The sequence below is a fragment of the Cynocephalus volans genome, chromosome 1 (assembly GCF_027409185.1).
Source record: "Cynocephalus volans isolate mCynVol1 chromosome 1, mCynVol1.pri, whole genome shotgun sequence".
NCBI lineage: Eukaryota > Metazoa > Chordata > Mammalia > Dermoptera > Cynocephalidae > Cynocephalus > Cynocephalus volans.
In genome coordinates this window covers 7,535,523-7,679,701 of record NC_084460.1, presented here as the reverse complement: position 1 = coordinate 7,679,701, position 144,179 = coordinate 7,535,523, and the positions used below count along the sequence as shown (strand labels likewise).

Sequence of the window (144,179 nt, the reverse complement as noted above, 5' to 3'; positions counted from 1 at the left end):
TCATGTATCTGTCGGCCATCTGTATATCTTCCTTTGAGAAATGCCTATTCAGCTCCTTTGCCCATTTTTAAATTGGGTCACTCGTTTTCTCACTGCTAAGTTCTTTGAATTACTTACATATTCTGGACATTAATCCCTGTCAGATGTACTGTTTGCAAGAATCTTCTCCCATTCTGCAGGCTGTCTTTTCACTCTGATGGTTTTTCTTTTGCTGTGCTGAAGCTTTATAGTTTGATATAATCCCATTTGTTATCTTTTATTTTGTTGCCTGTGCTTTAGAAATCCTATTCATAAAGTCTTTACCCAGTCCTACATCCTGCCATTACACCCTGCCCCCCTTACATTGGCCTGGACTCCTGCAGCCAAATCTGTTTGATTCATGTCCTGTCCAGGAGGGAAGGTCACCACCCAGGAGGGAGGGTGGGAAATACCAGAGACAGGTACAAGCAGATCACATGGTGACAGGAAGCAAGAGAGAGAGAGAAGGTGCCAGGGACTTTTTAAGCAACAAGCTCTCGTGGGAACTAATAGAGAGAGAACTCACTCATTAATCCCCCCTCCTCCAGGGAGAACATTAATCCATTCATGAGGGATCCACCCCCATGACTCAGTCAGTTTCCAACACTACCACATTGGAGATCAAATTTCCACATGAGTTTTAGGGGGGACAACACATCCAAACTCCATCAGGGGCAGAGACAAAAGTGTACTGCATTAAGTTCTTTAGTTTTTATAGCTATTACAAATGGTATTGTTTTCTTGATTTTTTCAGTTTGTTGTGAGTGTATTGAAACTATCAATTTTTGTACGTTGATTTTGTATCCTGATATTTTACTGAATTTGTTTATTAATTCTGTTTTTGGTGTAGTCTTTAGGATTTTCTGTATACAAGAGCATGTTATCTGCAAACACAGACAATTTAACTTTTTTCTTTCTGAGTTGGGTGACTTCATTTCTTTCTTTGCTTAATTGCTCTAGCTAGAACCTTCAATACTATGTTGAACAGAAGTAGAGAAGTAGATCTATTCATGGTCTTGACTTAGAGAAAATGCTTTCAATTTTTCAACATTGAGTGAAAGGCTAGTGTTGGATGTGTCATATATGGCCTTTATTGTGTTGCAGTACATTCCAGTGGTGGCTACCAGGCTGGGGGGAAGTTATTGTTTAATAGATACAGAATTTGTCTTAAAAGATGAAAAGAGTTATGAAGATGAAAGTTGGTAATGGTTACAAAACATTATGAATGTATTTAATACCACTTAGCCATACACTTAAAAATTAAGATGGTAAATTTATTTTAGGTGCATTTTACCACAATAAGAATAAAAAATTATTAAAAAGTCAATTAATTACCAAGTACGTTTTGTGAATGGTTGGTGCTATTGAAAAATCAGAAACATTTAGATTTGAAAAATCGCAATCATACTACCTTTCAAATTTTCTGTAACCTAGCCAATGATTTCCCTAGAGAGATACTTACAGAGTAAATATACATCTTTTAGGAAAGGGGGAATATTTGAAGTAATAGGTCAGCATTTAACTCAAATATTTAATAAATAACAACCGAACACATAAGGAAACAACAAAAAGCAAAAGTTATAACTATGCTGAAATGATTATATGTAAAAAAGAGAAGGGGTGAGAACATAAAAAGACTGAATATTTTAAGACGTTTATAAGATGGAATCCATGTTGGACAAATTTATTGTAAAGAAGAAATAGGACAATTAATAAGACAGAATAAAATTGGGCATTTGGTATTTAGCACAGATTGAATATAATATTTAACGATATAAATTACTGGTATCTCAAAAAGTAACATAACTCAGAGATAGGGAAAATATTTCAGTGCACATGCAGGAGGGAATAGATTCTATAAAGAATTATAGATTTAACTTCAGTGAGATGAAGATTCTTTATTTAATGAACAAAACAGCAATATCTGTTGATTAATAAGGAATAAAATTAAGTTGAGCCATAAATTCCTGCCTCTTATCATGTTGTTTTGGTTAAATATTTCAGAAAGTAAAGTCTATTAAAAATCATTATTCATAGATATAGGGAAATATCAACTTTCCTTATAGCACGAAAAGGGAAGACATTTAAATGATGGTGAAGTAATAAAAATGTACCTTTGTTCAACTACTCAGACTGATAAGAATTTTCAAAACTGAATGCAAAATAATGAAAGAAAAATTGAATTCTCACATCTTGCAAATTAATCATATAAAATGTTCAACATTGAGTGGTTAGCACCATGCAATATCTGTTAACATTAAAAATACAGAAAACCAACACAAAGCAGTGTCAGTCCTGAAGATCTCTCCCAGAGTAATAAATGCAAGTGAACAGGCAAGATCAAAATGCTGGGCACCAATGCTTCGATCAGGTGACCTATATTTGTTGGGATTTAGAGGGACTTTTTTTCATACATGTATGCATTATCTGAATCTTTTTTGAGATTTATGCTAACCTTATAAAATCAACAATAAAACTGATTTCATTTTGATAAATTATTTTTCAAAATAGAAAGAGTTTACAAGGCACATCTGTTCAACTTATCTTGCAGGTGAGTATGTCTTGCAGGAAAAAAGTCATTGACAAGGGCATGACAGAGTCCTAATGTGTTTCTTTTTGGGTCACTGTGTTTACAGCACAGAGGAGAAACTGAGTGTGCTTTTCTGTTCTGCTAAGCTTTATGCACTTAAAATAATCGTATTCATGCCACATTGTAGAGTCCTAGTGACATCCCTCATTTTCTAATGTAAACTTAAAGGGAATCAAATACAAGATATACACAAAAATATGAATAAAAGAATTACTTAAATACTATTTTAAACACAAAAATTAAAATTATTCAAAAGAAAAATGAGCAAGAAATAAAAATTAATTTTACATTTAGATCCTCATAAATAATGAATTGTATTCAGGCTTGCAAGAAGTCAGGGAAATGGAAATATTTTTAAAATTTCATTTTCTTAATTTAAAAAACTTTTTTAAATGATAGTGTAAAAGCTGGGGGTAAATCTTAAATATTTTTGATGAGATAGGCTATATTTGCAGCTTTGAAACAGACATCTTGCCAGAATATATAAAAATATAAAATGCTTTGGGTAGTATAGACATTTTCACTAAGTTAATTCTTCCAATCCATGAACATGGAATGTCATTCCATCTTTTGGTGACCTCTTTAGTAACTTTCAGTGTTGGTTTGTAGTTCTCACTGTAGAGATCTTTCACCTCCTGGGTTAAATTTATTCCTAGGTATTTTTAATTTTTGGTAGTTATTGCAAACAGGCTTGCTTTCTTGATTTCTTTTTCTGCTAGTTTGTTGTAATGATATAAAAATGCTACTGATTTTTGTATATTGATTTTTTTTATTCTGAAATTTTACAGAACTTATTTATCAGCCCTAAGAGTTTTTTTGGTAAAGTCTTTAGGTTTTTTTACATATAGTATCATGCCATCTGCAACAGGACAATTTGATTTTAGTTTGGATGCCCTTTATTTCTTTACCTTGCTTGATTGCTCTGGCAAATACTTCCAATACTATGTTAAACAGGACAATGTGATCCCCATCAAAATACCAATGACTTTCTTGATAGAAATAGAAAAACAATCCTAACATTTATATGAAACAATGAAAGACCCTAAATAGCCAAAACAATTTTTATTATAAGTAAATAAAGCCCAAAACCAGAGGCAGTGCACTGCCAGATTTTAAATTATACTACAAAGCAATAGTAACCAAAGCATCATTGTATTGGCATAAAAACAGACACATGGAATAAAGGGACAGAGCAGAGAACCTAGAAATGCATGTATTTACAGTCAACTGATCTTCAACAAAGACACCAAGAGCATACATTGGGGAAAGGACAACCTGTTCAATAAATGATGAAGGGAAAACTGGATATCCATATGTAGATAATTAAAACTAGACTCATACCTCTTGTCATACACCAAAATAAACTCAAAATGGATTAAAGACTTAAAACCTGAAACTATAAAACTCCTAGAAGAAAACACAAGGGAAACACTTCAGGATGTAGATCTGAGCAAAGATTTCATGAACATGACCCCAAAATCGCAGGCAACAAGAGAAAAAAACCAAATGGAACTATATCAAACTAAAAAGCTTCTGGACAGCAAAGGAAACAATCAATAGAGTGTAAAAACAACTTACGGAATATTTGCACTATACATCTGACAAGGGATTAATATCCAGAATGTATAAGGATCTCAAACAACAGTAAAAAACAAATAAGCCAGTTAAAAAATGGGCAAAAAAGCTGAATAGATATTTCTCAAAGGAAGACATACAAGTGGCCAACAGGTACATGAAAATATGCTCAAACTCACTAATCATCAGGGAAACGGAAATTGAAACCACTTTGAGGTGTTGTCTCACCCCAGTTAGACCGGCTATTATCAAAAACACTGAATAACTAATGCTGGCAAGAATGCAGAGAAAAGGAACACATGGTAGGAATGTAAATTAGTACAGCCATTATGGAAAACAGTATCAAGGTTGCACCAACTACAGAACCATATGATCCAGTAGTCTGACTACTGGGTGTACACCCACAGGAATGAAAACCATCATGTCTAAGAATACCTGCACTCCCATGTTTATTGCAACTCTATTTACAATAGTCGAGTTATGGAATAAGCATAAATGTCCATCAATGGATGACTGGATAAGCAAAATGTGATATATATACACACACACAATGAAATACCACTCAGTCATAAGAAAGAGTGAAATTGTGCCATTTGCAGCAACATAGAGCAGTTTGGAGAAAGTTATGCCAAGTGAAATAAACCAAGTACAGAAAGATAAATACTGTACTCCTTAATCATAAGTGGGAACTAAGAAAAAAGGAAAACGAGGGAAAAAAAAAAAAAAGAAGGAAGCTACAATCACAATAATAGGTTGAATTTTCAGAAGGAGAAAACAGAACTGTTACCAGAGGTGGGAGGGGGAAGAGGGAGGGTGTCAGTGAGAAATTGGTTAATGGACACAAAGAATGATTATTTATTGTAATGATGAATACGATAATTATCCTAATTTGATCATCACATATTTTACACAAGTATTGATACTCAACTCTGTACCCCACAAATATGTATAATCAATTATGTTTAAATTAAAAAATGAAATGCATCTTCTTTTGACCTAGCAATCTCACTTCAAGTGGCCCAATACCAGGGACACCTCTGACATCTGCTGTGAAGTTGGCATGGTCAGAGGCAGCCATGCATCTTCATTAAGAAAATCTTCCTGCCGACCCCGTGGCGAACTCGGGAGAGTGCGGCGCTGGGAGTGCAGCAGCACTCCCGCCGCGGGTTCGGATCCTATATAGGAATGGCCGGTGCACTCACTGGCTGAGCACGGTGCGTGGCCGGTCACAAAAATGAAAAAAAAAAAGAGAAAGAAAGAAAAGGAAAATCTTCCGGGCGGAACCCATGGCTCACTTGGGAGAGTGCGGCACTGGGAGCGCAGCAGCGCTGGGAGGCTGCGGGTTCGGATCCTATATAGGGATGGCCGGTGCACTCACTGGCTGAGCGCGGTGCGGACGACACCAAGCCAAGGGTTTTGATCCCCTTACCGGTCACACACACACACAAAAAAATCTTCCAATAAATATCTTTAAAAAGGAAGTATTTCAATATATACTATATATATCATAGAAACAACTCCAAGATACATAGTTTAAAAAGAAATTAAGAATGCTACATAACATGAGTATGTTCCCATAAAAGTTGTTCTCACAACTATGTCTAAGTGCATTCTTAGGAGAGTTGTCCTGATTCTTGTCACAGAACCTAAATATAAGTATTTAGAATATATGTATTTTTATAAGAATAAAAGTATGTAAGAATTTAAGTATTTTTACCCTAAAACAACTGTTATGTCAGAATCACTCCATGATCAGCAAGGTCCCCAAGGGATAGATATGCTGTCAATGATTTAAACAACTACTTACTATTAGATGTTTAGGCTGATTCTATTTTTTAAGAGCAATTATGGAATAAAACACTGGAATATCATCTGGATGAAATACAACCTTTATATCTCCCTGGTATGAGTTTCTGAATTTCCCATTTTATTCCATATCATTCATATTTTGGGTCTGAACCACATTCATTTAATTGTTTTAGCTTCAAGTACATTATAAAGTCAGGCAAAGCAGATTTCCCTTTATCAATCTTCTTTGCCCAGGATTTTACAGCTGCACATACCTGCACATTAATACACCATTTGTATTAGTTCATTTTGTGTTGCTATAACAGAAATACCTGAGACTGAGTAATTTACAAAGAACAGAGGTTTATTCAGCTTACGATTTGGGGACAGCTGCATCTGGTGCAGGCCTCAGTGTGCTTCTACTAATGGCAGAAAGTGGCAGGCAACCAGCGGGTACAAGCAGATCACACGGCGAGAGGCAGCAAGACAGAGACAGGGAGGTGCCAGGGTCTTTTAAACAACCAGGTCTTGCAGGAACTAATAGAGTGAGAACTCACTCATTATTCCCTCAGCTAGGGAGAGCACTAATCCATTCATGAGGGATCTGTCCCCATGACTCAAACTGTCACACTGGGGATCAGATTTCCACATGAGTTCTCGAGGACAATACATCCAAACTCCATCCATCACCATTGGAGGATGAGGTTGGGAGCCTCAGGAGAAGAGTGGGGTCTGCAGAATCCTGGGCTGGGGAGTACATAAGGACTGTGGCTCTCCTCAAGGGGCAAGGCTGGGGTCACAAAGGACAAAGGGATAGTGTCCATGAAGCACACGTTTGAACTAGAAAGAAATAATCTCATTCTTGTGAGAAGGAACTATCCCCACAACTGCTTAGGAGTGAGCAGAAAACTGAGCCCCAGTGGGGCAGGGCCTCTGCCTGGTGCGGGTGGGGCTTGGGGTGTGGCCCGAGCTTCCCCCCATCTGCAGACTTGGCTGCCTCTCCTTCCTGCCTACACACTGGAGTCCCTGCAGTCAAGTTCAACTGGATGGGTTTGGGTCCTGCAGGGTGGCTGCCTCCACGTACTACAGTTAAACATTTCACACAATTTGAGGTAGAAGCCTAGAGCTGTGAGGGCACTGACATGAATGCTCAGATATTTCTTAATCCATTGAACATGTCCAGGTCCACAGCCCTTCTGCAAGTGAAGGAACTGCATGTCCTGTGTGGCTGCCACTTGGGTTCAGGTGGGGACCTGAATGGTGGGGGCACAGACATCCATGTGTTCATCCTGAGAATGAACTAGCCAGGTTGTCTAATAAAACTAAAATTGCCACTACCATATGACTGAGCGATTGCACTCCTATTTTTTTCCAGAGTAAATTTAAAAAAGAAAACTTCACACAAAGACCCATACATAAATGTTCACAGCAACTTTAATTATAATAACCCAAAATGGTAACAGCTGACATGTTTTTGAATGAGTGAACAGTTAAACAGAGTGTGGTGCATCTCTAGCCTACAAAACCAAAAAGCAACAACAAAATGAGAAATTTTGAAATATACAACAATTTGGATGAATATCAAAGAAATTATGCTAGAGGAAATATGTCTATCACAGCAAATACAGACTTTATAATTTCATTTATGTAACACTCTTGGAATAACAAATTATGGAAATGGAGAAATTAGTGCAAAGAATTAAGGCCAGAGTGGCCATGGTGGGCAGAAGAAAGTGGATATAGTTATAACAGGACAACAGCACATAACATTGTGATAGACCTCTTGGGTGTCTTTACTCTGTTGGTGGAGAGATGAAACTATACATGTAATAAAATTGCATAGAACTACAAGCACACATGAATACAAATAAAACTGGTTTAGACATGACTAGGTGGGTGAGTTAATTATATTCTTGTCAATATCCCAGTTATATTTTTATAGATTTATGATGTTCTACTATACTTTATGAAGGAAAATCATAAAAAAGAATAACCACAGACCTTCAGCAGTTCTTTCTGCAGGACCAGTCTTGGAGTAAGCACTTTGCATGGCTTATCCTGTTTAGTCCTTAAATAACCATATGAGGTTCCTTTCCTTAGCACTCCAGTTTTCACAGGAGCAAATGGAGGCCCACAGAGGTAAAGTGACCTTCTCAAGATGCAACTAGTAGGTGACTCAGTCCTCACTGTGCCATGGAGGGACAGAACACTCACCTTTCGAGGTCCAGGATCTGTAGGGTGGTGGTGAGCTTTCTGTAGGAGCCCGGGAAGGCAGGAACATAGAGTGGATTCCTCCTCTAAAAGGCAGGCACCAGGGGCTCCTCCACTTTCTCCAGCAGGCCTGCCCTGAAGTTTCCCCCGATTTTCACACCATGGTGAGACAGAGGAGGGATAGTTAAAGCAATATGAACCCCAGGAAAATGCAAAAAGCACTCATGGCCAGAACAGTAAAAACAGAATATAAAAAATTATCTCAGACATTCCTAAAACAATGTGGAAAACAGCGGTGGTTGAGGGAGGGAAGGGATTCAGAGTCCTTGGATTGTAACTGTGGGTCACACAAGGAGCAAAGACCCGAGACACACAGAGCCCTGGAAGTTGCCTGATCAGCGTCTGGGCAGGAGGCCTTCCCTGGTTATCTTTGGGCCCTGGATGTAGAGACTCCTCCACAGCCGCACACACCCTGAGCCAGCTCTGGCCCTTGTCAACGGGGTGGTGCTCCTGCCCAGGGCACGCCTGCCCCTCATCACCTCCACCCTCACACATGGGGAGGGGCTTGGGGAGCTACCCATGTGGGATCAGAGGGACGGCCCGGCTTGACTGACCTGCCTTGAACTGTCGTGTTACGTTTGGGTCCCTCCAGGAAAATGGGCACAGTCTTTGGGGTGAGGGCTCACCTGGTATCTGCAGTGCTGGGATAGGTTCTCCAGGATTTTTTGAGGACAGAGCCATAGAAAGTCGGAATACAGCAGGGAAACATCTGGTTCTCTAAAGGATCTGGCCAAGCGGGCCAGGTAGGGGACAGTCCCTAGAATGTGGGTGACTGATAACCAGGGTTCCAAATTCTGTTGGGGTCTATTGTCAAGGAAGTGAGGTCAGTTCCCAGCATTCACATTCCTTGGCTTCCTCCTCAGAAAGACGTCCTCAGAAGTCCCTTTGGGCTGCTGACTGCTCACCCTCCATTCCCATGCCATGGCCACAACCGTACGCTGTTACAGTACCCCAGCGGACCTCACAGTTTTGGGGGGAAGGCCTGGGAGCTGCCAGGGCCCCAGACCTAAAGAGACAGAGCTGAGTTCAAACCTGGCTCCTCTTTCTCAGCAGTCCTTTGATGATGTCTAAGCCCAAAGTCAAAGACATAATAAAGAATCCTCACTTGTTTCAACTAAGAACTCAATTGTTTTCACAGGGGATCGATGCTTATTTTTTTAAAAAAATAATGAAAATAAATGGAATTAGAACCCTGTGAGTTCTATATTAAGGGAACAATATCTACTATGTTTCATACTATGCTGTCAAACTCCACCAGTGCAGGAGTTGATCAGTAAATATTTAATATGTTTATTTACTTAACAAGTGTGTAATTGAGTCCACAACACTGTTCCGGGTGTTACATACAGAGTAGCAAAATACTTAGTTTGCTCAACTTGAAGATATGTGAATCATTTTTCACTTACAAATGTGAAAAGGATTGGTGATCTTTACTTTAATGATAATAGTTGTTAGAAATATTCTAAACTGCTGTAAAATGAAGTAAAAATAAACACAAACTGTTTCTTCAAAATAAAATTGAAGTTCTAACATGAGGTAAAAGAAAAGTGGATTATCAAAATAATTATCTATGCAGTGACTTTTCAATGTTTGGAAATATTCTCTTCATCACTTGAATAACTTGACAGAAATTATGTTTTACTAATAAAGCCCTCATATTCACTCGTGTAAAAATAAACTAGTAAACTAAAATTTCTAACCAGTATCTATAATCTGCTAAATGAATAAATTCAATGAGCTTGGAATATATTCTAAAAGAACAGGACAATGTCTTCTTATTAATTTAACAGAAGAAAGGTTTATCCAAAGTAAACTGGAAAATATCTGGCCATTTTTCAACAACAGAAAACCTTGCACAAATATTGGCCATGATTATTAATTACTCCATATGAGTGTTAAAACAGCCACCACAACGTTCCTCCGTTTTGTTCCCAGATGTCCAACATGTGAAGACAGACTCAGGTAGGTCACCGCTGAGACTTTTTGTGATGTTGACACTGGGAAAGCTAAGGAGTCCCAGGCCTCACCCTGACTCCCCTCTTCTCTCACAGCCACAAGTGTCACCGCGTCTCATCATCTCTGCCTGCAGAGCAGATCCTAGACCCAACCCCGTCTCTCCATCTCCACTTCCCCTGCTCCCCCTGGTCCTGTCATTAACCATCCTCAGTTTCAAGTCACTGTCACAGTCTCCTACCTGGTCTTTCTGCTTTACGCTTTTCCCCTCATGGCAGCTTCTGACCTTTCCAATGGAAATTAAACTCTTTGTCGGGGTGACAGCATCCCCCACCCTCTGACCCCTGGTGGTCTCTACCTTCATCTGGCCTTCATCCGTTGTGCTCTGGCCACTCTGACCTGTGGCTGACTCTCACACCCACCCTGCTCATGCCCACTGCAGCAGCAGTCTCAGTTCTGTCCCCCCTTCCTCAGAGGGGCCTTCCCTGACCGTCCTACCATGATCGTGCACCATCCGCATACATCAGTCCCTGAACTTCCCTGTTTATTGTTCTCCACAAAACTGATCACCTCCTGACAAGCTGTGTCTCCTGTTTCATTACATTGCTTAGTATCTGACTTTGCTCCCTAAAATGTCATCAATTCTAGAACAAGGACTTTCTTGCTAGTCTTCATTTCTCTGTCTCCAACCCAAGCACAGTTGCATTTATCAATTTTGAGAAGTCATTTACCTGCACATCATGCTCTGTCGTTTATCTCATGTGACTCATTTCAGTTCCTCCAAGTGTCACTTGCTGCTTCCTTTCAATTGTGGTAACAACCAGTTGACACTCGTTACCTAATAAAGGGACATCATTGATGACTAAACATACTGATTGTGGAAACCCTGGCTTAATTTTGTGAGAGAAAAACCCCTTGAGACAGATGTCCCTCAGCTTTTCATTGAGGACAGAGAAATAAGGGGCGGTGATATGGAGGCTCCCCACATTGTCACGTGGCGATTTATTCTCGGTCAGAAACCTCTCACTGCAGTGTCTTGCTCTGAAAGAAATCAACCCCCATGTAATTTATCAATTTTGTTTTCTTAAATATTTACACATTGTATTAGATGATAAATAGTAAATGGCATAAATTTTTCTCTAAGCAAACCAATTAACTCCATCTTAAAGAGGTACATTATTTTCATTTGATTTCTCAACAAACACAACAAACACTGTACTTGGGCAAAAAATTTTACTTAACTTATGATTTACAGCTGTTGGCCATAAAGCTCTAGAAAATAAATATTGGTATTGAGTACTAAAGTCTTTATTGCTATACAGCATACATTTTCTAATTATAATACAATACTTATATTGAAAATAAAATATAAATAATTCACTTATAATGTATATTAACGTTTTGAGAATTGTAGTTTCATGAAGATTTAACCTGAGTAAAAGATTAGATTAGGCTCTTAAGTACAGCATTTCTTCAATGCTAATGAGAATGTATCTAAACTTTCTGTGAAGAGAAACGAAGTCCCACATGTCTTAGTGTGTTCCAGGAAGCCCAATATCATTTTAGATCTGGAGAAACCAACCAAGAAGGAGCTGACTACTGTGTCCTGCATGTTAAGGTGGAGAAACTCCAGCCCAGGCAGGGGCTCCCCTGGATCCACTGTCTGCAATGACCCCCATATGTGGTGGAGGTGAGTGAACTGAGCCTGACAGCTCAGGAGGCCTGAGTGGACAGGAATGGGCAGTGCTGCATTAACTGCTCCTGGGGAACAAACCATCAGGGCTTGGCTCTTGGCCTCCTGGCAGGTTTGGAAAAGCTCCTTGTGACGTGGTGATTCTCATGACCTCTTCTAGCATCTTTTAAGCATCTCTGCCATTGCCTGTTTTTGCTTTGAGTATTTGGATCTCTCCCCCTTTAGTTCTTGAACATGAAGTTAATTCCGTTATCAGCTGCCTCCTCATGGTACACTGGCATCCATGTGGTCTTATGACTAATTACTGTTACAAAAATATTGAGTAGGTATTTATTAGGCAGTCTATGGACCTTAAGGTCTGGATCTGTGCTGTCTTCGTTGATTAGGGTGAATGAAAATAATTCCAGGGCATCTTGACTCCTGATCTTGAAATCTCAAATAAACATAAACAGCAGGAGAAATTTTCTCTGAGCTCCCCAAAAGCTGAACATTTAAAAATTGGGATTGTTGTCATTACGTTTGGAAGTTGTGAGGAAAGGTTTCTTACAGTCAAAATAAGGAAGCTGGAGCTGTAGAATCAGACAAACCTGGGTTCAAATGTGAGCTTTGATGTTTACTGTCTGACATTGAGCAAAGTATCTAACTGATCTTCAGTTTCCCACCTGAAAGTGTGGATAATAATATTACCTCTCTCAGAGGGTGGTTGTGATAATTTGATGAAATGACCATTCCATCATATTTTCCTGTTTTATTGCTTTTATGGCTCTGATCTGTTTTGAGCTGCTTGATTTATCATTTCTTTGCTTCTTGTCTGTTTCCCCCATTAGACTGTCATTTTCTCAAGAGAAGACTTTCTTGCCTTGCTTACCCTTGTAAGCCCACACCAAGAACAGTGTCACAGAGCAGGAATCAAGAAATATTTGTTCGATAAATAAGAGAATAGCCATGTCCCTTTGGCATATTTTCTACATATGCTAATGTAGCTCTCTAGCTCTTCGAGAGCAGAGAATCAATTTTTTATAGGTTATTTCAGATATTCAGATATCATTCTATCTCCATTCTATATACCTTCCAGGATTTGAGACCTACAGGAGGCTTCACAAATGCATGTGGAAAGAATATCACAAAAATAAAGTTAACATCTGTTGTAAAGAGCAAGAGATTGTTGTAACAGTGCAACGTGTAAAAATTATTTATTTAGGAGAGAAACAGTGCCAGATGGAGCCAGATATGGGCTCAAACTTTGGTTCTACTGGTTCCTTGCCAGGTGCAAGTCACTTATTTCAGAGCCTCAGTTCCTTGCAAAATGGAGCATATGTATTTTTAAAGTGCATGTCAGTCAGTGTTGTGGAATATAACAATAACTGCCACTCATGGGGCACCTATTAAGCGCCAGACACTGGGCAGCAAGCATTATGACAGCTGCTTTATTTTTGCCAGGCTTTGAGTGCATATTTTGTACTAGACTTTTCAATAAATATTAAGCACCTACTGTGCAATTCTACCACGTGGTTATGACCAAGTGTACAGTGCCTACTCTGTGCCAGAGTAAGGAAGGAGAATTTGGGTTTCAATCTGATCATCTGAAATAGTCGAGGCTTTCAGTACTTATGATACACTCAAGTGAATTCTTTAGATGATATTTAGATTTATGTTGATCTGTTCTCCTAGGAACATACCACCAGCCTGTTTATCCTCTGAGCAAAATCCTTTGAAAAGTGTTTATGTACTTTTATAGAATTTCAAATTCTAGATTCAGAAGTTAATAAATGAGTTAAGCTTCCATTGTTCACCAGTAGCATTAATTACCATGTAGTTAATGAGCAGTGGAATAAGAGTCACTGAATCTTGGTTTAGTGTTCTGTGAGTTGGGACAAAAGGCTCAACAAGCTCCCAGGCTTGTCTGGTTAGAGCTGTAATGTGTGAATGAAACATCCAAGGACTGTGGGAGGCAGTATTGCCTAGTGGTGAAAGTTAGGTGTCGAGTCAGTGGGGATTGAAATTCTTTCTCTGCCTCTTATAGCCATGTGACCTTGCGTAAATTTGATACCTTTAGTAATTCCTAGTTTATTTTTCTGGTGCAACTTCTTCGTCATCATTGTCACCTTACCAACACTATGACCACGGTGGGCCAGCCTCTGTGCTAAACACTACACACCTGTTATCACATCTAATCCTCTCAAAAACCTTATGAGGTTAGTACTGTTCTTATCCTTACTTTACAGATGAAAAAACTGTGGCACAGATAGAAGTAATCAATGGACAAAGGTCATATAGTTAGTGGCAAAGAGGAGGCTGAAATAAATCTGTCTGATTCCAGCCCAGTTCATGCTCTTAAACTATTATATTAGACTGCTGTCATCTATAAGAGGAAGGTAATGGTAGATTTAACGTAAGATTAAATAAGGATAAAGATGAATAAGTGTTTTAAATGTATTGACTCGCTTTATGCTGGAAAGTTATTTTACGCATATTCAGTCAGCTGCCCATTGTATGGGAAAGCGAAATTATTCCATCAATAGAATCTTTTTTCTCCAGTAGTGGAGATCGGAGTTTTTTTTGGCAGGGGGTCGGTGATTCCTCTGGAATTTTTTTCCTTCCCAATTTATTTGCAATATGGCTAGGCAAATGAGTTAATAGTCTTCATTCAGTTTTTCTCCAATTATATGCATAAGATCTTGCTAAATAAATCAGCTTTGATTATCATCTGTGTTCTTGGCTTCCACATTGATGTTTAAGGCCCACTCCAGGGTAATCTCCCCATCTCAAGGTATTACCCATTGGCTAGGGCTGCTGGGTGAATCATCATGCACCTGTTCTTTCCTAGGTCATAAGTTACCTGAGGTGATAATTAGGAAAGGACTGTCAATTCCTGAAAGTACTCCATGCTTTCACCTCACTCCTCTTCCAATCTTCTTTTACAACAGAGGTTGGGTGAACACAGGGAATGTAGTCTGTTTTGCGAGATGTTTACTCAGTGGTTGTAGACAAATGTAAATAACAGCAGGTGCTCAACTATAGGAAAAATGCATAGTTATTTCAAAAGAAGAGAAGACTGCAGAAATTGCATAACTATTACTTTGATCCTGCATTTAAGCGAAGCTTATGTATTTATTAAATTTTTTAAAACTATGAGTAACACATGAATACATCCTTATACAAAATGGAAATAACAGATAATATTGAAGTCTCTTTGGCTCACCATCTCTCATCTTGTTCTTTAGCGATCTCCATCCCAGTTAAAACAGTGATAAAATTGTTTGTATGTACTCTTCAAGGCCATTTTAAAATGTGTATGTTTATATGTATATGTAACATATTCTATTTTTTCATATGTAAAAGATGTCATGCTAGACATCATTTTGTAACTTGGTTTTTTTAACTCAACAATATATTTTGATCAATCTATGACTTTATATATAGATCTACCACATTGGGCTTTTTTTAAATACCATGTTGTTTTTAAATGCCTCACAAGACTCCAGAAATGCCAGTTTTATTTAGCCATTTCCCTATGGATGGGTTTCTTAGTTTCCTGTTGCTGAGACCATCTTTAGCTTCATTATTTGCTGGTGTGTGTTCAAAAGTGGCTATATCACACAGTGCAGCATCCTGTTGTGTGTGTTTATTTTTTTATTTTCATTTTAGCCATTCTGATACATGTGTAGTGATCTCCCCACGGTGTTTTAATTTCAGTTTGTTTTTCTCTGATGACGTGATTTTTGAATATCTTTTAGTAGGCATCGTTGCCATCTGTGTGTCTTTTTTTGATAAAGTTTCTGTTTAGACCTTTACCCATTCTTTATTTGTGGTATTTATTTCCTCATTGTTTAGTTTCACGGACCCTTTGTGTATTTTGACAGAAGTCTCTTTTCAAATACGTTGCTTGTAACTATGTCTTTAGCCTGGGCTCGTTCTCTACTTTTTAAGGACTCAGATTTTTGTTTTCTATTGATTTTTTATATTGCTTTTCTATTTTAAATTGCATCGATTTTATTCTCACAGTTATTTTCTTCATTCTTTTTCTTTTAATGCTTTAGATGTTCCTCCCTGGGGTGTTTTGATTACATCCTATAGATTTTGATATATTGTGTTCGTTATTGTGTTTATGTATTTTTAAAATTTACATTGAAACTTCATCTTTCACCTATGCATTATTCACAAGTGTGCTACTCACTTGGATAGAGATGGAAGACTTTCTATTAGTCTCATGGTTATTTATTTTTAATTTTATTTTATTGTGGAAGGAACACATATTTTGTATTATTTCAATTTCTTTAAATTTGTTGAGGTTTATTTTACCACCCAGTAGTTAATTTGTCTTGGTGAGCAATTGAAGGCACTTGAGAAAATATGGATGCTGCTGTTGTTGGGTGGAATATTCTAGATAAGTCAATTAGATCCTGTAAGTCTGGTAACTTACCACTTTTTTTTTTTTCTAGTTTGACTCTTTCTCTTCTGTTACCTTCCTGTGGAATACTGAACAATTTTTAGCAGTACAACACAACGTATTTATAGCTTTTTCGTACATCTTTTTGTACAGTTTTCTTAGCTCTAGTCCATGAATTATAGTGGAGGGAATGACCCTTTGCCTGAATTAGAATACTTCAAAGTTTTCCTGCCCAGATATATATAACACTCCAGTTTTGTGTGTTTTTATGAGATGGTCAGTCAGGGTGGCCATATGAGGAAACAGAGGAGAGACACTTGTGAAAACTAAGTTCATGATACTCACAGTTCCTGGAGGTAGGAGGCACACTTGGCCAAGCAGGGCCACAAGGAAAGACACGGAGGTGGTCAGGAGGCAGAAGATAGTAAGGAACAAGGGGTAAGCACTAAGCCAGAGCCTTGATTGGGGCTTCTGAGGGAAAGCAAGGCAGGTTAGAAGGAACAGTGTAGGATTGGCTAATTTAAATAACTTCACTGGGCTCTAACCTATAGGGTAGCTCCTGGTTGTTTTTTACCTGGTCCTGATGATTCAGGCAGAGGAAAATAGCCTCCAGTGTATAAGGAGACTAGACAGAGACATTAAGGCTCTGGATTGGGTGGGTAATAAACCAAAACCATGCTCCTAGCTGAGCCCTTTGTTATAGCTAAGAATTGGCCAGCCCTGAAGAGGGTGACAGGGAGTCTCTCTCTACCCAAAGTATCGGTTTGTTCTAAAGATGTCAAAACATCATAATATACAAATATATATATATATGTATATATAACATACATGTGTTTAATATACTCACACACACACACACACACACACACACACAACACACACCAGGACCAACACTCTTATTTTAATGTTAAATTAGCTTTTCATTCCCTATTAAGTTTGAAAAGGAGAACATAGGCACCATCATACATTACTACATGTCTTTTCACTTAGCCTTGTCTCCATTAGTCCTTGCCACATATACCTGTCTTTATCAGAAATACAGCAGTTTAAAAATGCATCATTTTGTGTTCTCCATTCATCTGTTAAGGTTCAAAGCCATTGTCTGATTGGCAATGACTCTGTAACTATGTTTAAGAGCTGCATAAAACACTATCAATTTGACCAACATTATGGATTTTTCTTCAGCAATTATTCTGCATGTGTATTTGCAAGTTTTAATTTATCAAAAATTATTTAATATCATAATTTATAATTGGGGGCAAAATTCTGCATTGAACGTTTTCACATCGCTTCATAATCCCACATTTTATCCTCCATTTTGGCAATAATAGTTCTTGGTAAATTGAGCTCTTGGCTTACTTATGTGGTAAGGCATGTATATACAGAAATAGTTGAGGTTTTGTGCACTAAAATTCTGGGGATTTTGACAAGTGCATAATGGCAGATATACCATTAAAATCTAATTCAAAAGGCTTCCCCTATCAACCCACCACCCCATGTTCCAAGGGCAACCATTGGTTGTTTACCATCTGTGTTGTTTTGTCTGTTCCAGGATGTCATATTAACAAGATGATACAGTACGTAGTCTTTCAGACTGGCTTCTCTCACTTAGCAATATGCATTTAAGGTTTTCCATGTCTTTGCATGGCTTAATAGGAGACTTTATTTGACTAGGGATTAGAATTACATTGAATGGATGGACCACAGTTTGGCTATGCATACATGTATTGAAAGTGTGTATTCATACTTTATTGTTGTTTTAACACTCTTTTCCCTACTAGAAAATAATGCTGAGGACTTTTGTTATGCTTATTTGTTTTCTGTATTTTTCTTTAATGAGGTGCCCGTTCATATATTTACTCATTTTTAAAATCAAGGTGGTTTTATTTTCTGCTCAGTTTTATGCATTCCTTGTATATTTTACATTCAATTAATTTCTTCAGATATGTTTTTTCCCAGTATTTTCTGTCGTTATGTTTCCAGCCTTCACATCACATTGACAGTATCTTTGTATACTAGAAAATATGATGAAGTTCACTTTATCTGATTTTTCTGTCATGGATTGAACTTTGGGTATTTCATACAAAAATCTCATCACCAAACCCAAGGCCAAACAGGTTTTCTTCTCTGTTTACTTCTAGAAATTTTATAGGTTTCTTTTTTTCACGTTAAATATGTGAACTACTTTGAGTGAAGTTTGTGTAAGTTATATGGTTTGTGCCAATGTTATTGTTTTAAATATAGTTATTGAATTTGTTCATTACTTTCATTGAAAATACTATCTGTTGTCAGTTGATTTTCTTTTCATTGCATGACAAGGGTGAGTTGAATACATTGAAATGCGTCTATCTGAGCGTGAGCTACCACCTTTCCATTCATCTAAGTGTCTATTACTTTTGGAGAGCTTCCTATTGTCTCTTTATAATAAGTCTTGGAATATGAAAATATGAGTTCATCTTTTTACCTCTTCAGAACTTCATAGATTATTCTAGGTTTAGGTTGCTGTTAACTACAAAACAGGTTGATGGGATAATGATTGAAAATGCATTGCATCTGGAGGTAAAACTGGGAAGAATTTTAATCTTAACCTTATTCTTATTGAGTCTTCTTGAGTTTGAGCAAGGAATATCTTTCAATTTATTTTGACTTACTATTATTTCCTTCTATATTGTTTCATATTTTTCTCCATAAATGTTTATACTTTTTAAAAGTTCATACATAAGCCTTGCATTTTGAGGGGCAGGTGGTGCTATTATAAATAATGTTATTTTAATTCTTTTTTTCTTTAGTTGTATATTAAGAAAGAAGTGTATGTTGACCTTGTACTCAGTGTTATTCTTGTTTGTTCCCATCAATCATAGAATCAATCCGAATGCTTCATTTCCCTTGGATGTTATCATTTTGGTATTGAATCTCTGAATACTGAATTTCCGTGTTTAGTGGGGCTGGGAATGCAGATGGGACTGGGATGCACTGTGGCTAGAGGAGAGTGGCGGGAGCCTTTTCCCCTTCCTGCAGAGTCAGAGCCTTCCCCAGCAGCTGTTCCTAAGGTCACATCTCTCTTCAGTCCAGTTTCTGCTGCAGAGACTGGGGAGGGTGTTGACCTACTTGAGAAGGAAACACTGATCCAAACACATCAGCACTGGAGTAGGAAGACTGAAAGTTCAAGGCCTTGTGGAAAGTTGGGTGCATGGTCCAGAGTCACCATGCTGTGAACTGTTAGGATCCCTGAGGCCAAAATTGCTGGGAGAAGGAAGGTAATGGCCTGTGCCCACCTCTCAGACTTGGTCTTCACCTCCCCAGGCCTTGATCTCCTGAGACATCACAGGCATAATTGCTCTTTGAAAGTTTTCCCATAGCCTAGAACTCACTGCTAAGTCTCTCCAAGTCCCCATACTCTCTGCTGTCCCTTCCCCATCTGTGCTGGTGCCCAGATATTTGGAGTTCACGTCAGATATGTATAAGATTGGCAGAGAGTGAGGTCAGTTTCCAGGACCCAGGGAAGGAATCTGGGCTGAGGCAGAGTGCCTTGGAGCCAAGATGAGGTAAGGTGGGGGCTAATCCCGTGGAGCAATCCTCATGGCCCCCTTAGGTAGGTGTGCTCATGCTTTGATGTTCCCTGGACTGACTGACTGCTGCTTTGTGGGCAGTGTCACTGCAACTGAACAGATCTACTGCATTTGTTGAATTTCTCAGGTCAGCACTTTTCCACGACCACTTGGAGTGACTTTGTTTTATATACACATAATACAGTTTGATTCTTCAGTCACATTTGCATTCCATCCTGATATCTGTTGACCTAAGTGCTTTTTAGGAAATATACCTAAGTTAAGATTTACTCTTTCCGCTGTAAAAATTTCTTGGTTTTGTCCAATGCAGAGTGACAAGTATCCATGATTGAAGTATCCTACAGAGGTCTAAAATTAAGTCTCTCTACCCTCAGGAATCCGTAGCAACCACAGATCTCTTATCAGTACTGTGGTTTTGTCTTTTCCAAATATCATATGAATGGTCTTGCAGACTAACTTATTCTGCTTAGCAATGTGATTTTGAGTTTTATTCATGCTTTCTGAGGCTTGTGAGTTCTTTCCTTTTTATCACAGAATAGTATGCCATTTATGGATATACCACAGCTTGGTTATCCAGTCACCTAATGAGGGCCATCTTGGCTCATTCCTGTATCTAGCCACTGTAAGGCACACTACAGTACAATCCAGTTTCAATCCAGTAGCATGAATACCTAGCAGCATGTGGTAAGTTGCCAGTGTGTGTTCAAAAGTGGCTGTATCACACAGGGCAGCATCCTTGCCATCAATTTGTATTGTTTTTTGTGTTTCTTTATTTCCCTTTTAGCCATTCTAATACATGTGTAGTAATCTCCCAGTTGTGTTTTAATTTTAATTTGTTTTTCTCTGATGACAAGTAATTTTGAATATCTTTTTGTAGGCTTTGTTGCCATCTGTATATCTTTTTTGGTAAGGTTTCTGTTTAGACCTTTACTCATTCTTTATTTCTGGTGTTTGTTTCCTCATTGTTTAGTTTTGCAGGCCCTTTGTATATTTTGATAGAAGTCTCTTTTCAAATATGTTGCTTGTAACTAGGTCTGTTAGTGTGGGATCACCTTTTTATTCTATTGACTGTCTTTTCACAGAGCAGAAATTTTTAATTTTAATAAAGTGCACTTTATTTTTTATTTCATGGCTCATCTTCAATGTTATATATGAAATCACACAGGAAAACACAAGTTCATGTAGATTTTCTTTTGTGCTTTCTTCTAGCATTTTTACGTTTATGTCTGTGAAGTATTTTGTGTGAATATTTGTGTAAGGTGTAAAATTGTGTCTGTATTTTTTAAATATTTCTTAGATATATTCTTCTATCTATCTAAATGTGTTTTACACCTTTGACACAGGTTAGTTGTGTATACTTGAATGGTTCTACTTGTGAATTGTATATTCTGTTTCATTTTTCTACATTTCTGTTTTTCTCCCAGTATCACATTCTTTTACTTCTCACAGCATTATAATATGGCTTCGAATAACTAAGTGTGACTTCTTCAAATTTGTTCTTCATTGTGTAGGCTATTCTAGGTTTAGAAACAATTTTTTGGCATTTACAAAATACCTTGTTAGGATTTTGATTGGTATTGCATTGACTGTATAGGTAAAGTTGGAAAGAAGTTATATCTTGTAGGATGAAAAGAGAATATGTCTCCAATTGTTAGGTCGTCATTGATTTATCTCCACAATGTTTCATAGCTTCTGAATATAGGTTTGCACATATTCTGTTAGATTTATACAGAAAAAGCTTAATTTTGATGCCATTGCAAATGTGTTTTTTATTATTAATTTCAATGATCATTGCTTATAGAGAGGAAACCAACTGATATTGTGTAATGACTCTACACTTTGATTTTTATCTTTGTTGTCATAATGAACTCTGTATGGCATACTGAACTCTTATTATTGAACTTCTAAAATGATGACATTGAATAATCTGAATATTGAAGTTCAGTGATTCAATGGGAGGGTCATGAGGGAAGACATGGAAACTGTTAAGCAATGAGTGCCACTCAGGTGAGAGATTAATCTTTTCTGACCAGCTGACCCCTCACACAACGTGTGAAATGGCTCTGTATCAGCACCACAGGTTTTGGTACTGCTTCCTTAGAAACAACAGGAGATTTTGATTTCAAAAAGGCCTAGAGCACGAGGGAGGCTGCATTGCAGCCTTGAGAAGAACTTGATGCCATGTCAACAGTAAGAAAATTCTGATTCTTATTGTGCTAACCCTGGGTCAGTCCTACAGGCCCTTTGTTATACTGATTGCATTTGTTTTGCAAGTGTGTTTATCATGAGAAGGAGTTGGATTTTGTCAAGTGCTTGTTTTTGCATGATGTGGCATTATCTCATTTTTAGGTTGACGCGGTATATTCCATTCATGTTCATATGTTGAAATGTTCTTGGTTTCCCGGGATCTCACATTTGGATGTGGTGAGTGATTATTTAGTACCCCTAATGAATTTGGTTTGCTAGTAGTATTTAAAGTATTTTTTGTATATTTCTAGATGAAACTGGTCTGTAATTATTTTTTCTTGTGTGTTTTTCTTTTAAATGACTTTGAATGTGATTCTGGTACCATAAATGAGTTTGCCAGTCTTCTCTCCAGAGGCTATTTTTGGTAGGAGATTTAGAAGCATTGGTGTTAATTCTTTAAATATTTGGCAAAATTCAACAATACAACCGTCTTATTCTGGACATTTCTTTGTTAGGAAGTTTTTGATTTCTATTATTACTGCTTCTGTTTCTCTGTGATAGGTCTGCTCAAAATTTCTTATTCTTTGGAAGTAAGTTTTGTAATCTGTATGTTTCTAGCAATTTGTCCATTTCAACTAGGTGAGACCAGAAAGAAAAACACAAACAAACAAAAACAAAACAAAACCAAAGAACAATTACAGTAGAATGTGTTGACGTGGAAGCTAAGTGAATTTAAAAAAAATTGTATAAAGAGAGGGAAGAACTGTGTTGCATGTGGAGAGTAAAGTTAGAGGGTCCCTTTGGGGAGATGGCAGTATTTTAAGGCTGGATAGTTCTCAATTCTCTATATTTACAAAATATAATTGAATTACATATTTGAATGGGTAAATTTTGGGTGTCTAAGAAACCCCTGAATAAAGCTGTTTTAGAAAAAATTTAGCACACACCTACCCACCCATCCTTTCTACTTGAATGTCATAAATACAGTGTGTATTAGTGAGAAAGTAAAAGAAGATAATAAATCATTTTTGAGATGCAGGTAAGTGGTATGCTTAGAGAGAAATTTGTATTACTTAATATTTATATTCCCATATAATAATGGCTAAATTTTTTAAAACAAAATTGAGAAATTACATGCAAAATTGATAAATTAAGTGGAGATTGATTTTGTTCTCAGCGAGACACTGCAGTGAGAGTTTTCTGGCCAAGAAAAGTTCCCATGAGACAATTTGGGGACACCTTCCAATTGCTGCCTCTTTTCTCTTGTGATTTCTGGTTTTATTGCATAATGGTCTGAAAAAATACTTGATATAATTTGGATTTTTTTAAAAAAAACTTGTTGAGACTTGTTTTATGGCCTAAGGTATGGTCTACCTTGGAGAATGCTTCATGTTCCGAAGAGAAGACTATGTATTCTGCAGCTGCTGGGTGAAAGGTCATTTAAGGGTCTTTCATGTCCACTTGGTTTATAGTTTAACTTTGATTTTTATTTATTGACTTTCTGTCTAGATGATCTTTCCAATACTGAAAGTGGGGTGTAAACTCCCCAACTATTATTATATTGGGGTCTATCTCTCCCTTTAGCTCTAAAAATATTTATTTTACATATCTGAGTGTTCCAGTGTTGGGCACATATATATTTATAATTGCAATATTCTCTTACTATATTGATTCCTTTATTATTATATTATATATTCCTTTATTATACATAAACCCTAATCTTGTTTGTGCTTTTTATAATTTCTTATTTAAAGTCCATTTTATCTGATATTAGTATAGCTTCTCCCACTTGTTTTTGGTTTTCATCACATGGAATGTCTTTTTTCATTTCTTTACTTTCAGTCTCTGCATCTTTACAGGCAAAGTGAGTTTCTTGTAGGCAGCATATATTTAGGTTTGGTTTTTTGTGGTTTTTTTCCCCCATTCAGCCAGTCTATTTCTTTAATTGGGGGATTTAAAATGTCAACAGTCAGGGTTCTTTTTGGATGGGGGACACTTACTCTTGTTATTTTGTTAATTGGTTTCTGGTTGTTTTGTATAATTTTTTGTTCCTTTCTTCCTCTTTTATTGTTTATATTTGTGTTTTGGCAGTTTTCTGTAGTGATAAGGTATGATTCCTGACCCATTCTCATTTGTGTTTCTGCTCCACAGGTGAGTTTTAGACTTTCACATGTTTTCTGATGGTAGTTATCACTTTTGCTTCCAAATGTAGGATTCCTTAAGGAGTCTTGTAGGGCCAGTCTAGTAGTAATAAATTCCCTAAGTTTTTGCTCTCTGGGAAAGACCTTATTTCTCCTACATTTCCGCAGCACAGCTTTCCTGGGTATAATATTCTTGGCTGACAAGTTTTTGTTTTTTTTTTCCTTTAGCTCTTTGAACATATCATTTCTTTGCTCCTGGCCTGTAAAGTTTCTTCTGAGAAATCTGCTGTTAGTCTGATGCAGATTCCCTTATGTGTGACTTGACACTTTTCTCTTAGCGTTTTTAGAATTCTCTCTCTGTCTTTGACTTTGGACAGTTTGACTACACTGTGCCTCAGAGAGGACTTTTTGGGTCAAATCTATTTGGTGCTCTTTGAACTTCCTGGAACTGGATGTTCACATCTCTCCCAAGACTTGGTAAGTTTTCTGATATTATTTTATTAAATAGGTTTTTTATGCTTTTTCTGTTCTCTTCATCTTCTGGACCTCTCCTAATGTGATAACTTTTTTACTTAATGTTGTCCTATAAGTCTCACATGGTTTTTTTTTCATTGCTTTTTCTTTTTCTTTTCTTTTTTCTCTCCCTCTTTTTCTTTTTTCTCTGGCTATTTCAAAAGACTCGTGTTCAACTTCAAAAATTCTGTCTTTTGCTTGATCTAGACTACTGATGATGTTTTGTTTGTATTTTTTATTTTTTATTAAATTATTTCCAAATTTTCTGGGTTTTTAATACTTATTTGTTAAATTTCTCATTAAATCATAAATTTTTTTCCTGATTTCATTGAATTGTCTGTATTCTTTTGTATCTCACTGAGTTTCCTTAAGATCATTATTTTGAATTCCTTTCTAAGCATTTCTTTGGATATGTTACTAAAGAATTATGGTGTTCCTTTGATGGTTTCATGTTTTCTTGCTTGAAAGCTTCTTGTATCTTTCCATTGGTTTCTGTGCATCTGATGGAATAGTCACTTCTTCTAATTTTATAGAGTAGCTTTTGTAGGGAAAGTCTTTTTCCTAAAGAGTTGTCCTATAATGTCATTTGGGCAGGGTGCTTTGGCTATGGTTCTGTGTGGTTACAGTAGTGATTTCTTTATCTGTACTCAACATCAGAGGTGCCTGCAAGTGCCTTGGTGGCTTAGGCTGTGGGTGTTTGTGGAGGCTGTGGTATAGCTTTGCTGAAGCAATGGCCACCAAACAGGCCTTTCCTCAGGCCATGGAAGCCATGCACAGGCCTGTGGCAGCTAGGCTAGTCAAGGGATTGGGGTTGTCAGAGGCAACAGATCTTCTCAAGTCCCTGGAAGGTATGTGTGGGTGCTCAGTGTCTCTACCACTGGAGTATACAGGGTTTCTTGGGAGTTTGACCCCAGAGATGGGTGCACAGGCATTTGGCGACTCTGCCACTGAAATGAGTGGGGTTGCCAAGGTAGTAGGCTGTTTCTTGGGGCCCACAAGAGTTGTGTTGGAGTAGGCAGTGTTGTCAGATCAGCTGGCCAGTTATAAAGCCCCCAGGAGGGGCACATGGGTGCTTGGCAGCTCTGCCACTGCAGTAAGAATGGCTATTGTTGGTGGCAACAATGGCTCAAGTGGTGGGCTCTCAAGCTCTGAGGAGTGTGTGCACATTGGCTCCCTTTGTCCTAGGGTGACCTCTTGTGTTGCATTGCCTGTTCCTTACGAGGCAAGATGTTACATGAGTTCAGATAATGGGCTATACAGCTGCACCATTTAGTCCATTTGGAGTTTCAGCACTGTGGTCCATTGGTTGGATGGGATGGGATGTTTGTGGGGCCCCAGGGCAGGATGCCTTCTGGTGGGGGCCCTGCTATTAAAATGGTGACGTGCAGCTGCAGCCTGGGTCCTGGGGGGTGGAGAGGACCCTGGGAGGCTGTCTTGTAGCTAGGACTGTGATGTTTGTGGTGGGAATTTGGATGGCTGGGGATCTCCTGTTTACCTTTTTCCCACACTGGGGAATCCCTTCTGAGTTTAAGCTGATCCCAGCCTGGCACTTCACTTCCCTTTCTATGCTGCCATCTCCATGCTTCACAGGGCCTTATTCACTTCACTGCTGAATTCCAGTGTTCTGCCCTAGACACTCTATTTGACGTGTGGTTATCTATTTGTTGTTTTGGTCTTTCACTGTAGAGGAGACAAGTGCTGGGTACCTTTAATCAGCAATTGTTATAATGTCTCAATCTTAAATGTTTAAGACTTATTTCATGGCCTCACATGTGATCTATACTAGAGAATGTTCTGTATGCATTTTAAAAGAATCTGTATTCTGGAGAGTGATGTCAGCAAGATTGCAGAATATGAGTTCCCCAGCCCCACTCTCCTATCCCCATAGACATTCAAACAACAATCTAGAGGCAAGACCCTCATGAATTCTCAAGAATTTGGGAGTGAGGCTCAGACACCCCCTTGCACCTCAGAACTGAGAAGAGCTGTGTTCAAAGGGTAAGATGAATGGTTCAGTTTGACCATGCCATCCTTCACCCAAGCTGGCACAGGACCACACACAGAGGATTTCCCTGGACCCATGGTTTCTACAGTGGGAAAGTGAGTTAGAGGTGTATATTCAGCTTCTCCACCATTCTGGAACCCTTACAATGAGGCTCACTCTTCACAAAAGGCTCAGAGGAGACATTGGGAGTGCCTGAAACAAAGGCTTTTAATTAATAACAAAAAAAATGAAAGTAAAAAAACTAAATGGTATAAGTAATACATCGTTATACTCAGAATTCTGTAATACTGTAATGGTGTTGTATAAAGGAATTTTATTTCTACTATGAGGGTTCAAAGATGAAACTATCTAAAACAACTGTAGCTACAATACAAAACCTGTTAAGGAATACAAACTACCAGAAAACATAAATATTGACTCCAAAATCAGGAAAAGTGGTGGGAGGGGGGAACAGTGAAAATATAGAGCTTTTGTATGCAGTTGAGGTTATTATCCACTTAAAGTGGCCTGTTATAAGAATACGATGTTTTATATAGGCCTCATGGTAGCCTCAAAACAAAAACCTATAGAAGTTGCACAAAATATAAAAAGAAAGGATTCAAAGTTTACCATCACACACAAAAACAAAACAAAAAAAAGAAAAAAAAACCCATCAAATCATAATGGAAGACAGCAAGACAGGAAGAAAGAAAGAAAGGTCCTAAAAACAACCACAAAACAAATTATAAAATGGCAGGAGCAAGTTCTTATCTGTCAATAATTACCTTGAATGTAAATATTTAAAATCACCAATAAAAAGACATAGAGTAGCTAAATGAATTACCAAAACAGGATCCAACAATATCCTGCCTACAATTGATTCACTTCACTAGTAAGAACACATATAAACTGAAAGTGAAGGGATAGAAAAAAATATTTCACACAAATAAAAACCAAAAGCAAGCAGGGGTAGCTATTTTAGATCATTAAAAATAGACTTTAAGCCAAAAACTATAAAAAGAGACCCCCAAAAAGGCCATTACATAATGATAAAGGGCTCAATTCAGCATAAGTAAATAACAATTATAAATATATATGCACCTCACATCCGAGCACCTAAATATATAAAGATATTATGAAATGATCTGAAGGTATAGAAAGACTGAAGTACTATAAAAGAAGGGGACCTCATACCCCCCATTTCAACAATGAACAGATCATCTAGACAGAAAAACAACAAGGACATATTGGATATGAATTAAAACTTTGGACCAAACAGACTTAAAATACATATACAGAACATTCCATCCAACAGCAGTAGAATACACATTCTTCTCAAGTGCACACAGAACTAGTCTAGGATAGATCAGATGTAAGGCCACAAAAACCAATCTTAACAAATTTAAGAGAACTGAAATCATATCAAGTATCTTTTCAGATCACAATGGCATGAAATTAGAAATCAATAACAGGAGAAATCTTGGAAAATGCACAAATCTGTGGAAATTAAAAAACATCCTCCTAAATAACCAGTGGGTCACAAAAAGGAAATCAAAAAATATCTGAAGCAAGCAAAAACGGAAAAACAACATACCAAAACTTATGGGATGCAGCAAAAGCAGTCCTAAGAGAAAAATTTATGTTGATAAACACCTTTATCAGAAAAGAAGAAAGATCGCAAATACAGTCTAATGTACACGTCAAGGGCCTAGAAGAAGAACAAACTAAGCACAAAGCTAGCAGAAGAAAGAAAATAACAAAAATCAGGCAGAAATAAATGAAATAGATACTAGAAAAACAAAAAAAATTCAACAAGACTAAGGGCCAGTTTTTTTAAAACAAACAAAATTACCAACCCTTAGTTAAACTAACTAGAAAAAAAATAGATAGGACTCACTTAAATAAGATCAGAAGTGAAAGAGGAGACTGATACCACAAAAATACAAGGATCATAACAAACTACTATGAAAAATTATATGCCAAAAACTGAATAATCTAGAAGAAATGGATAAATTCTTAGATACATACAACGTACCAAGATGGAAGTATGAAGAAACAGAAAATTTGAACAGGTCAATGAGTAAGAAGACTAAATCAATAATGAAAAGCTTCCCATCAAAGAAAATCCTGTAACCTGACAGCTTCACTGCTGAATTCAACCAAACTTTTACAAAAGAGGTAACACTAGTTCTTCTCTAACTTTTCAAAAAAATTGAAGGGGAAGGAATACTTCCAAACTTGTCTTATGAGGCCAGCATTACCCTAATACCAAAACCTGATGAGGAAACTACAAGAAAAGTAAATTACAGGCCAATATTCCTGATAAATGTAGATGCTAAAATATTAACAAATATTTAACAAAATATTTAGCCAACGAAATTCAAGAACATATTAAAAGTGTTATTCACCATGATCAAGTGGGATTTATCATTGAGATACAAGGATAACTCAACATATGTAAATCAATAAATGTGATACATCACATCAACAAAACAAAGGATAAAATTCATATGATCATCTCAATAGAAACAAAATCATTTGGCAAAATTCAATATCTGTTATGATAAAAACTCTCAACAGAAAACATATACAGGAAAGATACCTCAACACAATAATGGTGGGTTTTTTGGTCTCTTTTTACAGTTTTTGACTCAAAGTGCATTTTTTTATGATCTAAGCCCACAGCTAACATCATTCTCAATGGTGAAAACTTGAAAGCTTTTCCTCTAAGATCAGGACAAGACAAGGATTACCACTGTTGACACTTCTCTTCAACATAATACTGGAAATACTAGCCAGAGCAATTAGGCAAAAGAAAGAAATAAAAGGCATACTAATAAAAAAGGAAGAACTGAGATTGTATTTGATGATGATATAATCTTATATGTAGAAAACCCATAAAAATTCAAAAAAATTGTTAGAACTGATAAATGAATTCAGTAAAGTTGGAAAAAACAAAATCAACATATAAATATCAGTGGCATTTCCATACAGTAATAAACTATCTGAAGAGAAAATTAAGAAAACAATCCCATTTATAATAGCAACAAAAAATATCAAATACTTGGGTGCAGATTTAACCAAGGAGGTAAAAGATCTATATACTAAAAACTATAAAACATTGATGAAAGAAACTGAAAAAACACAAATAAATCGAAAGGTATTCAATGTTCATGAATTGGAAGAATATTGTAAAAATGTCTATACTACCCAAAGAAATCTACAGATTTAATGCAATTCTTACTAAAATTCCAATGTCACTTTTCACAGAAATGAAAATCTTTAAATTTGTATGGAACCACCAAAGACCCTGAATAGCCAAAATAGTCTTGAACAAAAATAACAAAACTGGAGGCATTATACTACCTGATTTCAAAACATACTATAAAGCTATTGTAATCAAAACAGCATGGTGCTGTAATAAAAACAGACTCATCAACCAATGGAACAGGATAGAAAACCAGAAATAAACCCATGCTTTTATAGTCTATTGATTTTTGACAAAGGTGACAAGATCACACAATGGGGAACAGAAAATCTCTTCAATAAATCGTGTTGGGAAAACTGTATATCCGCATGCAGAAGAATGAAATTAAACCCTTATCTTACATAATATACAAAAATCAACTCAGAATGGATTAAAGGCTAAATGCAAACCGTGCAACTGTAAAACTACTAAAAGAAAACATAAAGGAAAAGCTCCATGACGTTGGTCTGGGAAACAATTTTTTGGATATGATTCCACAAGCACAGGCAACAAAAGAAAAAATAATAGAGAAATTAGATGGCATCAAACTAAAAAGCTTCAGCACAGCAAAGAAACAATTAATAAAGAGAAGAGACAACCCATAAAATGTGAAAAAATATTTGCAAACTGTCCCGACCCACGGGATATTCAACGCAGACCCTGGAGGGGGGAGTGGGAATTGGATGGGACAAGAGACGAGAGAAATGGAGACAAGACAGTATTCTGATCAAGTCTCGTTTATTAGCCAGAAGGTCACAGCTTATATAGAGAGCAAAAGGAAACAGCAGATAAGGAAGTATGCAGCAGATGTTTTCCAGGAAAGACCACAGGGCAAGTCGTTCCAGGAAACAGAAAAGTCCCTAGCTATCTTTGGCAAGATAGCATCGCTATCTACGCCCACAGCAGTGCAAGTAGCAGAAGAGGGGGAAGTGGAAAAATACAGCAATTAAGGCCTTGAGGCCTAGAGGCTATGGTCAAGGCTCTATGGCTCCAGGTAGGCAGGCTCTTAGGCAGTAGCTGGGCCCCAAGGCTCCGGACAGCAAACCACACATATGACAAGGGGTTAATATCCCAAATATATAAGGAACTTAAAGAACTCAATAAGCAAATGATCCAATTTAAAAATGGTTAGAGAAACTGAATGGCCATTTCTCAAAAGAAAACAAATGAATGGCCAATAGGTACATGAAAAACTGCTCATCAGTGCTAATCAAAACGGAAATGCAAATTAAAATCACCTCACACATATTAGAATGGCTTTTACCAAAAATATGAAAGGTAAGTGTTGGCAAAGATGAGGAGAAAAGAACTTTTATAAACTGTTGGTGGGAATGTAAATTAGTACAGTCATTATGGAAAATGCTATGGAGGGTCCTCAAAAAACTAAAAATAGAACAACTCTATGATCCAGTAATCCCCCTTCTGGGTATATAACCAAAGCAACTGAAATCAACATGCTGAAAGGATATCTGTACTCCCATGTTCATTGCAGCATTATTCACAAAAGCCAAGATAGGAAATCAATCTAAGAGTTCATCAGTCAATTAATGGATTTTTAAAACGTGGTGCATATACAAAATGGAATACTATTCAGTCTTAGAATGGAGGAAAATCCTGTCATTTACGACAACATGAATGAATCTGAAAGACATCAGGCTAAGTGAAATAAACCAGGCACAGAAAGACAGATACCACATCATCTCACTTATAAGTGGACTAATAAAGTTGAACTTATAGGAGAGTACAATGGTTACCTGAGGCTGGGGTGGGGATGGGGGAGTGGAGTAGGAGGAAATAAGGGTCGTTGATCAAAGAGTACAAAGGTTCAGATGGACAGGAGGAATAGGTTTTGAGATCTGTTGTACAGCAGAATGACTATACTCAATAATAATGTACATTTCAAAGTACCTAAGAGTAAATTTCAAATGTCTCACCATAAAAAATGGGTAAGCAAGGTGATGGATATGTTAATTTGCTTGATTTAATTATTCCACATTGTATAAATATACGAAAACATAACATTGTACCTCATAAATGTATACAATCATAATCATATTTGTCAATCAAAATAGTGTTGTTAATTTAAAAATTCAAAAAGTAATTGGTGCTAATAGGGATTTAAATTAACAGTGCCTTAGCAGTACCTATTACAACTTTTAAACACCTATGTCCTTTGATCCAGTAATTTCACTTAACAGTACCTACAGAAATATTTACACACGTGCACAAAAATATATCTAAAAGTATCCACCCTGCATTTTTTAAGTAGTTAAAAAATGGGAGTGCCCTAAATATTTACCAATAAAAATGGAAAAATTAATTATAGTAAATTAAATAAAAGTAAACTTAAAATAATTTATAGCATATTAAAAGAATAGCCATTAGTCCATGCGTCTGCTTTTATGCCAATACCATGCTGTTTTGGTTACTACAGCTGCCTCCAGTTTTTGTTGTTGTTGTTGTTGCTGCTGCTGCTGCTGTTGCTGCTGGGAATTGCTTTGGCTATTCAAAGTCTTTTGTTGTTCCATATGAATTTTTAGGATTGGGATTGTTTTTTCTATTTCTGTGAAGAATGTCATCGGTATTTTGATGGGGATTGCATTGAATCTGTAGATTACTTTGGGTAATATGGACATTTTTACAACATTTATTCTTCCAATCCATGAACAAGGAATGTCTTTCCATCTGTTGGTGTCCTCTTTAATTTCTTTCAGCAGTGTATTGTAGTTCTCATCGTAGAGATCTTTCACCTCTTTGGTTAAATTTATTCCTAGGTATTTTATTCTTTTGGTAGCTATTGTTGATGGGCTTGCTTTCTTGATTTCTTTTTCTACATGTTCACTGTTGGTGTATAAGAACACTATTGGTTTGGGGACATTGATTTCATATCCTGCAACTTGACTGAATTTATTTATAAGCTCTAGGGGTTTTTTTTGTAGAGGTAATGGGGTTTTCTATATATACAATCATGTCATCTATGAACAATGACAATTTGACCTCGTCTGAACCCAGAAATCAACCCAGGTACTTACAGCCAGCTGATCTTTGACAAAGGCACCAAGAACATATATTGGGGAAAGGACAGCCTCTTCAGTAAATGATGCTGGGAAAACTGGATATCCAGGTGTAGAAGAATGAAACTAGACCTATACCTCTCACTATATACCAAAATTAACTCAAATTGGATCAAAGACTTAAGTATAAGACCTGAAACTATAAAACTCCTAGAAGAAAACATAGGGAAAACACTTCAGGACATGGGAATGGGTGAAGGTTTTATGAATAAGACCCCAAAAGCACAGGCAGAAAAGAAAAATAAACAAATGAAATTCTATCAAACTAATAAGCTTCTGCACAGCAAAGGAAATAATCAACAGAGTGAAAGGACAACCTACAGAATGGGAGAAAATATTTGCAAACTAATATCTGACAACAGATTAATATCCAGAATATACAAGCAACTCAACTCCACTGCTAAAAAACAAATAACCCAATTTTAAAATGGGTAAAGGAGCTAAGTCAACATTTTTCAAAGGAAGACATACAAATGGCCAACAGGTACATGAAAAAATGCTCAAAGTCCACAATAAAACGCTGAAGGAGAGAAGAGACCTATAGTTACTATAAGTGAGAAAAGGGGAGGCGGAGAGGAGCTAGAGAGTAATTGGGTAAGGAACACAAAGAGTAATTACAATTTGTAATGATGAATATGCTAATAATATTGATTTGATAATCACATACTATACACAAGTACTGATAGTCAACTCTGTACCCCATAAATATATGTAATCAAAAATTAAAATAAAATAAACAAATAAAAGAATAGCCATTAAACATCCTAATGTCTCAATTGCTTCATCTATAAAACGGGGATAATAATATCTACCCTGCTTACCTCCCACGTTGGTATCGAACTCTCCTGGACCCCTCTTCTCTCACCACCCACATTGATTCTTCCTCTGAAATGGCTCTAGTGGCAGTAAATACCTTTCCATTCCCGCTACCATCCCTGTCTCTAATCCATATTGTCAACCCCCAATATATTAGTTTTACCAGAACACAACCAAGTGTTCCTCCTCTTTTCAAACCCCTTCAATGGTTACTCATTACCTATCAAATTGCATCCAAGCTTCTTAGCCTAGTTAGAGACCCTCCACATTCTGAGCTCCACCTACTTCTTCCCCATCCTTGTCCCTCACCCCACTTGCTTCCACGGTATAGATAAGCCAGGTGTGCGGATTGTCTTTGAAGCTTGAGCATTGCCTTTTTCAGCCATGCCATTGACTATGTTTTTCCCTATAAATGGTTGTCCTCCACCCGAACTGCCTTTCAGCCTGAAGGCTTCCCCCAGGGTCCCACAATAGAACTGATTTCACTTTCCTTTAGATTCCCATAGCACAAATACTCAGTATTTTATATGTTTTAATTACCCTCCACCCCCATTAAAGTTCAAACTCCTATTGGGGGGAAAAAAAACTTTATTCATTACTGTGTCTAGCACACTATCGTACGGAAAAGAGGTAATCAATAAACATTTGCCTAATAAGTGAATAACAATTACGAAACATTTGATTTACATAGAATTAACATGGATTCTAAAAATAAAAATTATAAACGGGACTGATATTCAGCCAGTACAGTCACACCAGTTGTAAAATATTGATATACTTCCATACTACTTCCCCTCGCCACCAAAACACCTTTCACTACCACTGCTCTCCTCCCTTGGAGCACCTGGATGCCCCATGATCTCCCAGCTACAGGGTTAATGCCTTGCACAGCAAGAAGCACCCAAGAACCGGATCCAACCATGCAGCCAGGGTCCACTGGGGAAAGTATCTATTCTGACAGATCAGGCCCTGTACGGTGTCATTGTTAAATATTTTGATAATCACCCCAATTGAAAATAAAGCTTAATTATACAGTTTGAAAATGATGCTTTCTCCTTATTGCAAAATCTCTTAGAAGGAAAATGACAGTCTGTCAGTCTCTGAGGATTTATGGTATATTCATTAGGACTCAATCTTCATGTAAACCAGAAGATATGCAGTTTCCTGCCTAGAAAGAAGAGAAAATGCATCAGCATAGCAAAATGAAATATCCATCATGAAATGATACATTATTAATTCATGACAAGACAAGCATCAGCAAACTTCCAGGTCATTGGATCAAGTCTTCATCTTTCCATTACCTCAGAGTGATCTGGGAAATTTGGTATTAGTGAACATCAGAATCAGGAGTTGACAAATTATGGGATCACAGCCAACTTCAACCCTGTTTTTGCAAATAAACTTAATTGAAATACAGCCATGCACACGCATTCATGGAACGTCTATGTTTGCTTTTGGGCTGCAAGGGCAGAGTTAAGTAGTTGCAACAGAGCCTGTGTGGCCTGCAAAGTCTAAAATATTTTCTCCATGATCCTTTACAGAGAAAATTTTCCAACCCTTGATCTAAACTGTGGGGGAATCAAGGACAACCAGAAAGTTACAAAGACTGGGGATCTAAGAGATGCTTGGGGGAAAAAATGGAAGAGAAAGATGAAAAGTAGAAGGTTGGCAGAGGATTTCAAACACAAGTTTCACCTAATTCATTATTTTTCAAATGATCAGGCCTACCTCTGCAGCTGAAAATCATTTCAAATATCATCTTTGGTATAAAATGTCACCCCTAATCCAGAAACTCAATGTAAAGTATCTCTGCTTTAATTTCATCCAGCTTTTTTTCTCTCTAGCTTTCCCTCTGCAGTATTGATTTTAAAACTATTTATTAATACTTACTAAATTCAATCCACAGTGCCAGACAAAGAAAAATGAAAAGAGTGATACTTTCTCCCAAACAGTTCATGGTCTAATGTGAAAAAAAGTTATGTAATCAAACAAGTAAAAAACAGTGTGGGGCCGGCCCCGTGGCTCACTCGGGAGAGTGCGGCGCTGGGAGCACCGAGGCCGCGGGTTCGGATCCTATATAGGGATGGCCGGTGCGCTCACTGGCTGAGCATGGTGCAGACCACACCCTGCTGAGGGTTGCGATCCCCTTACCGGTCCAAAAAAAAACCAGTGTGATACTTGCTATAAAGGAAGTATGCTCAAAATGCAGTAAAAGCATACAAGAAGCCCCTACAAATCTGCTTGGAATAATCAATAAAGGCTTCACAGAATAGGAAAAGGCTGTGAGTATTAGAACAGGAGTGGGAGTTTACCTAGATGGCATATTTGGAGGCAGCAATACAGACCAGGAACTACAATGTGCGTAGTCATACAGAGAAAACTGAGGACATGGTGTTTGGGGAACTACTTAATATGTTAATATTACTGGAGTCAAAATTGTGAGAAAAGCATGGTGTAGAGGGATGGGTGTTGAACGATGAGCCTAAACAGTTAGTCACTGGGGAGAACCCTGTGTGAGCTCATCAGTTTCCACTACCCACATGCTTCTCTTACCAGCGGTAGTTATGATTCCCATAGGTACACTGGATATCTTCCCAGGACACCTGGAAGTGCACAAACAGATGAAGTCAAGCAGCCAGTTGACATTTATTAAGCATCCATAGAGTACAGGGTACTATAATTTAACCTCCTTCACTTCTCCAGACAAACCCACGCCTAGTCACTCCCAAGACCTGGAGCATCTAGTGATAGGACGTCATGTATAACTTCTTATCCCTGTCCCTCTGGTTAAACTTGATTATGCTCATACCAGGTTTCTAACTTAAATATTTCTAACTCTTCTCACTTTCCAGATGCTTCCTACAGAGCAGGAAATGATAGGGCACTGGGCCTATAGCAACAAAAACCTAGACACTGAGGTGAGTGGACTCTTACAGAGCAGTAAACCAGATGGGAACTTTGTGCAGAAAAGGGCTTTAAAGCTCAAACAAGGAACCACACACAGAGAACAGGACCACAGCGTGTCTTGACCTTGTGGATCCATCCTGGGCTCAGAATTTATTAGCGGGGGCTAATCCAGGGCAAGAGGCAATTTTGGATAATGTTTCTCACCCAACAAACATTGGAGTCATTGAAGCAGAACCACTTTCCATCCATAGAATTCCGGATATAGGCACAATAATGACCAAAATCAGCCATTCCCACGTGGGCAATCACGGCAAAGAGTTCATATTGTCCTCCACACTGGAAGGAGACAAGGCACAAAATAATTCACCCATCAGCCCTTCTTTTCTAGCCCTAGTCTCAAATAAGGAAACATTTATTTCATTGCACATTATTCATTGTCTACTGTATGTCAGGCACTGGTACATCAAGGATGCCAGAAAACAGTCCTTGACCTCAAGAATCTCACCACTAATTAAAGGAAAAATATATAAACCAGAATTATAATGGCATGTTTTATACCAGATGTCTTTACTGATGATTTGGGAAGATCTGATTTTTGCCAAAAAAAAAAAAAAAAAAGGAGAAGCTGAGGAAGGACTAGGGAGCTGAGGAAAGCTCCCCAGAAAAGACGTGCTTGAACTGATCTTGAGGGATGACCAAGACTGCCAGAAAAGTTACTGGAAGGGGGTATTCTTGAATGCAAACCCCAAAATTGCAAAGGCTAAGGAGCATAACAGAGCAGATCATATGAAGAAGTGGAAAACAGAGAGGGTGCTGTGAGGTCATAAGAGATAAGGCTACAAAGGCCAAGTCAAGAATTAGAGCTTTATTCCATGAGTGATGGGGAACCATTAGAACATTTTAAGCAGAGGAGCAAACTCTTTCAAATATGTTTTCCAACCACAATTTTTTAAAAAATTTGTTGAAACTTGATTTGTGGACTAACATGTAGTCTGTCCTAGAGAATGTTCCATGTGCTGATGAGAAGAACGTATATTCTGTAGTCGTTGGGTGAAATGTTCTGTAAACGTCTGTCAAGTCCAATTGATCTCATATGTAGTTTAAATCCCATGTTTCTCTGCTGATTTTTCATCTAGATGATTTGTACAATGCTGAGAGAGGAGTATTGAAGTCCCCAACTATTATTATATTGCGGTCTATCTCTCCCTTAAACCCAATAATAATTGCTTTATATATCTGGATGCTCTGATGTTGGGTGCATATATATAGATATATATGACTGTTACATACTCGTGATGAATTTATCCCTTTATCATTATACAATGACCTTCTTTGTTTCTTTTTACCGTTTTTTTGTTTAAAGTCTATTTTATCTGATATAAGTATAGCTACTCCTGATCATTTTGGTTTCTATTTGTGTGATATATCTTTTCCCATCGCTTCACTATAAGTCTGTGTGTTTCTTTACAGGCAAAGTGAGTTTCTTGTAAGCAGCATGTAGTTGGATCTAGTTTTTTTAATCCATTCAGCCAGTCCTTATCTTTTAAGTGGGGAATTCAATCCATTTACATTCAGGTTGTTATTGAAAGGTATTGCCTTACTCCGATCATTTTATTGACTTTTATGGTTGTTTTATGTATCTTTTGTTCCTTTCTTTCCCTTTTATTGGCACGGTCCAGGCCATGGTGGGGTCTTGAAAAGAATAGCTTGGGCTGCCCTTTCCGAGTTGGCAAGGCCCCGGAGGGAGAGCTGCTGGCAGGGCCACAGCTACCAGCACTTGCTTTCACTGTAAAGATCTCTGCCTCGGCATAGTGGTGCTGCTTTTGCTTTCTCTTTTGATGTTTTGGTCAGCATGGCAGTTTCCTGAGTTTCCAAAAGATGCAAAAAAAATGACACACAAACAGTTGTTGTCATAAAATTAGATTATCCCACAAAAGATCCAGGAAGATTGAACAATTCCAAATTGTCCCTTTTGAGTCAATTTATTACACCAACGGTTATTTTAAAAACACCTTATGAGTAACCATGAGCAATTGTTTTTACCGAAGAAATTAATAAACAATAGAAATCCCCACCCTCTTCCCACCATCTGGGTAAATGGTTATATGGGTTATAAAATGGGAAAAGGAAAAATTTGGTACCCTCTAGGAGACGTCCTAAATATGACTTAAATTGGCAAATGTCATTTACAGGGGATTACATTAATGGTAAGAGAATGGTTGGAATTAATGGAAAAAGATACTATAAGAAGAATTAAGTTTATGAGAAAGAATGCGTAGAAACCCTGTTACTCATTGGTGTCCTAAGTTAAATAAAAACATCTTAGTAAGATATTGGGACAAAAACATACGATGCGCAACTTTCCCTCCTAAAGATAAAGATTATAGATGGAATTTTGAATGCACCTGGTTTTGTGAGGGATGGTGCTGTGCACTTTGACACTTTACATTGGGCCACACAGCCGTTATATTAAGTACACGCATGATAAAGCTGTTTAAATATCCTTTATTCTTTTTCCAAATGAACAATAGGTTCATGCCTATAGAAATATGAGAATCATTAATTTTTAGTTGATTATAAGTTTAATTGTTAGATTTATAAGTTTTAAATATAATTGTTAGAATTTTTTTTATAGTACTTAAAAGTTAAAAATATACATAAGGTTTGTTTAACACTTTGTAACTGTAATCACTGCCGTCTCAATTTTGAGTCAGACATATAATTTATGCTTACTGGTAGTAATAAGTTTAAGGTTAATACGAGGGCAAGAAGAAAAGAAACAAAATGGTGAAAAACATCAAGTACAGCAAGTCACGGACTAATCGACCACAACAGATATAATCACCAGAAAGTATTGGCTGACCACCGAGTTTTACTTAACCTTGTGGATTATTAATTTTATGAGAACTGATGTAATTTTAAGAAAAGTTTCCGTTTAACTATTGGTTTAATAATTTTAAAGGTTTATGTAGTTAAAATGCCCACATTAACTCTCCCGTGTTGTGTAACAAATAAAAATGCTGTTTTCAGTCTGAAGGCTGCTTCAGCTGCTTTAGCTGCTCTGGCTGCGACAGCGCTGACAGCCTGCAGAGTGAGAACGTGCTTCAAAGGAACCGAGGTCTCTGCCTGTGTTTATTATTTTCACCGATTCTTCATCCCTTTTTCAAGGGCCCCCAACTTGACTGGAGCTGGTCTCCGGCATTTTACTGTCTTTCCTATTTACTTTTTTTGTGTAGTGATAATATAGTTTCTTTCGCTTTCTCATTGTATATCTACACTACCATTTGGTTTTATTCTTTCTCATGTATTCATGATGGTAATTATCATGATTATCATTCTTTGGATTCCAGATGAATTCTCTTGAGGCTTTCTTGTAGGGCCAGTCTTGTGGTGTTAAATTCCTGAAATATTTTGGTGTTTTTTGGTTTTTCTGTTTTTGAAAGACACTATTTCTCTTTCATGGCTGTAAGGTTCTGCTGAGAAATCTGCTGTTAGTCTGATGGGGGTTCTCTTATTTGTGAGTTGATGCTTTTTTCATGCTGTGTTCAGAATTCTCTTTGACTTCTGACAATTTCACAACAATGTGTCTTGGAGAGGACCTTTTTGGTTGAATCTGTTTGGGGATTTTTGAGCCTCTTGGATACGAAATCCATCTCTCTCCCAAAATTTGGGAAGTTTTCAGCTATTATCTCATTAGATAGGTTTTTGATGCCTTTTTCTTTCTCCTCCCCTTCTGGAACACCCATAATTCTAATGTTTGTATGCTTAAGGTTGTCCCATAGATCTGGTAGGCTATATTTTTAAAATAAAATTTCTTTAACCCTGCCAGGTTATTTCAAAAAGCCTGTCTTGGCGTTCAGAAATTCTTTCTTCTGCTTGCTCTAGCCTGTTGCTTAAGATTTCAGTCATATTTTTTATTTCAATGAATAAATGTTTCAGTTCCAAGATTTCTGCTTGTTTAATTTTCAAGATGTCTCTTTGTTGATTCCTCTTTCAGATCCCAGATTGTTTTTCTCATCTCATTGTATTGTCTATCTGAGTTTTCTTGAATATCTTTGAGTTTCCTTAAGATTATTGTTTGGAATTCCTTTTCAGGCATTTCATGGATTTCCTTTTCTTTGGGGCCTGACACAAGAGAGTTTCTGTATTCATTTAGGGGTATCATATTTTATTTTTTTCATATTTCTAGTATCCCTACATTGATATCTCATTTAGCAGTTGCTTCTTCTAGTACTCTGAAGTAGCTTTCAAGGGGAGAGACTCCTTCCTGTAGATGTACTCTGTAGTGGACAGTCAGATAGTGTTTCAGGTTTGGTTCCAGACAGATGCAGTGTAGTCTCTCTGTGATTACTTTGACTGTATTCAACATTGGAGTTGTCTGTGAGTGCCTCCATGGCCTAGGTGCTGGGTGCTTGGCAGTTCCTTGCTGAAACTGGGATGGGTCACTGGGATCATGGGTGAGGTCTTGAGCTCTTGGGAGAAGCACTAGAGTGCTCTGCCACTCCTTAGCTGGAGTGAGTGACCCTGGGTAGGATTTCATGGGGTTAAAGATTAGGACCTTGGACTTTGACGGTGACAATGAGGTGTTCAGCAGCTCCTCAGCTAGAGTGGGCAACTTGGTAGAGTCACTAGAGTGGAAAGTACTTTTTTAAAAAAAGAACATTTTATCCTAGTTTCACCACAGTCAAATAATGTCTCTAACCTGAGACTTTGGAAACAGAATAAGTGAGGGAGAAAAGAGGGTTAGGATAATGCAAGTGATGCTGTGTCACCCAAAATGTAGGGTTCAAATTATTCTCTATTTATATGCTGGACTTCAGAAAACGCAGGGCAATATCTGGATCCAACTACATATCAGTTTATGAGAAATAAAAGGGTTAGAGGAATATGTTAAATTACATCAACAAGCCAATTCTGGAATATAAAAAATTCTTCAACCAAATAAATTGCAAGGAAAAGAAAAAAAAAGGAGAAAACTAAAAGAAACTTAGAAAGAAAGAAAGAAACTTAACTAAATACAAGTGTAGATTGTTTGGATCTAAATTCAAACAAGCCGCATAAATTATTGGACAGCCACGGAAATCTGAACATGAACTGAATATTTTATTATATGAAGGAATTATTAGATATAGTTATGTTTAGAAAAAGAGTGCTTATTCTTTAAAGAGACATAATGAAATATTCACAAATGAAATAGTATGTCTGGGATTTGCTTCAAAATAATCCAGTAGAGGGTCAGGTATAAGAAGAGGGTGGGGATATAGGTAAAGTAAGACTGGCCATGAGTTTGTAACTGCTTAAGCTCCCTGATAGATACATGGGGATTCACTGTATAATTCCTAACTACTTAGATAAATATTTGAAATTTTCCATAACAGTGTCTATTGTAAGTGGTAAAATTATTTTTTTTTTTTTTTTTTTTTTTTTTTTGGTCTGGAAACAACAGAAATTTATTCTCTTGTGGTTCTGGAGGCTAGAAGTTTTTTTTTTTTTTAATTTTATTATGTCGATATACATTGTGGCTGATTATTGTTGCCCATCACCAAAACCTCCCTCCCTCCTCCCTCACCCCCTCCCCCCAACAATGTCCTTTCTGTTTGCTTGTCGTATCAACTTCAAGTAATTGTGGTTGTTATATCTTCTCCCCCCCCCCCGGTTTGTGTGTGTGTGTGTGAATTATATATTAATTTTTAGCTCCCACCAATAAGTGAGAACATGTGGTATTTCTCTTTCTGTGCCTGACTTGTTTCACTTAATATAATTCTCTCGAGGTCCATCCACGTTGTTGCAAATGGCAGTATTTCATTCGTTTTTATAGCTGAGTAGTATTCCATTGTGTAGATGTACCACATTTTCCGTATCTACTCATCTGATGATGGACATTTGGGCTGGTTCCAACTCTTGGCTATTGTAAAGAGTGCTGCGATGAACACTGGGGAACAGGTATACCTTCGACTTGATGATTTCCATTCCTCTGGGTATATTCCCAACAGTGGGATAGCTGGGTCGTATGGTAGCTCTATCTGCAATTGTTTGAGGAACCTCCATACCATTTTCCATAGAGGCTGCACCATTTTGCAGTCCCACCAACAATGTATGAGAGTTCCTTTTTCTCTGCAACCTCGCCAGCATTTATCGTTCAGAGTCTTTTGGATTTTAGCCATCCTAACTGGGGTTAGATGGTATCTCAATGTGGTTTTGATTTGCATTTCCCAGATGCTGAGTGATGTTGAGCATTTTTTCATATGTCTGTTGGCCATTTGGATATCTTCCTTAGAGAAATGCCTACTTAGCTCTTTTGCCCATTTTTTAATTGGGTTGCTTGTTTTTTTCTTGTAAAGTTGTTTGAGTTCCTTATATATTCTGGATATTAATCCTTTGTCAGATGTATATTTTGCAAATATTTTCTCCCACTCAGTTGGTTGTCTTTTAACTCTGTTAATTGTTTCTTTTGCTGTGCAGAAGCTTTTTAGTTTGATATAATCCCATTTGTTTATTTTTCCTTTGGTTGCCCGTGCTTTTGGGGTCGTATTCATGAAGTCTGTGCCCAGTCCTATTTCCTGAAGTGTTTCTCCTATGTTTTCTTTAAGAAGTTTTATTGTTTCAGGGTGTATATTTAAATCCTTAATCCATTCTGAGTTGATTTTAGTATACGGTGAGAGATATGGGTTTAGTTTCATTCTCCTGCATATGGATATCCAGTTATCCCAGCACCATTTGCTGAAGAGGCAGTCCCTTCCCTAGTGAATAGGCTTGGTGCCTTTGTCAAAGATCAGATGGCAGTAAGTGTGTGGGTTGATTTCTGGATTCTCTATTCTATTCCATTGATCAGTGTGTCTGTTTTTATGCCAGTACCATACTGTTTTGGTTATTATAGCTTTGCAGTATAGCTTAAAGTCAGGTAGTGTTATGCCTCCAGCTTTATTTTTTTGCTGAGCATTGCTTTGGCTATGCGTGGTCTTTTATTATTCCATATAAATGTTTAAATATACTTCATCAGGCAGATTATGCCTGATTAAAAACAAGGTGAGAAAATGAGAATCTTATGAATGTATATGCCAGGAATAAGAAACCATGTTATAATAGGTATTATTATAACATATTATCAGGACTTAATTTTTAAAATACCATGGCTCTACAGCATGAATAGACAAACAGACCAATGAAACAAAACAGATACTCCAAAAAGTAGACATGTATGTATGTGTTTGCATAAATACTAATTTTTCTAAATGGGGCATTTCAAACATATAGGGAAAAAATATTTATGTCATTTTTTCTCAGACTCTCCCAATAAGTGATTATCTCAGGACAACTAAATTAAAGTACTCTGATTAAATCTAGCCCAGCCAAGTGGCTACTTTATTATTATCATCAAAGTGGGCATAGGCTATTTTAATAAAGAAGTTTGGTTGTTACTACACTTATGACAAAATGTCATGTTTAACTATGCATTTGTAAGTACTTCACATGTTATTTTAAAAGGAAAGTACTGAATTATGGGTTCCTTCCCTCAGTGCTGTGAGGCATATGAGTACAAACCCAATATTTAGAAATAAGAAAGTCTTTTGAATCTTAAAAGGAAAGAAAAGCAACTAAAAACAACAAAGGCTGGTGGTGATGGCGTGGTGATAACAACCCATCATTGCTATTCAAGAACACACAGGTTTCCAACATTCAAATGCTGTTTTTTCTACAAAAAAAAAAAAAGTGTTTCTTGACTATCTGAATATTTTTCTATAAATCACAAGATGTTGTTGAGTTTTCCTCTCTGTTTGTGTCCCAAGCACAGCCAGCAGAGGACATGATTTCTTAGATGAGAAAACAACACAGAGAAGACACCTGAAAACACCATTTCTGATGAATGGGTGGCTCCCAGCAGCTTAGGGTGAGGGAAGGTAAAATCTACAGGACATGGGGTCTGATGAGATGCAGCGTGGAAGGGAGGTAAGGAGCAGCTCACCTGTTTCTCAGCATCACAGAGGTCTTGCTTAACCAGAAGGACCTGATCGAAATCCAAGCTCTGAGGGAAATACAGTGAGTGGAAGATCTTTTCAGTCTGTGAATTCCTGCTGGAGAACCGCATGAGGTGGATTGTCAAGGTCTGGGGCAAATGGATCAGCTTCAAGACCTAAAAAGGCAAAAGCACTGTGGAGATGAAATCCTGAGGCACTTCAAATGGGTAGCTTCAGAGAAATATCAGGGCTGGTGGTATGTTCTTCCCCCAAAGAGGAAGTTTGATGATATATTACAGAATTAAAGGCTCCCATTCCCTGAATCTGCTGAGCTCCTCCAAGAACAATGCAACATTTGACTGTTACACCATTGCACCATCTCCCACAGAAGTCACAAGCAGCCCCAGGGTTCTGCACAGGCACCAGAACCTGGGGGAACGACGGAGTCTGCTCTAGGGAACCGGTCTCACCATGAGGGGAAACTCTGCCCACTGCTCTTGGACCTCCTCCTTTTGTTTTTAAAAGGCTCTGTCCCCTCTCAATGATGTGATCTGAGAAGCCACATCCACAGCTCTGGAAATCAGCAACCCCAGGATCCCCGATACCAGCCTGACCCAGTTTCCCTCCCTTAATCACCATGAGGTACCCTCAGGAACTATGTGATGACTCCATCAGGAAATCCACCAGGGGCAATCCCGGACCAGTGAAGTATCTGATTTTAGGGAGTGAGTACCTGTTTCACACAGGTCTTCTTCCCACAGTTCTCACAGAAGAGCTTGATTTTGCTTGATAACTCCCTGGGCTGGAAGAAACAGTTCAGGGCATCCTCCTGTCCCACCCAGGAGAACAAGGAAAAGCAAGGTTGGTATTTCCGATCCAGAGTACAACCTCCTTTAAACCTTTCTTCTGGTCCTCTCCGTGCCCCACTTAATGTCTGGCCCACTGTGATACACTTGGCAGTATCTCAAAAAGTACCTACCAACTGGAAAAACAAAATTGGGAGGCGCACTTGTTAAGGGAGCAGTGAGAGGATAGTAGAATGAGAAGGGAAAAAATATGTTTTTGCCAAATCAAAAGATAAATTGACCAGAGCCATGCAAATTAAATAGATAAAAGAAGCAAGGGGGAATTGGAAATGTTGGATTGTGTGGAAATACCAAATTCACAAGAGAAATCCCTCACCAGTGTTTTCAGGGGCTTTGAGTCCATATTAAAAAGAGAAAGGGGGAGGGTTAGCATGCTAGTGTTTCTGCTGCTCTCCACAGTACAATCAAGGCAAACCAAGGTCTCCTTCATCCGGATTGTGTACAGAGCCTGCAGCCTCTCTACCTGCAAGAGAGAAGAGGGGAAAGGTAAGATGGATACAAAGCCCAAATCAGGTCATGCCAATTTCCAGAAGCTGGAGCCACCAAACAGAAGCTCCAGAAATGGTAGCCACTAATGCTCTTTGCCCTCCCCATGAAGGTGCAAAATAAGAGTAATAATGTTACGGAACTGTGATAAACTTTTTATGTGGATCAACTCTTTTATCCCTCTCTACAAATTACATGAGCAATAGCTAGATTAGTTAAATGCGCAGCATCTTATACTTCTGAGCTCTCTAGTTCTAGGCTCTTACCAAGTCCACGTCAGTAATTTGGTCCTTAATGAGGTTCCAGACTGTGAGGTAAAGCTGAGCAGCATCATGCTGGACAAACACTGGCCAAAGAGAAAAGAAACAGCCCAATGTCAACGGAGACGAGCTGCATGTCCACGTGCCCTAACTACCTAGATGCACATGAACACTCACCACTTTGTCCTTTCCTAGCCTTCCCCCTTCCTGAAAAGGCTAAGTTCTAAGGCTAAGACACTACCTCTTAGGTGTTCCATACATGAAAAACAAGCTTGGTATTGATTTTTTTTTCAAGACTCTTAAAATTTAAGCTCTAATCCCATTGCATGACATAAGTTTCCTGTCCTCTTACTTATCACCCACCCCTGCTGGCCTCCACTGGGGGACCCAAAAAGATCGAACCTATACTCAATAGTGGATTCTCTCCTATGTCTGTACTAAGCCAATACTCTTTAAACGGGAGTCCTATGGGCATTAATTTCTCTTCCCTTTTATGTATTTTCTTTATTCACTCTCCTAAAAATTGAGCAGTTTCCCAGTACTCATGTAGGACCAAGCTCTTCCCCAAAGGTGTCTGGGAAAACAAGTAGGGAAAAGGCCATCTGAGTGTCAGATGATGCTGGTTAACTGGGGGCAGGAATTAAACAGTGAATCCTACACAGGTTATAAAAATAAATGTGATGCCGAAAGTGTTGTGCACAGATATAAATAACTTTAAAAATATTGTTTAAAAGAAACCTAGAAAGCAAAAGAAAATTTAAAACACATGAAGGTCTATTTTAGAAAAAGATAGATTGCCAAAATGCAGAGATATTGCAAGAAAAGGGAGATATTGTAAATGTACTAACTGTGCCATTGCAAGAAAAGGTGGATAATGTAAATGTACTAACTCTCCCATCTCAATAGCATTTTGTTTCCCTTATAACTGTACGATTTGTACTTAAAATTTTGGGGTTTTGTTTTAGGATTGTCTTTCCTCTAAACTGTAAGCTTCATTGTGGTAAAGACCCTGTCAGCCTTGTTCCCTTGTCTACAGCATGAGCACAATACCTGGCACATAACAGGTAAGCATCACATATTAGTTGAATAGATTATTTAATCCATATTCCAGGATAATGTCCCCAAAACTCAAAGAAAACAGGCTAGCTGCAGGGTTGAACTGATGTTTTCCAGGAAATTATTTAAAGAAGGTTGCCTGTCACAGAGCCGATGCTGGATGTAAAAGAAGTTGAATCACCTTGCCATATGGAGACATTTTGCCTCCTCTGACCACACCAGAAGGAAGAGTGCCCATTCAACTAAGAAATACAGGGATTTCCCAACCTGCGATTCACTTAACATCTCTTTGTGCAAGGCATTACACATGCCAGAGAAAGGTTCTGTCCCCAGGGAACTTATATTCTAGTGAAGGACAAGTAACCGCATAATCATAATCTAAAGAAGAAGAAAAACTTCCTAAGGTGTACAAACTGCTCTAGAAAGCTAAAGAACGGTGAGAGTACAACTGAAATCGTGGAGTGAGGGCCTCCGTGAATCTATCCCTCCATAAAGGCAGCAAAATTGCTGGTGAATATCGTCCAAATCAACTTTTTCAGACCTTGAGAAATTAATCAAAAGTTTACAACAATCTGAGGAATGTTTATTCAAGAAAAACTGCTAAACTTAAGTCATAAGATAGGGTTTTTAAACTTGGCCTGTCCGCATTCTCTCCCCAGCTCTAAGCAGCCTTACAAACAAGCAGTCTTGAAACCACAGACGCTGTGAAAACTAACATTCTTGCAAGTGCCAGATGAGGCAGACCAGGACAGGATCGCCTCAAAAAGTCCTTTCCTGGGGACATTTTCATAATTTGACCTGTCTCACAGCTATATGGAAAAGCCCCATTCTCAGGGCATTGTCATTGGGGCCTTGTCATTGTTTGGCCTGACTCAGAGCTCACTCAGCAAGAAAACCCCTATACCCAGGGTACTTGTGTAAAACAACCTGTGATGACTGTTTAACACTGCAGTTACCTGAGGCTACAATACCAGTTGGGCACACAAGAACCCAATCAAAAACTTAAAAGAAAAATCTGGGAAATAAGATGTCCATAGGGGACTTTGAAAAAAAAAATAAAAATGACTAGAAAACAAGTAACAAAATGACTGTACCAAGTTATTATGTATAAATTTAAAATGAATGTATGTAGACTAAATTGTCCAATTAAAAGACATACAGTGGCTGAATGAATACAAAAACAAAAAAGGAAACCCATAATATGCTGCCTAAAAAAGACTCACTTCACTTGTAAGGACACACAAAGATTGAAAGTAAATGAATGGAAAAAGATACTCCATGCAAATGAAATCAAAAGAAAGCAAACAGTACCTCTATTTATACCAGATAAAATACACTTCAAGTCAAAAACTATAAAAGAGACAAACAAGGCAATTATATAGTGATAAAGGGGTTAATCCACCAAAAGAATAAAGCAATCATAAATGCATATGCACCTAACATCAGAGAACCTAAAAATATAAAGCAAACATTAACAGATCTAAAGAGACAGAGAGATTACAGTACAATAATAGTAGACGACTTTACCCACCCAACTTTCAGCAATGGACAGATCATTCAGACAAAAAAATCAACGAAGAAACATCAGTTCTAAACTGTACTCTAGACCAAATAGACCTAACAGACATTTACAGAATATTCCGTGCAACAGATACAGAATACACAATCTTCTCAATTGCACATGATAAATTCTCCAAGACAAATCATATGTTATGCCACAAAACAAATTTCAAATTCAGAAACATCAAAATCATAGAAAGTATCTTCTGACCACCATAATGGAATAAAACTAAAAATCAATTTTTTAAAAAATCAAAGATTGTACAAATACTCAACAATTAAAAATATGCTTCTAAACAACCAATGGGTCGATAAAGAAATTAAAAGAGAATTGAGCATATTTCTTGAGACAAATAAAAATTGAAATATGACATACCATAACCTATGGGATACAATAAAAGCAGACCTTAGAGGGAATTTTATAACAATAAATGCCTACATCAAAGAAATATCTCAAATTAACACCTAATGATGTATTTCAAGGAACTAAAAAATATAAATAGAAAAACAAACTAAACCCAAAATTAATAGAAGGAAAGAAATAATAATAAATCAAAGCAGACAAAAATAGAGACTAAAAAATAATACAAATGATCAATAAAATGAAGAGTTGATTTTTTGAAAAGATAAATGAAATTCACAAACATTTAGCCAGACTTAAAAAAAAAAAAGAGAGAAGACTCAAATAAAATCAGAGACAAAAATGGATGCATACAACTGAAACCACAGAAATACAAAGGATCAGAAAAAACTACTGTGAGCAATTACAGACCAACAAATTGGAAAGCCTAGAAGAAATAGATAAATCCTGGACACATGCAACATCCCAAGATGAAATCAAGAAGAAAAAAAAAAACTGAACAGACCAATAATGAGCAATGAGGTTAAAGCAATACTAAAAAGTCTCCCATGAAAGAAAAGTCCAAGCATGATGGCTTCACTACTGAATTCTGCAAAACATTTTAGGAAGTACTTATACCAATTCATCACAAAAATTCCAAAAAACTGAAAAAGAGGGAACTCTTCCAAACTCATTCCAAGAGGCTAGTATTAATTACTCTGATTCTAAAACCAGACAAAGAAACAAAAATAAAAAGCTGCAGGCCAACATCTTTGGTGAACATAAATGCAAAAAACCCTCAACAGAATACTAGCAATCAGAATACAACAATACTTTAAAGAGATCATTCACCATGGTCAAGAAGGATTCATACCAAGGATGCAAGGATGGTTTAACATACGCAAATCAACAAATGTAATACATCACAAAACAGGATAATGGTTAAAAAAAAAACACATGATCATTTAAATATATGCTGAAAAGCATTTGACAAAATTCAACAACCTTTATGATAAAAACTCTCAACAAATTAGGTACAGAAGGAACAGACATCAATCTAATAAAAGTCATATAAGACAAACCCATAGCTAACATCATACCGATTAAGGGAAGGTTAAAAGCTTTTCTTCTGACATCAGGAAAAAGACAAGGATGCCCATTTTCACCACTACTATTCAACATAGTACTGGAAGTCCTACCCAGAGCAATTAGGGAAGAGAAAGAAATAAAAGGCATCCAAATTGGAAAAGAGAAAGCCAAACTTTCTCTATTTGCAGATGAAATGCTCTTATATAGAGAAATACCTAAAGACTACACAAAAAAACTATTGGACCTAATAAATGAATACAGTAAAGTCGCATGATACAATATCAACATACAAAAATTAGTAGCATTTCTATACTCTGATAAATTAGTCAGTTTCTGTTGCTTATAACTTAAATACCTGGAACGGAGTAATTTGTAAAGAAACAATATTTCTTGCTTACAGTTTCAGAGGCTGAGAGGTCCAAAGTCCAGGGAACACATCTGGTAAGAGCCTCGTGGATGGGTAATGACTCTTCACAACAAAGCTGGGTGTTATATGGTGAGAACGGCAGAGCAGACAGAAAGCTAACTCTTCACTCCTTCTCCTTTTAAAGCCTCAGAACCAAGCCCATGACCACCATTAAACCATCAGTGGATTTTTCCATTTACTTGGGCATGGTCTTCACAATCTACTCACCTCTTCAAGGCCCCATCCTTCATCATAATAGGATTTCCCACCCTTGACAGTTACAGTGGGGATTAAGCTTCACTGAGTTTGGGGCAGTGGAAATTCATTCCACTGCACCTGATAGCAAACTATCTGAAAAATAATTGTGAAAGCAATCCCATTTATAACAGCTACAAAAAAAACCCTGGGAATAAATTTAACCGAGAAGTTGAAAGATCTCTACAACGAAAAGTACCAAACACTGATGAAAAAAATCAAAGAGGATAGAAATAAATGGAAAGATCTCTCGTGTTCATTTGTAGGAAGAATTAACATTGTTAAAACACCCATATTACCCAAAACAACCTATGGCTTTGATGCAACTCCTACCACAATTGCAAAGTCATTCCTCACAGAAATAGAAAAAAAATTCTAATATTCATATGGAATAACAAAAGACCCTGAAGAGCCAAAGCAATCCTGAGCAAAAAAAAAAACAAAGATGGAGCCATCACACTACCTGACTTCAAAATATACTACAAAGCTATAGTAACCAAAACTGCATAGTATTTGCACAAAAACAGATACATAGACCAATGAAACAGAAGAGAGGACACATAAATAAATCCATGTTTTACAGCAAATTGATTTTCAACAAAAGTTCCAAGAGCACACAGTGGGGAAAGGATATTCTTTTCAATAAACAGTGCTGAGAAAACTGGACATTCACATGCAAAGGAATGAAGCTAGACTCCTATCTCTCACCATATACAAAAATCAACTCAAAATCGAAAAGACTTAAATATAAGACCTGAAACTACAAAACTACTAGAGGAAAACATCAGGGAACCTCTACATGACATTGGCCTGGACAAGGATATTTCAGACAAGACCTCAAAAGCACAAGCAACAAAAGCAAAAATAAACAAATGGGATTCCATCAAACTAAAACGCTTCTGCACAGCAAAGGAAACAATCAACAGAGTCAAAAGACAACCTACAGAATGGGAGAAAATACTTGCAAATTATACATCTATAAGGGTTAATACCCAGACTTTATAAGGAACTCAAACAACTCAGTAGCAAAACAAAAATAAGACAAAATAAATAATTCAATTTTAAAAATGGACAAACGACCTGAATAAACATTTCTCTAAAGAAGACATACCAATGGTCAACAAGTATATTAAAAAATGCTCAACATCACAAACCATGAGGGAAATGCAAATGAAAAGCATGAGATATTGCCTCACCCCAGTTATAACTATTATTATCAAAGACAAAATATAACAAACGAAAGTTACAATTTTGAGAAAGGGAAACTCTTATACGCTGTTGGGGGTAGATGAATTAGTACAACTGTCATGGAAAACAAGTATGGAGGTTCCTCAAAAAATTAAAAGTAATAGAACTACCATGTGATTCAGCAATCCCACTATTGGGTATATGTCCAAAGGAAATTAAATCTGAATGTCAAAAAGACAGCTGCATCTCCATGTTTACTGCAGCACCATTTACAATAGTCAAGTTATGGAATCAACCTAGATGACCATCAACGAATGAATGGGTAAATAAGTGTGGTATATGAGCATATACAGAATGGAGGATATAATCATTTAAATATGCCACTTAAAAAAGTACTCAGCCCTAAAAAATATGAAATACTGTCATTTGCAACAACATGGATGAGCTTGGAGGACATTATGTTAAGTGAACTGTCAGGCACACAAAGACAAATGCCACATGATCTCACTCATATGTGGAAATTAAAAAATTGATCTTATAGAAGTTGAGAGTAGAAAAATAGTTACCAGAGAATGGGAAGAACAGAAGGAAGGGGAAGATAGGGAGAGGATGGTCAATGAGCACAATGTGACAGACGCATTGGAGTTGTAAGTTCTAGTACCATATTGCAAAGTAGGGTGCCTATAGCTAATGATGAAATATACAGATAATGCACTGTACATTTCAAATAGCTAGAGGAGAGGATTTGAATGTTCTCACAACAAAGAAATGATAAATGTGCAAGATGATGAATATGCTAATTACCATGATTTGATTATTACACAGTGTACACATGTATCAAAACATCACATTGTGCCCTATAATATGTACCATTAAGTGTCGATGAAAATAATAATAATAAAAAGAAAATGAACAACTCAATTATAAAATAGGAAAAAGAATGGAACAGACCCTTCAACAAAGAAGATATACAGATGGCAAATAAGTATATGAAAAGATACTCAATGTCATAAGTCATTGAGGAAATGATAATTAAAGTAATGAGATAGCAATATACCCCTATTATATTGGCCAAAATCCAAAACACTGATAACATAAAATGCTGGCAAAGGATGTAGAGCTATGGGAAGTTTAATTCATTTCTTATGGGCATGCAAAATGGCATAGCCCCTTTGGAAAAATGTTGAAAAGTTCCTTAAGAACCTAAACACACTATTACAGAAGTCCAGAAATTGCTTTCCTTGATATTTGCCCAAGTGAGTTGAAAACACTTGTCCACACAAAAACCTACATAGAGATGTTTACAAAAGCTTTGTTCATAATTGCGAAAACTTGGAAGCAATCAAGATATCCTTCAGCAGGTGAATGGATAAATAAACTGGGGCACATCCAAACAACAGAATAGTACTCAGTGCTACAAAGAAATGAGCTATTAAGCCATGAAAACACATGAAAAAACCTTGAATGAATACTACCAGGTGAAAAAAGCCAATCTGAAAAGGCCACATACTTTATGATTCCAACTATATAACATTCTGGAAAAAACAAAACTATGGACAAAGGCACCAAGAACATACATTGGGGAAAACACTCCCTCTTCAATAAACGGTGCTGGGAAAACTGGACATCTATATGTAGCAGAATGAAACCACATCTGTATCTCTTGCCATTTACCAAAATCAACTCAAAATGGATTAAATACTTAAATACAAGAACTGAAACTAAAAAACTGTTAAAAGAAAATACAGGGGAAGCACTTCAGGAAGTAGGACTGGGCAAGTACTTTATAACTATATTCCCGAAAGCACAGGCAACAAGAGAAAAAATAAACAAAAGGGATTATATTGAGCTAAAAAAAACTTCTGCACAGCAAAAGACACGATTAACAGAGTGAAAAGACAACCTACAGAGTGGCAGAAAATATCTGCAAACTACATATCTGACAAGTCATTAACATCCAGAATATACAAGGAATTCAAACAATTTAACAGGAGAAAAATTAGTAATCTGACTTAAAATTGAACAAAGGAACTGCAAAGACATTTCTTGAAGGAAGATATATAAATGGCCAACAAAAACATGATAAAGATGCACAACGTCACTGACCATCAAGGAAATGCAAATCCAAACCACACTGAGATACCTTCTCAATCTAGTTACACTGGCTATTATCAAAAAGACAGAGAATAACAAATGCTGGTGCAGATGTGGAAAAAGGGGAACCCTCCTACACTGTTGGTGGGACTGTAAATTAGGACAGCCAGTATGGAAAACAGTGCAGAGGTTTCTGCAGATAGAACTACCATAGAATTCACAATCTCACTACTGGGTATTTACCCCAAGGAATGGAAATCATCATGTTAAAGGGATACTTGCACTCCCATGTTTATCGCAGCTCTATCTACAATAGCCAGGATATGGAACCAACCTAAGTGTTCACTGACAGATGATGAAAATGTGGTATATATGCACAATGGAATACTATGCTGCCATAGAAAAGAATGGTGTTCTGCCATTCACAGCAGCATGGATGAGCTTGGAAAAAATTACGTCAAGTGAAATAAGCCAGGCACAGAAACAGAAATACCACATGTCCCCACACATTAAGTGGGAGCTAAAAATATAAATAAATTAAAAAGAATGAAAGAACAATAACAATAATACATTGAACTTTCGGAAGGAAAGAACAGAACTGTGGCTACTAGAGATGGGAAAGAGGGAAGGTGGTTAGCGAGAAAATGGTTAAAGGACACAAATAATGATTACATTTTGTAATATGAATATGCTAATTATCCTGACTTGATCATCACACATTTTACACAGGTATTGATACTCAACTCTGCACCCCACAAACATGTATAATCAATTATGTTTCAGTTTTTAAAAAGGAGAAATTAAGACATTCTTAGATAAACAAGAAATGAGAACATTCGTAACTAACAGACTTGCCCTACAAGAAACAGAACAGTATTGGTAAAGACAACTATGGAGGAAAATACAGAAGATCATATAAACATTTCTTTTTTTTTTTTTTTTTTTTTTTTTTTTTTTTTAAATTTTATTTTGTCGATATACATTGTAGCTGATTAATGCTCCCCATCACCAAAACCTCCCTCCCTTCTCCCTCCCCCCCTCCCCCCCAACAATGTCCTTTCTGTTTGCTTGTTGTATCAACTTCAAATAATTGTGGTTGTTATATCTTCTTCCCCCCCCCCCCGGTTTGTATGTGTGTGTGTGTGTGTATGTGTGTGTGTGTGAATTTATATATTAATTTTTAGCTCCCTCCAATAAGTGAGAACATGTGGTATTTCTCTTTCTGTGCCTGACTTGTTTCACTTAATATAATTCTCTCAAGGTCCATCCATGTTGTTGCAAATGGCAGTATTTCATTCGTTTTTATAGCTGAGTAGTATTCCATTGTGTAGATGTACCACATTTTCCGTATCCACTCATCTGATGATGGGCATTTGGGCTGGTTCCAACTCTTGGCTATTGTAAAGAGTGCTGCGATGAACATTGGGGAACAGGTATACCTTCGACTTGATGATTTCCATTCCTGTGGGTATATTCCCAACAGTGGGATGGCTGGGTCGTATGGTAGATCTATTTGCAATTGTTTAAGGAACCTCCATACCATTTTCCATAGAGGCTGCACCATTTTGCAGTCCCACCAACAATGTATGAGAGTTCCTTTTTCTCCGCAGCCTCGCCAGCATTTATCGTTCATAGTCTTTTGGATTTTAGCCATCCTAACTGGGGTTAGATGGTATCTCAATGTGGTTTTGATTTGCATTTCCCGGATGCTGAGTGATGTTGAGCATTTTTTCATATGTCTGTTGGCCATTTGGATATCTTCCTTAGAGAAATGCCTACTTAGCTCTTTTGCCCATTTTTTAATTGGGTTGCTTGTTTTCTTCTTGTAAAGTTGTTTGAGTTCCTTATATATTCTGGATATTAATCCTTTGTCAGATGTGTATTTTGCAAATATTTTCTCCCACTCTGTTGGTTGTCTTTTAACTCTTTTAATTGTTTCTTTTGCTGTGCAGAAGCTTTTTAGTTTGATATAATCCCATTTGTTTATTTTTCCTTTGGTTGCCCGTGCTTTTGGGGTCGTATTCATGAAGTCTGTGCCCAGTCCTATTTCCTGAAGTGTTTCCCCTATGTTTTCTTTAAGAAGTTTTATTGTCTCAGGATGTATATTTAAATCCTTAATCCATTTTGAGTTGATTTTAGTATACGGTGAGAGGTATGGATCTAGTTTCATTCTCCTGCATATCGATATCCAGTTATCCCAGCACCACTTGCTGAAGAGGCAGTCCCTTCCCCAGTGAATAGGCTTGGTGCCTTTGTCAAAGATCAGATGGCAGTAAGTGTGTGGGTTGATTTCTGGATTCTCTATTCTATTCCATTGGTCAGTGTGTCTGTTTTTATGCCAGTACCATACTGTTTTGGTTATTATAGCTTTGTAGTATAGCTTAAAGTCAGGTAGTGTTATGCCTCCAGCTTTATTTTTTTTGCTCAGCATTGCTTTGGCTATTCGTGGTCTTTAAACATTTCTGTTGTAACTCTTACCTCCTTCTAACTGATTTAAAAGACAACTCCATAAAGCAATAATTATAAAACTACGTGGACATGTTTATAATACATAAAGATATCATTTGTATGAAAATAATAGCACAAACTGAATCAAGAAGAAATAGAATATTTGAATAGACCTGTAACAAGGAAAGAGATTGAATCAGGAATTTTAAAACTTCCCACAAAGAAAAGCCCAAGCCCAGACGGTTTAACTAGTGAATTCTACCAAACATATGAAGAATTAATAGCTATCCCTTCACAGACTCTTCCAAAAAACAGAAGAACAGAGAACATTCCTGACTCATTCTTTGTGGCCAGTATTATCTTAATACCAAAACTAGACAAAGACATCACGAGAGAAATAAACTACAGACTAATATCACTTATAAATATAGACACAAAAATCTTTAACAAATGCTAACAAACTAAATCCAACAGAACATAAGACAGAATATACACCATGACCAACTGGGATCAATACCTGAAATGCACAGTTGGCTGAATATCCAAAAATTAATCAATAAAATACAACAGATTAATAAAGGACAAGCACCACATGATCATCTCAATTGATACAGAAAAGCATTTGACAAAATCGGACGTGCTTTCATAATAAAAACTTAGCAAAACAGAAGTAGAATGAAACTTCTTCAACCTGATAAATACCATCTCTGAAAAACCAATTAGCATCATATGAAATACTCAAAGCTCTTCCCTAAGATCAGAAACAAGACAGGGATATCTGTTCTTGCTGCTTCTATGCAACAGTGTACTGGAGGTTCTAGCCAGGGCAATTAAACAAGGAAAATAAATAGAAAGGATTGGTCATAGTTTTATATACAGAAAATCCTAAAGAATCTACTTTAAAAAAATTAGAACTAATAAGCTAGTTCTAAAGTAGCAACATTGCAGTAACAACAATACACAAAAATCAAACGTATCTTTATACACTGGTAATGAGCAATCTATGGATAAAATCAAGAGAATTCCATTTATAATAACATCAAAAAGTATAAAATACTCAGGAAAAAAAATTTAGCAAAAGAAGTGCAAGACTTGTACACTAAAACCACAAAGAATTTTTGAAAGAAGACCTAAACAAATGGAAAAGTATCACACATTTATGGTTCTGAAGACTTAATATTGTTAAGATGGCAATACTCCCCAAATTGATCACAAATTCAACATAATACTTATCAAAATCCCAGCTGACTTTTTTGCATAAACTGACAAGGTGATCCCAAAATTTGTATGGAAATTCAAGGGGCCCTAAACAGCAAAAACAATACTGAAAAAGAACAAAATCAGAGGACTCAAACTTTCCAATATCAAAACTTACTACAAAGCTACAGTAATCAAGACAGTGTGAACAGTCATAAAGACCAACTAAACAGAGTTGAAAGGCCAGAAATAAACACCTATTTTTATGGTCAATTAATTTTCTTTTTTTTTCATAAAGTATACTTATCAGGATTTTTTTTCTATTTTTTTTCTTTTTTAATTGACAAATAAATATTGTATATATTTGTTATGTACAACATGATATTTTAAAATATGTATACACTGTGGAATGGCTAAATTGAGCTAATTAACAATGCATCACCTCACATACTTATTTTTTGTGATGAGAACATGTAAAATCTACTCTCAGCAATTTTGGAGACTATATTACATTGTTACTAACTATAATTATCAGTTATTAAATATCTTCTGTGCGTTTCTTTGTTCTTGCAAATATGTGAGATGTACAACACGATGTTTTGATATACATACTTGTAAACACAGTGAAATGATTACTACAGTCAAGCAAATTAAAAAATCTGTTAGCTCACATAGTTATTGACATTTTTGTGTGTGGTAAAAGCACCTAAAATCTACTCTATTAGCAAATTTCCAGGATATAATATCACTAACTATAGTTCTCATGCTATACCTTAATTTCAACAAGAATGCCAAAACAGGGCCAGCCCGTGGCTCACTCGGGAGAGTGCGGTGCTGATAACACCAAGGCTGCGGGTTCGGATCCCATATAGGGATGGCCGGTTCGCTCACTGGCTGAGCGTGGTGCTGACAACACCAAGCCAAGGGTTAAGATCCACTTACCGGTCATCTTTTTTTTTAAAAAAAAAAAAAAAGAATGCCAAAACAATTCAATGGAGAAAGAATTTTTTTTTTCAACAAATGGTGCTGGAACAATTGGATGTCCACAGGCAAAAGAATGAGTTGGACCCCTACTTCACATCACACAAAAATTAACAGAAAATGAAACACAGACCTAACTCTAAGAGCTAAAAGTATAAAACTTAGAGGAACACAAAGGATGCAGAATGACTACTAACAGGTATGGGGTTTCTTTCAAGGGTGATAGAAATTTTCTAAAATTAGATTGTGATGATGGAAGCACAACTCTGTGAAAATGTTAAAAACCTCTGAATTGTACATTTGAAAATGGGTGAATTTTACAGCATGTGATATATACTTCAATAAAGCTTTTTTTAAAAAAACTAACCTACTGGGCCGAGCCCATGGCGCACTCGGGAGAGTGCGGCGCTGGGAGCGCAGCGACGCTCCCGCTGCAGGTTCAGATCCTATATGGGAATGGCCGGTGCACTCACTGGCTGAGTGCCGGTCACGAAAAAGACAAAAAAAACAAAAAAAAAAATCTAACCTATTTATGAATTCTTTTATAAAATATGGTTTCTGATTAGTTGGAGTACTGTCAGCACCTCACCTTCCCACAAGTAACCAGTTTATAACTATTAAAACACAAGACTGCCAACCTGGAACTGCTGAAGCTGGGGGAAGAGAAAAAACCCACAGAGTTCTTGAAGGTATGAGAGGCGACAGTCAGAGGGTGTAGGTATGGCTCCTGTTGTTCTGAGCCGGCCTGGTATGGAGGCAAGGACTAGCTGCTACACGTGAATCTAAGCTGCAAAAGCTGCGGCACCCTTTGGGTAAACCTGCTTGGAGTCTGCAGGAGACAGGAAGGCTTCAGAGTACACCATACCAGCCCACAGGCCATAAAGACCACGAGCAGGATTTCCCTGGGGACTGCAAAGGAGCAGAGAGCTGCAACAGACTGAAAAGAAAAGAGCTGCCCACAGGCCAGTGAGTTATCATGAGGGATGCATACATGCTGCTGCACAGGAAATAATTGGAGTGTGGGGGAACACTGGGTGCAGTGTGGGTGGCTGGTCTCAGTAGTAATCAGTCAGGGCAACAGAACTGCAGGGGACTCAATCTGCAGGAAAGACTATGTCCAGGACCAGAATTTCCACACAGCCCAGACCCAGAAGTGATTAATGATCCAAACAAAAAAACCTTCCCCAGAGAATCAGCAGTAAATAGCCATCTCCTCAAATGCCTAGGCATTGATGTAAAGACACAGAGATGGAGAAAGAACAGAGAAATATGTTGCCACCAACTGAAACAAACAAAGCACCCGCAACGGATGCAGAGGAACAGCAGGTCTATGAGGTCTGACAGAGATTTCAGAACGACCCTCTTATCAGACATTTATAAAATATTTTACTCAACAGCTGCAGAATATACATTCTTCTCAGCAGTACATGGCACGTTCTCTACAACAGACCATGTGTTAGAACATAAAACAAGTCTCAACAAATTTTTAAAAATCAAAATCATACAAGTACCTTATCCGACCACAATGAAATAAAATTGGAAATCAATGTGGGAAAGCAAAGTATTTCAGCCTCAAAATATATTTCTTCAACATATTTCCAGATGGCTAATTCAGAGAGACTGAAAAAACAAGATTAGCTAGAAGACTGTTTCTTTACGGAAGGAAATTTACATCTGTAGATGCAAACAGCCAGGCTTCCTCTGAGGCACCCCGCTTTTGGCTACTATCTGTTTTTCGAATGCAGCTGTGAGACTATCTGTAGTATTTTCATCTGCATACTGGATGCCTCTACTGAACTTCGCTGACTTCCTCCTTTCACCGGTGACAGCACCTCTAAAGAAACCCAGTCTCAGACCACTGTTCTGGGGCTTGTACTCCTCCCACTGTCTCCCTCCTGTGAACTGGTCCATAACCTTTGGACCCTCATTGGAATTTGAGAGATTACTCTTGTGATTCCCCCGTGCTTTGCCTTCTCCTGGCACATTAAATAATAAAATTTGTTATTCCTTTTCTTCCTATTGATCTAAATTTGTCAGTGATTTTTATTAATTAAACTTCAGAGGTGAAGGAATTTTCATTCCATATGCCCCAATGTCAACAACAAAAGGGACACTGTAAACTCTATGAATGGAAATTACACAATATGCTCCTAAACAACAAAAGGGCCAGAGAAGAAATCAAGAAGGAAATTTTAAAATTCTTGGAGACAAATGAAAATGGATATACAACATACTAGAACCTATGGGATATGGCAGAAGCAGTTTTAAGTTTATAGCAATAAATGCCTACATCAAAAAAGAAAGACTCCAAATAAACAACCTAACATTACACCTCAAGGAGCTGGAGAAACAAGAATAAACCAAATGCAAAGTCAACAGAAGGAGAGAAATAACAAAAATCAGAACAGAAATAAACAAATTACAGATTTTTTAAAAACACGAAAGAACGATGAAACTGTAACTGGCTGAACAGAAGTGACTCCATGTTGTTAAAATTCTAAATTAAAAAGGTTTTTTTCCTTATTCTTATAACCTGAACTGCATAGCTTGCAGCTAGACATTAGAATACAATGATTCTTGTTCACATGATTGCTAGAACATAATGGCTTTTGCTCACATTGTACACAGAATAATTATAGAATTCTTAACCCAGGTGGCCATTCTTTACTAGCTTACCAACTAGACCTTTTTTAGGTTAACAGGAACTGCATCCATGACTTTACTTCTTGGAGGATGTTTACCATGAACCAGCTCCCACCAAGAAGTTATCTGATGTTTACCTGCAATTTTATGATTATGCCTGCCTGACCCTGCTTAGATCACCATGGATCAGCCCCCCTACCACCTGTCCCTATAAACCCTTTGGCAAGTCTGGGAAAAGTGGAGATGGTCTTTGAGACATGAGTCCCCCATTTCCCCAGGCTGCCGGCTCCCTGATTTCTTACACCAACACCTGTCTCTCAATTATTGGCTATTGAGAAGCGAGCAAACGGACCTTTGGGGTTTCGGTAACAAATTAAAGAGTTGGATTTTCAGAAAGATAAACAAAATCAATAAACCTTTAGCTAGATTGATAAAGAAAAAAAGAGACAAGACTCAAATAAATAAAATTGGAAATGAAAATGGGACATTCCTAGTGATACCAAAGAAATACAAAGGATATAAGAGACTACTAAGAACAACTACATGCAAACAAACTGAAAAACCTAGAAGAAATGGATAAATACCTGGATACATACAACTTACCAAAGTTAAATCATGGAGAACTAGAAAACCTAAAGAGACCAATAATGAGTAATGAGACTGAAGTAATAAAAAGTCTTCCAACAATGAAAACCCCCGAACCAGATGGTTTCACTGCCAAATTCTACTAAACATTTAAAGAATACCAATTCTCAAAAAATTGAAAAGGAGGGAATACTTCCAAACTCGTTCTATGAAGCCAGCAACAGCATCATACCAAAACCAGAAAAGACACAACAGAAAAAGAAAACTACAGACCTATATCTCTAATGAACACAGGCATGAATATCCTCAACAAAATACTAGCAAATAAAAAAAAATAAAAAATAAAAATAAATAAATAAATAAATAAAAAATACTAGCAAACTGAATCCAGCAACTTGTTAAAAAGGTCATACACAATGATCGAGCGGGATTTATCTCAAGGGTGCAGGGATGGCTCATCATACACAAATATATAAACATGATACATCACAACAACAGAATGAAGGGGGGGGAAAAGGTGATCATTTCAACAGGCACCGAAAAAGCATTTGATAAAATCCGCCATTCCTTCATGATAAAAATACTGAAGCAACTAGGTATAGAAGGAATGTACCTTGACACAATAGAGTCCATATATGACAAACCCATAGCTAATATCATACTGAATGGACAAAAATTGAAGGCTTTTCCTCTAAGATCTGGAACAAGGCAAGGGTGCCCACTTTTCCCATTCTTATTCAACACAGTACTGGAAGTTCTAGCCTTTGCAATAATGCAAAAGAAAGCAGTAAAGGGCATCCAAATAAGAAAGGAGGAAGTCAAACTAACCGTATTTGCAGATGATATGATACTATACAAAGAAAACCATAAAAACTCCATCAAAAAATTACTAGAACAAATGAATTCAGTAAAGTGGCAGGATACTAAATCAACACACAAAAACCAATAGCCTTCCCATACATTAACAACAAAAGAGCTGAAGAAATCAGAAAAGTAATCCCATTCATAATAGCTACCAAAAAAATGAAATATCTCAGAGTAAATTTAACCAAGGAGGTAAAAGACCTCTACAATGAAAACTACAAAACATTGGTGAAAAAAACTGGAGTACACAAATGGAAATATATCCCATGTCCACAGGTCAGAAAAATTAACATCATGAAAATGTCCATATTACCCAAAGCAGTCTACACATTCAGTGCAATCTCTATCAAAATACCAATGACATTCATCACAGAAATAGAAAAAATGATCTTAAAATTTGTATGGGACTGTGAAAGGACCCCATATAGATAAAGTAATCTTAAACAAAAAGTACAAATTTGAGGGCATCATACTTCCAGCTTCAAAATATACTATAAAGCTATAGTAACTAAAATGGCATGGTAGTGGTATTAAAATAGACAAATTGACCAATGGAATGAATACAAAGCCCTGAAATAAATCCATGCACTTACAGCCAACTGATTTCTGACAAAGATGCCAAAAATACACAATGGAGAAAGGACAGCCTCTTCAACAAATGGTGCTGGAAAAACTGGACATCCACATGCAGAAGACTGAAACTAGATCCCTCTCTCACCATACACAAAAATCAACTCAAAATGGACCAAAGACCTAAATTTAAGACCCCAAACCATGCATCTACTAGAGAAAAACACAGGGAAAATGCTACATGAAATGGGAGTAGGCAGCACTTTTTCAAGCAAGTTACAAAGGCACAGACAACTAAAGCAAAAATATAAAAATGGGACTTCATCAAACTAAAAAGCTTCTTCACAGCAAGGGACACTGTGAACAAGGTGGAGACAACCCACTGAATGAGAGAAAGTGTTTGCCAACTACACATCAGACAAGGGGCTAATATCTAAACAACATAAGGAACTTAAATATTTTCTCCCATTCTATAGGTTGTCTTTTCATTGTTAACTGTTTCCTTTGCTGTGCAGAAGCTTTTTAGTTTAATATAATCCCATTTGTTTATTTCTTCTTTTCTTGCTTGTGCTTTTGGGGTCTTATTCAAAAAGTCTTTGCCCAGTCCTACATCCTGAAGAGTTTCCTCTACACTTTCTTCTAGGAGTTTTATACTTTCAGGTCTTATACTTAAGTCTTTACTCCATTTTGAGTTGACTTTGGTATACAGCAAGAGGTATTGGTCTAGTTTCATTCTTCTACACATGGATATCCAGTTTTCCGAACACCATGTACTGAAGAAGTGCTTTCTCCAACATATGTTCTTTGCACCTCCATCAAAGATCAGTTGGCTGGAAGTACCTGGGTTGATTTCTGGCTTATCTGTCCTCACTCGTAAATGGGAGGGAAAAAGAAAGGGGGGGGAAGGGAAGGAGGGAAGGAAGGAAGGAGGGAAGGAGGGAAGGAAGGAAGGAAGGAAGGAAGGAAGGAAGGAAGGAAGGAAGGAAGGAAGGAAGGAAGGAAGGAAGGAAGGAAGGCAGGCAGGCAGGCAGGCAGGAAGGAAGGAAGGAAGGAAGGAAGGAAGGAAGGAAGGAAGGAAGGAGACAATAAAATGTTGAAGTTAGGTGGGAAAGGGGGAAGAGGAGGCGGGTTAGGGAGTAACCGGGTAAGGGACACAAAGAATTATGACTTGTAATGATGAACATGCTAATAATATTGATTTGATCATCACATACTGTTCACAAATAATGATAGTCAAATCCCCATAAATGTGTATAATCAATTGGGTTTCACTTCAAAAAATAAATTAAAATAAATAAAATATTTTTTAAAAACAAACTCAACAGCAAAAAAAACAAATAACATAATTTAAAAATGGGCAAAGGATCTGAATAGACATTTCTCAAAAGAAATGCAAAGAAATACAAATGGCCAACAGGCTTATGAAAAATTGCTCAATATCATTAATCATCAGGGGAATGCCAATTAAAACCACAATGAGATATCATTGCAGTTAGAATGGCTATTACCAACAGGGCAGAAAATAACAAATGCTGGTGAGGATGAGAAGAAAAGGGAACCCTCCTACTTTGCTGGTGGGAACTAAATTGGTACAGCCACTGTGGAAAACAGAATGGAAGTTCCTCAGAGAACTGAAAATAAAGCTACCCTACAACCCAGCTACTGCACTACTGGGTATATACCCGAATGAAATGAAATCAATATATTAAAAACATATCTGCACTCCCATGTTCATTGCAGCACTGTTCCCAAGAGCCAAGAGGTGGAATCCACCTAAATGTCCATAAGTGGATGAAAGGATAAAAAAACTGTGGTGTATATACGCAGTGGAATACTACTCAGCTATTTAAAAAATCATATCCTATCATTTGCAGTAACATGGATGGAACTAGAAACCATCATGGTAAGTGAAATAATTCAGGCCACAAAAAGACAAATACCACGTGATATCACTCATCTATAAAATTTTTTAAAAGTTATTCTCAAAGTAGAGAGTAGAACCATGGTTAGCAGAGGCTGGGAGGGGAGAAGGGTAGGAGGAAGAACAAAACTGTGCTGTCTACCCTAAGTGGATCACCATGCACTGTACGCATGTATTGAAATAACACACCTACCCCCACAAATATGTACAAATCAATGTTAAAATTTTAAAAATTCTTAAAAAAACAAAAAACATGGTTTCCCCTTCTCGTTCCTTTTTTCTGTTTTCCTGGGATTCTTTACCTGTGGCTGAATAAGCTTTCAGGAGACTCGGGCTTACTTAACTCCACTGGGAGGCAGGAAATCGGTGGGTATGAAAGAAATATGTTCATAAATTATATTAATTCTGCACGTGTAAAAATGTGTGGCTCTTAAATATATTTCAGATACAAATGCCTGCAAAACAAGGGGTCCGGAGTCTGCCTCACTTCCTTCTTGCTCGTTCACTGCCCGTTCATCCCTTTCTCCACTCTGACTGTTCAAGCTCCCACCCGCTTAAGATCCGCAGGCTGGAGCCAGAGCCGGGAGGACTGTCTTACGCGGCACGTTGTACTTCTGGAGGCAGCAGGCGAGCTCCATGGGTCGCACTGCTTTCTGCCGGCTGTCCTGCATCTTCTCCAGCAGCAAAAGCAGCTGGAAGGGGACGCTCCTCCTCTGCTCTTCCACTTGCTTTGGCACTGTTATCCTGCCAAATAAGAACAAGCAGGAACCTCCTTACGCCCATGGTTTCCAGTGCTGGGTGCACACTGGAATTACCTGGGGAACTTGTAAAAAAATCTCCATGTCCAGGACACTCCCCATATGAACTAAATGAGAATTCTGGGAGTGGGGCCCAGTTATGAGAATTTTTAAGTTCCTCAGATGATTTAAATGTGTGGCTAGGGTTAAGAACCACCAAGTTAGTGTTAGCCCTCTCAAGAGGGGACAGCACAACCAACTGTCATCTCACTACCCCCCACCTGCCGACAGTCACACTACAGTGAAGGGCAGATGCACCAGGGTCCACATCTGGGGAAAGCAGCAACATGTCCGGCCAGAAGCAATTCAAACTATAAAAGCAAATTCTGAGTTAGTCCTGGGCAGAAAGGGCAAAATGAAGGGATGGCAGTATTTTTGCAATGATTCATTTAATTACAGGCATCTCTTAATTGCTTGTGACAGTGGATGGAAAAAGGAGAAAGCATAAGGCAGAAAAGAATGTGTGAGTGTGTGTGTGTGCACGCGCATGCATGCACACATGCTCACTGACTTACTCCTTCTCCAACAATGGTCTAGTCCCAACTCCCTTTTAGCCAAATCAGTGGCTGTTAATCCAGGCTGCACTTTAAAATCACCCAAGGAGTCTTTTAAAAAGTACTAATGCCTGGGCTCCACCCCACACCAACTTAAAACAAATAACTGGGGGTCTGACCAGACATTTATATATTTTTAAAATTTTCAGGGCCGAGCCCGTGGCGCACTCGGGAGAGTGCAGCACTGGGAGCTCAGCTAGTGCTCCTGCCGCGGGTTCGGATCCTGCATGAGTGATGGCCAGTGCACTCACTGGCTGAGCGCAGTGCGGCCACAAAAAGACAAAAAAATAAAATAAAATTTCCTAGGTGACTCCACTGTATAGTTCAGAATATGCAGTAAAAGATCTTTCCTCTGGCAACTTTTGTAAGAACACCTCTAAAAGCTCAAGTCTATGTAAATAACTGAATATTTTAAAACATAAAATAATATACATGTTTATCAGCCTGAATAATAATCTTACCTCTTCAATATCTTGGTGAAGTCCATGTTCATTATGAATACCTGAATGAGGGAATTGAGGCAGCAGGTCTGTCCAATGTTGTGTAAACCAACTAGGCCTATAAACAGAAGAGAAAAAAATACTGAGGGTAAGGCCTAGCTAAAGGACTTAACAAAGATTAAACATTTTTCTAGAGTCTACTAAAGACATTGCTATGGGTTAAATGTGTCCCCCAAAGTTTCATGTATAAGAAATTTAATCCCCACTGTAATAATGTTAAGAGGGTGAGAAATCCTATTATGGTAATTGAAAGGTGGGGCCTTTAAGGGTGATTAGATTGTGAGGTCTGTACCCTCGTGAGTGGATTAACCTATTGATGGTTTAATGGGTGGTCATGGGCGTGGTTCTGATGCTTTAAAAGGAGAGTGGGTGAGGAGGTGAGCTCTCTTGCTCAGCCATTAGCCATGTGATACCCAGCGTCATTGTACAGCCATCACCAAGAAGGCCCTCATAAGATGTGTTGCCTGGACTGTGGACTTCCCAGCCTCTGAACTGTAAGAAATAAATTTCATTTCTTTAAAAATTACCCAGTTTCAGGTATTTTGTTATAAGCAACAGAAATGAACTAATACAGACATAAAATCCTGTACAGTACTCTCAGATGTACAAAGAATACACTACAGAGCATGCAAACAAATTGGAGAGGAAACATCGGTCATAAACCTTTGAAAGGTTAAATAACAAGAAAATTCTAATAGTTCATTAGGAAAAGAGAGGTGTCACCAAGAAAAAAAGTGTATTACTCATTGCCAAATGAACAGCACAAACAATTGTTGGCAGATAAAAAGAAAAGAAAGAAACAGTACAGAAAGCATAACTGGGAGAACTCATACAAGTTGTTCTCTACAGAGGTGAGTCAGAACGGGGATCTATGGGGCTCAGGAATAAGATAACTCCACAGCTAGTCTATGTCAAACTCCACTGAAAAGGCCCCTGCCCAGTCCCCACCACAGGAATGGAGGAAGTCACAAGACAGCTCTGGGGAAGATCACCTAATATAGGATATGAGAAAACCAAAGGATAACATTTCTCTGACCCACTAACCAACCTCTTCCTTTCCAACCCAAACTTAGGCTCCCCTGTCCCCACAGGGTGAGTAATTTAAGAGGAATCTTGGAATTACTGGAGAAAGGGCTTTGGTGTATATGAAATAGGGCATAGGGAGTGTAAAAGTCCAGGGGTAGCGTATGATCACAAATTTCTGCTCCCAAATCAGTAGGAGCACCTTACTTCTAGACAGATTTGTACAAAGGAAACAGTAAAGACAGGACTAATGCTGAGTGCTACTATATGCCAAGCACTGGTTTAAAGTATTTTCCATAGACTCATTTAATCATCCCAACAACCTTACGTACTTGGTACTGTTATTATCCCCATTTTACAGATGCAGAAACTGAGGCACAAGAGATCAAAAGCCATTAACAACAAAACTCTACTGCTTCAGCGTATAGGGAACAAGCAAAGCATTTGTATTCAGTCAAGAAGAGAAAAAGGAGAGGGATGTAATGACCATGAGGGTAGTCCCCAGCAACCAGACGTTCCCTTTGCTTCTCTCTCTTCTTCATGGTGTTGTTTTCCTCCTTCATTTCAACAGGTTCTGCTGGGAACTGCTGAGAGCCAGCCTGGACTGACTGGCAGGTTTTCATCAGGAACCCTAATACCTTGCCCATTAGCAATCACTCCAAAATCCCCAGGCTGAGGCTGCCAGGAAGAGCTCACATGAGCCAGGCACAATGGGATCTCTGTGAAAACACAACACAGGTGGGTAAGAAATTAGAGAAAGGGGAAAGCATATTCACGTAATCAGTTCTGGTTTGAAAGAGCCAAGTCTTAGAGGAAGATAATGTTTAGGGAGATTGACTCATGAACTCTAGATTGACTCATAGGCTGGAAATGACAATTAGGCTAGATGTCCCCTACCCTTGGTCCCACATGTTTCCATTTGATCTTCTCAGAATGCACTGCCACATCCTAACACTGAACAACATCCTTTGCTCCCAGATTCTCTGTTATGGTCAATGGCATGACGCGCACCAAAAAGTCCACAGCAGAAGCCTGGGTGTCTCCCTGCTCCTTACTCTCAGGCACAACCAGCAAGGGCTCTGGATCCCACTGCCTAGAGGCTGCTCACAGCACACTCCTTACTATCCAAACCCTTGATTTCCTGGGATGCTACTGCAGATGTTCAAGTTCCAATAAAATATCCTTTTCTCTGGGAAGCCTTCCCTGGTCCCTCAGGAAGGGCCGGGTGGTATCTATTCTTGATGCATTTTGTACACAGAGCTATTCAAATAATTGGCTCATGATATTCTACCATGAGGAATATCTGTCTCTCCACTTGTGAATGTGGTGTCACCACTCGGATTCCATTCTCCAGGGTGAGAGAAGTGTTGGTGGTTGACAGAACCCAACTGAGTTCCTCTCCATGCAAACCAAAGGTCCATACGCACAACAAAATTGTAACTATAAATGAGGTCATGTTAACTACGATACTCAAATTCCCTTAGTTCTTTACATCCTCCTGACAACACAGACCTCAGCCACCTGTAAATTCTCCCCAAGCATATTTTGGAGTCCCAGAAGTCTCTCATGTATTTGAAACAAAGGTCACAACCTCTGTACCCTGCCACTGCCGACCTCCCTCCAGTGTCCACTGGGTATTTGCAGGGCACTGGCAGACAGAGCGATCAACATACCAAGATTTCCTCCCATCTCCAAGTGGGGGTTCAACATGAAATAGGGAAACACACTCCGCTCTTCCCACTGTCTTCTGCCTTTTCATTTCAGTGAGTTCCTTCTAAAAGGGCTTCCAATTCTGCCTGCAGCTGCTCTCTCTCCAGTGTTCTCAGCCCTGCCCACGAGACTAAGCTGGCGAACATAAACATGCTGAGTATTCCACATCTCCGTCCTCTCCACCCAGGGGCATGTATGCACGATTTCCTCAATGGTTCCCCTTTACCACATGCAAACAAATCTGTGGCCCTGTAGCCTACCTGGCCATCGGGCACTAAATTGTAGTGTTGATTCAGCTAAGGAGAGATGCTTAGAAATAAATTACAAAGTCAAAGTGCATCAAGTTTAAGGTTCTTAATACATGTGGCTAAATGCCTTGTGCCAATACATAATCTGACTAGTGAGGTGTGAGAGGCCAGTCAGGACTCTGTGGTTAAATGAAGTAACCTGAGTTTGTTGAAGTTTACGAAGACAGGCGTCACGGAAGAGGTGAGCCTAGAAATGAATTTATTAGAGAGAAGAGGATATGGTTTCAAATAAGGAGTGTTTTGAGGCACAGCACATGATACACAAAAGATCAGCATTTGGGGGAGGAGGATGCAGGAAAGTGCATGTGGAGAACTATAAGCAGATTAGCATAGACAAATCCAAACTCGAAATGGAAGAAATAGAAAAGTTCCAGAATTTTAATTTTTATGAAAAGTAACTAGTCAAGAGTAGCCAAAGAAATTCACATCAAGACCACAATGACATACCATTTCATGCTATTCAGTTGGGAACAATTAGGAATTCTGATCGGAGAGAGGGGCAGAGCAAGATGGCTCAGTAGGACTCTCCTGGGATCGTTCCCCCCACAGAAACACCAATTTGAACAATTATCCACACACAAAAAAAACCTTCACAAGAGCTCAGGAAACCAGGATCACAGTAACTGACTTTAACATAATAATGAGAAAAGATACACTAGAGCAAGGAGGAAGAACAATTCTATATCACCCCCTCAACACTTCCCTAACCCAATGCAGCACAGCATTAAGAGAGACAGTCCACTGGGGGAAGTGGAGAGAAATAAGCATGGTGCCTTGCCTCGGAACACAGCACCAGGCCCTGCACAGTAAAACCCAGCAAAGGCAGATCCCCTCAGCCGCTGATGCCAGGCCAGTACTCATGGACAGAGCTTCCAGACCCACCTCAGTACCAGGCAGAAACACACCACCCTGGAAGGATGGATTCATGTTGCAGCAGGCATCACCTCCAGCTGACTGAAGAGGCCTGGGGCCCCAAATAAACCTCAACAACAGGCAGGCTGTAGCACGCACAGGCCTTAGACACACCCGGGTGCTGCATTGGTCTCCATGGCAGTGGGCTTCAGGTGCAATCTAATGTTGCATCAGCCTCGGCAGCCACAGAATTACATACATCATTCCTCCCCCAACCCCAGGAAGCACAGCATGAAGAAAGACACCATTCACTTGGAAGAAGGAGGAGAAGGTAAGTGTAGGACTTTGCCCTGCCACCCAGTACTGGCCTACCTCAATCAAACCTAGCACAGGGTAGAAACCCTCAGCCTCTGACACCAGTATCTGTAGACAGAACATCTCAACATGCCCAGCACCAGATGGGAATCTGTGGGCACAGCAGGACAAGATCCATGTTCCTTCTGCATCAACACCAACCAAGTACAGCAGACTTAAACCTCAAATAAGCCTCAGTAGCAGGTAGACTGTAGCACTCACAAGTCTTAGGTACAACCCAGTGCTGCACTGGTCTTGCATCAGCAGGCTTCAGCTGTGACTCAATGTCACAGCCTCAGAGGCTATGGGATTGCCCATGGCACCCTTCTCAAAATCCCAGACAACACAGCCCAGAGAGAGACACCATTTGCCTGAAGAAATGAGAGGGAAGTAAGTGTAGGACTTTGCCTTGAAACTCAGCACCAGGCAGAACCCAATGGCTCCTGATGCTAAACCAGTGCCCACAAGCAGAAACTCCCCACTGCCCTGGTGCCACACAAGAACAGCCTCAGTAAGAAAGACTCAATATCCAGCTCACATCACCACTAGCTGACTGCAGTGGCCTCAGGCCCTGAATAAACATCAAAAGGAGGCAGGCCATGCAGCTATAAGCCTTGGGCACACTCCAGTGCTGCACTGGTCTCAACAGCCATGGGCTTCATGTGCAACCCAGCTGTCAGCCTCAGCAGCCAAAGCTTTCAGCCACAGTTGTCCTGGACTTAGGGCATCCCCTAGCACCACAATGGCTGAAGCAGTTATGAAATTACGGTCCTCACCAGTCAGCCCGTCCATATTCTCTGTACAATCTTACTGCTGAAGGAAGCTCCCAAACAAAGCCAGACTACACAGATCAGATTAAGCACTCACACCAATGCACAAACATAGATGCACAGAAACAAGGATCAAGATCCATCAGGGAAATGTGACATCACTAAACAGAAAAAGTGCCAGTGACTGACCCTAAAGAGATGGAGATGGAAAGATAGCCTGACAAAGAATTCAAAATAGCTGTTTTAAGGAAGCTCAGTGAATTTCACAAGATACACAGAAACTATTAAGAAAATTATCAGAGAAATTTAACAGAGAGATTGAAATAATTTCAAAATTAAACAGAAATCCTGGAGCTGAAAATACAATGAATGAAATAAAAATGCAATAGAGAGCATCTACAGAGGGAATTGATCATGCAGAGGAGAGAATCTGTGAACTCTAACAGGTTAACTGAAAATATACACTCAGAAGAGAAAAAAGAATGAAAAAATGAAGAAAAAATTTTAAAATGACGAATGTATGTAATTACAGTGAGGAGCAAATTACAGGTCATTGGTGTTCAAGAGAAAGTAGGAAATAAGAAAGGGGTAGAAAGATCACTTAAAGAAATAATAGAAAACTTTCCAAACCTGCAGAAAGATATAAATACCCAGGTACAGGAAGGTCTAAGGTCTCAGATAAGATTCAATCCAAATAGGACTACTCCATGATATATTATAATCAAATTGTCAAAGATCAATGACAAAGAGAAAATCCTAAAAACAGCAAGAGAAAAGAAGCAAATAACATATACAGGAGTCCCAATACATCTAATAGCAGACTTCTCAGCAGAAAGCTTACAGGCTAGGAGAGAGTTGGATGATATACACAAAGTACTGAAGAAAAAACAACTCACAACCAAAATTGCTGTATCCAGCAAAGCTGTAGCTCAGAAATGAAGAAAAGATAAAGATTTTTCAGACCAATGAAGCTGAGAAAATTCATTGCTAACAGAATTGTCTTAAAAGAAATTTTTCTTCAAGATGAAAGAAAAGAATGCAACAGCTATACTTACGTCAGAAAAAAACAGGCTTTAAGTCAAAAACTGTAAAAAGAGCCAAAGAAGGTCACTATATAATGATAAAGGGATGCATTAGGCAAGAAGATACAACAATAGTAAATAGATATACACCCAACACTGTAACACCAAGATATATTTTTTTGAAAATTGTTAGATCTAAAGGGAGAGACAGAGTCCAATAAAATAATAGTTGAAAACTTAGACACTCCCCTCTCAACACTGTACAAATTGCCTAGACAGAAAATCAACACAGAAATATTGTATTTCAAATGCACTATACACCAAATAGATCTAACTGACATTTACAGAACATTCCATCCAACAGCTGCAGAATATACATTCTTTTCATCAGCACATGCAACATTCTCCAGGATGGGCAATATGTTAGGCCACAAAATAAGTCTCAACAATTTTTTAAAAATTGAAGTTATATTAAGTATCTATTCTGACCACGATGGAATAAACTAGAAATAAATAATAGAAAAAACTTTTAAAACTGCACAAATACATGGAAATTAAACGACATGCTTCTGAATAACCAAAAGGTCAATGAAGAAATTAAGAGAAAAGTTTTTAAATTTCATGAAGCAAATGAAAAAAAAAAATACCAAAACCTATGGCATATAGCAAAAAACATTCTCAGAGGGAAGTTTATAGCAATAAATGTTTATATCAAAAAACCAGAAAGATTACAAATAAACAACCTAATGATGCACCCAAAAGAACTAAAAAAGCAAGAAAAAATTAAACAAAGAATTAAACAAAGGAAAGACATAATAAAAATCAGAGCAGAAATAAACAAAATTGAGACTAAAAAATACAAAAATCAACAAAATGAAAAGCTTGCTTTTTGATAAATAAAATTGATAAATTATTAGCTATACTAACTAAGAAAAAAGAAGACCCAAATAAAATCAGTAACAAAGAAGGAGACATTACAACTAACACCACAGGAATATAAAGGATCATTATGACAATCATGAACAACTATATGCCAACAAACTGGAAAACCTAGAGAAAATGAATAAACTCCTGAACAAATACAACACACCAAGATTGAACCAGCAAGAAATATAAATAGCAAATCAGTATTACCAATAACGTCTAAAAATATTTAATCAGTAATGAAAAGTCTCCCAACAAAGAAAAGCCCAGGACTTTCATGCATGGCCTCACTGAGGAATTCTACATAACTATTAAGGAACTACACACTTCTTCTAAAACTACTCCAAAAATAAAGGAAAGGGAATTCTTCCAAACTCATTCTACTAGGACAGCATTGCCCTTATACTAAAACCACAAGAACACAACAAAGAAAACTACAACTTGATATTTATGATGAACATAGATGCCAAAATTCTCAACAAAATACTAGCAAACCAAATCCAACAGCACATACAAAAATTATACACCATGATCAAGTGGGACTTACCACAGGAATGCAAAGATGGTTCAACATATGCAAATCAATAGATGTGATGCATCATGTCAACAGAATGAAGTACAAAACCCATATAATCCTCTCAATAAATGCAGAAAAAGCATGTGATAAAATTTGTCATCCATTCATGTTTTTAAAAAACTCAATAAATTAAGTACATAAAAGAAACATAACTCATCAATATAAGAATCATGTGTGACAAACTCACAACTAACATAGTGAACAGGGAAAAGTTGAAACCTTTTCCTCTAAGATTTGGAACAAGGAGGCCCATTTTCACCTCTCTTAGTCAACATAGTATTGAAAGTCCTAGACAGAGCAATCAGGCAAGAGAAAAAATAAAAGGCATCCAAATAGGAAAGGAGAAAATCAATTGTCCCTGGACACATGTAACCTACCAAATTTGAATCATGAATAAATAGAAAACCTGAACAGACCAATAATGTGTAATGAGATTGAATAAGCAATTAAGTCTCCCATCAAATAAAAGAACAGGACCTGATGGCTTTATTGCTGAATTCTACCAAACATTTGAAGAAGAACTAATATAAATTCAAACTAACTATTCCAAAAAATTCCTGCAAGAAATGCAGAGGATTTTTCCAAACTCACTCAGTGAAGCCAACATTACCCCAACACCAAATCAGACAAGGACACAACCACCACAAAAATCTACAGGTCAATAACCCTGATGAACACAGATGCAAAATCCTCAATAAATACTAGTAAACCAAATTCAATAGCACATTAAAAAGATCATTTACCATGATCAAGTGGGAACCATACCAGGGATGCAAGTTTGATTCAACACATGCAGATCAATAAATAAATAATAAATGAATAACACATCATATTAACAGAATGCAAGACAAATGCCATATGATCATTTCAACAGATGCAGAAAAATAATTTGATAAAATTTAACAACACTTCATCATAAAAACTCTCAACAAATTAGGTATAGAAGAAACACACTCCAACACAATGAAGGCCATATATAAACAAAACCACAGCCAACATCTTACTAAACAGGGGAAGTTGAAAGCTTTTCCTTGAAGATCAGAAACAACACAAATGTGCCCATGTTCACCGCTTTTATTCAACATAGTACTGGAAGTCCTAGTCAGAGTAATTAGGCAAGAGAAAGAAATAAAGGGCATTCAAATAGGAAAAAAAGAATTCAATATGTCCCTGTGTGCAGACAATGTAATCTTATATACAGAAAACTCTAAGGAATCCACCAAAAACTGTTAGAACTAATAAATGAATATAGTAAAGCTGCAGGATAGAAAATCAACATACAAGAAAACAGTAGCATTTCTACATGCCAATAGCAAACTATGAAAAAGAAATCATGAAGGCAATCCCATTTAAAATAGCTACAAAAAAAATAAGATAACTAAGAATAAATTTAAACATGGAGATGGAAAATATCTACAATTAAAACTATACAAAATTGATGAAAGAAACTGAAGAGGACATAAATAAATGGAACATTATCCCACACTATGGATTGTCAAAATCAATATAGTTAAAATGACCATACTACCCAAAGCAATCTACAGAATCAATGCAAGCCCTATCAAAATTCCAATGACATTCTTCACAAAAATACAAAAAACAATCCTAAAATTCACATGAAACCACAAAAGACCCTGAATAGCCAAAACAATACTAAGCAGAAAGAATGAAACTGGAAGCATCACACTACCTGACTTCAAATTATACTACAAAGCTATAGTAACCAAAACAGCATGGTACTGGCATAAGACCAATGGAACAGAATAGAGGACACAGAAATAAATCCACACACTTACAGCCAACTGATTTTCAACAAAGGCAGTGAGAACACATGGTGGGGAAAGAACGCTCACTTCAGTAAATGATGCCAGGTAAACTGGATAGCCACCATGCAGAAGAATGAAGCTAGACCCCTATCTCTCACCATATACAAAAATCAATTCAAAATAGATTATACTTAAATGCAAGACCCAAAACTATGAAACTACTAGAAGAAAACATAGAGGAAATGCTTCATGACATTTACCTCACCAAGGATTTTTTGATAAGATGTCAAAAACACGGGCAACAAAAGCAAAAATAGATAAATGGGATTATATGAAACTAAAAGGCTTCTGCACAGCAAAGAAAACATTGAACAGAGTGACAAAACAACTTACAGAGTGAGAGGAAATATTTCCAAACTATATCTCTGACAAGGGGCAAATACATAAAATACATAAGAAACTCAACCCAATGGCAAAATAATAATAATAATAACAACCCAATTTAAAATGTACAAAAGACCTGAATAGAAATTTTTCAAAAGACATAGAAATGGCTAACACATACATTTTTTAGATATACATCATCATCAATCATCAGGGAAATGCAAATCAAAACCTCAAGGAGATATCAGCTCACTCCAATTTGAATGGCTATTATCAAAAAGACAAAAAATAAATATTGGAGTGAATGTGGAGAAAGGGGAACACTTACACACTCCTGGCTGGAATGTAAATTAGTACAGCCAGTATGAAAAACAGTATGGAGATTCTTTAAAACTAAAAATAAAACTACCATATTGTATTAGTCCGTTTTGTGTTGCTATAACAGAAATACCTGAGACTGGGTAATTTATAAAAGAAAGAGGTTTATTTGGCTTACGATTATGGGACAATTGCATCTGGCACGGGCCTCAGGCTGTTTCTACTCATGGCAGAAAAGTGGCAGGCGGCCGGCGGGTACAAGCAGATCACATGGTGAGAGGAAGCAAGAGAGAGGAAGCAAGAGGAGGTGCCAGGGTCCTTTAAACAATCAGCTCTCGCAGGAACCAATAGAGCAGGAACTCACTCATTAATCCCCCCGCCCCCAGGGAGAGCATTAATCCATTCATGAGGGATCCCCATCCTTGACTCAATCAGTTTCCAACACTACCACATTGGAGATCAAATTTCCACATGAGTTTTGGAGGGGACAACACATCCAAACCATCACATATGATCCAGCAACTCACTATTGGGTATTTATCCAAGGGAATGGAAACCAGTAATGTCAAAGAGACACCTGCACTCCCATGTTTATTGCAGCAGTATGGAATCAACCTAAGTGTCTACCAACAGACGAACGAATAAAGAAGATGTGGTATATATGAACAATGAAATAATATTCAGCTATACTATACTATACTATTTGAATACTATACTATTCAAATAAAAAGAATGAAATCTTATCATTTGTGGCAATATGGGTAATCCTGTATGTTAAATGAAAATAAGCCAGGCACAGAAAGACAAATACCATGTGATCTCACTCAAATACAAAATCTAAAGAAGTTGAGCTCATAAAAGTAGAAACAGGAATAGTGGTTACCAGAGGCTTGGGAGAGGGTAGGACATGGCCGGGGGATAGGGAGAGATAATAAGTACAAAGTTAACAGATAGGAGAAAAAAGTTCTGGTATTCTACTGCACAGTAGGGTGACTATGGCTAACAATATTGCATTGTATATTTCAAAATAGCCAGAAGAGAGGATTTTGAATGGTCTCGCCATAAGTAAATGATAAATGTTTGAACTGATGGATATGCCAAATACCCAGATTTGATTATTACACAATGTATACATGTATCAAAACAAACTGTACCCCATAAATATGTAAAATTATGTGTCAATTAAAGAAAAGAACTCTGAATGAACCAAGTGTTGGAGGGGATGTGGATAAACAGGATCATTTATATACCACTTGAATAGGGGTATAAAATGGTACAATCATTTGAAAAATAATTCGGCATCATCTTATAGAGCTAAACACTGACTCAGCTTCAACCCAAAAAATTCTAAGAGAAATTCTTACACCTGTCCTGGAGAAATATATAAAAATGTTCATAGCAACACTGTTTGTAACAGGAAAAACATGGAAACAACCCAACCAGTCAATCAATCGACAGAAGAATAGCTACCTAAGCTGTAACACAGTCACAGGAGCATATTACTCAGTCATCCATCGGTGTACATGAGCGAGCTATAGCACATGTCACAGCATGCTGGATCTTAGCAACGAAACATTGACTCAGAAAAGAAATTCTCAGAAGACAATATATAATGTGATTTCTTCTTATAGGCTCAAACTCAAAGCAATGGAACATTATGTCATTCGTGCATCAATATGGGTGTGTGATAAAGCTTTTAAATAGATAATGAAAATCACAAATTTCAGGCAATTACCTCTGAGGCGAAGGCAGGAGGATGACACAGATGGAAAGCGTATCATTACTAGCAATATTCTAGTTTGGGATGAAGGAGTTTCCTAAGTGTTTATTTTATTATTAACTAGTTAATTAATAAATTGGAACTTGGAGTCAAGGCTGATCGGTCTGAACAAAACAGACGTGGTCTAACACAGGCCTGAGGGGATCATCGTCTCACTGCACGGAGCACACGCATAGCTCAAACGGTTAAGCAGAGCCAGCACAGTGGATAATAGATCTGAATTACAAATCACTTCAGATTATCACCCAACAACACTCAGTTTTGACTGACTGTGATGGGAGTCCTTAAAGGCAGAAGAGTCTTCACAAAGCCAGTGCTGCAGTGTCTTCTAGTGGAGAAGAGCAGAAGCTGAGCCAAGTTTGAGCAAGCAGGCACTGCCACCTAGTGGAATACGTGAGGCATACCCAGGCAGAAGTGAGCTGAAGAAAGACTGCCAAGCAGTGCAGCAAGTAAAGATGAGCATACCTTAAACAACACACAATACAAAACGATATGAAAACCGTAAGGTGCATGGATGGATTGATCGTTCCCATCTAGGACAAGGCCACCTATTGAAAGTGGCACTGTATCCAAATACATTCTAAACACTGTATGAAGACTTAACTTTTTCATAAAAAGCATGAAATCCCCAAAGTGTGGTTTCGACATCCCTATCCAGCCATGACCTGCTACTTGCCTTTAGCTCGGACCTCAGCCTTTGAAAGGTCAAACAGCCAAATGCCCATTTCAATGTCATTTCTAGTGTCCCTGCCCTTGTACAGGATCAAGTAATCATTTTGGTTACCAGCATATCTAATCAGCATAACAAAACGGGATGTCATTTGGATTGAAACCTAAATATCCAGTTGCAAATATTCTACAAATAACTTGGGGTAAAAAAAAATCTCATATACTTTTTATTTTGAGGTATGAAAGCATAATTTTTTGCTGAAAAAGTAAGATGCTGCCATAATGAATTGTTTAAATCACTAATTCTATATATAAAACTATTATTTAAAAACTTTTTTTAAAGAAATGTTAAAAATTAATACATATTAAAGAGAAAATTAATTAGCTAAATTTTTTATGAAAAATATCATATCCTTTTGGGATTAACAATTATATATTAAATTTTTTAAATAATTCAGGGAAAATAACAGTCAAGATTCTATCAATTCTGTTTTGTAATACTGTTTGGTATACCAGCATTCATAATATTAAACTAAATAATCTTTAAACATTGTATTTAAATTTTAGTTATTTAATTTCAACTCAGCCATAAGTCTTTCGAGAAAAAAAAAATCTTATTTTTTGAATTGTTCACATCTTATTCCCAATTTGAAATTCTCAAAATTTTTTGAACAAGGGGCCCCATGTTCTTATTTTGCCATGGGACCCACAAGTTATATAGCCTCCTATATACAATGTTTTGTTCATATTCTTCAAATATGTGTTCAGGAAGTAATGATAGCAGAGCAAATTGCAACAGAAATCCTGGCCAACAGAGAAAGACAGCGGGCCAGTTTCATAGTTATTCCATCAGTCAAGAGCACACCACATGACACCAAAGAGATTCTGGAGTTGCCTTGTCAGGTCCTTAACACAAGATGCTCAAACACTACAGAACAGCAGACATCATATGCTTAAAAGACCATGCGAGCAAAATGCCTTCATACTGTAGTCTGCAAACCTTAGTACCTGCAGCTTATTCACTGGAACCTGCTGAAGAAGTAACCAAACTGAAAGTTGTCTCAAGAATCCAACAAATATATTTCTCGCGTGCTGCCTGCTGTAGATATCTTCCTCTCCTTCAATTCCGGTGAAGATGCTGAAACTGGTGTGCATTTAAGGGAAGGTGAGAGGCAGATAGCCTCAACTATGACTAAATATGGATTTAACACTCAGCCCGTTAGTATTCCATCAAAAGGTGCCAAAAAGCAGACAGATGTTATCATGACTATAAAAACTCATGTTTATATAAAAGCTTGTCTGAACATGCAGTAATTTTCATGCAGTGTGTTTTCTCAATTAATGGATACTGAAAGTACTATTATTATCTTGAGAAGAGTGGGGTCCTGAATTTGTTTTGTTTTGCTAAAAGATTGGGAACCACCGGTCTAACACCTTGCTACTAAAAAGGCCAGTCCTTGAACCAGCAACATCAGCATTACCTGGTAGTTTATTAAAAAGGCATCATATCCAACCTCTCTGGAGACATACTGAATTGGAAGTTACATTAAAGTTCGGGAAGCTGCTTACACAACAAGTACTGAAGAAGTTCTGGCTGCTAAAGTTTGACCAGTGTCACGTAGGTTTTAATGCTGAACACTTACCCTCAATCAGTTTCATGAAAACCCTTTTCAGTGTTAGTCTCCCTAAAGGTGCATGATTTCCTGGTTGTTTTATTTCCATTTAAGGAATTTATTAGTGAAAACCTAATGTTGCTTCCTTTGTAGATAAAGAAGATAAAAATCTCTTGGTGCAGGTCTAGCCAGCAGCAGTCAGCCTTTCACATTAAGCCCAGTGCCCAGGCATCTCACACACTGCCACTGGAAGTGAATGCTGCCACAGCCAGCCCAGATGCCAATGTGGCAGTGTGTACCACGTCAGTAGAAAACAATCATAGTGGAAAGCTGTCATTTCTGCTGGCCCAGCACCCCTCCTTTTGATAGCAGACTCACTTTTACTGGGTATCTATCCAAAGGAACAGAAATCATCATGTGGAAGAGATACCTGTACGGCCATGTTTATTGCAGCTCTATTTACAATAGCCAAGAGTTGGAACCAGCCTAAATACCCATTGTTGCATGAGTGGATAAGGAAAATGTGGTATATCTACATAATGGAACACTACTCTGCTATTAAAAAAAAAATGAAACACTACCACTCACAGCAACATGGATGGACTTAGAGAAATTATACTAAGTGAAATAAGCCAGGCACAGATAGAGAAATACCTCATGTTCTCACTTATTCGTGGAAGCTAATAAAAATAAGTAAATATACAAACGAATGGGGGATGGGGAAAGAAGACACAACGATCACAAAAAGTCCTTGATTTTGTTAAGACAAGTGAACAGATATGATATTGATGGAGGGAGGGGAGGGACGGAGGGAGGAAAAGGAGGAATTGGTAAAGGGACACAAATCAACTATATTGTACATTGATAAATTAAAATTTTTTTTAAAGCGAGCTTAAAACATGAATCAAAACTTTCAGGGGAGAATCAGTTTCAAAGTAAAATACAATGTAGGATAAGATCAGTTTTATAACTAAAAACACTTTAAAGGCTACGAGCAGTACTATAAATAACAATTGTATCACATTTAAGCCTGTAGCATTTTTAGAAAATATTTTGGCTATTTTCACCAACTGGGGCATTTATAAGGAGATACATTTAAACTTAACATATGATGTATTGTTAAAATATTTTAATTTTTTTTTTTTTTCAGCTGGCCAGTATGGGGATAATAAAAAAGAAAAACCTCCTCCATTTTCAGACCACTAGGATTGGGTGGTGGGGCTCACCCCAACCACCCACACACACTCCCTGGCTCAAGAAGTGGTCACATGAGCCAGGGCTGGCCTCCTAGTGTCCCTAGTGGCACTTTCAGCAATGAGCATGTGGCCCAGGGTGGGCCATTCATAATCAGCCCCTTCTTAGATGGGGTTTTAAGATGGAAGAACATAGATCAGACCATTTTTTCTACCACAATAATAATAAAACTTGCTAGCCAAAGAAATAAGCAAATGAAAGGAAACAGAGCCATGAGACCGAGAAAGATAGAGACGGAATCCTGAGGCCACCAGCTTAAGTCCTGGATTCACCATTCTTCAAGCTACCTGCCCATCAGACCCTTCTCCCCTGTTTTCTAAATTAGTTCCCATAATTTGTAGCTGAAAGAATACTAACACTGATTCTACTTCTAGGACTTCTAGAACTCTATCTTAAGGAAATAATCGGACATATACACAAAGATCTATGTAGCAAATTGTTTACCAAAATTCATTTTTATGGCCTACTTATTTTAGTCATGTGTTTGACAAATAAAGTAAAATGAAATATCAATAAAAAATATGGCAGTTAGGAGGATGGGGTAAAATCATTCTAGTACCATACATAAAAATGTCCATTCTTTTTTTTTTTTTTTTTTTGTCTTTTTGTGACCGGTAAGGGGATCGCAACCCTTGGCGTGGTGTCGCCCGCACCACACTCAGCCAGTGAGCGCATTGGCCACTCCTATATAGGATCCGAACCTGCGGCAGGAGCGCTGCTGCGCTCCCAAGCGCTGCACTCTCCCGAGTGCACCACGGGGTGGCCCAAAATGTCCATTCTTTTAAAGAACTTTTTGTTCCTCCAATTAGTTAACACTAGACAGGAGAGTGACACCAGCTAGAGGGTAGGGTAGGAATAATCCAGCTCCACTTCCTAGCACAGAGATCCATCTGACAACTGTCCACAGATGAGAATAATACTGTTGTGTTACAAAACCAACATACAAAATCAGTAGCATTTTTATACACTAATAATGGGCTATCCAAAAAGGAAGTTAAGGAAAAATCCCATTTACTATAGCAACAAAAAATATTAAAGACCTAGGTGTAAACTTGACTAAGGAGGTGACAACCTTGTATACTGAAAACTGTAAAACACTAATGAAAGCAACTGAAGGAAACACAAATAAATGGAAGGATATCCCATGTTCATGGATTAATACTGTCAAAATGTTCTTACTACCCAAAGTGATCTACAGATTCAATGCAATCCTTGTCAAAATTTCAATGTCAATTTTAACAGAAATAGAAAAAATAATCCTTAAATTTGTATAGAACACAAAAGATCACAAATAGCCAAAACTATCTTAGGCAAAAAGAACAAAGCTGGAGGAACCACACTTCCAGACTTCAAAATATATTATAAAGCAATTGTAATCAAAACAGTATGGTACTGGCATAAAAACATACTCATTGACCAATGGAACACAATAGAAAGCCCATAAATAAATCTACACGTTTACAGTCACTTTTGATAAAGGTGCCACAAACACACAATAGAGAAAGAACAATCTATTCAATAAATGGTTCTAGGAAAACTAGCTTTCCACATGCAGAAAACGAAATTAGACACTTACCTTACACTAGGCCCAAAAATCAACTCAAAATGGATTAATATCTTAAACATAAGAACTGAAACTATAGAACTATAAGAAAACGTAAGGGAAAAGCTCCATGACATTTTTCTAGGCAATGAATTTTTGGATATGACACCAAAAGCACAAGCAACAAAAGCAAAAATAGACAATGGGATGGCATCAACTAAAAAGGTTTTGCACAGCAAAGGCAACAATTAAAGTGAAGAGACAACTCACAGCATGGGACAAAATATTCACTAACATACACATGATAAGGGGCTAATATCCAAAATATATAAGGAACTTAATAGCAAAAAAAACCCCAAATAACCCAATTAAAAAATGGGCAAAGGAAATGAACAGGCATTTCCCAAAAGAAGACATACAAATGTCCAATGGGTTCATGAAGAAATGCTCAGCATCACCAGTCTTTAGGGGAATGCAAATTAAAACCACAATGAGAGATCATCTCACACCTCTTAGAATAGCTTTTACCAAAAAAACGAAAGATAACAAGTGCTGGCAAGGATGCAGAGAAAAGAGAACACTTGTATACTGTTGTTGAGAGTGTAAATTAGTATACCACTATGGAAAATGGTATGAAGCTTTCTCAGAAAACTAAAAATAGAACTACTATATGATCCAGTAATCACACTTCTGGGAATATATCCAAAGGAATTGAAATCAGTAAGCCAAAGGGATACCTGCACTCCTGCATTCACTGCAGCATTATTTACAATAGCCGCGGTATAGAATCAACCTAAGTGTCCATCAATGGATGAATGGATAAAGAAAATGTGGTGCATATACACAACGGAATAATATTCAGCCTTAAAAAAAGAGATAAATTCTAGGCTTGCCAATTAGCTTACTTGGTTAGAGTGTGGTGTAATAACACTAAGGGTTTGGGTCCCTTTACTGGCCAGCTCCTAAAAAAAGAACAAACTTCTGTCATTTTGGGACAACATGGATAAATCTAGAGAATGTTATGGTAAGTGAAATAAGCCAGGCACAGAAAATTTGTAAATGCCACAGGATCTCACTTACATGGGGAAATCTCAAAAAAGTTGAATTCATAGAAGTAGAGAGTAGAAGGATGGTTCCAAGAGGCTAGGAGTGTGGGAGAGCAAGGGAATCTACTGTTCAAAGTATACAAAGTTTCAGCTAGAAAGGAGGAATAAGCCTTGAGATCTACTGTACAGCAAGGTGACTCTAGTCAATAACAATGTATTATATATTTCAAAATAACTAAGACAGTAAATTTCAAATGTATCACTACAAAAAATGTCTAGTAAGTGAGGTGACAGATATGTTAACTAGCTTGATTTAATCACACCCCATTTTCTGGTTAAATTAAATTTGGCCTAAAGCTGCCTGGTAGGAAGGGTACTGTAACCTACCTTAATATGCAAACAAACTGCAACCTAAAGTAAGAGCAGGAACATATCCTAGCCAATTCTGAGCCAATAGTAGCAGCAGAGTTCTCAGCCATCACAAGCTGCAAACTGCCAAAATATGCCCAAATAAGACAAAGGCAAAACTGTAACCAATCAGGATATTTCTCAGGATTTTTCCATTTTCTGACTGTTAAAATTTCCTGGCCACTTGTAGAGTAGAGCTCTTTGGACCACTTTTGGTCCTCAGTGCTATTCGGCTCATGAATCATTTTTCTGTTCAATTAAACTCTGTTAAATCTAATTTATCTGAGGTTTTTCTTTTTAACAATAAGCATATATCATGAATGTAATGTAATTAAGATTTGTCAATTAAAAATAACATGATTTTTTTTAAAACACTAAATGATTTTTTTAAAGGGAATATTTTGGTTGTTGTCAGCTGCCCCAAAAAAGTGTCCTTTCAAATTCAACAGCTGCAGCACTATTTATGATGGCCAAAAAAAATGAAAATGCAATAAGGATTAAATAAATTATGACACATTTATAAAATGGAATACTATGGTGACATAAAATCATTTTACACTGTTCAATAAAGACTGGGGAAATGATATTTAATTGAATAAAAAAGAAATTATATGGTACAAAATAACTTTATAAAACATAAATATAGCCATATAAAGGTAGAGGGCAAGAGAGAGAAAAGACTGGGAAGAAATGTACCAAAAATGTCATTAAAGAGTAACTCTCATTGGTGGGATGACAAATCATTTTTACCTTTTTCTTGATATTTCTCTTAATTTCCAAATTTCCTCTAATTAAAATGCAATTTTAAAATAAGCAATAATTAATTTACAGGTAGATTTAATATCTTTTATGAAAGCCTTTGTTGGCAATAGTGCTTCTATCCCAATATCAAAAAAAAAATCAATGAAGTGTTAGAATTTTTTTCTTAATTTTGTTACAAAATGTAAAGGAAAGCAGAACATCTGAAGTTGGGAAACAACTAAATATAAGTGGTATATATTATTGAATTCATGTTAAATGGCTCAGATAACAAGCAACCTCTTTTTCCTAGTAAATATTCATTTTCAATAGGTATAAAGCAGTGTTCCTCTTCAGAGGCTCAGTCTGGAAGAGTTAAGCCAAAAGAGAAATGATGACAGTAGACAAGGCCATCAGTGAGAAATAGGATTCTGAGATCGTCACTGAGTAGAAACGGAGTAGAAACAGAGTAGAAACAGGCCAGCCTGAGTTTTCCAGAGACATTGTCCACCATCCTGCCAAGACCTCGCAAATACTTGGGAAATACAGCAAAAAAAACCCAGTGGAATATACAGCATTTGGGCAGGCTGGCAGGCCAGGTCACAAAGGCACAACAGCAACCTTTGAGGGCAGATCTCAGCGGAGAGGCAGGGAGGGAGATGGGGCCACAAAGAGGAGGAAAGTGAAACTTAAAGATCTAAGGAGGATGGGAAGAGGATGCGGCTGAACTGAGCATGTGGGGCAAGCACTCACCAGAATATCCAAACTCAACCCCTAACCAAAAAAAGTGGTCCCAAAGCACTAAACTAACTCAGCTCCCACTCTTCCTGAAATTTTTATCCTTAACATGAGGTGGAGATGTGAATATGGAAGCAAATGGCATAGGCCCACCACCATAGTAGTCAGAATCAACCAGGGTCTTTAGAGAAACACGGAAAGAGCCAAGGGCGTGATGCAAAAAACCTGGGATGGTCTGGGTCTCTAACTAGATCCTCACTGACAACTAGACTTGCTAGAGGAAAACTGACTCCAACTTTAAATGTCCTAAGAGGAACAAAATGAACATGATTTAAGCTGTCTCACTGTCCTCCAAACCTAACCCACGGTAGCAACAAACTTAGAGCTCATTCATTCTTAATGATTTGTTCATATTATTTTGCATTTCTTGAGTAACAGTATAATATACTAGACACAGAGATTAGAATACTCCAGGTGATGTCTGTTCAGATTCTTTCTGTGTACCTGAAGACATTCCCCTTCCCTCTTACTCCAGGTTATAAGGATGGGTCCTTGTCACATGAGGACCTTCAGGGGAATGGGGTGGGGGCAGTGACAGATCTTCCTAGGTTTTATGGCTTGCTTTGGGGAAGAGGAATTCTAGCTTCTGTGACACTCCTTAGGGGAGAGGAATTCTGGTTTCTATAACACCCCTTGGGGGAAAAGGGAGGGGGAGAAAAAAGAGTGGGAGAAAAGGGGGAAAAAAGAACATTCCAAGTGAAACTCAAAATAATAGGGAACCCCCCCCCAAAAAAAGACGTTACAGAAAGGGCTATGTAAAATTGTCAAAACTGTGCAACACATTTTTAACAGCAAAAAAGAAACAAAAAAGGACTTTTTTTTTCAGTTCTCTGATAGCACTCCATAAATCAAGATGGAGTTTGAACACATTAGATAACCTAGATATTTAGATTTGACTTTCCTCCTCACTCTGTACAATACAATAGCAAAATTAAAACTTCAAATGAAATGCTCTTAAATATTTTTAAATATTTGCCTTGTTTTCTGGAACGATTTTAAAGTGTAACTACCTCAGTGCTTGAACACTCTGAATCCAGATTTCCAGGGGTCTTAGAAGGAGTTTTATGTTTAAAGGTCTAAATTTAGCTTCCCTTTCAGGAAAGGGGAGGGGGAGAGGAATTAAGACTGAAATACTTTGATTTGCACAGTTTGAAGATATTTTTTAAATTTCTCAATATGTATGCCCACTGATCAGCTACACCACTTCCAGGAATTTCCTACAAATATATTGGTGTATTTGCAAGCATGTATACATAAAATGAAATTCATTGCTGTATCATCTAGTAAAAACTGGAAACAACCTAAATATCCATGCACTGCTTAAATAATAATTTTTTTGTACTTTCCGCATCAGTTAAAAAAATATGCCCTTGACATGGCTATGTGACTTGCCATAGAAAGATGTCCATGATATACTCTTAAGTGGCTAAAGCAAGCTACAAAACAGTTTTCAAGACCCGTACACAGAAAAAATTCTTAAAAGGTATAAGCAAAAACGATACTGAGTTGAGGACTGAGAGGCACGTTTTTCCGCACTGCTTGAATTTTTTTCACAAGCTTGCGACGCTTCTGTAATTTCTCTTTTTAATTAAACGCAAAGTCATGCAAAATGTTCAAATAAATATTATCACCTTGGAAAATAAAAACCCTGGCTCTACAGATGCATGGAACGAATACAAGTCACTAGCACGATCTGCGGAGCTCGAATGAATTCTTCAAGTACCCCGGTGGGCGGCTTTCCTGGAAAGAAAACTTGGAAATTAGCACCAACCTTGCCTCGAGTGCCCGCAGTGGTCCAGCCTCCACGGCTACGCTGGACCCCGGCGTCCGGCGCGCGGGCTGAGGACGCGGCGGGGACACAGAGCCTGCCCGTCCGCGCCGCGCCCGCTCTCGCCGGCCCCGCGCCGGCCCCGCCCCCCGCCCGGCCCCCGGCTTTCGTTTCCCTACCGAATAGAAAGTGAAACTCAGCGCCGGGCCGCGCCTCCGCCCGGGACCGCGGCTCCCGCGCTCACAGGTGGACCCCGGGGGCGCGTCCCGAGCCGGAGCATCTGCGTCGTGCATCGTGGCATGCAAAGGAGCGCGCTGTGTTTTCCATGTAGGCCGTTTGCTGCCGATTCCAAGAAAACACACTTCTTTGCATTTGACCTTTTAAGGTCCCTGCCACTAGGATGCGTCTTGCGGCCGTTTGGCTTTTCGTTGAATATATGACAGCATTTTCTTGCTTGCTTGCTTTCTTCATGATGTACTGTAATTTCTCAAATCTCGTATCTTGAAATCGATGGCTTGTAGATTAGATGAAATTCGGTACTTAGGTATAAAGTTTTTCTCCTATTGTTCCACTGCTCTGCGGAGCCGGCAGAACAGACCCACGTGGTGAACGGTGGAGCAGCAGGGAAAGAAAGTGAACCGGTTACTTCTCGTTAGACTTCATACTGGCAGGGTCTGACTTTTAGACATAACATTTACTGGGTCCTGCTACTTGCCAGGCTTTCCATTAAGCTCTAATCCTAATTAAACCTATACAACAGCATCTTGTTGTAGGCTCTATTTTTAAGCCCAGTCTTATAGGCGAGAATATTAAATTTCAAAGAGGTTAAAGTGACCTGCCTAAAGTCACCAGATTGCAAGTGGTGGAGCCAAGATTCTAAAAGGGGTCTGACTCCAGAACTTTCCATCTTCACCGCCACCACCACCACTGCCACCACCTCTAAGTTTAATTTCACCCCTTCATATAAAATAAGAGATCGATGTAATTAGGACTTCCTCGGTTTACAGTAGGGTTATGTCCCCATAAACCTATCCTAAGTCAAAAAATCATAAGTCGAATCCTGTTAAGTTGGGGGCTGTCTGTAAGATATGAGAAGGACCTACAGCATGCACAGATGAAAAGCTTTCTACCTCTTTAGAGATGTATTTCATGGATGTGGACTCATGGGGGTGAGGGAAGCAGAAGGGTTATCCTCCAGGGGCCTCAGATTCCAGCTGCTAGAATTTGTGCAGGAAAGCAGATGAAATCTCCACACAAGTGCTCATCCTTTCTGAAAGCAAACCACCCCAACACTGGGTTAGCAAAGAAGGCGTCCACATAGTAGAGTCCCACAGTGGCCCAGGGCAGGGTGTTGGATGCCAAGCAGGATAAGGAGGGGGTCCCCACAGGAGGGCTGCCCGGCATGGGCGTCCAAACCTAAATGGAGTGAAGAGTCTGCCCTTGTCAGGTTTGGGAGCAGCCTGGCCTCAGCATCAGAGACCAAGTGATCTGAGGATGGCTTCTGTGTTGTCAGAGCAGTGCAATGTATGGTGTTGGAGCCTAGGCAGGGTCAGGAGGATGTCCCTGTAGGCGAGGATGCTGGTGAAGATGAGAAATTGGTCGCACAGAAGGGGATGATCAAATAAATATTAAGGATAATTGGAGCCAGGTTTGAAACTGTCATAGAAGGGAGTTGCAAGTAAGGAAAGGAAGAATGAACCCTGTAGTGTTGAATTGGAATTGGAGGTACCATTGTGAATCCATCATTTTCAGCATGTATACATCTAGATAGATATTTTCTATCTAGAAAAATAAGTACAGTGGTAAACTTGCATGTACATGCATATATTCTTTAATTTGGTCCACTGAGAGCGCTTGGAGCAGTGACACCCCAATAGCACATCTAGTACCCAGACCTTGGCTTCTAATTACCATTCTGTAATAAAAAGAACCAGAGTTGCTTAGAGAAATGGCGGTTTCCAGGGTAAGGGTAGAAAAAGTACAAGATGAGCCTAGGACATCTTGTTCTGCCAGAAAGTAAGGAAATGCTCAAGGAGTGATGTATCAAAAAGACACAGAAGCCAGCTTGAAGGTACTCCAACTGGCCAAGTCTGGAAGAACTTGAGCATCAAAATAAATGATGATAGTAACATTGTAACCCATTAAATAAAACAGGAAATCATAGTCCATACCAATAAAACTAAATAACTGAATAAATTAAAAGTTTGATGAAGAATAGGATATTTACACAGTTTCAAAGTACTTTTCCACAAAATGCATATTATTAATTATTTATAATATTGTATATGTACTATTATATTGTAATCACAAATAATGTAATTAGCATAAATATTAATTGCAAAGGGGTAAACATGTACCTTCACAATAGCAGTGACATCATCAGTAATGGGAAAATTGAATTTGTGTGCCATCTGGTAAGACAAAAAGAAAAGAACACAGCATCTCTACTGTCATATTCCTGTCAAAGATGTATAACCTGAACCTATTCATGAGAAAACATCTCACTGACCCAAATTGAGGAACATTCTACAAAACAGGTGGCCTGGATCTTATATACAGAAAAACCTAAAGACTCCACCAAGAAACTCTTAGAACTGGTAAATTAATTCAGAAAAGTTGCAGGATACAAAATCAACATACAAAAATCAGTAGCATTTCTATACACCAACAATAAACTACCTGAAAAAGAAAGCAAGAAAGCAATCCCATTTACAATAGCTAGACAAAAGAAAAAAAAAAAAAAAAACCTAGGAATAAATTTAACCAAGGAGGTAAAAGAGCTCTACAATGAAAAGTACAAAACACCCATGAAAGAAATTAAAGAGGACACCAAAAAATGGAAAGACACCCCCATGTTCATGGATTGGAAGAATTAATATTGTCAAAATAATCAAACTACCCAAAGAAATCTACAGATTCAATGCAATCCCTATCAAAATACCAATGACATTCTTCACAGAAATAGAGAAAACAATCCTAAAATACATATGAAAACACAAAAGACTGCAAATACCCAAAGCAATCCTGAGCAAAAAAAACAAAGCTGTAGGTATCACACAACTTGACTTCAAAAGATACTACAAAGCTATAGTAACCAAAACAGCATGGTACTGGCATGAAACTAGACACATAGACCAAGGGGAAAGAATAGAAAACCTAAAATAAATCCACATATTTATAGCCAAATTATTTTCTACAAAAGCACCAATAACATATGTGAGGGTAAGAACAGCCTCTTCAATAAATGGTGCTAACGAAACTGGATATCCACATGCAGAAGAATAAAACTAGACCCCTATCTCTCACCACATACAAAAATCAGTTCAAAATGGATTAAAGACTTATGTGTAAGACAGAAACCATGAAACTACTAAAAGAAAACATACGGGAAATGTTTCAAGGCATTGGTCTGGGCTTTTGGCTAAGACATTGAAAACACAGGCAACAAAAGCAAAAACAGACAAATGGGATTACATCAAACTAAAAAGCTTCCTCGCAGCAGAGGAAACAATCAACAGAGTGAAGAGACAACCTGTAGAGTGGGAGAAAATATTTGCAAACTATTCATCCAACAAAGGACTAATATCCAGAATATACAAGAAACTTAAACTACTCAACAGCAAATAATAATAATAATCTGTATTTAAAAAATGAGCAAATGAACCAAATAGACATTTCTCAAAAGAAGACATTCAAATGGCCAACAGGTATATGAAAAAGTGCTCAACATCACTAAGCATCATGGAAACATGAATCAAAACCACAATGGGATATCATGTCTTCTCAGTTAGAATGGCTATTATCAGAAAGTCCAAAAAAAATGCTGGCAAGGATATGGAGAAAAGGGAATTCCTTCCTATAGTTGGTGGGCATGTAAATTAGTACAGCTATTACAAAAAACAGTATGAAGGATTCTCAGAAAACTAAAAATAGAACTACCATGTGATCCAGCAATCTCATTACAGGATATTTATTTAAAAAAAAAAAATGGGGAAATTAGTACACCAAAAAGATATTTTCACCCCAGTGTTTATTACAGCACTATTCACAATAGCCAAGATAGGAAGTCAGCCTGTCTCAATCAACAGGTGAATGGATACAGAAAATGTTGTATAATATACACAATGGAATAATATTCAGCCATAAAAAAAATACGCAATCCTGTCAATTACTGCAACATGGATAAGCCTGCAAGACATTATGTTAAGTGAAATAAGTCAGGCATACAAAGATAAATACTGCATCTTTTCATTCATATGTGGGAGCTTAAAAAGTTGAGCTCATCAAAGTAGAGAGTAGAATTGTGGTTACTAGAGGCTGGGAAGAGGAGGGGGTAGGGGAGATAGGGTGAGGGTGATTAACAGATACAAATTTACAGCTAGAGAGGAAGAATAAATTCTAGTGTTCTATAGTAGTCCTAGGGCACAATATTTATTGTGTATTTTCAAATGGCTACAAGAGAAAAGTTCAAGTGTTCTCAACACAAAGAAACGATAAATGTTTGCAGTAATGAATATGCTAATTACCCTGATTTGATCATTAAATAGCTTATAATGTTAGAAAATATCACTCTGTATCCCATAAATATGTACAATTATTGTGTGTCAATTAAAATATAATGATAAAAAGATTTTTTAAAATAAGCTGGTTTGTAATCTTCAAAAGTGTCAAGGTCATGAAAATCAAAGAAAGGTTCAAGGAACTGTTGTAGACTCACAGACACCGAAGGGATTATTATAAGTAGATCCACAGGAGATCCTGAACTGGATTCTTTTGCTATAAAGGACAATATTGGGACAACTGCTGAAACTTGAGTGGACTCTGAGGATTAGGTAGTAATAACTTCACACTGAAGTATTAGGAGGAAATGAAACATCATGTGGAAAACTTAATCTCAAACAGTTCAAGAAAAAAGTTCTTTGTACTATACTTGCAACTTACCCATAGGCTTAATATCATTTCATCTAAAAATATTATAAAAATATTATGTGGTGCTAGTTTTTTTCTGAAGACTGTTTACAAGATTGTGCTTTTTGAAAGCATTGGTTTGAAAGATTTCTCAGAACCATGCAGAAAAAAGTTTAAATTGAAACTGCATAATTCTTTTTTCAAAAGGAAGTTTGGGCTCTGAGAAGATTTTCTGTAACTTGCACAGTATTTCTTTCTATTTGGGATATTTTCAGTGTCACTAAAATTCTCATCAGCTGAATTTCTTACTCTCTTTCTTGTTTTTCCTTTTTTTTAATTTGAAATATGAGGCAATAGCTCATTCCTAACCATCTTACTTGAAAATTCTACCTAGAAGTTTGGTCCCAGAGAGAGGTGTTGGACGACTCTAGACCGTCTTCACAGTGGAAACCACCTGAAGGAAAAGCTACTCGCCCAAGGTGAGGAACAAGTTAGAGAAGTTCATGCTAATTTTTGTTCTAGGGAAAGGCCAAGGTTTGTTGCATGGGGTAAGAGCAAGTGATTTTTTTTTAAAAGAAAGAAAAGAATCAATTACTAATAAAGTGTTGCTTATTCTTTATGAAACTCATTTCTCTTCAAACGCACATGACTTCACGTGGCTGATGTGCTCATTACTTCTCCTTACGTACAGCTCTCTCTCTCCTGCCTGTTGATTTCTCATTGTCAAGATTTTTTTCTATTTTAAGTTATACTGTATTTTGCATGCTTCCAAAAACAAATAATAAATTTGTTTTTAAAGTGTGTAAATTGAATCTCCCTCACAGTGTTCTTCGGGGAAATACATTCTCCTAAGGAGAGGATGGTGTTAAGTTGAAGCCATCAAACAAACCTTTAAGTTTCACTTTCCTGGTGTAGGTTTCAAGATGCAACTAAAACAGGCTGTGTGGCTTGCCATCTGTTGCCTTCCCCTGTCATTCTCTATCCTCTGGCAATTTGTTGCCTTATGGAGGACTTTTTTTAATTAAATATTTTATTTTGGAAAATAAATTTTAATCATAGTGAAAAATTATGAAAATATTACAATGACCCCGTTATGCCCTAATTCATTACTAATATTTTGGCACAATTGCTTTATTGTTTTTCTCTCCCATACACACACCCACACACACCTCTATGTGCATATGTGTGTGTATATATGTGACTGTGTACATATATATATGTGTATATATATATATATATATACTGTATATATAAATATAAATATGTACACAACCACTTCTTTATCTTTGATGGACTATTTGAGAGTAAATTGTAGAGATTAAGATTCTTCAGCCCTAAGTAATTCAATGTGTATCTCATAGGATCAAATATATTTTCTTACATAACCTCAGTGCAATTATTACAAAATTCAGGAAATTGAATATTGTTACAATATGATTTTCTAATACTAAAGTCAGTATTTAAATTTGCCAATTATCCCAATATTGTTTTTCACAGCAATTTTTTTCCAATAAAAATCCAATCTATAATTTCATTCACTTAGGTTTTTTATTACTAAATTTTTTATTTTGAGAGTCACATGCAGTTGTAAAACATAACACAGGAGATTCTGTGTACTGCTTACCTAGTTTTCCCAATGGTTACATTCTATAAAACTATAGTACATGTCACAGCAAGGTTACTGACATTGATACAGCCAAAATACAGAGCATTTCCTTCAACACAAGGATCCTTTGTGTTGCCCTTTTATAGCCACACCTTCCCCTTCCCACGCCCGGCCCCCACTTGACCCTTAGCCATCACTAATCTGTTCTCCACTTCTCTAATTTTGGCATTTCAAAAATGTTATACAAATCACACAGTATATAACCTTTTGGTATTAGGTGTTTGCTGTTTTATGTTTTGTTTTGTTTTTCACTCCACATAATTCTCTGGAGATCTATCCTGGTTGTTGAGTTTCTTTTTATTGCTGAGTAGTATTCTATAGTATGAATGTAGCATACTTTGTTTAACCATTCGTCCGTTGAAGAATATTTGGGTTATTTCCAGTTTTTGTCCATTGCAAATAAAACGGCTATTTAAAATTGTGTAGTTCTTTTGTGTGGGCTTAAATATTTATTTGGGGGGGATCGTTGCCCAGGAGTGCAATTGCTGAGTGATGTGGTAGTTTCATGTTTAATTTTTTTTTAAACTGCCAAATTCTTTTCTAGAGTGAGACTGTATCATTTTACATTCCAACCAGCAATGTATATATGACCCAATTTCCCCACATCCTTGCCAACATTTGGTGGTGTCACTATTTCTTATTTTAGCTATTTTGCTAGGTGTGTAGTGATGTTTCACGGTAGTTATTCATTCAGTTTTTTTTTTACACAGTTAATTCCCAGATACATCTTTATTTTGAAAATATAAGCAATATAAAATGTAAGCAAATAAGAGGTAAAATTCTCCCTTCCCCTTGCTATAGAGAACCACTATAGCTGCTATTAATATTTTGATGTGAATCCTTACATACATATATATGTGTGTTTGTATGTGCATATATAATATATCTAGTTCCCTTTCTTCATAATTTCAACTACGCTATGTGCTTTTTCTTATTTTAATTAATTTTTTTCACTGTACATGTTTATGGGGTACAGTTTGCTGTTTCAATACATGTATATATTGTATAATTATCTAATCAGAATAGTTAGTATGTCTATCACCTAAACATTTATCATTTATATATGGTTACAACATTCAAGATCCTCTTTTCTGGCAATTCTGAAATATACCATAGCATATTATTAGCTGTTGTCCCCTTAGGGCACCAGAACTTATTCTTCCCATCTAACTATAACTTTGTACCAGTCTACCAACCTTTCCCCAATCCCCCCTTCTCCCTTCCTCTCCCTGTGTCAGGCATGAATCTCAGATCCTTCTGCCCCTTCCTGTGCCGTCCATAAGTCAGGTAATTGAAAGAAGATTCTGGAAGCTTTATGCAAGGTAGACATAATTATTCTTCAGATGTGAGCTTCACAGACATGCTTTGTCCTCAGACATGAGCTCTGCCAATCCTCTGTGCTCTGCCGACCAGCAGTTCAGAGCAGTTACCGTTATACTCTTAGTACACAACAGCGGCCACAAACCAAGCATTACATAGTTAGAACAACCATGCTGAATCAGTAAATGGGCACACATGCGCAGTTACACTACTTTTATAACTTGTTTCTAGTGAATGTGCTGAATCCTGCCCATTTGTAACAGATGTGAGGCGAGAGATCCTGACTAAATTTTTCTACTTTCCTTATACCCTGCTTCTGGTAAGTACTATTCTACTCTCTATTTCTCTTTCTTTTTAATTGTAGGGAAAGTGAAGATAAAAGGTCAGGGTCCCTCGGGGGGTTCGGAGTCACCAAGCATTAGATGTAAATATGCACGTGCGCCCAGGTGTTCCTTGGTTATTATCTAATGTAATTGTTCATGTGCACCCAGCTGTTCCTGGGTTGTCTGACTTGTACCCAGGTGTCCTGGGTTATCAGACTTAAGTAAAAAGGATGAGTAGCTCTGATCCACAGGGCCTCTCACCCCTGGGATGCCCCAGGGAATCCACGGGGAGGCTGCTACTGCTGGTGGAGGCTGTTGCTGTCAGGACCCCTGGGACCCTCTGGGAGGTGACTGCCACTGCTGCTGCTGAAGAAGCTGAGGACGGCGGAGTTTGTGTCTCCTGCCAACAGCTCCTGGGATCTTTCCTAATTACCAAGCTTGTGGACCTGCATGTGAGGGGTCTGTGACACAGTCTGTACAATGGATTTGAAAGGTGTGGGTGCTAACAATACATTAATTTTTGGGGGGTGGCTGGCCTGCACAGGGAACTGAACCCTTGACCTTGGTGTTACAAGTCTGTGCTCTAACCAACTGAGCTAACTGGCCAGCCCAATTGATTTTTCTTAACTGACCCATGAAAATTGTATATATTTATGGGGTACAATATATTTGGGTACATTCATGCTGTGTGCAGTGGTCATATCAAGGTGCTTAGTATACCCATCACCTCAGACATTTGTCACTTTGTGTTAGGAACATTCAACATCATCTTGACCAGTTATTCAAAGATACACAGTACTTTGTTGTTAACTGTAGTCTCCCTTGATTACTGCAGAACCCTAGAGCCCATTCTTCCTGTCTTTCTAATATTTTGTACCCAGACCACCCTCTCCCTCTTCCTGATAACATTTCAAAGGAATGGCTTTCCAATCCTTGAAAAAGACATTCCTGAGTTGTAGGACATAGTATACATCTCAAGGGGACAGAGAAAGGAGTCACAGTTGGAAGACCTTTTTAGTAAGTGTTCTAAGAAAGCGAGGTCACAGACCTGTCATCAGGTGTTGACCATCCACCCTTTCCCATTCCCCCACCAGTCAGTAGTAACCACCATTCTACTCTGCTTCTATGAGAACAACTTTTTCATCTTCCACATGTGAGTGTGAACACGTGGTATTTCACTCTGTGCCTGGCTTATTTAACATAACATAATTTTCTCCAAACTTATCCATGTTGCTGCAAATGGCAGAATTTCATTCTTTTCAATTTAGTTTTTTTTTTTTTTTTTTTTTTTAAAGATGACCGGTAAGGGGATCTTAACCCTTGACTTGGTGTTGTGAGCACCATGCTCACCCAGGTGAGCCATGGACCGGCCCCTCAATTTAGTTTTGTTGTCACTTTAGTCTCCTTTCATCTGGAACAATTCTTTGACCTTTTGGTTTTTTTCATGACCTTGACATTTTTAAAGAGTACAAGTGTATTGTTTCCTAGAATGTCCCTTAATTTGGGTTTGGCTTGTTTCCTCATGATTTGATTCAGGTTACACATTTTTTATAACAGTACTACACACATGATGCTGTGTTCTCTGTGCATCACGTCAGGAGCCACCTGATATCAATTTCTCATTATTGGTGATGATAATTTTCATCATTTTGCTAAGGTGGTGTCTACCAGATTTCTCCACTATAAAGGTACTTCCTTTCTCTTTTAGTTAATAAGTAATCTGATGGGAAATACTTTATGACATGAGAACTGCAAACACTCCAGCAGGAACATGCCATTCAAACCCCTAAACTAACAGACTTGGCCAAACTTTAACAACCTAGCTCCCTTTTGATTTCTATTTGGAAAAGCTCAGGGCTGTCAAAAGAATTATGTTTGTTCCGGCCAACACCTGATGATAGGTCCCTGACCTAGCTTTCTCAGAACACTTACTGTTGGGCTAGGGCCCACAGACCCTTCAAACCTGTTGTGCAGACTGGGTCACAAACCCCTCATATGCAGGTCGTGAGCTAGGTAACAGGCAATAAGATCCTGGGAGCCATGGGTAAAAATTTATAGACTTTAATTAGAAGAAAGCTCAGGTAGCTAGCAGCAGCCGCCCTAGTGGCCTCCCAGGGCGTCTCGAGGACACTGTGGATCAGAGCCCTGTGCCCTTTTTGAGTCAGATAACCAAGGAACACCTGGGCATACATGCACAATGACATCAAACAATAATCAAAGGACACCTGGGCACACATGCGCATATTTACATTAAACAGGCTAGGTCGTGCTGAGCGAGATTCTGAACATCTGAGGGATCCTGACCATTTATATTTCAATTTTCCTTACACTTACTAAAAAGATCTTCCAACTGTGACTCCTTTCTCTCTCCTCTTGAGATGTATACTATGTCCTACAACTGAGGAATGTCTTTTTCAAGGATCTGAAAACCATTCCTCTGAAATGCAATCATCAGGAAGGATAGGGCTTCTGTCTCCCAGTCTCTGTGGGAGGATTAACTCTTAACTTCAATCATTGACAACCAGCAGCCACAGCCGGCCTAACCAGGTTACAGTCACCGGCCATTCTCACCTGAGTCCTTGCTGGCCCTCCTCCTACATCTTATTCTCCCTCAAAAATGCCCAGTTACCTCTATGCAAATCAGAATGGAGCTCACCTCTTTCTCCTACTGTCAGTAGTTACAGAATAAAATTTGTTTTCACCACTGTAACTAATGTCCAGCTTTGTTTATCTTTGACACCCAACAGACTTTCACCGGAAGGTTTTAGTATCTGCTAATGATTCTATCATGGTCCTTCTACATTTATTAATTGGCATTCTCCTAAAAAGAACTTTCCCTTTTCCCCTCCCCTTTGCTTGTTTCTTATCAATATGGACTCAAGAATTCTTTTTTATTTATTGTCTCCTGTCATTATTAACTTTGATGCTCAGATTGGCCAGTAGCTCTGTCAAACTGGCCCCTGTGTCCTTATGAATGGTCATCATTTTTTGAGCCTTTCCTTACCTTCTGGCACAAAGACGTTCCAGGTTCATCTTATACTTTTCCTGCCTCAGCCCTGAAATCAGCCAGTTCTCCAAAGACTTATTGTTCCTTTTAGAGGGTAATGGTATTTGGAAACTAAGATCTAGGCACTAGATGTATTCATTGCTACTGAGATGTCATTGCTTCTAAGTCCTTTCGATGGCAGAACTAGGAAATAGATTTTTATTTTAAGAAGAGAGATAGATAAGAAACAAGCAAACACGAGTTCATACTGTAGCCTCCAATTCCAATCCAATTTTTTTACAGGGTTATTCCTTGCTCTATCCAATTCCATATTTGTATTTCCCTTCTTCCATGGTCAGAATGATACAGGATTTGCTCAGTTTCCCTGGGCTCTGGTTTCAGGACATGCCTCCGGGTTTCCAGCCACCACCTAAGGTCTTAGGCCCCCTTCTCTGAGCTCTCCCCTGGAGGAGAGCTATTGTTGCCAGTTAAACCTATTTTTAGCACCAACACAGGGAAAATGAGACAACAGGGGGCAAGTTTATACAATCCCATGGCTGGGCATGCTCAATAGAGAGCTCAGAACATTCTGGTGCATATAACTGGGAACCACCCCCTTGACTGAATATTCATTTGATGGAGAAACTATAAAAGCCGAATCCCAACCAAAGGTAGGGTTGCTGCTCACTTTCCTGGAGGCAACCTGCACTTCCGTGGCTGAGATTTGTATATTTTACTTAGTATCTAGCTTACTTTAAGTAAGCAGCTGCTCATTCTCTTGAGCCAGCCTGCACTTTGTACTGAACTTTAAGTATGTTTTTTCTTGCTTCTGTGCTGGACTTGATGTCTGTACTGAACTTACTTTGTGTTAAACTTGGTGTGGGCCCTGCTCAGTCTCTGGAGCTATGCCACACTGTGGGGTACTGGGTAGCAAGCTGACAAAGTCCTTGCTATTCTAGGGAGGCCAGCAAGGCTGGCATCCCTTTTGCCTACTTCCCCCTTCTCCCTCCCCTTGAGATCTGACCTTTGATTGAACCCAGGACCCTGGAAGCTTTGTAAATGAGAAATTTATGTTCTTATTTTGTTGATAAGTAGTTAGCTATGAATCTTCAAGCACTATGGCAGCTGAAAATGTTCTATAAATAGCTTGGTACCAGACATAACTGATTTAATCAGTATAATTTGTTAGTTTATTTATGTATGTGTATATATATATATATATATATATATATATATATATATATATATATATATATATATAACAAACACTGGCTTATAAAAAGAAACCTAAAATAAACTAAGAGGCCTGAAAAGTCAGCAGCCTGAAAGGTCCTCCTGATCCCGTAAAGTGTGTCTCTTCGTTTCCCACCATCACCCCTCAGGGCATTGGTCGGTGACACCACACTATCTCCGTGGAACCTGCATTTCTTATCTATTTCATTAAACTTTCTCACTTGAATTCTTTCCTTTGGCGGAGTCAAGACCTGGTAAGAGGACTGGAGGGGGGTTGAGGCGGGCTACCAGCCCCCTGAACCCTACCTGTGACATCAAGGACACTGGTTCCCATTAGTATCAATTTGTTCGCTCATCACATACCCACACATAGAGCAGTTTCAAAATAGCAATACCAGGACTACTTCTATTGCTAAGTGACTATGCCAATTATATGGCTAGGTAATTCATAACTAAAGTCAAAATGTTTCATTATTTTAGTTACACTAAGTTTTCCATTTGTATTGTCCAGGCTAGGGGTTAGGACCCACAGACCCTTCAAACTCATTGTACAGACCAGGTCACAGACCCCTCACATGCCAGGCTGGGTCACTAGACCCCTCACATGCCAGGCTGGGTCACCAGACCCCTCACATGCAGGTCCATGCTAGGTAATTAGAAAAAGATCCTGGGAGCCATTGGCAGATGACAAGAGCTCAGTCCTCAGCAGTGGCCACCACCCCCCATGGCCCCCCTGGGGCATCCCGGAGGTGGGGACACCATGGATCAGAGCCATTCGTCCTTTATACTTAAGTCAAATAACCACAGACACCTGGATGCACATACGCAATTACATTAGACAACCAAGGAACATCTGGACACACGTGCATATTTACATCAAATGCTCGGCAAGATTCTGAAGGGCCCTGACCATTTTCCTTCACTCTCCCTACACTATTACCAACAGCAAACCTACCAAACAAAATTTAAGGTTTCTTTGCCATTCTATTTATCTTTACACAGAAGATATATAGTCAAAATACTGTGTTCAATACTGTAGATTAGATTTTTTTCTTCTTTACGGTTATGGTATCCATTTGGTCGTTCAATTTATTTTTTGTGTATGATATAGTTTTAGAAATTTTCTCCCATCTTTGTTGATTTACACATTTTTGAATATGTAAAACAATATGGTTCCATAAGTCAAAAAGTATACTCAGAGGACTGTCGTCCCTCCCTCACACTTCATACATCATTCCAATACACCCCACCGGCAACCGGTTTCAGATTAGCTACTTCTTTACACTTCCTATGTCTCTGTGCAGAAATGAGAAGGTACATGTACATTTTCTTATTTCTCTATCCTGTTACAGAAAAAGCAGCCAAGGAGGTTGCACTGTCTTGCATTCCCACCAGTAATGTACATGAGTGCCTATTTCCCCACAGGCAGACCAACTGAACGTTTTGTCAAGCTTTTGAATTTTTGCCAATCTGTAGTGTCAGTGGAGACCTATCGGGGGTCTGAACTCTCGCCCCCCCACCCAGCTTATCGCAAGAAATGATGTCATAGGGTAGTTTTAATTTACATTTCTCTGACTTTGAGTAATATATTTTCATGTGTTTATGAGACTCATTTTTTGTGAGTGAATTGTCTGTTTTTGCCTTTTTTAAAGTTTTAATCTAATTTTTGGTCTTTTTCCTTCATTTTTAAAAGCCCTTTATATAGTAGGTTTAAGGATATTAAATTGCTGTTTTGTAGGCCAAAATAGTTAAGTATTAGAAATATTGGTCCTTTACCTATGCTATATTTTGCAACTATTTTCAACCAGATTGTCATTTGCCTTTTGACTTTGCTTACAGTGTTTTTGCCACACAAAAGATTTTTTTTAATGAAGTTGACTATCACCCTTTTTTTAATTGCATCAAGATTTAGATTAATGGTTGGAAAAACTTTTCCCACCAAGTTATAAAAATTCAACCTTGTTTTCTTCTACTGTTTGTATAATGTTATTGTTTTTATTTTTATTTTTTATTTTTTTGGCAGCTGGCAGGTACAGGAACCCTTGACCTTGGTGTTATCAATACAGTGCTCTAACCCAAACCGGCCAGCCCTGTTTTTACATTTAGATCTCTAAACTATTGAATTTCTCTTGTATATGATTTGAAGTATTGATCCATCTTTATCTTTTTCAAAACAGCAATCCACTTGTCTCAACACTATTCATTTTAAAAGTCTAGCTTTGTCCCAGTGATTTCAGATACCACCTTTATTGTATAGTAAGTTTCCAAACATATTTGGATCTCTTATCATAGAATTCACCGTATATCTGTCCGTTTATACATCAGCATTACTGTTTTAATGATAGAGGCTTTCAGAGTATGTTTTAATATTTAGTAGAATCTCATAACTATTCTTTTCAGGGATTTCCCAGCTATTCTCATATGTTTGACTTTCTGTATGAACTTTGCTATAATCTTATCCAGCTCCAGATAATAAAAGAGTTATAAGGAGGTAATTCAGACTTCCAGTTCCAGGACAAGATGGTGTAAATGCCCGTCTCCTTATTCCTCTGGCTAAGTACAGCTAAAGGTCCTGGACATTATATTAAAACAAATATAAGAACACTCTAAAAGGGAGAGAGAAGGATGCAAACAGGCTAGGGATTTTGGGACCTGAAGAATGACGTGATGGTAAGGTCCTGGGTTTTCTTCCTGCCTCATATATCCCAGACTGAGTGCTGGAGAAGCCAGCAACCTAGAAATGCTAATAGGCACAGACAAAAAAGAAAGAAAGAAACAAGAAAGCCTTCTCTCTCTAACCAAAGGAAATGTGTAGCCTCGCAAGACAGAAAACTTCTAGACACTAACCACGCTACCCAAGCCAAACATCATGGAAGAAAACTATGTCCCACCTCCGATGCCATAAGCAATTCCAAATGGAAAGCCAGGCTTTTATCCCGACCAGTGTTAATGACTCCACAGTGTCAATGGAGGACACATGGCACTCATACCAAGGCACCCCTCTCTGTCCCATCCAGGGTAGTGTCAGTGGAGACCTAGTGGGGGTCTGAACTCTTATCCCCCACCAAGTAGTAATGAGGTGCCCCATCCCCCATAGTGGCAAGGAAGGTATGTGAAAAGCCTGGACTTCTACCCCACTTAACGGCAATGAGTTGGCTTCTCTCCTTCTTACCCATAGCATTGTGTCACAGGAGGACGATGGCTAAAACAGAAGATTTAAATACCATCCAGAGTCTCATAACATACTACCCAAAATGTTCAGGATGCAGTCATCATCCTCAAGAAAGTCACACCTTGAATGAGAAAACAAAGTCAACCTGTACCAACACCAAGATGACACAGATATTAGAATTATCTCACATGGATTTTAAAGCAGTTATCATTAAAAAATGTTTCAACAAGCAACTACAAACATGCTAGACACCAGCTTAAAAGATAGGAAGCCTCAGCAAAGAAATAGAATGTACAAATAAAAACCAAATGGAAATTGTAGAACTGAAAAATACAGTAACAAAATTTAAAAGCTCACTAGATGTAGAAAGTAAGGAAGTGATTTAAAAAAAAAAAAAAAAACCCACAACAAAGGGCGTATGTGAAGGGAAAAAGGAGCCAATTTAAAGAGATTTCAGTGGCAAAAGCTGGAACAATTTGAGCAACAAAATAAATAAAATAGTACTAGATTATAAACTATACAGTCAAAATGCATGAGTCAATACTGATATAAACAACTGAGTAAATAAATAAGCAAATGGAAAGGGGTAAGAATAGACAAATCTCCCAAGCAGGAGAATTCCAAATAATTTATGTAGACATTCTGTCCTCATGTGGCCCACTCCTGAAATGTGAGCTTTGGATAGTGTCTTCCTTCCAAATAGTGCAAAGTAGGGGAAAGTAAATTTATAGTGGAAAAAACTGATAAACCCTCAGACAGGTGATAAAAATTAACAACAGTGATACAGTTAGTATGATGTGATGAAAATGGCACTTTACCTCTGGTCATCTTGGCAAGATCCATAACTCCAATAATCATAAGAAAAACATCACACAAATCCCAACTGAGGAACGTGCTACAAAATAACTGACTAGTACTCTTCAAAATTGTCAAGGTATCAAAAACAAGGAAAGCCTGAGAAATTGTCACAGTCAAAATGAACCTAAGGAGACATGGTGACTAAATGTAGAAAGATATCCTGGATGGGGTCCTGGAACAGAAAAAACGATATCAGTAAAAACTAAGGAAATTTGAGTAAAACATTCACTGATTGTGACAAATGTATCGTACTAATTTAAGATGTTGATATCAGGGAAAACTGGGTGTGGGGTTTATTAGAACTCTGTGCACTATCTTTACAACTTTTCTGTAAATCTAAATCTATTCTAAAATTAAAGGTTTATTAAGGCTCACTGAGCACAGAAGCAACTCTCAAGACTGCTCTTTACCCCTCAGCCAGGTGAGCTTACCCTCCACAAAGCACCCATGTCTAAGGGACAGGCAGTTGGCGTTGATCTTGGCACCCCCTCTTCCTGTGTGGGTGCCTTCCAGCATGGAAAAGAAGTGATAATTGCCAATTATCAGAGGACTGGAACTACTCCAAATCTTGTCACCTTTACTTATTGAATGATTTATTGGTGATGCTACAGAGAATCAAGTTGTGATGAACCCCACCGACAGTTTCTGGCTGTTGTCCAGTCTGATATGAAGCACTGTCCATTTGTGGTGGTAAATGATGCACAGGTAGTCCCAAGGTCCAAGTAGAACACAAGGGAGAGACCAAAAGTTTCTATCCAGAGGAGTGGTACAGTTCAAAGATGAAGGAAATCACAGAAACCTACCTTGGAAAGACTGTTATCAAATCAGTTGTCACAGTACTAGCTTATTTCAATGACTCTAAATATCAGGCTACCAAGCATGCTTGAACTTTTGCCATTCTCAGTGTACTCGGAATTATCAATGACCAATTGATGCTGCTGTTGCTTACAGCTTAGACACACAGGTCAGGTCTATAAAAATGTGTTGATCTTTGACATGGGAGATAGCACTTCTGGTGTGTTGATCCTCATTATGGAAGATGGTATCTTGGATGTCAAATGCACGGCTGGAGACATCCACTTAGAGAAGACTTTGACAACTGAATGTTCAACCATCTTATTGCCAAGTTTAAGAACAAGCAAAAGAAGGATGTCAGTGAAAACAAGAGGGCTATATTTTGCCTCCATATCGCTTGGGAACATGCTCAGAATATTCTCTTCCAGCACCCACACCAGTATTGATATGAAGTCTACGAAGGCAGAAACTTCTATACCTCCATTACCCCTGCTTGATTTAAAGAATTAAATGTTGATCTGTTTCACAGCACCCTGGACTCCAGGGAGAAAGCCCCTTAGGATGCCAAGCTAGACAAGTCCCAAATCCATGATATTGTCCTGGTAGGTGGTTCTACCCGTATCCCCAAGATTCAGAAACTACAGAATGTCTTCAGTGGAAAAGAACTGAACAAGAGCAGTAGTCCTGATGAGGTTGTTGCTTCTGGTGCAGCTGTCCAGGCAGCCAGCCGTCCTATCTGGAAACAAACCTGGAAATGTTTAAGATTTGCTGCTCTTGGATGGCATCCCTCTCTCCCTTGGTATTGGAACTGTTGGAGGAGTCATGACTGCCCTCATCAAGTGCAATATTACCACTCCTACCAAGAAGATGCAGACCTTCGGTACCTGCTCTGACAACTAGCCTAGTGTGCTCACTCAGGTTTATGAAGGAGATTTACGAGTGTGCGGGTGGCCAAGAATAACTAACTGCTTGGCAAGTCTGAACTCACTGGTATACTTCCTGCATCTCTTAGTGTTCCTCAGATTGCAGTCACTTTTACTATGGATGCCAATGACACCTTCAACGTCTATGCTGTGGATAGGACTATAGGAAAAGAAGATTGCCATCACAAATGACGAGGGCAGCTTAAGCAAAGAAGACATTGAGCATATGGTCCAGGAAGCTAAGTACAAAGCTGAAGATGAGAAGATGAGAAATGAGGTGTCTTCCAGGAATTCGCCTGAGTCCTATGCATTCAACATGAAAGCAATGGTTGAAGAGGAGAAACTTCAAGACCATATCAATAATGAGGACAAAGAGAACATTCTTTTCTTTTTTGATTGACAGATAAAATTGTATGTATTTACCATGTACAACATATCGTTTTGAAGTACATATACATTGTGGAGTGATTAACTCTAGCTAATTAACTTATGCATTTCTTCACAGTTATTTTTGTGGAGAGAACATATTATATCCACTCTCAGCATTTTTCAAGAATACAATATATCATTAACTATAATCACCATGTTCAAGGTAGATCTCTTGAACTTACTTCTCCTATCTAAAATTCCATATCTTTTTTTTTTTTTTGACCGGTAAGGAGATTGCAACCCTCCGCACAGTGTTGTCTGCACCACGCTCAGCCAGTGAGCACACCGGCCATCCCTATATAGGACCTGAACCTGCGGCCTCGGCGCTACCAGCCACAGGGCCGACCCTAAAATTTCATATCCTTTGACCAACATCTTCACAACCTCCCCTCACACACCCACCCACTGCCCCCTGCCCCCCACCAACCACCACAGCCCCTGGTAACCACCATTCTACTCTCTGCTTCTGAGATACACTTTTTTAGTTGATACATATGAGATCATGTGGTATTTATCTATCTGTCCCTGACTTATTTCACTTAAAATAATGGCCTCCAAGTTCATCTAAGTTGTCACAAATGAAAGGATTTCCCTCTTTTTATGGCTGAATAGTATTCTATTTTCTTTATTTGTACATCTGTTGTTGAACACTTAGGTTGATTCCATATCTTGGCTATTGTGAATTTTCAATAAATATAATTTTGTAATAAACATGTGAGTGCAGGTATCTCTTGGACATACTGAATTCATCTCCTTTGGGTATATACCCCATAGTGGAATTACTGGATCATATGGTAGTTCTGTTTTTTATTTTTTGAGGAAACTTCATACTGTTTTCATAATGGCTGTATTAATTTACATTCCCACCAACAGTGTGTAAGAATTCCCCTTTCTCCACATTCTCACCAATGCTTGTTATCTTCTGTCTTTTTGATAACAGCCATTCTTGGAAGGGTTTTGTTTTGTTTTGTTTTGTTTTTTGTGGCTGGCCAGTACAGGAATCAAACCCTGGAAAAATAGCCATTCTAACAGTTGTGAGGTGATATCTCATTGCAGTTTTAATTTGCATTTCCCTGTTGATTAGTGATGTTGAGTATTTTTTCATATACCCGTTGGACATTTGAATGTTTTCTTTTTAGAGATGTCTTTTCAGTTCCTTTGCCTATTTTTAAATTGGGTTGTTTATTTGCTTGCTATTGGAAACAACTTTAAGGCCCCAAATTAATGAATTTTAAAAATTATATTGGGTTGTTTGCATTCCTTATATATTTTGGATATTTACACCTTATCAGACGTATAGTTGGCAAATATTTTCTCCTATGCTGTAGGTTGTCTCTTCACTATGTGTATTGTTTCCTTTGCTGTGCAGAAGCTTAGAAGATTCTTAACAAGTGTAATGAGGTCACCAGCTGGCTCAATAAAAATCAACTGCAGGGAAAATTTTAAGCATTGGCAGAAAAAGCTGAAGAAAATCTGTAACCCAGCATTCTCAAGCTGTACCAGAGTGCAGGAAGCATGCCAGAAAGAATGCTGGGATTTTCCTGGTGATGGAGCTCCTGCATTTATTGGTGCCCTTTCTGGGCCCATCATTGAAGAGGTTAATTAAGCCAACCTGAGCATAGGTGCTTTAGCATTATTCCACAGTAAAAAAAAAAAAAAAAAAAAAAAAATTAAGGACCTAAATTTATTGCAAATTCAGTGGCAGGTTAAAGTTGAGCTGTGATACTCAATTACTGGGCATTCTCATTACTTGAATATAGAATATGTGCAGAGGGAAAGGAAATAGCATTGTTTTTTTAGCACTGGATTGTAAATGGAAATACAGTGTATTAAATAAAAACTATATTTAAAATCAGCACAAAAAAAAGACTTATCAAGAAATTTAAAAATTAGGTCATCAGAACAGAGATAACAGTGATAATAGTGGAAAGAATTAGTAAACTTGAAAACTGAACAACCGAAATTACCCAATAATAACAGCAGAGTGAAAACAGACTGAAAAAAATTAACAGAGCCTCAGTGACATGTGGGAGTATAATGAAAGCTCTTACATCAAGTCACCAAAGTCCTTAAAAGAAAAAAAGCGTGAAGCTGAAAAGTATTCAAAGATATTATGGCTGAAATTTTCCCAAATTTGGCAAAATGCATAAGCCTACAGATTCAAAAAACTAAGTGGACTTCTAACAAGATAACTGTAAAGAAATCTACAGCAATATACATCATGATCAAACTTCCAAAACCAAAAGCAAAGAAAAAATCTTGTAAGCAGCAAGCAGAAATTACACCCTAAATAAGAGGGAAAAACAATTCAAAAAATGACAGCAGATTTCTCCTTAGAAATCACAGAGGCCAAAAAGAAGTGGCAAAATATTTATCAAGTGCTGAAAGAAAAGAGTGATTATACAGTGAAAATATCCTTTAAGAATGAAAGAGGGGCTAGCCAGTTAGCTCAGTTGGTTAGAGCGCCACCCTCATAACACCATGGTCAAGGGTTCTGATCCCCTTATGAACCAGTCACCAAAAAGAAAAAAAAAGAAAGAAAGAGATATCAAGACATTCTCAGATGAAGGAAAATTAAGAATTTGTCACCAGCAGACCTACCCTAGAAGAATGGCTAAAAGAAGTTCTTGAAATGGAAAGGAAATTATAAAAGAAAGAAGCTTAGGACATCAGGGAGGAACACAGAACAACAGAAAGAGTAAAAATACATATAAATATATTAGACTTTTCTTCTCCTCTTGCATTTTCTAGAGTACCTTTGATTTTGAAGCAAAAATTACAACATTGTCTAATGTGGTTCTCAAAGTAGAAGAAATATTAAGACAATTACAAGTGAGGGAGGGTAAAAAGACTTAATTGTTAGGTTTCTACACTTTAGTCAAACTGGAAAAATGTCATCACCAGTATACTGTGATATTATAATAATGTAATACATACAGCAACCACTAAGGCATTTACACAAAGAGATTTGCTTTAAATCACTATAGAAAAATCATAATAGAATTCTAAGAAAAGATACAAGTAACCCACAGGAAGGTAGAAAAAAGAAAAAGAACATAGGGATCAAAGACATTACAAAAAAGTTAAGTGGCAGACCTAAGCCCTAACATACCATTAATTACATTAAATGTAAATAGTCTAAATACAGCAATAAAAAGACAGATTGGCAGAGTGGATTTTTTTTACAAACCAACTGTGTGCTTTCTACAAGAAACTCACTTCCTCACTTCAAATACAATGATATAGGTAGGTTGGTAGTAAAACTGGAAAAAGATATGCCATGCAAACATTAATCAAAAACAAAAAGCAATGACTATATTCATAGCAGATAGAGTAGGTTTCAGAGCAAAGAAAATTGTAAGGGATAGAAAGGGACATTGTATAATGATAAAAGGATCAATCCACCAAGAAGATATAGAAATCATAAATGTATATGCAAATGATATCATAAATGTTTACAATAGTTCACATGTCAAATATGTGAAGCAAAATCTGATAGAACTGAAAGGAGAAATAGACAAACCCACATGTATACTTGGAAAGCTCAACACCCTTCTTTCAACAATTGATAGAACAGCTAGAGTGAAAATCAGCAAGGAAAATAGAAGAGTTCAAAAACACCTTCAACCCACAGGATCTAATCAATATTTATAGACCACTTTATCCAACAACAGCAGAATGCACACTCTTTTCAAGCACACATGGAACATTTACCAAGATAAACCATATCAACCTGCTGATACGACATACCAAAACATGTGTGGCATAGCTAAAGGAGTGCTGAGAAAAATTTACAGCACTCAATGCTTACATAAGAAAAGAAGAAAACTCAATGATTTAAGCTCCCACTATAAGAAACTAGAAAAATAAGAGCAAAATATACCCAAAACAAGCAGAGGAAAGGAAATAATAAATATGAGCGTAAATCAATAATATTGAAAACAGATACACAATGGTAAAAAATCTATGAAACGGAAATCTTGTTCTTTAAAAAAATCAACAAAATTAACAAACTAACAAGACTGCCAAAAAAAACCAGAGAGAAAGCACAAATTACCAATTCAGGAATGAAACGGGATACTACTACAGACCCTGCTGACACAAAAACATAATAAAAGAATACTGCAAACAACTCCGTACACATAAATTTAACAACATATTTAAAATGGACCAATTCCTTGAAAAGCACAAGCTAGAATAACCTTATAACTATTAAAGAAATTGAACTTTCAATTTTTAAAAAAAAAAAAAAAAAAACCTCCAGGCCCAGTTGACTTCACTGGAGAATTCTACCAAATGTTTTAATAAGTAGCATCACTTTCAGAAAATAGAAGAGGAAGGAATACTTCCCAACTCATCTTATGAGTCCAGTATCACCCTGATGCCAAAATCAGAGGCAATACAAAAAAAGAGAAAACTGCAGACCAATATCCCTCATTAATATAGACACAAAATCCTTCACAGAATGTTAGCAAATAGAATTTAACAATATATTTAAAAAGTTATACACCTTGACCAACTAGGGTTTATTCCAGGGATGCAAGGCTGATTCAGTATTCAAAAATCAATGTAATCTACCATGTTTGCATGCTAAAGAAGAAAATCACATGATCACATCAACTGATGCAAAAAAAAGCATTTGAAAAAATTAATCACCCATTCATGATTTAAAACTTTTAGGAGCTAGGAACAGAGAGGAACTTACGTATTGTATGATTCCATTTTTATAATATTTTTGAAGTGACAAAATTACGGAGATGGAAAACAAATTTGCAGTTGCCAGATGGTTAGGTATGGCGAGGGTAGAGGGTGACTGTGAATATAGAGGGGCAGCAGCAGAGAGAGCTTTGTGGTGATAGAACAGTTTATCTTGGTTGATGAAGTGGTTACACAAATCTACACATGCAATAAAATGTCATAATACACACATTGTGTCAGTGTTACTTTCCTGGTTTTGATATTATATAAAACGTAATCATTGGAGGAAACTGGGTTAAGTGTACTCTCAAACTCTCTGTACTACTTTTGCAACTTCCTATGGGTTTATAATTATTTCACTTTTAAAGATTTTTTTACTTTTATAAAAAGTTTGTGGGTGTTTTTATTGAGTTGCATCAAATTTATAAATTAGTTTAGGGAGAATATCATGTTTATTTTGTTGAGAGATCTATCCAATAATAAGGAATGTCTTTGCATTTGCTAATCTACTTTTGCATCCTTGAGTTTAAAGTTTTTCTCCTAAAGGCTGCTAACATTTCCTTAGTTCTCATCCCTAAGTATATAACTTTTTATTGCTGTGTTTATGAAGTTTTTCTCTTCCACTGTATCCTAATTGGTTATGTGTTTATAAATTAAAGGCTATATTTTAGTTGAGTTAGCCTTATCATTGATTCCATAGGATTTTCCAGATGTTCCATCATGTCATCTGCAAATAGAGATAGTTTTCATCTTCATTTCCAATTACTATTCTTCTAATTATTTTTCCTTATCTAATTGCATTAGCTAATACCCTCAGTACAATTTAAATAGTGGTAGAGATACTAGGTTTCCTTCACTCTTGCCTTGTTCCTGACCTTAGTGTAATGTCTAGTGTTTCACCAATCAAGATGCTGGCTTTAAGACAGATGGAATTTCTAATATTGAGCCATGGTTGAATTCCAGGAATAAATCCATCTTGGTTGTGCTGTATTTTTTCAATGTGATATGGATTCTGTTTGCTAATATTTTACTAATGATTTTTGCATTGACATTTATAAGGAAGACCATTTTATGTGTTTTACGTGTTTAGAGAGACTATGTTCTGTCTCACTGGCCATGAGCCTAACCAGCATTCTTTTTTAGACTTTAATTTTTAGGCCCAAATACAGTGTATAGAAGGTCTCATAGGGGGTTCAATACTGCATATTCATGGTGAAAAAAATGTGGCTAAGCGAGGACTCTCCTTGACTCTTGAGGATTCTGTGGCATAGGGAAAAAGATATCCTAAGCACACAAAATTTAATTAGTATCAATATTGATATCCCCTCCTTTCGCCCCACTCACCCTCTCACTGTCATCCCTAACATGGTCAACATAAATTTTCCACAAGATCTTAAAAAGGCTAATTATGGTCCTGTTTTTTTAAATGTGGACAGGTTGGACTCAGAGCACAAAAAGGGAAGTTTCAATCCCTTTAGTAGATGTGCATTGTAGTGGGAGAGGCAATCACACAGGGGCCATCCCAGTAATCCTTAAAAACTTAGAATAGTTTGCTAGATCAGATTGCTGATAGAACCAGCATGTTTAGAGGAAATAAGTGCAGTCTCCTTCCTCAGTGGGTACATTTTGGAACCTAAGCTGATTTCTGTCAAAAGGCTGGAGGCATGTCCCTCTTGGTGAGAATTCAGGACTACAAACACCAGACTCGGGAAAACACAAATGCCTGTGCTCTCAACTAGAGAGAACCCAAAAATATGTTTGAGAAATTAGGGTTTCACTAGCTATTACATTAACTACAGATTCCTGGGGTAAAGTATAAAAAAGTAAAAATAATTTTTTTTCTTGGTAAGTATGACTTAGAACGTCCCTCGGAGAGCTGCGTTAGGATTCAAGAGACTGGACTATCTAGTTGTTAGTCCAGTGAGCTAAACAGGCAACCTACCAATGGCATGATTCTCTGACACCAGTCCTTTATCCAGTGTTTGCCAAACTTGCTCTCCAATCTTAAGAAGTGTCTAGCCAACCCTGTGCTGGGGAAAGACAGAGCTGCCTATCTTGAGGAAGGGTGGGGAGCCACCCACTTTCCTACTTGCCCTCCTTCTAGGATCCTTATCTCCAGATCTAAAAGTCAGTACTCCTCCTTCCTGAACAGAGCCATAAAAGCTGAGCAGGGATAAGGGTACCCAAACCCATGATTGGACAGAGACTCAACCAAATGAGGAAAAATGGAAGAGGAGAAACTGGAAGGGGCAGAGAGAGGGAGAGAATCACATCCAAGGCTCTTGTATATTATGCCCCAAACTTTCCTGCAGCCCATCCCCCTTTATTCAAACCTCATAGACATCACTTTTGTAACTTTGTCATTCATGTTTGTTTTAACCTAATTCATTCACATAAATCTAGAGGAAAGGAACACATCATATGGGCCTTTCCCTAGCCCTAATCCCTGGCCTAGGGGGTATTACACTCTCCCTAATTAGGCCATACACATACATACACTCAGGAAGTCCTTGGAGGCTTATCTGAAATCAGTGAGTAGGCCTCTCAGCTCTGTCAAGAAAGAATATGGGGCCGAGCCCGTGGCACACTCGGGAGAGTGCGGCGCTGGGAGCACAGCGACACTCCCGCCGTGGGTTCGGATCCAATATAGGACTGGCTGGTGCACTCACTGGCTGAGTGCCGGTCACGAAAAAGACAAAAAAAAAAAAAAAGAAAGAAAGAAAGAATATGGCCCTTCCCGAGATGGCTCTTGGCACTAATTCTCTACCGCAGCTAAGTTGTGGTTTGTGCAGACACCTGTGGAAGTTGGTGCAGGAATGATCTCTGGCAAGAGAGGTCACAATGGACAGTGGATCTGGACCTCAACTTTTAGCACCATGATCTCCACAGAAGAGCAAGAAAGTGTAGTGTCTCAGAAAACAGTTCTCTACAGGTGATTAGCATTACTTCCTGCCTAATGTTCCTCTTCTTGGAACATTTTCTGTTTTCTCAGGGCTTCTAAGAAATATAGAAGCACTTAAGGAAAGTCAGCACATAAAGAGGTGTGCATTTAGTGCATAAGGATCCACTGTGGGTCCAACCCAGGGTATCTTACTAGCAGTTTCATAAGAGCAGCCTTTTGATTATTCCTAAAATTCTACCAGAGCAGCCAGCTCCAGGGAAGAGGCGCATCTATTCGTCCTCTCCTTTGTGAATGATACGGACTTCCGTTTCTCCCCATCCATCACTGCACAAGGCAGCAGTTGGAACCTGGCACAAACACCAAGGGACAGAAATAGTGCAGGGCAGACAAGAGAATAGAATCAGTGGGCCTGCCCTCTGAGCTCCACCTCTTCTGTCTCCTGCACATCAACACTAAATCTCAGTTTCTTAATGTATAAAATGAGCATTTGAGATTGTTGGGAAGTTTCGAGATAAGGCATGTATACATGTATAAAGTGTAATAGATATCCTGCTTAAAACCTTCAAATGCTTGTTTCACTTAGAAAAAAATCTTAACTCTAGAGCTGGCCTGTGGCTCACTTGGGAGAGCGTGGTGCTGATAACACCAAGGCCACGGGTTCAGATCTCTATATAGGGATGGCCGGTTAGCTCACTTGGGAGAGCGTGGTGCTGACAATACCAAGTCAAGGGTTAAGATTCCCTTACCGGTCATCTTTTTAAAAAAAAGAAAAAATCTTAACTCCTCACGTGGTCCGTAAGGCTGGGTGCGCTCTGGCCCCTGGCTGGCACTTGGCTCTATCACCTCATCTCTTCACCTCTCACCATCTCGCAGGCCCACTGTTCTCCTCTCCCTGCTCAGACGCTCCATGCCTGTGAGTGTGCACGTGCTTCTCCCTAAACCTAACATTGCTGACTCTGGAGCCTCAAGTCTCCGTGAGACCTTCCCTAACCATCCAACCCACAGGAGCACCCCGTTCTCCCATCACTGTCCTTCACTTCCTGTCACTTAACACCACCCGACATGACCTCATTTATTTATTAGTGTTTGTATGAGGGCAGTAAATGTGTCTGTTTATCGCTAACTTCTAGCTCTTAGAACACTGCCCAGGACATAGTGTACTCAGACATTTGATGAACAAGGAATGTGCAATCAGTCTGGATGATGCCTGGGTCATGCAACAGACCCATCAATGTGAACTTCTGCTCACTCGCTCTCTAGAATCTTCCTAATGCCCAGATCTTACCTTTCTTATCATTCCCCAGCCAGCAGACCATGTTTTGGGATGGAACCAGCCTAATCTAGAATTAAAACTCCTGATTAGGCTTCACCCTCTTTCAAACAGTAACCCTTGTTTTCCTTAGTGATGCAAAGCTGCTCTGACTCCAGGGAGGGTCTGCTCACGCTCAGCATCCATTTCAGCCTAGTCACGTCACCCTCCTATAATGACCTGTTACTCTTGACTAGTTGAATGCGATCTGAGTGGAGTAGCATAAATAAAGAGACACAGCCAAGGGGAAGACGTATATTTAAAATTCCTCCCCTTCATTTTCTTCTTCAAACGAATCAGTCCCCACTTCTTCATAATCCTTCTCCAGGGCAGCCAGGTCCTCCCTGGCCTCGGAAAACTCTCCTTCTTCCATTCCCTCTCCAACATACCAGTGCACAAAGGCCCGCTTGGCATACATGAGGTCAAACTTGTGGTCAAGGCGGGCCCAGGCCTCCGCAATGGCTGTAGTGTTGCTCAGCATGCAGACGGCCCGCTGGACTTTGGCCAGGTCCCCTCCGGGCACCACAGTGGGTGGCTGGTAGTTGATGCCCACCTGAGGAACAGAGAAAGAGGAGGAGCAGCAGAAGAGGCAAGTCAGCCAAAAGTGACTCAAGATGGAGCACCTTGGTAACGTGGTGTGGTACAAAACGTGATCGTGCATGGGGGACAGGCCGCAGTGTGGACTGTGGGAAGGAGGAGTCAGGAGGTTGGGGAAGCAGGCAGGTAGAGAGGGTGAGTGCTCAAGAGGAAGGACGAGCAAGTGGGATGGGGTACAGGCAAACTCAAGGGGAAAGGCTGGGGAACCTACAGTCTGGAGAAGAACAGGGGAGAACATGTTAGTGGAGAGTAGCAAGTAGACAAGTTAGAGTAATGAAAGAAATTATTATCAACTGGGAGGCGTCCAGTATGTGTACGAGTATTTCCCTTTTAGAGGCAAACAAATTTCTAGACTTGAAGTCATTATAAAGTTTATTCTTTCCCAGATGGTCATCTGAAGGTCCTCTTAGTCGTGTTGCAAAAAAAATTAGGGAAGTTTCCTGCCAATAGTGAAGAGCTGTTTAAGAGGTCATGGGGATATTCCAGAGCAATAAATAAAAAGAGCTGAAAGGTCTTTGGGGATGGTGTTAGTGGCCCTATGTCTCTGGTCCTGTGTTACCTAGGCCCTATGTCTCTGGGAGACGGGATGTAGTGGATTGAATGCCCCCTCAAACTCATTGAAGCTTGAATTGTGTCCCTAAGTTTTCTGTATTAGAAACCTACCCCCACTGTGACTGTTAAGAGGGTGGGAAATCCTATTATGGTAATTGAAAGGTGGGACCTTGAACAGGTGATTAGATTGTAGGACTGTGCAGTAGTGAATGGATTAAAAATGGTGGTCAGGGGTGTGGTTCTGAGGACTTTAAAAAGAGAGTGAATGAGGAGGTTAGTCTCTCTCACTCTCTCTCTGCTCTGCCATTTTCACAATGTGATACTCTGCTGTCACTGTCGCCACCACCAAGACCTTCACCTGCTGTGTTCCCTGGACTTTGGACTTCCCGGCCTCAAAAACTATAAGCAATAAATCTCATTTTCTTTATAAAATGCCCAGTTCTGTGTATTTTGTTATAAGCAACAGAAACGAACTAATACAGAAAATTGGTACCGAGTAGGGTGTTGCTATACAAATACCTGGAATGTGGAAGTGGCTTTCGAACTGAGTAATGGGCAAAGGTTGGAGGAGTTTAGAGGACTCAGAAGAAGATAAAAAGATGAGGGAAAGTTTGGAACACTTTAGAGATTGGTTAAATGGTTGTGACTAGAATGTTGATAGAAATGTGGACAGTAAAAGTCATGCTGATGAGGTCTCAGATACAAATGAGGACCTTATTTGGAATTGGACAACAGATCACCCTTGCTACACCTTAGCAAGGAACTTGGCTGCATTGTGTCCATGCCCTAGGACTTTGTGGAAGGTGGGAATTAAGAGTTGTGAACCAGAATGTTTGGTGGAGGAAATTTCCAAGCAGCAAAGCATTAAGGAAGCTACTTGGCTACTTGCAACAGCCTATGCTGAGTTATGGCAGAAAAAGGAATGATGTGAAGCCAGAATTTAAAAGGGAAACAGAGTGTAAAGATTTGGAAAATTTGCAGCCTGGCCATGTGGTACAGAAGCAGAGAGCAGGAGAAAAATCTGAGGGTGCAGCAGATAGACTGGTTGCTAAAGACATCAGCACGGCAATGAGGCAGCTGGATGCTAATAGCCAAGACAATGGGAGAAAGGCCCTGAAGGCATTTCAGAAGTCTGGAAGGGCCCCCTCCTATCACAGACCCAGAGGCCTGGAAGGACAGAGTTGTTCTGGAGGACAGAGCCGTCACAGCTGTCCTCAGGAACCTGCTCCCTGCATCCCAACCCCTCTGGCTGGAAGAGCCTTGCCTCAAGTGGCCCCAAGTGTGGTTCATGCAGCAGCTCTGGAAAGCACAAGCCAGAAACCGGGGCAGCATCCACGTGGTGTTAAGTCTGTAGGCCAGAAGAACGTGACAACAGCAGAGGCTTAGCAGCCTCTGCCCAGATTTCAGAGCATGTATGGAAAAGCCTGGGGGCCCAGGCAGAGAACTGTTTCAAGAGTGGAGCCACCACAAACATCATATACTAGAGCAACGTGGAGCAGAAATGTGGGGTCAGAACCCCCAGAGAGCCCCCACAGACAGGCCCCACTGGAGAAATGTCTAGTAGAGCCAAGGCATTGGGGCTGCTGCCAGGACCCCAGAACTGTAGTTTCATTGGTAACATGCAACACTGGCCTGGAAAAGCTGCAGGCACCAGCGCAGTCCAGAGCCTTGGGGGCAGAGATGCCCAATGCTTTGAGGGTCCAGATGCCCCATTGTACCCAGGATGTAGGACTCGCAGTCAAAAAAGATTATTTTGGAGCTTTAAGATTGGATGTCTGCCCTGATGGGTTTCAGACTTGTTTGGGGCCTGTTTCTCCTTTCCTCTGGCCTATTCCTCCTTTTGGAATGGGAATGTGCACCCAATGACTGTTCCACCATGTATCTTGGCAGTAGATAAATTTGCTTCTGATTTTTACAGGTTCACAGATGGAAGGAGTTTTGTCTTTGGTCTCAGATGAGACTTTGGACTTTGGACTTTTAAGTTAGTGCTGGAACAAGCTGACTTTTGGGAGTGCTGGGATGGAATGATTGTATTTTGTATGTAAGAGTGACATGAGTTTTAGGAGGCCAGGGCAGAATGATGGAATTTGGATGTGTTATTCCCCCCAAATTCATGTGGAAATCTGATCTCAATGTGGCAGTGTTGGGAGCTGTTTGAATCATGGGGGCGGATCCCTCATGAAAAGATTAATGCTATCACTGGGGGCTGGGGATAGGAGTGAGTTCTCACTCTATTAGCTCCCACGAGAGCTTGTTGTTTAGAAAGACCTTGGCACCTCCTCTCTCTTGCTTCCTCTCGCCTTGTGATCTGCTTGTACCCGCTGGCTGCCTGCCACTTTCCACCATGAGCAGAAGTAGTCTGAGGACCCGCGCCAGATGCAGCTGTCCCAGAATCATAAGCCAAATAAACCTCTGTTCTTTATAAATCACCCTATCTCAGATATTCCATTATAGCAACACAAAACAGACTACACACAGGGCTTCTTGGAAAAAAAGCAAGGACTCCAGTCAAAGAAAGTCACTTAAAGGTCTTGCCTGAACAAGCCAACTTCCCCAGTTCTGGTAGCATGTCAGGGTCCTCCAAGCTAACCCATGCCCAATCTTACAGTGGGGCTACTACCCTAGAAATGTCTCTTCTCCCCACACGCATATCCCAAATCAAAGCCAACCCCAGGAACTGTAGTAGAAGAAGTCTGAGGTGGCAAACTGGGAACCATGGCGCTATCCAAAACCGCCTGCCCTCCCCTGGTCACCATGCCGCATTGCCATCTTTTAAATTCACAGCTTTAAAACGCATGTCCTCCTGCTGGGCAGGGAGTGGGAGTGGCAGCAGGCCACGCAGCAAAGATGGGAAACCCATCATATGAATTTACAATGGTCTATCGTTCCTCTCAGACTCAAGTGGCGTCTTGATGGTGGAGGTGATACTGAGATGGCAGCCAAGGGCCAAAGGTGAGAGGGAGGCAATGAGTATGAACATTGCCACATCACATATTTTGCTAGATCTGTCCCTGACCTGCATAGACCTTGTGCCTGGAGCCAACTCTCCTCTCTTCTCAACAGTAACATCCCTTGAGCCAAGTAGGGACAAACACCCTTGGGGAGAAAGGATGAAGTTTAGCAACATCCACTCCCACGGCATGTGCTTTTCTCAAAAGCATCTAAAGATGCCAGCAATACCTTTTTATCTTTCTGGACATAACCCCAGATCTTCAGCTTAAAATAAAGGAGAAAGAATGGGGGACATCTTTTTGTTAGTTTCCCCACCCCACTCCCACATATCTCATTCTTTCTCTTTTTCCCATTCATTCTCTTACGAGCTTGCTGAGTTGTTTGTTTCCATTTGAAAAAGAAAAAAAAGAACTCCATGTTTTGGAAGACTTTGACTGTTTTCACAGGAATGACCAGCACTGCCACATAAAAATAGGCATAGTCTAGGGGGAAAAGATTATGTTTGTAGCTAGGAGTAGAGCAGTGGGAAGGAATGCTACACTCCCTTACTCAGCAGAAGAACAACTAGGTCAAAGCATCCCACCCAAATAGGTCAGCCCGGAGGCTGGAAGATGGTGTCTCACTTTTGTAATTACCACCAAGGAAGAACTGAGATATGCCCATCTCTTTATCTCCAGAAAGTGGTACAACCCACAGCTGCTCATATTAAAGGCACAACTAGGGGGTCCTAATTATTATGAAAGTGGAATCTGATAAAAGGCCCTGGGAACACAGGACAAAGTAGTCAAGCAGTTCATGTGCACAGAGGCAGCCTGCACACCCTGCCAGTTCAACTCAGAAGGATGGCTTCTAATATTCAACACTCACTGGTCCTAGAATCCAGGGGTCTTCCCTGGCTATTCTGTATCTCCCCACTGACCCTCAGAGTCTGGCATTTTGCAAACTGCAGACACCTGAGGCCACTTGGCTTCCTCAGTTTCTGCTTACTACTGTTAATGGTAACTGTCAGGGCTTCATAATATAAGTGATTCATGATCATAAAATAACCATGAAATTCTCTTATTGTTACTCCAAATTGATTAAGACTTATAGGGTAGATATCTTTCAAAATAAATTTGGAGAACACATATTTTGTTAGAGAAAGAAATTATACCTCTCTGACAACTTCAATAATTTGGTCAACTCTACATTTAAAATGGCCACAAAATTGTAATATACCAAGAAGTGTAAAATATCCATTAAAACTAACTTTAGGCAAATTGAACTGAACCATGGACCCCAAAAGCATTGTGATTTGGGTCAACAGATTCACGTCAATACCAATTCATTACTTGTTCCTCAGTAAACAAAACCAAAGCTGGTTAACCAATTTAAAATAGTGCCAAACTCACACATTTTTAAAAATGACTTAAGCAGACAAAACTTAAACAGCATTTGTATGTCAACCAAAGCTGAATTAAATTAATATTACATTTGGTCATATCATCACGAAAAGCCCGACGCTCCCATGGAATCGTGCGTCAGTCGAGGTATCCTTCTCCCCCATCCTCATTAACCTCCCTCTGCTTCTTTAATTCTCTATCCCTTATCTAAGTCATCAACTCTCACCTTGAAGCCTGTGGGACACCAGTCTACAAACTGGATGGTCCTCTTGGTCTTGATGGCAGCAATAGCGACATTCACATCCTTGGGCACCACGTCCCCCCGGTAAAGCATGCAGCAGGCCATGTACTTCCCATGTCTCGGGTCACATTTCACCATCTGGCTGTTGGGCTCAAAGCAGGAGCTGGTTATCTCAGCCACGGAGAGCTGTTCATGATAGGCTTTCTCAGCAGAGATGATGGGTGCGTAGGTGACCAGAGGGAAGTGGATGCGGGGGTATGGCACCAGGTTGGTCTGGAACTCGGTAAGGTCCACATTGAGGGCCCCATCAAAGCGGAGAGAGGCAGTGATTGAGGACACGATCTGGCTGATGAGGCGGTTGAGGTTGGTGTAAGTGGGGCGCTCAATGTCCAGGTTCCTGTGGCAGATGTCACAGATGGCTTCGTTATCCACCATGAAAGCACAATCTGAATGTTCCAGTGTGGTGTGGGTGGTCAGGATGGAGTTGTAGGGCTCGACCACTGCAGTAGAGACCTGGGGGGCTGGGTAGATAGCAAACTCCAGCTTGGACTTCTTGCCATAATCCAGGGAGAGGCGTTCCATCAGCAGAGAGGTGAAGCCAGAGCCAGTGCCCCCACCAAAACTGTGGAAGATCAGGAAGCCCTGCAAACCAGAGCAAGCATCTGTCTGGGGAGAGCAGGACATGAGAAGAAATCATGACAAGTTTCTGAGAATACCTCCAAGCTGACAAAGCCACGCTACACACTCTGTCTGCCCTACGCCACTTAAATGGGTGAAATCAAAACAGCCTTGAAGGAGTAAGAAAGCACAAAAGGAGATATGTTGACTTTGAGAGCAGTGGCTAAAATATGCACATGCACATGCCTCTAGTTGCATGAAGATCTCAGCCCAGTAGCTTGGTGGAACCAGGATGAGAGTTTCAGAAGCATAGGGTTACTGACTCGGCCCTTTGAGAGCCTGAAGTCCTTGCCAACCTCCCCTGCTCTTATTTGATTTTGTGGGAACTGCTGACCTACACATCTCAGCCCAACTTTGGAAGGTGACTCAGGGTACCAATTTTAGAAATGTATATGCAGGCAGAGAGTCTGAGTTTTAATATCAGCTTTGCCATTTCCCGGTTGTAAAAGCTTGAGCAAGTTGTTGAACCTCTCCAAACTTCTGTTCCTTTTTGGTTAAAGTGGGACAATAAAAACAATTCTCATTTTATCAGGTTATTGTGATAATTAAATGAGATAACATAATGTGCTGAGCAAGAAGCTGATGTTTAGTAAACACTTAACGTAAGCTCTTACCAGCACTGAGAGAATCCATAAAATTACAGAATTTTCTCACTGGGTGTGATCTATTATCATTCAATCCAGTGATTCTGAACTTTTGGGGACCACAGATGACTTCAAGACTGATAACCCTATGAGAATTCTTCTAAACAGAAAAAGGAAACAAATAACAAAATTTGGCATCCTTAGATCCCAGGTAAAGAACCCATGATCAAGTCCAGCCCTTTCCATTGTATGGATAAGGAAATGGAAGCTTAAATAGACAATGACTTAACCTGTAACTCAGAGCTTTGTATTCAAACCAACCTGGTCCCAGTCCTAACTCTGCCAGTTTCTAGCTAAGTGACACAGGCTGTTATTGAACCATGCCAGCCCTCAATTTCTTCATCTCTAAACTACAGGGATGAGATCTTCTTTGCATCATTATTAAGGATTAAATGAAGTCATGTATTTGACATTTGTAATGGCATTTGTAAGCGGTGACATGTATCAACAATCTTCCTCTCCCCTTCCAAGTTGAAGGCTTTGTTATCCTATGCTTCCAATAAAGACCTTAGCCTTCCTTATACCTGGATCTTCCCCAAATAAAGTACTAACTGTGCATGAGCCTGCAGGATAATTCATTGAGAATGTACGATTCAATGTTAGTATATTCACAGAATTGTGCAACCCTTCTTACCTTCTAGTTTTAGAACATTTTCATCCCCTCAAAAGAAACCCCATACCCTTCAGCTGCCACCCCTCAGTCCCCCTCCCCCCTACCCTGGCAATGGCTAATTTACTTTCCATCTCTATGGATTTACCTATTCTGGATACTTCATAAAAATGGAATCATGTGACATGTGGTTTTGTGACTGGCTTGTTTTGAAGGCACATCCACGTAGCTCAGGCAGAGGAAGGGGCACCATCCCAGTGCAGCTTCTTACAGAACATAAACAGAAATTCCTAAACCTCAGGAGCTCTATCCCGTAGCCACGGGTCATGTGCCTCTACCCAGCCTGATCAAAGAGGCATGACTCTAAGCCTGTCCACTCTAGCCTGACTCACGAATCCGCTGCCCTTTCTGACACTTACCAGCTTCCGTATACGGTCCAGCACCAGGTCAATGCTCTCTTTGCCCACTGTGTAGTGACCGCGGGCGTAGTTGTTAGCTGCATCCTCCTTTCCTGTGATCAGCTGCTCTGGATGGAAGAGCTGGTGGTAGGTCCCTGCCCGAACCTCATCTACCAAGAAAGGGGGACCATTAGGTCTTACCACATGGTTTCCCGGAGAGAAGCCTCCCTCCCCATTAGACTACAACATGATACTTGTCTGGTTTTCCCTACCTATAAAACTCCACTGAGGTGAAAGCAGACAATCCTAGAATAAATCTGCAAAAGACTGAGAAAATTTCTGGATAACAAAGGCACAGACAGAGCCACAGTCCACGGTTCAGGCAGGCAATGAGAAGCCAGCTGCTCTGCTGGCTGAAACTTTTAAAAACCTTAGTTTTACAAACACCAAAGTTGATTGCCTCTCCTTCCGTCCACCTTGAACCTTCAAGGCTTCCCTTTTGTTTCTCCTTTTATGCTACAAGGTTATCCTTGTTACCAATAATTTAACCAAATTTCATTTGCATTAAAATGTTTTAGGGACATGGAGAAAGATTCAAGATGATTGGCCCAGATCCTATACCCTCCCAACAATTGTCCCAGCCCTCACTTCCTCACTTCATAGTGCAGGAGCAATATAAGTCAAGTGTTAGACATATTTTAGAATGACTTTGAAGCAAAGCTATCTCCAGGTTCTAAAGGAGCAGGAGCCCTAGAGAAGCTTTCAAGAGGGCTCTGCTCACCTCCAAGGCTCCACATAAAGTGGACACAGTGATGAAGACGCATCAGTCCCTATCTACATCACCTCTTCAGGGCTCCTCTACTTGCCCCAGGGAACATCTGTTTGTGCAGTGGCCTGGGAGACAGCCTGCACTTCTACATTCGAACAAAGCACCCAGGAGTGGAATGCCTGCAGTCTGCTGCCACTAGAAATGAGTGTTCAGGCATTATGGGCGTTTGCCCAGACATCTCTGTGGATCTCACCCATCTCTTGCTCAGTGAGCTGAACTTGAAGCTGAGGAAATCCTGACGTTTAACTGAGGACTGACCTAGGGGAAGTGGCACTATTGGGAGTAGGGGAGGGATTGGAGAGGGAAGGGGTTGAGCATCAAGAAACCTGCCCCCATACAAGTCAGAACTCCTCTGTGTTTTTTATAGATCCGAATGAGGTTTATTCTAGAGACACAGCAATCAGCTGTGAAAGAATGTGCCTGCTGTTTTACCATTTTCTGCAAAATACTATAAGGTTATGCCAGGCCAGTGAGGATACTCTGCAATGATTATAGAATCAGAAACCTATACTTTGGGGAATTGACTATCTAAGGGCATCTTATAATTTCTAAAATAATTTAGGGGTTTTTTTTTGTCATAATTTTGGTCTGTCTCAGCAGGCTTAAGGGGTTTAAGTAAACAGTATTTTGTTCTTCATGGATTCTTGAGCACTGTTATGGTATCCTCCAAGACTGTGGAGACCCCAGGGAGCTGAAAGAAGTCATGTGGGGGCTCCAGCTGAAGCTTCCTTAGCTAATGTGGATCAGCACCCCTACAGTTTTGTGTTGCCTTCTGTGGGGAGCACTCAGCCCATACTCACCCACCACAGTGGGCTCCAGATCGACCATGACAGCCCGGGGTACATGCTTCCCACTGCCAGTCTCGCTGAAAAAGGTGGTGAAGGAGTCATCGTCGTTGATCTTGCCGGCCTGTGCGCCAAAGGTGCCGTCTGCCTGGATGCCATGCTCCAGGCAGAAGAGCTCCCAGCAGGCATTGCCAATCTGGACTCCGGCCTGGCCCACGTGGACTGATATGCATTCCCGCTGTGGGGAGAGGACAGCATGCAGGTCAGGGTCCCAGGCCCCGGCTATGCCTTTGCCCCATATCCCCCACACTTGAGGACTTGTCTCTCCCTGGCATTCGACTTGTGGGACATCCATCCCTCCAGCCATGCCACCCCATAACCAGGTGGTGTCTGAGTTTTCAGGTGCCTGGGCACCACCATAGTGGGACCAAGACTTGGCTCTGAAGAAGACACAGTTGTGGTTTGCTGTAAAGGCTGCTTTTCAGGGTTAATTCTTTGTACCAGCAAAAGAAAACAGAGGGCAGCCACAAAGGTAAAACAAGAGACTAATTCCAAACCATAAGACTCCTGTACTGATGAAGAAGGCCAAAGGAAGAGCTGATCACAACAGCAGAAACTATCCCTAATTTTATTATCGCATACCCTGACTCTCCAGACATCACACACACATGGTCTCAGAACACCATAGAACAAATGAACACTCATGGAAGAAATATGCTTTGGGCATGTGTATTGTGGGTGTCATTTGTGTTATGGTTACAAGTGTGGAAATAAGAAAAGATTGGTACATGGGGAATAAGAAGGCGATAAATTAGGCCTTTCCTGAATGCTGAGAAATTGGAAAATCTTTGTAGCCACCATAATCTGCCCCCTTGCCTATTTCAGGCCAAGTGTTACAAACGGCTAACCTTTAGAGTGTCTTTATCTCTGTCCTGTTACTCTGATATGAGCCACAATTACCTGACTGGTCCTAATACTAACAGCTTAAGATGGGGAGTTGTGTATATCTATTAGTGAGGGTGTGTGTATGTATAGAAATTGACCATGAATTGTTGCTGGGAAGATGTACTCATCACCCCACCCCCATCCTGCCTGTGAGGAAGCCGTGGCCTGCAAAGGTGGCTCTGTGCCTGCAATGCCTGCCAGAGCCCAGCAGGGAAGCATGCGCCTCCTCTGTGGGTTTCTATTCTTATCTGTGACCTGACTTGGCATTTTCCAGCTCTGGGTAACCTAAGCAGGAGCAGAGTCTGCAGTGAGCACGTCTAGACATGGATAAAGTAGAGTCCGTGTCAAAGTATGGGACTCCTGTGACTCGGAAGAGTCCCTGGGTGTGGGGAGCAGGGCAGCTACCCTGAGTAACACCTCAAAGGGTCAGAAGCGTCAGGACCTGCTGCCCGCTAATTCAGTTTCACAACCGAGCCCTGCTCTACACCTGTCTGTGCTAGCACTGAGTGACGCCCAGCCTCAGCCTTAGGGGGAGGATAGAGGACAGGTATTCACAGCCAGCACATACCCCAACCCTACACGGGCCAGGAAAGGCTTCACTCACAAGTTGCCACTCGAGGGTTCAGACCTTGCCTTCTCAAGTGACTCACTGGGCGGCGTGACCTTGGTTGAGCTCTTAACCCCCCCTCCTCTGCAAATAATAATTTAGCCATAACTTGTTCTTGTTGTTATCTTTACCATTACCATTTTCATTACGATCCTACCTTGTACCTTTTTTCTCCACCTAAAAGTAGCACACGTGGAAAGTTAGAGATCTCAGGTCTCTATTCCTCTCTCCTTTATTGTGGGGTCTCTTTTTTGCCTCCACCTTAGGACTCGATTCAGGCCTAAGAAAAGCAGCATTCTGCTTCCGGGAACCACCCCACAACCAGCACACTGTTGACCCGGACCATGTCTTTACATTCAGCATCACCTATGGCTCCCTAGGGAGGTGTCTAAAGCTCACAGGACACTGGAGAGGCCTTAAAGGAGCCTCCTATATATTATTAATATATATATATTGATCCTATACATTATTCTTCTAAGTGACAGTATCCTGTAGTCCTGACCCCCAGCCTTCTGAGCCTTGTCCCCTCCTCACCACCACACCCCAGTCACCCTCCAGCCCTATGTGCGGTGCTGCTTTGTCTCCAGTCTGCCCTCCCCTCTGGAACACTCGGTCTCTCCAGGGAGGATGCAGAGATATTTCAGGAAGATCAAAGCTTATGTAGGAGGAAGAGTCACGGATCTTGGGGACCTGAAAACCACCAAGATCACCAAATGGTAAAACCGGAGCTAGCCTTCTCCAGCCACTCTGCCAGGTCACCATCCCCACCTCTCCACTTGGAAGTTCTACATGGTGATATCAATGTTCTTAGCCTATTTTTATGCCCTCTTTAATCTCACACTAATAAATACCAGTCCACACAGACAAAATCTCTCTCTCTCCCTCTCTCTCTCTCTCTCACACACACACACACACACACACACAGCCCTTAGGAAGAGCTATTTTCCCCTGTTAATTAATTCACAAGAGTAATTGGAGGTATAAAATAGACTCAGAAATGACTGACAGATTCGTACGTGCTCCCAAAAGCCAAAAGTAGCTACACCGGTCAAGAGAAAAGGAAGGTCTCTCAATACCATTCCCCACTAACAGAACCAGGGATCCTTGGAAAAATGGAGATTTCCAGGTCCAGGGTGAGGAATGCACAAGATGAGCCTGGAACATCTTATAGCACCTGAAGGCACAGAAGCTAGCAAAGACTGGGATACTGTCTAAGCTTATTTGAAGAGGCTCCCATTGCCAAAGATGAGACAAACTGAGCACTTAAAAGAATAATGACAGTACTTGATTGACACAGGATACATAGACATAAATCCACAAGTTCTTACTGTTACTAAAAAAGAAAAACCCCAGAGAAAAAAATCATTTGTCCCTATTCAAAAGCCTTGCTAGTTAGGGAAAGCTTTTTTTTTTTATAACAGAAGAATGTCTACTAATCAATGTAGAAGAAATAATAGACTATGAAAATAATGCCATACTACAGCTGCTAATTATATAATTGATTTGGACAAGGATACCAACACCATTAGGTGAAAGATTGATGGGAAACTGGATATTCACATAAAGCCGAAGAATCACTGTTACTTATCAAGGGTCACCAGCCCAACACTGATCAATCTGAACACCACTGACAGTGATACAACCAGACATGAAGGACCTCCTGATGTGATGCAATATGACATACACAACCCTTTAGAGGTAGCTCTCACTTTACAGAAAACACAGGGATCAGAGGCATAAGTTAAGTGATATAACGAGAAAACAAATTAAATCTGGAGGTGGGACATTCTGCAGGGCAACTCGTCCAGTCTTTTTAATTCATGAAAAATAAATGTGGTGGGAGGGGCTGTTCCATATCTAAAGAAACTTAAGAAACATAACAACCACATGTAGTATGTGGGCTTTGACTGAATTCTGGTTTGATCAAATCAAAATATTTGGGAGACAAACAGAAAAAATGATTAATTTTGCTAAGCATAATCATGAAAATGTGATTAAGTATGAAAGTATCCTTATTTTTTAGAGTTGTTTCTGAAGAATTTAGGGGTAAAATGTTATGATGTCTCTATTTTTAACAAACATAGCCAGTAAAGTAAATATGGCAGAAAATAATTCTTATTTTTAAATCTAGATGAAAGAGTTATGGATGGCATTTTACTACTCCACTTTTCTGAATGTTTGAAATTTTTCATAGCAGAAAGCAAAGAAATAATAATAGAGAAAGGAAACAGACGAAGGCAGGAGCAGGAACTCCACTCACTACATTTTACCTTATCCTGACGGCCTGGATTCTTTCTGTCCCATGTCACATAATCAGTCATTCAACTAACATTTACTAAGAACCTAATTTGTGAGGATAAGCAAGGATTTTAAAGTTGCATGAAGAAATCTCAAGTGAAATTAAAAGTTAGCTGAGGCCTCTTGGAGCTCTGAGAGCCGTACTCATCCTCAGCATGCAGCTGGCAAGGAGCAGTTCAAAGCTTGGACACGGAGCTAGCCTTCTCCAGCCACTCTGCCAGGTCACCATCCCCACCTCTCCACTTGGAAGTTCTACATCAACAAGCACAGAGTGACGATACCCTTGGGAATCCAGACCTCGTGCCCAAGAAAGGTCACCCGTCTGCCATAACCTGTTGTTAACATAGCTTGGAATGTTATGTTAGCTCAGAATACTTAGGACACCAAAGCTGGACTGGCCTCGTGAATCATCTAACAAAATTCCCTCTCAGTCGCTTTACAGATGAAAAAGCTGAGGCTCAGAGAGGTGAAGGGACAGATTCAAGATTTCACAGCTCTGCAGCAAGAACCCGGACAAGCTTCCAGGGCTTCTGACCCTGGCCTGAGTCCTTCCCTTTACACCACATGAACTCCTGCCTTACTTGCAACTCTGAACTTCCAGGGCCCTGGTGCATGCCCATTGCTACATCAATGCAAGCCTGATAGTGCATACAAGACCAAGCTTGTATAACAAAACTCCAAAGAGAAAAAAAGCTCTAGTGCAGAGAGAACCTGAGAATGGCTTGTGGTGGTAGTCTCTTTGAAAACCAGTCATCCTTCTCTGATAGAACCAGGAGTCTGGTTCTTAAGCCAGTGTGTGCAGCTGGGAGTGGGGGCCAAGGGTAAGCTGACCCAGCAGAGGATGCTTGAGTTTATACATTTACTCCAAACTCATATTTCAGATACTCCGCTCTAACCAACCAGAGCTCATGCTTTCTCTCTCACACTGTTTCTCTCTCTCAGTTCTATTTTGAATCTGAGTGTGTAGAGCTCAGACAAATTCTGTTCTCCTGGGTGCCTGTGGGGTGAGGGGTGCCCCGTGTGCTGCTGGATCCTCTCTGCCAGAAATCCAGGGGTGAAGATGTGGGAGATGGGAAGACCTGGAAGAGTTTCTTTCCTCAAGAAAAGTATGGCACGCCCTCACACAGACCTAGTGCTGAGATAACTACAAAAGTTACCTACTCTGCTCATTCCTACAACAAAATTTTTTGTGTTATTATGAGGGAGAAGGCATTGAAATTGCATGGGGCTAACTCCTATTCATCCTTCAGGTGTTGAGTTAAATGTCACTTCCAGCAGGAAGTCTGGAGAACCACAAACCAGCGTAGGGTCCCTGCTCTGTGCTCCACAATCCTCGTCATCCCTATCATTGCATCTATCACTCCATATTTTAGTTGCTCATTCAACTTGCTGACTTTTCTAGTAGGGAGAAAAAGAAAGCAAGGAGCCTCTGTTTCACTCCCTGAACCCCAGCACTGAGCACAGTGCTTAAGTGTAGCAGGTGCTCTGTAAATATAGAGACGGTTAGCATGAAAGCCCTCCTTGAGAGGCTTACAGTCCATTTAACAAGGAGAGTGGCCAGTGTCTACAAAGGACCTAGATCAAGTGCAATGGGAGTTCAAAGTAGAAAAAGACAACTTCTAGTTTGGTTTCACAGGGACCCTGAAGAATTTCGACATGCCAGGATGATCTACAGGCATGTTAGGTGGACATAGGGCAGTGTGGGCAAGAGGCAGGGAACTTTAGGGCACGTCCCACAAACTGCCTGCTTTCTCTGGAGCAAAGGCACTCAAGGGCAGAGCAGATGAGATATCCATGCCTCCTATGGCCATCCTCCATGGGGATGAGAGCTTGTGTTTTGCAGACCATCAAAAAAAGGAAATTCTCAAACTTTGCAGCCCTTTCGTAATTCCACTGCAAGAAACCATTCCTTAAGTCAATCCCACATTCTATTTTAATATTAGTCATTTCCTTTAGCTTTGTTCTCAGACCACTAAGATAAGCTAATCACTATACTCAGTAGAAGAAGGCTTTGAAGCTTTAAAAATCATTTGGAAGTATCACAATACAGTAAACTGGCATTTTATCTAGGAAGGGGGCTGACAGGGACCAGCAGTATAGGCCATGTGAAAACCTGAGACCAGTCCATACCCCTCACCACCTGTGTGCTCAAGTGCCGCACAGCTGCTCTCAGGAAGCAAATTATTTCTACTTGTCATGCTGGGACAATAAATCACATATATTTTAGGACATGGAAAGTAGATCCACAGTGTCACAGAGGGATAGTCAAAGTAAGGACAAATGTGATTCATGAAAGATTGTTTAAATTATCTCTGCTCAGAACCTTTCAATAACAGGGCGTATTTAGAATCATTCAGAACAAAGAACAGATAGCAAGCCAAAAACAGCATGAACAAAGAGTCAAACTAAATTAATGTCAGTGAGTGAAGGCAGCTCAGGAGAGAGACTCAGATCACAGGCACTGCAGTTAGGGCAGCAAAAGGGCTGACATAAGACTTCAGGAACGACTGGGGTGTTTGGTAGGTAGACTCCCAGCATCAGAGACTCTTGGGCGTTAGCTAATATTAGGAGCAGGTGCAGGAGGCAGTTAAGGAGTTTTAATCCAACATATACAGTGCCCACTCCATTTTCCCATTCTCTTCCACACTGACAGGGAAGAGAACAGAAAGACACTGACAGGGGAAATGCCAACCTTAGAGGCCACAGACAGCATTGTCAGTCGCTCAGTGGTCCAAGGGAAAGGAGCAGTTGGTCCACTTCCTTCCCCTGAGAACACCACATCTTCCCACCCACCCCCATCACTGGCTTTGGCAGGCGAGAATTCTACCACTGAACCACCAATGCTCACTGGCTTTGTATTGACCAGCTATTTCCTCCTCAAAAATTATTTTTTAACTTTTCATCTTCCTTCCAAGGTCACTCAGTAGCCCCCTCAGAAAGGACAGTCAGCAACAGCATCACTCCCCATGCCCTAGCCCTGCATGGGCCTGAGCCGAGCCTGGAAGGTTCTGTCAAAACTCACAGTTCCATCTCAGCAGCTTTGCCCAGCCCGTGCTCTGTCCATCAAGGGAGCTCTGTCCATCCAGGATCCTTGCACGGAGGCATGTACTCAGTGACCTCTGGGGAAGGCAGCAGCAGTGACCTGAAGCCCCTTGGGAAGCCCACACAGTGCTCGAGGTCAGAATGTGTGTGTTGACCCCACAGAGTTCAGCCATGTCTGCCTACTCGAGGCAGATTGCAGAGAGCCACAGACACAGCAGTGTCTATCTCGTCCCCAGAACACTCTCACCTCCCCACTAACTGCCCATTTTTTGCAGAGAGACAAGCTCTTTATTGCCATTTGATGCCAATTCCCACCTGAACACAACTGGTTCCCTAGTCCAAATGGAACAGTTAAGGAGGCCATTCTGTCCTCCCCATAAACCACATTCTCTGTGAAGCATTCTCTGTGCCCTGGTATCATCAGCACACACTTGGCTTGGGGCACCTGGCCAGGATTCTCCATAATTTTTCCCAAAAAATGTGTCATAGTCTCAGTTCCCCAGGAGAGCTGCTTTCTAGAAGGATACCGGCAGCAGATGGGAATGCTCAGTTATAGGATTAGGCTGCTGGTCCCAGCACAGTCTGGTATTTGAGAACAGAGATAAGAAAGAACAAAGTCTTTGGAACCGAGTGGATACAAATTCAAGTCCCTACTGGCTTCTTAACAGTTGTGTGACTTTAGGCTCCAATACAGAAATGCTAAAGGATACTGGTGGTATGGTGTAGTGGGTGGTTGGGGAGTAAGGGGGAATTCACATGGAAAAACACTCATTTGCCTAGTAACCAGGAGAATGCATTTAAAAATATGCATAAAGATTAGTTATATATTTCTTACCCAGAACCTTCAGAAATGCCAGACCTAATTCTCCTTAACACCAAGATGGCCTCCCTCAATCCCTCAGGGAAGAGGAATGTGGGGGACAGCTGCCTGAAACCTGAGCCGGCAGAAGTAAAGTTATTCCTTCAAGGGTGGGATTCTTGGGGTCTAGGTTTATAGATGTGCCATTCTAGCCTTTCAAGAATAATTAAAGAATTTTTTAAAAAGAGGTTCTGTGAGTGGGAAACATTCAACAAAAAAATGTTGGTTCATCAAAACAGTGCTGTGCACACAGGTAAGTGTTCTTAATAGAACCTACTATACAAAATTCAGTGTTTCAGAATAAATAAAAGATATCCCCTTTTTAAAATTTAACCACGGATTTTTGGCTGAAGACACAAATTCTTAAACATGTTTAAAATAAGGTTTTACTGTTTAAATTTTTGATTTACCAGGTATTTTCAGAAACTTGCCTATTGAATCCACATTGAAGTTTGCTTAAAGGGCTGGATTATGACCCTGGGTGCCCCTGTAAGCTTTCTTTAGGCTGTACTCTGAGAGTCACTGGGGCATTCAGATCAAAATGAAAACATGCAAGGGAGGGCTGGCTGGTTAGCTCAGTTGGTTAGAGCCTGGTGCTGTAACACCAGGATCTAGGGTTGATCCCTGCACTGGCTGGCCTCCAAAACAAACAAAACAACACACAAGGGAAAGCACTTTGAGAATTACAAAGCGCTAGCTACGTGCTAGATATTATAAATATTAAACATCAGTTCTAGAGTATGCAGCCTAGGATTTACTTCAAAATAGTAGAGGGGGCAGTAAATGAAGCAAGACTGGTCATAAGTGGGTAACTGTCAAAACCAGATAATGCATTTAATGGTTCATTGTACCATACCCTCTCCTTTTGTATATGTTTGAAATTCTCTATTATAAGAAGTTTTAAAATAATAAAATCTATGTGGAGACTTGGAAATTTGAACTATAACCCCTCCTCATTTTGTAGATGAGAAAAACCAGTCCAGAGAGGTTGTGGCCTTCTTGAAATCACACAGCTAGCTGCAGAGCCAGGAGTCAAAATTCTGAACTCGCACCTCTGAGCTCCTTCTGTGGACCCACACCAGAGGCCTCAGGCAGAAATGGGTTTCTCTGCCCACTGTCCCCAGTATTCCCAACTTCTTCAAGCTCCCAGGTGTGTCTGAGAGCATGCTACGGAGAGCAGGAGGTGCGGACAGACCTGGGGCTAGAAGCAGCAGAGCACACGTCCAGAATGCGCAGGGGGCGGGGAAGAGCGGAGGTTCTCTCCGGGCCAGATCGGTCACTGACACCCGGAGCAAGACCGCCCTGAGAACCTGACCTTGGCCCGCGAGATGTGCCTATTCTGCCCCCTCCCCCCACACCCAACCTTTCCAACCCACCTACGTAATCCTGAAACATCAGGGCTCTGGGAGAGATTCCTGGAATTCCAGGCGTTCAGGGAAGAGGACTGGAGGCAAATGCAGCTACCCCGGGGCGCTGGGGCAGGGGACAGGTTCTGGAGTGGAACCGCGGGGTCTGAGGGACCCTCTCCAGCGTCTGCCGGCGGAGACACGCGGGGGTGGGCGAAAGGAGCTGCCGCTGAGCCCCCTATGCCGAGGTGTGAGGTCCTCCAGCCTTTGGGAAGGAGACTTCTGAGTGCCAATTCCTTCTGACTTTGACCGCTCAGAAACCTGGGGAGCTGGCACGGGGGCCCGGTGCCTGGGAAACCGACTGCGCCAGGGGCCCGGCCGCGCTGGAGCTGCGGGTGCCCCGAACCCAGCCGACTGCCTGGCATGCGAACGGAGAACGACCCCCACGCGTGGGGGCGCGGGGGCCGTGACGTCTTAAGTCCCCTGTCACATTCAGTTGGGTCTGGGGACTTGACTGCATCCACTCTCCCAGCCGCCCCGACCCAGACCACCTATTCGGAATCTTGGACTCCACTTTTCTTCCCACTCCCGTCCACAAACTGCCCACCTGGGACCCCTCAGGGGACACCGCTTCTCCACCGGGCTCCCATGTCCTCCCTCCCCTCACCTGCGTGTGCGAATCTCCCTTAGATCCTTTTAAGGGAGCAACTCGCCCCTGGTCCCCACTCGCCTGAGGGTGCGGACCCCTCGACCCCGAACGGACACCCCCCAGGAGACCGCGACCCTTGCGGATCCAAAGCGATGGATCCGTCCGCCTCCGCGCAGACGCGGCTCTCGGCTGGGCCCCTGCCGCGCGACCCCAGCCCCGATCCCTGGTCCCGGGCCCAGGTCGCGGGAAGCCTCACCATCGCGGCCGCTCTCCTCGCCAGCTCGCCTCCCGTCCGGGCCTGCCCACCCTACTGCACCAGATACAGCCGCCTCCGCTGCTGTGACATACTGGGAGGGAGGGGGCCAGGGACAGACATGCCAGGCCAGCAGCTGCCCTGCAGCATCACAGTGCCCAGGAAGGGGAGGGACCGGGCAGGTCACAATGGCTCTTCCCCGCCCACCAGCGGCTCGAACCTCCGGGCGCCAGCCGCAGCCTGGGCTCAGCCGGGGAGGCAGTCCGACAGGACCGAAGCGCACGAGTACACATTCTCAACATGCACGCCGCGGACCAGCCATTAATTACAGCTGCTCAGAAAGCAATGCAGAAATGCTGTGAAACAAAATGTTCATTTCTCCCCAACTTTCATTCTCTTCCTGCTGCCATCACTAGCTGGTCCAGGCAGGAAGGCACCTGCCTGGGGTTTAACTGACCACAGTCACCCTCGACCTGGGAGAGGGTGGGAGTGGTCAGGGGTCTGCCAGGCTCATGGGTTGGGGGAACTTGTGTTCCAATCTCAGCTCTGCTGATTATCAGTGTTTACTTGGGCAAGCTGTTGACCCTCTGCTCTGGAAGCCTGTTTCAACTTCCTCCAAGGCCTACCTGGCTACTGGTATCTGTTCCTGATTTTTACTACTCTTTCAGTGTACCTCCACCTCCACTATTATTTTCAAATCTCTTCCTACTTTCAAGCCCCTATTGTACTTATATCACTTCTATGTACTCCAGAACTGTTATTAGGGTTCCCAGGGTCTCTTTTTTGCCCAATGGTAGGACCTCTTCTTTGTGGCCACAGATACCTTCTGCACACTACAGATGTTGGCCACATCAGTAAACCTCCTTCACTCTCTCCTCCCCTCCTCCCAGCTGGGTGGTGGGCTGGATGGTAATTGTTCCTTGGTCTCACTGCAAAATTCCCCACCAGGGGCCAATTCAAACTGAAGGGTGTAGCCCAGATTTTGTCTTCTCTCCCACTTTCCTGAGGCACCAAGCACCAAGTCACTGAAGGCAAATTCATATCTTTTCCTCAAATTGCTACTACATAGACCTGCTTTGATCAGATGCAGTGACTCTCCAAGTTTCCAAGAACAGATACAGATTTAACTTTCTGGCCAGCAGAGAATGAGAATAGTTTTTCCTGATCTACGTAGCAACGTTTTCTGCTGACCACATATTCATATACTTTCCTATTTATATTTTGAGTTTCTAGAGGATGGAACACATGCCTTCACCATCTTTGCCTCTGAGAGAGCACAAAACACAACGTTTACCCACTGATACATACAGTACTTGGTGAATTATGAGTTGAATTTTTGTCCATCTTATAATGTAAGATCCTGAAGATTAAGAATCATGATTAAGCTAACTGTGCCAAGCACATGGTAAATGCTCAATAAAGGATAATTATTATTAACTCTCTATTTGTTTATCTTCTAAACTGCAATAGCATATACTATTACCTCTCCCGTGGCACTTATTTATCACTTTCTACATTGGATAGCGGGGTGAGGGTGTAAACATTCCTACAAAACTGAAGCAGGGGTTGGGTTATTCATTTCAGTGCCCTCCCCACCAAAAGCAGCCAGTCAAGCGTGCTAGAGGTACTCTACTGAGTGTTTACTAACATTTACTACATTTAATGTTAACTATTGCTAAATAAATTGATTTTTTGAGTTCTCTTTGTGAACCACCAGGTGTAATAGGAACAGGTTCTTAATGCTGCAGGATAAAGATGGTGATAATAATATTGGTGATAATGATGGCATTCAACTGCCTTTCATTACGGCAAGGCCCTTGAACTGTCTCATTTTTCCTCTTCATGGGATTTGGGGCTGGAAGGAGCCATGACTACACCATAAACGCTGAATATAAATAGCATCTTGTGGTTCCAGGGAGAAAAAAAAAGAAGGTTGGCTGTTATGGACTGAATCGTGTCTCCCATGGTTCATATGTTAAAACCTTACCTCCAATGTGACTGTATTTGGAGATAGGGCTTTTAAGGAGGTAACTGAGGTTAAGTGAGGTCATAAGCATGGAGCACTGATCCAATAGGACAGGTGTCCTTGTAAGAAGTTGAAGAGACACCAGGAGTGTGCACACACAGAGGAAAGGCCAAGTGAGGACACAGCGATGAGGCAGCCACCTGCACACCAAGGAGAGAGGACTCAGGAGAAACCAACACTGCTGGCACCTAGATCTTGGCCTTCCGGCCTCTAGAAGTGTGAGAAAATAGATTTCTGTTTTTTAGGCTATCCACTGTGTGGTATTTTGTTATGGAAGCCCTAGCAAAACAAGAGAGTAGGCTTAGAGTCTTTGGAATAAAAAAGTGTCAATTTGTTTTTGGTTTTTAAGTCCTCTCTTAAAATTATTTGACTTGTAGCATTCCAGATCTACTATTGATACTTTCCCCATCCCACTCCCACCCTATGTTTTTCTCCCTGAATAGAAATTTGGAAAGAACAAAGGATTTTTTTTAGTCCCTGTATTAGTCCGTTTTCATGTTGCTATAACAGAACACCTGAGACTGGGTAATTTATAAAGAAAACAGGTTTATTTGACTCATGATTCTGGGATAGCTGCACCTGGTGTGGGCCTCAGGCTGCTTCTACTCACAGCAGAAAGCAGCAGGCAGCCAGAGAGAGTGCAAGATCACATGGCGAGAGGAAGCAAGAGAGAGGGGGGGAGTCGCCAGGGTCCTTTAAACAACCAGCTCTTGTGGGAACTAATGGAGCAAGAACTCACTTACTACCCACCTCTGTAAAGCTAGGGCTTACAGACCCCTCAAGTCTTGCACAGACTGTGTCATAAACCCTCCACACGCAGGTCTGTAAGCTAGGTAATAGAAAAAAAAAGGTCCTGGGAGCCGTGGGTATAGAAAAATGAATGGATTTTATTCAGATCTAGGAGCAACTGTCCTAGTGGCTTCTCTGAGAGTTCTGAGAAGCACTGTGGATCAGAGCTGTTAGACTTTTATACTTAAGTCCTTAACCCTGGACACCTGGGTGCCTATACGCAATTACATTAAGTAGTTACAAGGAGCACCTGAGGATATTTACAGTAAATGCTCAGCAAGATTCTGAACATCTGAGGGGCCCTGACATTTTCCTATTTTTTCCCAACAACCCCCCTCCCCCAGGAAATAATCTATTCATGAGGGATCCACCCCCCATGACCCAAACCTGTCCCAACATTGCCAAGTTGGGGATCAGATTTCAACATGTGGTTTGGGGGAACAACACATTCAACCTCTATCAGTCCCTGTGATGTTTATGTGTCAACTCGACTGGGCCACAAGGTGTCCAGACATCGGTCAAGCACTGTGCTGGGTGTGTCTGTGAGGGTGTTGCTAGATAATACTAACATTTGAATCAGTAGACTAAGTAAAGCAGATTGCCCTCCTTAATGTGGATGGACCTCATCCCATCAACTGAAAAACAAAACAGAACAAAAAGTCTGAGTAAAAGGGAACTTTTGCTTGCCTGATTGCATGGGGACATTGGTCTTCTCCTGCCCTCACACTAGAACTTACACCATCCGCACTTCTGGTTCTCAGGCCTTCAGACTCAGACCAGAACTACCCCATCTCTCCTGGGTCTCCAGCTTGCCAGCTGCTGATCTTGGGGCTTCTCAACCTCCATAATTGCATGAGCCAATTTCTTATAATAAATCTCTTGGTAGATAAATAGATAATTTCTTATTGGTTCTGTTTCTCTGAAGAACATTAATATAGTCCCATTTTTGCAGGTAGAGAAACTGAAGTCAATACAGGCTGTTTTTGAGAAAGCAACCACCCATACTGTATGATTTAGGCCTTTTAAAGAAATTACCCCACTTCCACCACATTCCAGTTAGTACATGTGACTGTGTTTCCTCTCATATGATTTTTTGTGCTGTGGGGTCATATTATCAGACATAATAATTGCAGTGATGGCCTAAAACCTTAAACCACACTCATCTGAGAGGGAGGTAAGACAATTTCTATCAATCACTCAGGAAAGGAGTTAATGTTCATGATATTTATATATTTATTATTTCTATAATATTTCCTGACACTGAGCACTTTCTACATGCCAAACACTGTGCTAAGTGCTTTCTGTACATTATCTCTTTTACTCTTCACAAAACCTCTGAAATTAAATCTTTATTATCCCCATTTTACCGATGAAGAATCGAGAGACTTACAAATGTTAACTTTTACTTCTTATCACACAACTGGTAAGAGGTTGAGCTGGGATTTACACTCAGGGATTCTGACACCAGAAGCTGAGCTCAAATGTGTAATCGTTACCCAAGAACTGGAACTGGAAGGGCAAATCCTACACGAAGAGGGCTTGTCCTTGTTCTCTCACCTTAGACTTTGAGAGTCCAGATACCTGCAACGGTGCTCCAGGATGGTGGATGTTATAGATGGAGTTTACCATACAAAGGGAGACTGGAGCCCAGAGAAAGAGATACAAGAAAGATCTGTTAATTTCCAGGCACCCACTCTTCTGGGATGAGTCTGAACTCCAGAGAGAAAACGATATCTTGTAATCAGATTATCTAGATTCAGGCACTTGCCATATGTATTCAACTTTGGTTATCCCCTAGTGCCTTAAGTTTATCCATATTTAAATATTAATATTCTAACCTTGTGTCTCATATGCTGCAGGACATTACGAGAAGTGAAGTGTGAACATTTTGGCCACAGTATCACAGATGAAGTTGTTCCCCTTTGAGGTCTACATGGTGCCGCAGCCATAACCACCAAGAGACCACCAAAGTAAAGGTGAATCTGAGCACAAATTTGGGGCCACACAATCCAGATGGCCCTTCTCCTGGGCAATTCTCCTTCTAAAGCCAAGCTTGGAGGACCTGGGTTGTTTTAAGTTGGAGAAGGCAATATTTTCCTACTGGCCCCGATTCTCCCCCCTGCTCCCACTCCTCCCAACTGGCTGATATCAGAGATGACAACTTTCAGAGCATCTTCTCTTTAGCTTTCACTTTTGATTCCTGTTAAACTTATCTCCCCTAGGAGGGGGAGGGCTTAAACTAACATCAATCAGTCACAAAGAACTCAGCAGACACATTCGTGAGAACACAAGGCAGTGAGCACCTGCAGCTAGAAATCAAGGACACTAGCAAAGTGCAGAGAACACTGAGGTTAGGGGACTAAGAAAAAGCTCATCTCTGGGCTGGCCAGTTAGCTCAGTTAGAGCACGGTGTTATAACACCAAGGTCAACGGTTTGGATCCCCTTACCAGTCAGCCACCAAAAAAGAAAAGAAAGAAAAAATTCATCTCCACAAATTGGCTCAAGCTGATTAAAAGCCAGAGCCTAAGGCCTTGCCCTCACTTGCATCTAAGGCTCTATCACAGATCAGGCAATCACCTTCTTCCGCTGCCAGCCCCTCAAAAAGCACCAAAAGGTCTATGTGGGATAAAGTGACACCACAGGAAGGACAAGGTAGTCTCCTCTCCTTCTCTCGGAGGCCTTGGTATTCTGTGTATAGTTAATTCTTCACCTTTCTGGATATTTCCCTCCTATCAGAAACTGAAACAATGGGTTGAATTGTTCATTTTTTTCAGTTATTTCACATATTGCTATGGGTACGCAGAGTGATCCAATCTTTCTGGACCACATCATGGTAGTATGTTACAAGAGCAAGAAAATTATTCTCACTATTGATGTTGTAAATCCACTTTCAAAAATGATCCCAAGAAAATAACCCCAAAATAAAATAGTAGTACTGTCATCTTAACAGTGGTTTACCGAGCACTTAGTGATTTCATAGCATTTTCATATGCATCTGTTCAGAGCTGTTTAATAGCTGCACGGCTACCAATATGGATTAGGGCGTTGAATTGTGGCCCCCAAAAGATATGTCCACCCAAAACCTCAGAATGTGACGTTATTTGGAATAAGGGTCTTTGCAGATGTAATTAAGGATCTCAACATGAGATCATCCTGCACTGGGGTGGGTCCTAAATTTAATAATATGTGTCCTTATAAGAGACATAAAAAGACACAGAAACACAGCAGAAGGTTAAATGAAAATAGAGGCAGAGATTGGAATTACGCTGCCACAAGACAAGGTACACCTACAGCCACCAGAAACTGGAAGAAACAAGAAAGGATTCTCCCCCAGAGCCTTCAGAGGAAAATGCTTGATTTTGGACTTTTGGCCTCCAGAGCTTTGAGAAAATAAATTTCTGTTTTAAGCCATCAGTTGGTGGTAATGTGTTACAGCAGTCCTAGGAAACAAATACATATAGTAAGGAAGTGGACAATGCTGGAAGTTGAATAGATAATATTAAATTTTTTTTAAATGCAGAACTCAAAAGAGTAGATATGTGTTCATTATCAGCACATATGAATGTATGTTAAAGAGAATATACAGGTATTTTATTTTCATGGGTTTTAGTAAGGTTGTTTGAATGAATAGAAAGCATTTCATGTCTTACATATAATAAGCAATATGGAATATTAAATGACCTGAAAACAAAGGCCAGTCATCCGATGTAGCAGCAAAGCCAGGCTGGGACCCAGGCTATTTTTCAGTCTGGTCAATTTGAGTTTTTGCTTTCTGACCCCAGCAATTTTGCCTAATAAATCCATTTTTTAAATTCAAATACCCACCAAAATCTTACCCCCCTGCACCCGTTTCCCCACAATGGACTTTTTCCTGTCTTTCAGAGTAGATTCAAACCTCCTGGTCCATGTACCTCCAGCCTCTGTCTTTTTACCCAAACATAACACTCTCTCCCAACCTCTATTACCCCCTCACTCACCAGCCCCCACCCTCTTCTTCCTACAAATCTTAACAAAAAGTTAAGGCAGAAAGCATGATATTTTTTGGCCTAGTACTTTGCCTTGAGTTGAATGTTCCCCTAAAACTTAGTCCTCACTGTGATAGTGTAAAGAAGGTGGGAAGTCCTATTACGGTAATGGAAAGGTGGGGCCTTTAAGAGGTGATCAGACTGTAGGACCATGCAGTAGTGAATGGATTAATAATGGTGGTCAGGGGCGTGGTTCTGAGGGCTTTGAAAGGAGAGCGTGAAGAATCTGTCCCTCTCTCTACTCCACCATTTCGCATTGCGATACCCTGCATCACTGTCACCACCACCAAGGTCCTCATCAGACATGTTCCCTGCACCGTGGACTTCCCAGCCTCAGAGACTGTAAGCAATAAATTTTGTTTTCTTTCTAAATTACCCAGTTCCAGGTATTTTGTTATAAGCCACAGAAATGGACACACCTGATTATTTAAAACAGCCCAGAAAGTGTTTATTTGCAGTTGCCTATGTAATTGTATACACCAGTCTCTAGCAGACCATTTAAATCTAACTTAATCCAATTAAATATGCCTATATGCAAAAGTCAGTTTCTATTTAACCTTTCTATTTCATGCATCTATTTTATTTTATTTTATTTTATTTTTAAAAATCCACTCTCTATATTTTTTTTAAGTTTTTTTTTATCTTATTAATATTTTTTACATACTATGATGTTGCAGAGCAGTTGGGAGGGAGAGGGAGAGAGAGAGGAGAAAAGGGGAGGAAATGTGATGGAAGAAGGAGGAAGGAGGAGGGGTGGGGTTGAGTTCTGTGGCACCGCCCTCATTCCCACAGGGGAGACCAGGGGACTTCCAGTGGTGGTTTGGTCATTGCCAGGCTGGGTGCAGATGTCACGGGGATGTGGCAAAAGCCCTTGCCTCCCACAACCCCAGCTCGGAAACCCAGGGCCCTTCTTACTGTGGCTTGGTGGTTGTTGCTGGGTTGGATGCCTGTGTCTTGGGCGGATGTGGCCGAGGCCCGAAGCCCCCAACTCATGCATCCATTTTAAATAGTTTTAATCTATTTTAATAAAAAGACCTAAACATCTATTCTATAATTTTTTTTTCTAGCATATGGCCCATCCAGGGCTCGAACCCTTGACCTTGGTGTTATCAGCACCACGTATTTTATAATATTTAATATTATGTAGTGTTTTCATTACTCCATTGCATATGTGTGTGTATCACTTAATACTT

General features: G+C 39.4%; 2 protein-coding genes and 1 pseudogene across 3 annotated transcripts; 1 reads left to right on the top strand and 2 right to left on the bottom strand.

Moving 5' to 3' along the window:
- Positions 1–34,420: 34,420 nt before the first annotated feature.
- USP18 (ubiquitin specific peptidase 18) lies at positions 34,421–89,062 on the bottom strand. Of its 2 annotated transcripts, none has more exons than XM_063112320.1 (11): positions 88,960–89,062; positions 68,842–69,073; positions 67,293–67,389; positions 66,079–66,224; positions 46,290–46,369; positions 45,854–46,000; positions 45,405–45,500; positions 44,680–44,847; positions 36,921–37,052; positions 36,363–36,412; positions 34,421–34,977 (listed from the first exon to the last, which is right to left on the bottom strand). In XM_063112320.1, exons 2-11 carry the CDS (start codon positions 68,999–69,001, stop codon positions 34,932–34,934), a joined length of 1,122 nt encoding a protein of 373 aa, XP_062968390.1. In that variant the 5' UTR covers positions 69,002–69,073; positions 88,960–89,062; the 3' UTR covers positions 34,421–34,931. The 2 variants fall into 2 exon arrangements, with proteins under 2 accessions (XP_062968390.1, XP_062968399.1); XM_063112329.1 differs by having other exon boundaries at positions 45,953–46,000.
- Positions 89,063–105,869: 16,807 nt separating this feature from the next.
- Positions 105,870–109,175, top strand: LOC134364731 (heat shock cognate 71 kDa protein-like; annotated as a pseudogene).
- Positions 109,176–116,719: 7,544 nt separating this feature from the next.
- On the bottom strand, positions 116,720–136,283 carry TUBA8 (tubulin alpha 8). The gene is made up of 5 exons (XM_063101525.1): positions 136,149–136,283; positions 126,162–126,384; positions 124,554–124,702; positions 122,188–122,868; positions 116,720–117,031 (listed from the first exon to the last, which is right to left on the bottom strand). Exons 1-5 carry the CDS (start codon positions 136,149–136,151, stop codon positions 116,738–116,740), a joined length of 1,350 nt encoding a protein of 449 aa, XP_062957595.1. The 5' UTR covers positions 136,152–136,283; the 3' UTR covers positions 116,720–116,737.
- Positions 136,284–144,179: the final 7,896 nt, after the last annotated feature.

Bases quoted from the DNA above. Each gene is read 5' to 3' on its own strand.
- USP18 (XM_063112320.1), bottom strand. From the start codon at position 69,001: ATGGGCAAGGTATTAGGGTTCCTGATGAAAACCTGCCAGTCAGTCCAG. The intron at 66,225-67,292 runs GTAAGATTATTA...CTTATTTGGCAG, and splicing joins TTCACCAAGATATTGAAGAG to GATAACAGTGCCAAAGCAAG. The intron at 34,978-36,362 runs GTAAGAGAAGCA...TCTTCTTTCTAG, and splicing joins GGGAATCATAACTACCGCTG to GCAGGAAACTGCATATCTTC.
- TUBA8 (XM_063101525.1), bottom strand. The intron at 122,869-124,553 runs GTAAGTGTCAGA...TGCTCTCCCCAG, and splicing joins TGGACCGTATACGGAAGCTG to ACAGATGCTTGCTCTGGTTT. The intron at 117,032-122,187 runs GTGAGAGTTGAT...TCTGTTCCTCAG, and splicing joins GGTGTCCCACAGGCTTCAAG to GTGGGCATCAACTACCAGCC.